We start from the raw sequence: 133,497 nt of genomic DNA on the forward strand, positions 1-133,497 counted from the left end.
CAAAGAATCAGTCGAAGTAACCCCACAGCACCTGATACGAGCTGGAGTCTATTCCTCATCAAGAAATTTGAATTTATTTAGCTTCAGCACTCCTGCCAAATGTGATGAGTGGCAACACTGGCCAAAGACCAACAGCAAAACCTTTTGTTCCAAATGTGTCTGGAGAGGGGAATCAGACAATTAAGAACAAACAAACAAAAAAAGCCAGGCTCTGAACGGTCTGGTATCAGAGGGGAGGAATGGTCACGGTTCAGTTGCAAACAGTAAATGAAAGCAATAAGAGGGCGATTTAGAGCTACAGCAGTGGGCGGGTCAGGGATGACACCCGCTGTGTAGCTACGATGTGCCTGTTTATCCCCACGGGTGATGAGAGAGGAAGAAGGGTGAGTGACGGGTCGATTTTTCTCTCACTATTGTTTTTAAAGTGAAAAACAAGAGTGAGGGACGTGAGCCGAGGTAAGCAAGGAGGGAGAAGCAGAACCAAGAAAGGCAGAGACTGTGTCGGGGGTCAGATGTGTCTGTGCAGCTGCGGTAGTGGGGAGGAGGACAGGGCTGGTCGCGGTTCGATTCCTCGGCTCTTCATGAAAGACAGCAGCTGGTCGGGGATCTCGGCAAGGACGTCCTTCGCTAGTCGAGCCATGCTGAGGACCTGGTTGCCAGATCTGTCAATGTAGTCTCTGAATGGAACGAACTAAAAGCAGAAATCATTATATACATCCTGTTTATTTAGTACAGATAAAAAAGTAGCATACCAGTATAGACAACATAAAAATCTTTTTTTTCTGAAGATCTCCCAAAAGATTAAAAAGCCTGGAATAGTGCAATGTTTTGCGAGAGTGATGAAAACTGCCAATATCTCACATAAACTGAAGAAATCATCAAACCGTGAAAAGATTAGCGAGTGACTCAGAGTACGGATGAATTCAGTTAGATAAAGGCTCATTAAGGAAAGTTTCCCTTAGACAAATAACACCGAAAGGCAGCTATAAAAAGCCACTGATATTCAAAACTGACGGTGTCTCCGGAGTACCAAAATCCTCAAGTGGATGCTGGATGCTCCCAAGCCTGGCAGTTGTGCAAAAGGTTCCATCTGACCAACTCTCACAAGGAGAAACAGTGGGCTCAAGACCTTGGATGCCATGTTTGCATCACCGCCACACTAGCAATGATGCAGGGAGGCCAGTGATGATGGGTACAGGGTCTCTGGGGGTACAAAGTAATATGTGGATCTTCTAACTGGCCATTTCATGCCATGTAAAAGGTAGAATCAAACCTTCTCGGATAGAATTATTCCCACGCAGGACAATACGTGGTATTACAGCATTACAATCATGCTGGGCAAAACATCACTACCTGGGAATAAAAAGACATGGACCATCAGCCCTGGACCTCGGTGTCATTAGGATAATATATAGCAGCATATGTGGAAACAGCAGCTCTGAGATACAGTACTTATTAACTCCTAAAGTCTATTGCATGAGACAGCAGCTAAGGTATCAAAGAATACCTCTTAGCATATCTAGGAAGCTGCATTTGTAGGCTTTTCATGGCTGGCTGCAGAGTTTTCAAGATTCATTGTCCATTCTGATTTCAAACAATGTGGATCATGTCCTTTTTTAACAAAAAAACTGATAAACCAGCTTCTAATTTCACATTTGACAAACAGGTGACGCCACATTTGTTAAATAATGAGAAAGAGTGCTTGATTTGGGTATTATGTTTTTTGCCCAATTCCACATCAGGAGGTTAATGTAGCCATTCACTGGAGGTCTTGTCCAAAAGACAAAACTTTCAGAAGTTCTCTGTCATCTTAATGTTTGCAGAGATCTTTTCAGACATGAAAAATGGAAACACAGCTGGCTTCATCTGTCTCCTGAAGACATACCACTTGCATTTTGTGCATTTGTCATGTGATATTTGGCACCAGGTGCTGCGTGACAAGGGAGGGGAAAATAATGATACCAAGTAAGACAGCGCTTTGGTTGCATCAGTGATGGATTTTAAAGCTGTTCATGCCTCCGAAGCCTTACTTAAGGACCACTGTGAGCATGAGGGAAACCTTTGCCCCCTTCACAGTGAATCCTCTCAGACGTTGTCTCATCGGTTACAGCTTTTATTAGATAATGATTTCAGCAGCATACTTTAAAGTACTTTAAAAGTAGAAAATACATGCAGAGGATGTTGCAATGATTAATATGGTCATAGAAATCTCTCTTGCTCTCTTTCTGTGTTTTTCCCCAACTGCCATATGGCTCACTTGCTGTTTTTCTACATTCATTATCTTAAATTTGTGCCCTTTTTTGTGCTTTCATGGCTTCAACCACAATTTATTTGACTTTTTTCACACATTAAATGTTCTGAAAAAGAAACAGGACTCCCCAAGATACTTCGTATTAGCTCAACCTACTGACTTCTTTCAAATCAGGGTGTGGTTGTGGTGCTGACATGGAGAACTGTTATAGACTGTATGTGAAAGCTGGACATAACCAACATGCTAACATTACACTCTGCCTCAGCCACTTTAACTCAGCTGGAAAAGTGGCTGAGGGCAGCAGCAGCTCAGGTCAGCTGATTACAGTCCGAACAGAAGGAAAATCTGCTGGAGCTCTCAATAGAAATTTTAGTTAGTTTTCTACAATAGCTGGTAACAAAAAAAAAAAAGAAAAAGAAAAGAAGAAAAAAGAAGAAGAAAAAAAGATATCTTTCAAAGAGCTACTTTTTTACTTTCTTTCTTTTAACTTTTAGCATTATTAACACAAATAGCTGTATTTAGCATCATGTACATCATGTACATGATGTACATCATGTACGCGAGCATCTCAGGTGCACAGCCATAGCTGTGAGCACCAAAGTGTGTTGAAACATTTTGTTTACGAGGACCACCCAATCAGAATAAAGCTAAATGGAGGGAAGGTAAAATGATTGTTTCAAACAGAGTATGGAATTGAAAGAAACATATTCGAGTTGCAGAATGAAACTATAACGCTGGAGATTCGACAAAAGGTAGCCTAATATTCTTTTTTTTTTTTAATTTTTTGTCTGAGATTTTCCCTGGTTATGTTGCCAATGTGACTTTTAAGTGGACATAAAACACTACATGTATGAAGGCTAGTTTGCGCCATGGAGCCCTACTCTACTCAGGGGCTTAATTTCCAGGGGGGTTATGACCCCCACCCAATAATCATACCCAACCAATATAACCCCCCCCCCAATAAAATTATGAATTATCTTGCATTAATAGGCTGTTCATTTTCTTTACTCATTTCAGTTATTACCAGCAAAATAGTAGCATGTTTAATCATCTAGGAATTTACCCAGATTTATTTATTTATTTAGACAGAGATCTTGACCCCCCCAAAGTTCAGCACAAAGTTGCGCCGATGACTCTACTACCCTATTCAGTATGTGAAGCTAGAGAAATAACTGTCTCCTCCATACCTGCTTCATGCCCAGGAGGACGGGGCTTTGGCTGTCCACACCCACTAGTAGATCATTACATGAAAGAACCTTTTAAATACAAGCGCGCTCATGCTCACAGGTATACACACGGGTGCTCAGTGATGGCAGTACACATATTGAATCAATAACAACAAAAAAGCGTGAAATGTAGAGTGAGTGAATATTTTTCCTGCTAAGTGTAACAATCCTGATTGAATTATTGTGGTAATAAGGTTAAAGGCAATCAAAGGATTACTGTGTGCATGCAAATGTGATTACTGCTGCAAGTAAAACAGACTCAAAGACAATATAAGCTATACAAAAACAGCTTTAGAACAAGCGCATAAATTATATGGCTATTAACCTTGTGAGGGGTCAATTTTGTTTTTCATTAGTGCAATGCTTTACGGTGAGAAGTTAAAAATAGCTGCAGTAAAGTGTGTGAAGATTTGTGGATGTGCTCAACAGAAAGACATAAAATGAAGCTCTTGGCTTGACTGCAGCACTTTCACCTATGTTCTACGAAGAGCAAAAAAGCAGATTTAAGACGGATTATGAAAAAAAAATTGAAAGTATCCTGTGGCGGTCCATTGCAATCAAGTGGGACACAGAGCCCTGCTTCCATAAAAGCAGCTGCCCTTGAAGCGGTGCCTAACGAGAAACATCTTTTACTGTCACGATTCAGACCGCTAAAAATCCAGAATTGAAAAATGAGATGGACTCCCTGCTATTTCTATAATAGCCTGTGATTAATTTGTTTACTTGGTTTCCGAGCAGTTGGAAGCTACTGTGACATTTTACATTTGTAAAATATAACTTTGAAGAGGCAGAATCAGACACGCTGGGCCACTTCTTGAACATCTTAATTAAGACTCACGATAAACTTAAGTGCTGTTTCTATAGGTTCATAGTGTTTCCTTTCCTCAAGTATTACGATCTTCCTGATTTGTTAGTTTATATGGGTTTTACAATCCACCACAGGTGTTGGCTACCTATGGCTGGTATTAATTTCAGGGTGATGCTGTGTTTGTCAGACCCTAATGGAGATTTTCAGGAGAGTCAACTTACATTTCTTTTTGTTTTCTCACAATATACTTGAAGGAGAAACTTCAATTATCACTTGCCTTTATGACACAGTTCATTGATTTTAACTTGTGATACATATGCACATATCTATGCACTGCACTGCTGAGGAGCATCAACTGAATGAGCCATTAGAGTCATACAGCTCTTCCTTCCTTCTTTATAAACTTACAAAATAGCTATTGTCTCTGTGCTGGCTCAAACAAGATTAGGATGTGTGTTTTATTGCCATAAAATGTGACAATGTTGAAATTAATGCTAAATCACATGGAACAATAAAAAGCAAGACCAACTTTGAAGTAATATTTAGTATTTCTAAACATGATTGCATTTTTTTCCTCTCGGCTTTTAGACGCCATACATATATCTCTTTAAGTGCTCATTTATCATCTTACCCTTTGCTGACTCTTCTTCACTGTTATCCGGAACTTCAACAGTACATTGTTATCAGAGGCCCTTGTATTTACCCATTTATGTTCTCATATCTCTAAAAGGCTGTCTAAAATAACTGTTTAGTGTTGCCAGACCATTCTTCAGTGGGATCACCGCTTATTCTTCACCATACTCTCAGCTAAATAAGTTTCAGAAAGCGCCGCTCTCTCTTGTTGAGTTTGGAATTGGGAATGTTATAAGTGTGTCTTTTGAAAGATGAGGATCTTTTCAGCAACCTTTTGCATAAATAAATATAAACGTTCATGCATTTATAAAGTAAAAAATCTTGGTGTCCGAAAAATCTTATTAATATTAGTATTCGGTATGACCACCTTTATTCTACAATACAGTCTCTCTTAGGTAAGCCGTGTTTTACAGATGGCTGTAGAAACTAATTGGATTACCTGTCTCTTAACCTCATATTGAAGATGATTTAAGCCAAACCTGTTGCTTCTGATTTTCAGTCCAGCTCTTGTGTAATCTGGCCTACCTCAGCCTTTTCTCACTGTTTCCATTCCTTAAGAATGGCTTCTTGACAGCCACCCTTCCCCTGTGCCCATTTCTGATGAGGCTTCAGTGAACAACAGATGGATCAGCTGAAAGGCCAGATGCATCTCTCACGTCCTGTGTCAGGTCTCTGCTGTTTCTCAAGCACATGACTTTAAGATACCATTCATCTACTGTTGACAATTTTTAGACCTATCACATCTTTTTTGTCCTCCACGTGTCTAGTTTTCAAAAAGATTTTTACAGGACACATTGCACACCATGCTGAGATATGCCAATTTTCTGGCTAATAGCTCTTCAGGAAATGACCTTGTCTCTCAAACTGTTATCTTTGGCATCTCTCAGAGATTCAACTACAGAAATGGGAACTAATAATATTTTTCTTTGCATAGACAGTAAAAATATAGATGCAGCTTCCTGTTCAGAAAACTAAGCCATTGTGCCCTACACCTGCATTCTAGCAAAAGGCCACCAGGTGGCGAGAGCTGTGGTTGCAAAAAGACTTCTGGTCCTATAAAAAAAGGAAAAAAAGTATTTCTCTCCCGACCCCTATAAACATTTTGCTTTTGAATTCATTTCTTAGTAATTCATTTTGTCATTTGTTTTGTAACGTCTTAGCGGTGTTAACCCTACCTTAACACCGCTAAGACTTATCAAATAAGAAAAAAAAACAGCTGTTGTTCAGTGAGCAAGCGGTTCCAAAGTCAGACGTGTATCTTGTTAGTTCTTGGAACTAAGACCAGAAAAATTCTTTACAGGGTTTCAAAGGAGTTCAGAAAATAACGGGAGGCATCACTGTAGCTACGTCCATCTGTTATACTGTCTATGCTATTCTTCCAACAGCCTGCCAGTAACAAAGTGTCTAAAGATATAGTTTAACACGGGTTCTATGATATTTTTCTGTTATGTGCAGACATAACAGAAAAAACTAAAACAGTTAAAAAGTTAAAAATCACTGAGACAAGGCGAACTACAGAGGGAGAGGTCAAAGAGACCAGACAGCAGACACGAGAACACGACCAGGATCACAAAATGGAGCTATAGTCAACAAAATCTGGGCAAAGGACTAAAGCACAGAATAACAAAATCACAAGTAGAAAGAAACAATTGATCAGATCGCTAACAGCAGACTATAAAGCAAGAATATAAAACCTTTCTTAAAATGAACACAAACTATGAACTCACAAACAACTGAAAAACCCTGAGTCACACACCCGGAACGCTTGATCCTTTTGCTTTACATAAGTAAATATCCAAACAGATTTAATACTGAGGCACATGCCTTTTATAAGTTACGACTATTTAACACATCAACACATATATTAATATCACCACTTCATGAACGTCATTTTAACATCATTTTCATACATGACATTGATTGAAATGTTCATGTATTTCTTTATTTCTTCCTTCTTTTTGCTGCACCCTTTAGGTTTACCCCATGTGTCAGTCTTACTGCACACCTCACCACTGGCTCACTGTAACACACTTCTCTGCCACTCCTGACTTCCACCGTTCTTTTGTCAGCACCCTATCATACGTCTTCTTTAGATCCACAAAGACTTACTCGATGTCCTCCATCCATCCTCCTCGCTCTCATTTTCTTCAGTCATGCTCCTTAAAACACTCCTTCCATCTTTTCAACACACTTTCTTCACTTGTTAGCAAATTTCCTTCCGTATCCTTAATCACTCTAGCTTCCTGCACATCCTTTCAATGTCTCTGCCGAGCCAATCAATAGAACCCAGTTTAAGCCTTTTCCTTTGCCACTTCTCTCTTTGCTGTACATCTACCTTCTACCCTTTCTTCATCTCACTAACTATCCCAATTTTTATTTGCTATTTTCCTGTGCTTCTTCATTTGAACACTGAGCCTCCCTGTCCTCTATTTTTTGTCTCATTGTAGCATCTTTAACTTACAATATAAAGTGTCCTGAGGTATTAGTTGTTGTTATGAAAATTTGATTGACAGAAAAGAAAGGACCTTTTATGGCTTTAAGTCACTTTTTAATGTTTAAATTGAGAGTTTAGAATAACCACTGTTAATAAATGGTGAATTACAAGATAATTTAAATGTTGCAAATTTTTTTACAGTGAAAAAGAATGATTGATATATATATTAATATAAACCAGTCATTAGCAAAATTACATTTATAATTGATCCTTATGACATTAGTCTGTGTGATGAAATGTACCATAGCTGATGAGAAACAGTAAAAATTACAGTAATGCCTTTAAGCTTTGTAATCTATCTGTTAAAGGTTACCAAATGTTGTTTTTAGTCAAGGTTTTGCACTGACTGATCAGTGATAAGCAAAAGGCATGGATGAGAAACGTCGGCATTGTTATACAGTAAACTTGTGTAATACATATGGATACTGCATACTGTATGAGGCAGTCCCCAGTGAGGGTCTGAGTGTGTGCTATAAATGCAAGCCGTCCTCCACCGGGGGACATAAACCCCACGCTGATGTTGTTGACAGAAACATGCTCAAGACTAACCCGAGGACTTAACCGAATTTCGAGGCGTACCTGAACAATGTCTCTCTCAGCAAGACGCCCTCTTGAGGATACTCTCACCTCATCTCCATCCAGCTCCTCCATAGCTAAAAGGAGAGAAAGAGGCAGAGCGTACATGACTCAACCAAAGGGGGAGAATATAAAGAAGGCACAACACGTTCTTTTGTATTTCACTGTATAATTGCTGAAGCAGAACAAAGCACAGAGGCTAAGAAGCGCAGAACTGTTAGAATATTTTATATAGCAAAAACCTCGAGCCAAATATGGAAATGAAAATAATAACTGAAACTAATTCCAGCCACTCAAGAGCGGGACTGAGTAGCTTAAGAATACAGAGCAGTGTTTAGAAGGCAAGTTCAATTACAACCAAACACAGAAGGAAATTTGGAAAAACTTTACAGTACAGCCCATGACTAAGGGCATAATTCCCCAGTAATTAAATGGAATTGTAATGTGTTTTATATGAAATTACAACATTATCATATGTATGCATGTAATTTACAAGCATGCCTAAAGTCACTAGAATAAGGGGTGACAAGTCATGTTTTACACAAAAGATGAGTACTTACAAATACAGTAAACACATTTAAGTAGTACGTAAGTCATATTAAATATTGCATAGGTTCTTTTTGTTGGCACCCTATCATACGTTTTCTTTAGATCCACAAAGGCTCGCTGTCCTCCATCCATCCTCCTCGCTCTCATTTTCTTCAGTCAGTGCTCCTTAAAACACTCCTTCCATCTTTTCAACACACTTTCTTCACTTGTTAGCAAATTTCCTTCTGCATCCTTAATCACTCTAGCTTCCTGCACATGCTTTCAATGTCTCTGCTGAGCCAATCAATAGAACCCAGTTTAAGCCTTTTCCTTTGCCACCTCTCTCTTTGCTGTACATCTACTAAACTATGCTGTAACTGTAAGTACAGCATCATTTCCTGGTCATTTAATGGGAAACAAAATGTGTCAGGATACAGGTTGTATTATGGAGTGACTTAACTTAGCCCAACGTCTGGATATTTTTACAGGAAATGAGACTGTAAGTATTTTTAAGTATAGCATAAATAAAAAAAGGCCCAACTGAATAATAGAAAATCAATCATGAATATCAACATAAAGAATATGGGGGCTTATACCCTTAGTCATGAGCCTTATTATAAAGTGCTACCTACTTTGCGCCAGGCTGGAGGTGCGACTTTTAAAGGCAATGAAAAATAGCACCTGCATAAAACTCCATATCTTCTATCTGACCAAGACAAAAAGGTAAGGTCGCTACGCACAACTTGAGGATGCAAATACATTTATACAGAATCTTAGGTAATAGGGGGCAAAACCTCCTGGCAAACAATGAAAGATCCTTGGCTGACCATTTTTTAAAAATACATAATTCTGATTTTAAAATTGTTTCCAAATGGACGCTGTGCCAGTATCGGAGACATAACCTCACCGCCTGCTGGATGCCCTTTTTAAACATCCCCTCGATGTCACTGTTAGACTTTGAAGCAAAACTAAGCCTGTGCTTGAGAATTGCTTTATGATATCCTTTCATTCAATTCAATTTCAGTTGAGTTTTATTTCTATACTGACAGTTCAACAATTGTGTAAAGGTGCCAATAACAGAGAATGCCAGTGATTAGACAGTCCCTTTTGAACGGCTCTTGTTGGGAGCATAGAAATCCCTCTAAACAGGAAAAGACTTCCACCACAATCAAACCATCTGCTGCAACCACTTAGCAGGCAAAAAATATTGACATGCAATGAAAACACATGTAAGTGAAAGGAGGGCATTGGAGGAGAAAAGTTCAATGTATTACGTGTCTACCAGGAGCCTGAAGAAACTCTTGGAGCCACATTGTGGATTGGAGAATAATTATTAACCTATTGGGATAACTGCAGAAGGGACTTGACAGCCAAAATAACAAAGTTCAGGCCAATCCATTAATGACGTAACTAAAAATAATGGAAACATCAAAACTGGTTGTGCTACAATGATATAAAACGCACATTAGACAGAGAGTCGCTGTTGTTGTTGCATTTCCAGATAGGTTTGGGTGTAATATTACTAGAAAGATTTCAGGGACAGTCAAAGCAACACAGCAAACACTAACTTAAAATAAAACCTTGATTAATTGATTGACTTAGGCATCAGAAACCTCCCTATAAACCAATGAAAAACAGGAGAATATCAACAGAAAATGGCAGCTCTCCTTTAAAAGCGTTTTCTGTTCACTGTAACCGAAGGCACAGAAACAAAAGATGAATCAGGTTCAATCAGGATGAACAAAACAGAAAGAGAAACATAAGAAACTTGACAAAAACTGGCAAGCAAAGCAAAGGCTAAAGGCACACACTCATTAACACATCGTGCTCTGACAACCAAAATGGCCAAAGGCCTTGAAGTGCAACTTCAGTCAACCTATACAGGCTACCATCCACTGCAGGACTAAGATCTCAGCCAATGACATGAAAATCAGGACCTGGAAGTAGCATGATAAATGGTAAAAGTGCTGGGTCTTATATAGTGCATTTCTACTTTACCTGAGCAATCAAAGAACTTTACACAACGTGTCTCATTCACACATTCACTTTTTTCTATGTTTAAGTTTCTTCTATCTAACATTCACACACATTCACTGCAATGGATGGATCAGAGAACAACCTGGGGTTAGTGTCTCACTCAAGGATATTTAGCATGCAGACTGGAGCAGCCAGGAGTCAAATTAGCAGCCTTACAATTAGTAGATAACCTGCTCTACCTCTGGAGCTACAGCTACCAAAGCATGGTAAACATTAACCATCTATGTCCTCCTTACTTTCTTTTAAGGGAATATAACAGAAACTATAGTGATGTTGTCTCTATATAAATAAGAACAAACCAAGAAAATATTCACTGTATTACAATTAAGAACTTGATATCAACATTTCTAGTTGCTAAGTGGTTGTCATTGTGCAGCCAAATAACACCGTCTTCATAGCGTGTGCAGCAGCTAGCACATCCACACTCTGAGGTTCTATTAAATCAGTTTGACCTCGCGACCTCCCAGCACGCCTGAGTACTTTCACCACCAATCCCAGCATTTGATTCCTTAAACAAGTAGAAAATAATGGGCCGTCCAACATAATGAGGAGACTTTATGTTGTCACACCCTGTCGAGCAGTAACACACTCACACACGCAAACAGTTCCCACTGAAAAGTCATTCATTGATTTGTGGGCTGTAAGCTGCTTGCACACTTGAGTCCATTGACTTTCCTCAGCTATTTTCTCAGGAGGGGGCAGAAAGAGCTGGTGTACATAAAGAACCAATTATGACACAGCTGCTTTTCCTGTTCGAGTTCCATCAAGACAAGCAAAATTCAAGTGCTGTTTGTCAGATAAAACACCACATCTTTGTGCCTTTCCAAAGTCAGGCTCGTTGAATTTTATTAAATGTGTTTGGAGTTCAGATTTATTCTGTGCACGGTGCTTGTGGGAAGATCTTGCTCAGCTATATATACATATGCATACACATTTACACACTGCATACACATGCGCACATATGTACACATACAAACACGTGCTCAAACAAAATAAACAAAATCTCAGTGACTCAATCAACTTTTCCTACTCTGTTTTTTATGTGCATTTTGGTGATAAATATTAACGTTTAACTCAACAAATGCCTTCTTTGGAGTAAAGCCAAAGGTAAATATTATTTTCTCACTATTGGATACTTTGTTTTTGACATTACATATAAACAGAAAAACTGAAAAAATGGAGGCTGACATTACAAAGTCTGACTTTTTTGTTGTTTTGTTTCAAGAAAACCTAATCTAGTGTTATTAGTGGGGGTTTTTTTATTTTTATTTTGCTTGTTTTGTGGAGTCGCTCATAGGGCACGCACACAAAACACTGTTAAATATAATTAAATATAATTAGAGATTTGATCCTTACCTAGTGTTCTGGTCAAATTTGACCTGTTTTGACATTTGACACCAGCAAAAATACAGAGCATTTTATTTCCCAACGCCTAACATACCTACGATTTGTCACGGCCCAAGGTGTCTCATAGTAATGCTAAAGGTACCCTTCCGCGTCCTTTTGAGGCGCTCCAGATTGTCCAATAGAATGCTGCTTGCAGTGGTAACACGCTTAAAAGAAATCTGTATCTGAGTGACTTCTAACCCCTAAGTGTTTGATTCAGATGTATTTCAATGTCTATTTATACACCCACATACAATTTACAAGCATACATCATTCAAGCTGCAGCTCTACTGAACACAAGCTGCTATGGGTGCATCATAAAAAAGAGAGAGGAAGAAAAACACTGTGCATTGTCTTTTGTAGCTGAGGGTAAAAAAGTATTTTTCCAAGAGAGAGAAGGTAGAGAAAGAGTTATTTCCTGTTGCTGTAGCAGCAAATGTGCCAGAAAATGAGGGCTGCCAGTACCTTATCTTCAAGCTCAGGTCTGTGAAGGTAAGGTCTCTTTAGCTCATTATAAATGAGACCAAAGCTTGATTTGTAGTTCTCTTTTGAATCCTGCATTGAAATGCAGAATTGCTCTAGTATCACTAGTAAAACTGAGCTTATCATGTTGGACTTGGAGCTAACTAATATTGGACAATCATTACTTTCACTAATGCAAGAGTTAGAGAGAGACGACTTGAGAACTGCCTAAATCTATACACAGACTGAGAATAATAGGTTAAATCTTTGTATAACTGTACATATGCTTTTTCTTTTTCAAAGTTACACTACAGCAGAGAGGAGACCAGAAATAGAGACACAGACACATGACACACAGTAATAGCTACTGGAGAGATGTAGAAGAGGAACTGTTGAGGTCTAACTCCCCAGTGTTTCAACAGCCATGATCCCATACATTATGTATGTGTTAGTGAGTGTGCTGGTGCTTTCGGGATGTGTGCATATGAGGCTGAGAAGAAACAGCACCACCACTAGAATTAGCAGGACAACAAAAAAGACTGGGTGAAAGACTTTTAAAAGACGATGTGATTTCATAGGTGCAGGTCTTGCATCACGAACAGCTCTTCTAATCTCTTCAGATACCTACAGAATGGAGTCTTGTGTGTACTACCAGGCATCGTATCATTCAGCAGACCAAAACAATGACTGTTATGCCATTATCTGTAAGAAATGCTCAAAACAATAGCAGCACATAGAGTGCATGGAGTAAAGACAGCTCTATCAAACATGTTAAATAAAGCTGCTGTGGCTATCGCGAGTGCTATTTCTTTCACATGAGGCTTATGTTATGTAACGTTCCACACAGTGGCGAGGCCACTGATGATGTAGCTGATTACCAGTTGATGCAGATGATGGCATTATTAACAGTAGGTCTTAAAAACATGACAATGCAAAATTTGCAAATTAGTGTATGAGCGTAACGAGGTTAGCACTGAGATTTGGGACGCACAGGAGGCTAAACAGCTTTCTCAAGAAAATGCTGTCCAAAAGAAACGATAGAGTAACTGAAGTCCTTTGTCACATTATCTAACAAGTAACCCTCCAAAAAAACAACAAAAAAACCTATGAAATATTGGTCGGTAGGTAGAGCTTGCTGGCTGCCTCTCATTTTTTCACAATCTCTCAAATGTCATGGGGCTTTTATGGTGAGTCTGAAGCAATCGCACAAAAAGATAGGTGAGGAGCAAAGAGACAGGTTGATACAGATTTCAGTCAAAGGCTTATAACTGGTTGGGTTTTGCTTCTTTTTTCAGGCATCTTATAGTAAAGACAGACAGGAACTGTTGAGGAAGAGGAGAGGGGGAACGACATGCAGCAAATTACCAGGGCTCAGCTGCTGAGGGGCTGGTCATCTGTCACATAATGAGTGAGCATTCATCCACCTCTATGAGGCAAAAAAACTTCTTTGCAATTTTTATGGGCAAATTGAAAATGTGCATAAAAACATGGATGGAAAATCATCTACTGTGACATGGAAACAGGCAGGATAGGCCTTTTTTTCCACCTTCACATTTAGCCATAAAATAAATAATAGACCCTGTTAGTATACCCAAACACTTACCATCAAACTCAGCCGGCCCAACACCTACGATGATAATGGAAAGAGGGAGTGATGCCGCCTGTTCAGACAAAAGGAAAGATGATCCACATTAACTCATTAGATTTTTAAAGCCACGGGTGAGAAGCAGGAAATTAAATGTTGATTCACACTTGTTAAACGTTTTATCTTGTTTTGGGTGAGGCTATTAACCTGATGCAGCAGCCTACATTTTGTGATTTAAAGTAATGACCTGAGAAATTTACTTTGCACTGCGTGATGGGTAATTAGGATGAAGACAATAACAGAGAGCTTGCTTTTAATGCTCTACACTGTGTGCTTTGAGAAACCTCAGAACCCAACCAAACACTGCTTAAAAATAAATTTGATGGGTTACTGAAATTACTGACCTCTTCAAACACTACGTCAATAAAGATGAAAAAAACTCCCCTCTGTTCAAGAAAAGCTTCACTTAGAGGCTCTTACCAAAGAATGCTAATCGTTTTTATCCAAACAGTGTAAAAACATTATCTTCACCCCACATGCAGGAGAGTCAGTGGGGTCACAGAGGGCTGTTATTCATCAGTACGCCTGCAGCTTTAATTTTTAACACATGCATGCAAGGGAGTTGTATACATGTGGTGTTTGTTTACTCACATTGACCACAGCCTCTTTGGTCTGGACCATGTCAGATATCACTCCATCTGTGATCATCAACAGGACAAAGTACTGAGAGCCATCTGTAATCTCTGCTGCACAGCTGGGGAATGTGCATAGACAGACACACGGACACCCACGCACACACATAGACACACACATAGAAATACACAGGTTAAAGCTAATAATCTGTGCAAAGAAAACATAAGAAGGCCTGTCTGTTTTCGGGGCAATGAGCTGCAGACGAGACTGATTCAAGCTTTGTCAAAAAAGACAAAACAAAATTTATTGAGAGCTTATATAGAATTATTAATGCTCCTGTAGAACATTAATAAATAATAATCAAATAGTCAAATACAAAAACAGACAATTATAAAGTACCAGAGTGAAAGTGATCGTTCTGTCATAAAACGTGTCATCCATTCTTTAAATTACTGCCATGTTGACTATTGCTGTTGGATACATGCTTGCCTTAGTCCCATAGGAAACTGCAGTTTCAAAATATAAATGCAAAATATAAATTCTTTTGAATTGAAATCATGAATTACACTAAACTTGAAAATGTCAGCTTCAGAAATTTCTTTTTACACATTTTGAACTGATAATAGATTTGAAAGTTTCAAACAGCTTGCCTGGACACAAAGACCACTTAAATGGCCCGTTTTCTACTTTCTGTTGTAGATGGTAAATGAACTGGTTTGGACTGATTTAGCACTTTTCTATCTGAGCACTCAAAGCGCTTTACACAACTTGTATATTCACCCATTCTACGCTGTTTCTAAGTGCTTCCTATCTAACATCCTCTTTCCTCACACATTCATACTCCGATGGATGCAATGGAGAGAAACATGGGGGTCCTTTCCCAGGGATACTTTCCATAAAGACTGGAGCACACTGTGATCGAACCATCAACCTTCCAGTTAGTAGCTGACCTGCTCTACCAGCTGAGAAACAGAAAAAAGATTAATTTATATTATCCTGAGCCTCAATTCATCCTCTGTGTGAAATAAGGCATTTTAGCTTCTATTTTAATCTCTACTTTATTTATGTTAAAGTAGATGCTAATGTGGGACTAGGCTCTGTAGCGCTTACAAAGGGATACACTAATAAATAACTTTTTTTAATAACAAAAAAAAAAAAAAATGCTAAAGTTTTGCCGATACCTAATATGACCGATGTTTATGGTGGATAATGTTAGCAAAATATGCTTGACAATGACTACTATTTCTCTTACACAATCCTGCCTTGCTATAACACAATACAGACTTAAACTATATATAGTTACTGCAATAAAAAGTGGACTTCATATCTTTCACCCAGCATAGCGACCCATCCACTCACACCCTGAGCCAGAAACCTTTTAATAATAACAAGCACCCCAAAGTTAAAATCCTGCAACCGCACTTCTCATTTTTCCACTGCTCTTCATTCCCTGTCCATCATGGGGAATGATAAGAAAACAAGAGTATGTACTCACATCGCTAAAGATCAACTTTAACTCGATATGAAGTCAAATGAGTTTCAAGCTGGATGTGTCTGCGTGTGTTTTTTACCTGCTGCTTGTGAATTTACTGTTAGAGGGAAGAATCTATCACCACTGACTTCCCTGTTTTGTGTTGATGAAAACAGTATAAATCTGTGTCAGTCAGTGTTTCTGTGCCTTTGTGTGTAATTGTGTGTGGGTGTGGTGTTAATAAATGGGATTGTAGCATACTGCTAGGATGATTTTGTGAGTATGTGAGTTTTTTATTTATACTCTCTTAGCACCACTTTAATGCCTTCTGCTGCTTGGCAGGTGGCATTCCAACACAGGGTGGGATATATAAATGACAACTGATCATTCAGTGCACGTAAGTTTTAACGTCCAACATTCTGTTCTGCTCGAACAACCAGAGCAAAAACATGCAATTTACTATGGCAGCAAAATCTTTTTCTTTCCCGTTTTTTTGTAACACATCTAGGAACCACTTCAGAAATAACGATGCAGGATATATATAACGGCTATTTGCACAAAGAATCTTAACCTTGAAATTCTGAAATACTAAAAAAAAAAAGATTTACACATTTCCTGTGTCTCCAGTGCTTTTACTTTTTGAATGTGTTTAAGTGTCAAAGTCATAAAAAATATTGATACAAAGTGACAATATGTTTTTTTGTCATTTGTTTAGTCTTTGACTCCACTGTTATTGCCTTCATCAGATTTCAGATAACACCAGGATGATGTACAAACATCAGATTGATCAGTACTGGTACTTACTGAGGACATCAGAATACCAGATTTTCTTAATTCCCCTGCTCATTTCAACTTTAAAAAATGCCATGCTGCGCAAATTATACATGCGATGAACCAAATAGGTGTCCATAGAGCTACAAAGCCCAGGAGCCTAGACTTACTGTTTTTTGCAGCTTAATATAAGAGATTATAAAGATTTTTTTAATTATTATATATCCCTGTATAAAAAAATGATATTTAACTCCTCATCACAGCTGTCTCCTGTCTAAACTTCTGACCTCCAAACTTTCACAAACAGCATTGCACATATATATATAATCTTAATGCTACTCAAATTCATAGCTTTCTCCAGGATTTACAGTTATTAAAAACTAATTTGATGTAACTACGCACACCTACTACTTAAAAATATAATATTTTACCGCATACATCCATCTTGTTTTTTTTTTCCACTGTTTTCACTGAGATTTGAATTTGAATGCTAATCAATAAAATCAAAATCAAATCAAAAAATCAAAATCAAATCTTCAAACTTACTTTGCTACTTTGTTGATAACAGGTGCAAAGTTAGTAGGTCCATACAGCTGCACCGCCCTCAGGCTCTGAAAATAAGTCTCCAGGACTCCCTCGATGCCCACACAGTTTGGATTATCATTGTCACCATTCTGCAACAAACAGCAGACATTGCCCTTATGAAGTATGCAGTGCACATATAGTGTATATTAAATATTGTACACAGGCTGGATATGCTGCTGTCAGCTTTGATAAAATCAAATCTATCTACATTTAACTGATTATAATCTGATTAGATTCATCACTGGGTGATGAAGCTCATTTAAAAAGAGAGTACACACATTTACAACCTGAGTCAGTTTCACTCTTTAAACTAAAAAACTGGCTACTTTCTCACATAGCTGCCCAGCTCCGGCACAAGCAGCAAGTATCCAGTTTTAAAGGTTTCAAAAACACATACAAATGTTAGGAAATGCACTCTGTCCTTGAAGCATTCATCAACATGAAACATGAGCACAGATAGATATTTTCTATTCAAAGTTTCCACATCATGTCACATTTTTAAAGAAACCAGAAGGACAAAAGAAATTTCTTTTTTTTTTTTTTTTACTACCTGCAAGTCATTTTTGACCAGATTTGATGCCTGAGACTTGTGAAACTGGAGTCATGGCACTGCGTGTTATATTCTGCACATTCACCCTTTTTATCAGTGATGGAATATTTTAACTAACACTGGAGATGAGTTACATGTTATGTGGACATCAAAATACTACTCCTTTGTCACTACTACTTCACAACACTAACTATAATCACCCTGAAACCAACAGCAGATGGACCAGTGTTAAAGAGCTAGCAAATGTTAGCTAATCCGCTCTCATCATTTTTTGTAAATGTTTAAATGCTAACTACTTTCTTGTCCTTTTCCTTCCAAACAGTAATATTACACAGGAACATTCCAACCAGTAACATAGTAAATAATACATACAACAATCTGCACTTTTCTCCCATCCTGGCATATATGTAAACATCACCAGCACGCTGCTGTTTCAGTGGTTACAAGGTCCAAGAACTTCAGTTGTTCTTTTAGTTTTTTGACATATGATCCAAAAATGCATGGTTGGAAACAGATGGGAAACTGTCAGGTCTCTGTTCCCGTTATTAACCAGTTTTAACCAGCGTGACGAAAGGCATATGGATAAAAATGCCAAATGTTAAATCACTTTGATCAGCCAGATTCCCCTTGCCAACTTTTTATATGCGGTGATTGCATTCACTGCAGTGTCTTTGGGGGAAAAAAAACATTTTTTAATGGAAAGGACTGTTGCCCTTGTGGTCTTCAAACTGAAAGAGCTAAAACACTCTGGATCATAAGAAGTGAGATCAGTTAAATGCAAAAAACATTGTTACAGAAAGAAAACAATAGAATCAAAGAAAAATGAATGCATTTTTTTTAAGTAGTAGTTATTTCTAAGAAGTTTTCCTATTTTTAAAAAAAAAATCCTGCAGTTGTCCTGTCTGTAGAAGCACTTCTGTAAGACCGCAGCAATCAATACTTTCACAGCACAGGTAGGTACTTCAGCTTCATAGCCACTGATTTTTTATTGGTTTGTCCCCTCGGGAGGGAGCCGGGAGGAAGTGGAGCGGATCCTGAGAGATTCCTGCTGGCAGGCAGATGAGCCAACTTCTCAACTTGTACAAACAGCTGGTGTCACGGCCGCATCTTCTAGTCCAGCACACCCTGCCACAGATGAACTGTGCATATTTGCCTTCTACATTTAAACTGTGCGTGTGTTTCTTACCAGCGGGAACGCGTGGGAGATTTTGCCATCGGGGGGCAGCTTAGCACCGAAGCCATAGGCAGGAAAGAGCTTATCGCTGTCGTAGTCCTGGATAATTTCTCCCACTGCTTTCAGTGCCATGGCATATGCATTCATTTGGTACGGACTCATATAATGGAGGGAGGTGGGCTGGGATGGGTTACCTTAGAAGAGGAAACACACATGCACACAGAGCACAATGTGAAGTGAACAGTGCCTCCTTCTCTCTGGTTTGTTTTCATCTGCAAAATACAAGCAACACTAAATCACCAGTGGAAAACTATGAGATGATCAATGCCAAGAAAATACCATATGTTTCATCTCCTTCTTTCAGGTTTTCCCGATGCAGCAAACAGAGACAGGCTATGGCTGTGATGAATTATGTAAAGACTTGTGGGTGTACCAGTAAAATCTGATAGTTGCAGGGAAAGAAGACACTTTTTATCTCTGGAAAATCAAAGACTCACGGAAACAGGATTTTGTATGGGGAATTAAAGAGTTTATGCAATCATGCTAAATGTCTTAAGAAAATGCATTGGTATTGCTAGCGCTGTAATTATTGCACACATATAAAGATCACAGAATGTGACTAAAAGACAGCTCTCTCTTTGCCCCCTTGGGATAAGGTGGTTTGGACTCTCTCTTCCATTCTAAAAAGAGTGCCCTGCTTTTAAAGGGGATGAAGGGGAGGGGTATGGGGGGGTGATTTGATTATCCACGACAGATGCCTGCTCCCCACACACCCACTGATAATGTATTCCCCCTAATCCCATCAAGCTCCCAACTGCGCTGCAGGTGCACCTCTGGCCATGAAAATACCAGACACATTCACCATTCCCTGTGCACGTTGCACGGTTGACTGCACGTTCCATCATGTGAAAATAAGAGCCTTAATGTAACAATCTATCCAGCACCCACCATCAAGAAGTTGAGTATACCTGCCAATGAAAGGTGAAGGGTCAAATTATATTAGGGAAAGAAATACCTTTGCTGTGTCTAACAGCAGAAAGCACAGTTTCAGACAGAGGAGACTGCAGTTAGGAGAAAACACGAGGTGATATAACTGAATAGCATGCTAATTAAGTAGCATAAAGGCACATTTCTCATATATCATTTCCCCAGCAAGAGCCAATCAAGCTTCGTGCTGAATCCAGACTTCTGTTAAATACAGCTGATTTGCACATTTACCACCACTTCCAGCTTAATGCTTTTAAACTAAACTGTTTTAAGCTTGTACAGTTTTGTCAAGAGCACCTGGAGTAGAATATATTTTTGATTGAAGCATGGGAATCTCCACAATGCTCACACCAAAAGAACAGACAGTGTAAAAATGCTTTTTTACATCGTCACAAATAAATCCACGTATGTCTGTTTGTCTGTTCTTCTCATCTTTTTACCTGTCCATCTGATCTACCTCAAACTTGGCAGATCAATTGCGAGGGACTACATAGTTTGATTAAAAGTAATAGTGAGTGTTCGGAAGGTTACTTTTATAATGTATTCCACTACAGATTACAGAATACATGCCCCAAAATGTATTTTGTAACGTATTCAGTTACGTTACTCAATGACAGTAACATATTCTGAATACTTTGGATTACTTAATATGTTATCAAGCTTTTTATAACTACATGAATGTACTATTGCTGTGTGATTTATTACTATTACTGAAGGTTACTCGCCATACCAATACCAACTAGATTTTTAAATCTTAATATAATATTAATATTAATATAATATTAATATAATCTTAACATAAATGAGTAACAGTAGGTATATAAAACAGGTCCGCGGCTGCGAACCGTAGTAAAGGGACCTCTGGCGGGTTCCGTGTGGGGCTCATAGCCGAAAACTAGCTTTACTTTGTTGTCTGGGTCAACTTTGCTAGCGAGAGACAGAGAGAGGCGTTGAAAGGCTGCTCCAACTGAACTTATTGTTTTGGAGGAAAACACGAACACAGTGTACAGTCGAGTCTTAATAGCTTACTTACAACTGGACTATACTGCCCACGAGGCTAAATTCTTTAGGGCTATGCCTGTAACACTCTGCCTATTGCCTTCATATTAAATCATTTTTTGAACAATAATTTAAAAAAATATTTCGTCACCTCATTGTGCAAGTAGAGGTGACATGGGCCGCAAGGTTGAGCATTAGAGCCTCTTAATGTATGTTTTGTTTGGGTTTCCACCGGCGTGGAATTACCAAAAATAGAGAGGGGACAGCCTAACATATGAAACAGGAAAAGACCGCCGTGTAATCCCTGTATTTCAAGAAAGTAACTGTATTCTGAGTACCACCTTTTTAAACGGCAACTGTAACGGAATACAGTTACTCATATTTTGTATTTTAAACACGTAACAGCGGTACACGTATTCTGTTACTCCCCAACACCGGTAATAGTTTTATATTTTGATAACATGAGCCCCTATAGGACAGCACTTAATGACAGTGGGAAGGAAGACCTCTGTCAGAAGACTTATGGAGGGTTAGCCATCTGCCACAAGTGATGGGGAGGAAGGGAAAGAGAAGCATAAAGAGCACAAACAGGACAAAAACAAGTTTAAGACATGCAAAGGTAATATATATAAGTGTATGGGGAGTGAATGGAGGGGGAATGGATGCTTACTGGATTGTGGGAAGCCTCCATTCAGCTTTAGCCTGTAGCAGCAGGACCATTAAGGGATGGTTAACGGTCACCTGATCCAGCCCTCACTATAAACTTGATTAACAAGTACAGTTTAAAGCCTTATTGCTGTCTCCTAAACCCAAACTGGAAGCTGTTTCCACTCGACTTCTGGAAACTCCAGGAATCGCAAGTCTGTACTCAGAGAGTGCGCGTTGTCCCACCTAGAGTACCAAATGCTTTCTTAGCATCTGTTTAAGACAGGATGCTTCTCATTTTGACGATATTGTGCAGATAAAAGAAGGCAGTCATAGTTCTTTGTTAAATATGGAAGTTAAAGGACATGTCCTAGCCAAAACGGACTCCAAGGTTCCTGGGAGTAGTGCTGGAGGTGAAGGTAATACCATACAATATAAGTAAGTTCATATTATTATTAAAAAACAATAATAATGCTATTATGCAGTAATATTTGCAGTTAGGAAGCTAAATTGAGTGGGTGATTAGATTTGGTTAACGTAAGGAATCGAATCCAGTAGAAACAGCTGACCTGCGCCAAACTACAGATTAGCAGCACATCATAACCAAAGCAAAACAGACTGTAGTCACAACATACTGTGAAGTATTGCTTTGCAAATGCTCACATGAGCTTTTGAGCATACCAACAAGGGCAAAACCAAAATATTAAGAATAAGTTCATACCATGTACCCTACATTAGTTTTGCTTGCTAGCATGCTAATAGGTGCTACTTAATAGGTGTAAGTGCAGAGGAGTATTTTCCTGGGAAAACCAAAGAATGGCACAAACATTGTATTAAAATTTTTTGGTAGGTCAAAAAAAAGTAATATGTGCACACATCACAATAAAGCAAAATGGTTGTGAGGCAGTGACTTACCATTAGACGCGGTGAAGTCTATCGCCACAGTGAAATTGAGTTGTGTTCTGTGGTAAATAAAATAAAAAGAAACATGAAAGAGTAACACGCACTTTAGCCCACTTGACAAACACTCTACAAACCCTTCGAACACACAACTCTACCAACACGACAAGCTGTAACTCGGTCTCGGTAACTAGCTAATTAGAATGGAAGGACAATATTCCCTTCACCATCTTGAAGCGCTAATTAGATAAAACAAATAGAGCTGCTAATTAAAAGTGAATGAACTGAATAAATTAGTTATTTACAAATAAGATTTGCAAACACCGACTTCCTCAAAGCTTCACCCTTTCAAAGCCAATATGAGCTCAGTGTGGTGCTCAGCATGATGCTTTTGGGAAACATAATCTTGAGAGATACTGGCACAAAGACACAAACCCTCAAAATGGTGGCTGTTGACACTCACTGTGAGCGCGGGCTAATTATTATTCTACTCACCCTCCTCGGATGAAATCCACAAAGGTATACTCAGACTCCACTTTGAAGGACAGCAGTGTTACCTGGCAAACACACACATACCAAAACGCATACAGAGCGATAAACAGAACAGGACGGTGGGAGAGGGACCAGGGCCAGGCAAAAAAACTAAACAGGTGGCCAGCCAGTGAAAAGAAGCAGATGTAAGAGGTGATGATACCTATACTACTATATGATTCTATAAGACATCAGTAAATAGCAATACAGAGGAAATGACAGGCAGTTATGGGTGACGTGGGTGCACTCACAGTTCCAGAATTGATGTATTTCTTTTTTTTGCCTTTCTTCTTGGGATTTAAAACCTGCCCGTGACAGAAAGAGCACATTAGTGATGATGAGTGCCTCCATAAAACCACCTTATAGCTTAAAATGAAGTGCAAAAATGAACATGAATAATTCAGCAGATTGCTGATAATGGTGGCAGCCTACAAATCGATCTGATGTGTGTATAGAGAATTGAGAGAACATCCGTGTGCACGTCCATCACTATAAAGCTCATCAAAGAGCTTTCTGTTTTTTTCTCTCCTTCAGACCACGTGGTTTTCCAGTAATTATGTTGCAACATTACTATTAATTTGCTTGGCTGGAACAAAGTACATCTTTACTGAGGAGATTTGAATAAGCTGGGGGCAATAATAGATTTGTCAGTTCAGTGTGCGCTTGTTGATTTTTCCAGCAAAATAATGCAACACATTTATTGGTTTCTATTTTATTTGTGAGTGTGTGTGTGTGTGTGTGTGTGTGTGTGTGTGTGTGTGTGTGTGTGTGTGTGTGTGTGTGTGTGTAATGACTGATATTATTTATTTCATGGCGTATACTGGTGTAATGTTAACAGTGCATCCCATGGCTGATTAAAATCTGCTTGTCTGGACTTCATCACCTTTGACAGGAGCCACAGAGTCTCCACTGTGTTTTACAGTCAGCTACAGACACTCAGTGCTGCATCTCTCTACTGACCTCTTTCATGAATATTCACAACAACTTGAAGTGAAACTTTTAAATTTGGATGGTGTTACCACTGATTTTCAGCCCAGTTCTTGTGTAACTTGGCATACCTCAGCCCTTTCTCCCTTTTTCCCTTTCTTAGTTTCCTGGCATCCACCCTTCCACTGAGACCATTTCTGATGAGGATTTGGTGAAGAGAAGACGGATCTATGACGTGCCAGATGTATCTCTTAAGTCTTTGCTGGATTTTTTTCCTGTTTCTTAAGGACATGACTTTGTGATGCAGATATATTTTTTTAGGTACGTCACTTCTTCTTTTGTCCAGCTTCCTCAACATTTTTAAGGACACACTGCACACCATGTCGAGGTATACCACAAATAGCATATCAGCCAATTTTTCACTAACAGCTCATTGTGAATCACCTTGTTGGCGCAAAAATACTATGTGTCAGGCTGTGCAATAGGGGAGTTTGTAGTGTAGTGCACTTGCTTCTATCATGAAGACTCAAATGGCACTAAATACTAGGAATGACCCAGGTGCATTTTTTGTGCTTGAATGATTCATAGGTCAGTGTTAAGTAGCTTAACAAACAAACAAAAAACTTTCTTTGAAAATAGTCAGGCAGGATTAAAGGATTAAAGGACTGGACTAAAAATGAGTGAAAAAGCTTCCAATGGACCACCAAGATGGTTCAATTTGTTGAGAAAGGGACTCATATGTTAAAGGGCTAATATAAGGGCCCTGGTTTGATTCTACCTCAGGCAACTACCTGTATCATTGTGTGACGATCATATTATATTATAAATACCAATTCTTTTGTGTTTCAAATGCATTGTGGCCCTTGCAAATGTGATGATACATTCTCTGTGCGTTTATTCCCCACAGAACCTTTGCTCAATAGCATAAAACTATAAGGAAGTCTAGCTCCTACAGTAATCTAGAAGTCTAGAAACAAAACACAGTTGTGCAGTAGTACGTGTCCTTGTTACATACTCTGGAAATCAGTGCTGTTTATGCTAGCTGAACCCCCTCCTCTCTGTGATACTCTAAAATCAATGTACAAATGTGATGGAACTTGTTATACTGTATATATGAAAAGTGTCCTTTAGTGGGAATCAGTGCTAACCCCCTAGCTAGGAAGCTCTCTCTTTCAGGTAGGAATACAAAGTTAGCACAATGCAACCTTATAAATGTGAAAACTTTTTTTTAAATTATGGACAATAAATCATTACTGCAAATGCTAAATCCATATATCATTGTGACAATGCCAAAGTCATAACAAGGTATGTAAAAATACACGACTTTGTATTTTCAATTACCTGTCTGTTTATATGTTCCGGAAATTATCCTTTCAGCTGAAGGTTTCATAACCTTCAGCTTCATTCTTTTACATTTTTTATTTCATTTTATTTGTTTTTACATTCATCACTTGAAATCCAATCTTTCAGTTTAGAAAAAAATTGTGCCATTGTGAGGGTTCGAGGTTGTTAGAGATTAAAATCACCTAAATTGGATTTGCGAGGTCTTTATATGATGACGGTGGTATGAAATAACAAGCCATCTCCATGTTGTGTCTCACCTCATAGACATTGAACTGGTTCTGCCCCCGAGACAGCTCTCTGTAACTGGTGGTGAACTCGCCGATGAAGTCATGGCTACAGCAGACAGCACCCACACAGACAAGCAAGCAGGAACAAAATGTTTTTTAGATAAATCGTTTTTTTCATCTGAGCTACAGAGCTATATATTTTTTTTTTCTTAATAACTGTCAAATATGGAATTGTTCCTATTAATCTCCAAATCAGGCCTATCTGTCCTTGCAGCATAAGTTTTGTAGCACATTGTGTCAAAACCCCTCAAGCTCTTCACCACCAAGTTTGTCTCACAGACTGTAAACAAGACGTTTCACTCCCTTCTAACACGAGGGATCAGTGTCTGAAGGTGTAGTGAGTGCTTATCTGCGAATGCTCTTACCTTCCATCTCGATCCCAGTCATAGACGTCTACCTTCACAGTTCTGAAACAGACAAGCACATATTATTTTTGAAGGCCGTGGGTTTTTTGTGAGAAACTTGAACCTCAAATTATGTTTGATTGAATAAAAAAATACTTTTTACGCCATCATATCAGGAGCAGATAGAGCTGATTTCAATTTCAATTTCAGATTTCAGAGAAAAAATGAATAGAAATTTCCACATATAACCTTGGAAGCATCATCTCAGCTTCATGAACAGCCAAATGTGCTGCATGTTGTTTGGCACCACAGCTAGCAGAGAGCTGCTTATTTATGATCTGCATGGAGCCAATGACATTTTCCATTCAGTTGGTTGTTATGGCACCCTCCTTTTCACAACTAGGACAAATAGTCAGTTCCCAGTAAATTGCAGTGATTTTTTTTTCACATTCAGTGAATGATTAAAACTAGTTGTGGTGACCAACTGGTCGTCCAGAGGTTGTTGGTTTCCATTATGAAGTAACTGCACAGGTCTCCCTGTCTCCAAACAACAGCAGTGTCATTTATAACCTCAGATTATTCACACATTTCAAACTGTCTCAGTAAGTCTGCACCAATGAATGAAACTCAACTGGTTGCCGACCTTTTGTATCCTTGTTATAGTCCTATAGAAAAGCAAGTGCCTGTGTCATTCTTCGTAAGTGCCTTGCTGAATGGTGTTGGTGGCCATGGTCCTCCAAGGTGCTCTTTCAGTCAAACAGTGCAGGAACATATTCGAGGTTTTCTTTTTCCAGTCTGGGTTTCTCTTCTTCTGCCTTTGCTTCTCTTGCCTTAGATTTTTCCACATGTACAAAGTCATAGTCAAAGTCGCTTCTCATTATGTGTCCAAAGAATCTTGCTTTCTGACATTTTTACATAGACATTTTCTGGTCTTTGCTCTTTTTGAAAAGCTCTTCAATAGTCAGTCTTTCCATGTATGACATTCTCATCATCTGCTGACGAACCACTTCTCTGCTGCCTTAACCTCCTATGACCTGGCATCCACATATGTGGACATCACATTTTGGGTTGTCTAGACCAAAATACTTAATTTTGCTCTACAAGGGCCTGATATCCACTTACGAGGACATTCCACTGTCCTATCGAAATTTAAAACAAATGTCCTCATATGTGGATCTGATTTTTCTCAGAAACAAAAATCAGGTAAAACAAATCAGGTAATTCTTTGTTTTTACATTCATCAGGTCCCAATCAGTCCAAATAGCAAAGAGAAGTTAAAAATGCATGCCATGAAAGAGTTCGGGTCTTAGGAAGTTAATGGTGTCTACAGTTTTCTTATTTATTGTCCCAGCTCCATTTCCATACATGAAGATATGTATATAGTCATCAAGGAATCACTTTGACTTGAAGGAAATTTATCAATCATCTAAAATCTTTGCTAAGTCAAAGAAAGCTTTTTTTGACTTTGCAATCCAAATAATTTGAACTTATCAACTTGTTGTAATATGGAATTCTTCACTCTGATTTTAAATGTGGAAATGTTGATTCTTGAGTTTTCCTTGTAGTCACGAACAGTCCCACTTTTACGACCATTCATTTACGTCTATGACTGTTTTCTGCAGGTTTTCTTCAGATGTTGAAATGTTTATAGAATCAGTTACTAATATGTTGCACTTAAATTGCAGTCTTGCAATAAATATATAACTATTTTGAATTTCTGTTTTAAATGCATGAGGTCCTGGCTGGACTGTTTAATGTGAATTTCCGTGTTTTTGACATACTGTCACAAACAGGCATGTAACTGCCAATTTCACCCCATTAAGTCACAAATTGTTAAAAGACTGATAGCCAATGACTCCATCTAATTCCAGTTTTATCTCCGTCCTAACAAAGCAAAGTCCCTTTGAAGACTGCAAATGACTGCAAATGGTCTCAGATCTGTTCTCTGTCTTTGAAGAAAAAATATTTTAAAGGCAACAAGATTGAAAGTTTGTTGCACATGATCACAACAATTTTGTTTGTGCTGTGGTCTCCAACCAGCCTTTCCTCAATAGCATTAGCTGTAGCATTAGCATTACAGCAATAGCTGTAGCATTACATAAAGCTAGAAAGTCTCAAATATTGATAAACATCACAAAACGTTATATATAAATCAACCGGCTTAAAGTGGTTCAAATATAAAATGTGATGAATTCACAAAAATCTGTCAGATTTATGACAGGAGTCCTTGTTATAGCAACGGTGGCACTGTGCATTTCTGTAGTCAGTGGCTTAACAAATGCTCAGCATGGTCCAGCATGACTGAATATGTAACACAGGGCTGTCTTCAAACTAGGTCAGTCTCAATAACACCAGTGCTGGTCCCTGGGACACCACGACCGACTGCTGGCATTATTCTGACCGCCCCAGCAACAGGCGATGTCATCCACTTAAAAGTCTATCTGTGCCCGATTGTTCTTACTTTACCCAGAGAAAACAAATAGCTTACAACATGGAAGATCTCTGAAGGTTTCTAAATAGTCATAAAATACCTCGATATTAAATTTGATCATGTTTTCTGACCTGTCATAGTCACCATTGCAGAGAGCTCTAACAGGAATGGTGAAGGACTGCCACACTGGGTTCAGTGTGTTCTTGATCACCTCTGTCTTGTGGCAGATGGTGAACCTGCAAGCAAAAAAAAATCAGCCATGAGGAACAAAAAGGGAAAGAACATTTATACTGCTCCTTTTGTACCAGTGAAGATCCCCCCACTAATCTCCCATTCCTTCCTCTGCAATTGAGCAAAAGGCATTGTAAGCTTTTATATTTTTTCTGTCTGCTTAAGAATATCCAGAGGATATAACAGAAGAGTTTTATTTTCTTCTCCTTCCTGTTTTTTATTTTATTACTACAAAAATCTCTCCAAGGCACAGCAGTCGAAGCGATCTAAAAACTTAAACAAATGTGACTTCTGGTGGAACTCGAGTCAGAAGTGTACGTGCAGCAAAGTTGATTTGTATGGAAAATAAGTGTGTGAACCAGATGTGACAATGGGTATTATTAAATGTGGTCTTCATATGAAACACCTTCACAGAACACCTTCCATAACCTTTCTTTTACTAATAATGTGTTTGTGTGCTGTTTCACAGTTGAAAGTAGCACTTATTGAGTGCTTTCTGCTACACAGCACCACTTGGGAATAAGTACTGGAAGCGGTTTGGAGCAACAGTCATTATTTCGCAGCCCCACAGGCTGAAGAGTGTTAAATTTTGTAAATGAAATGATGTCAGATCATTGCTGATGTCTTTCCTCCTTACCAGTGCATTAACACACACTTGAAAACTCCAGAGCTCCAAAATGACAAAACTTCTGCTTTTATATGGTTGCTCATGCTCACATAACCACGTTGCCACCACCTGGCTTAGACTCTTAATTCTTATGGAAACACTAAGGGTGTAGTTAGTTTTTTTACACACTACTTCCATATTTTGAATTCAGTTCAATTCAATTTTATTTATATAGCCCCAAATCACAACAACAGTTGCCTCATGGCACTTTATATTTTAAGGCAGACACTACAATAGTACATACAGAAAAAAACCCATGACCCCCTATGAGCAAGCACTATGGCGACAGTGGGAAGGAAAAACTCCCTTTTAACAGGAAGAAAGGGAGGGGCAGCCATCTGTAATGACCTGTTGGGGTGAGAGAAGGAAGACGGTAAAAGTCATGCTGTGGAATAGAGCCAGAGATTTTGGCGTAGAATTGTTAAGAATAACATCACGGTATAAGATGCCATGTATTACTGTTCATTACTGAGGTTGTATATACGTAATAATAATATGTCCTGGAATTTAAAACTTTACAATCTCAAATAGGATGTGATTTTTTTGCTAATCAGAGATTTGTACCCCTATACATACATACATATTAGGGGTGCAACGATACTCGTATCGATATTGAACCGTTCGATACAGTGCTTTTGGTTCGGTACGCTTATGTATCGAACAATACAAAATTTTTTATTTATTTTATCAACTTTCCTTCTGACGATGCTGTCTGTGTTGAGCGCTCAGTAGTCGAACGCAGATTCACTGAGAGCAGGGCAAGCTAGACAGAAGTTAAGCTCTCCTTGCAACACGGCAAATTGAACCTCCCCCACCCTCATTCAGATGTGGTATTTTGGTTTTCATGTGAAGTATGACCCTGAAGGTAAGCGCGTCATGGACAAAAGTAAAACAGTATGTTGGATGTGCCATGCAATGCTCAATTACATTGGTGGGAACTAGTGTGTTAGCGCAGTTAGCTCGTTAACGTGTTGGCCGTCCAGCCCCACGCACGGGGCGATCCGCGGTAGCTCGTTAACGGAGATTTGCTGTGTTGTGGCGTTAACGTCATTTCAACGAGATTAACGCTGACAACACTAGTGGGAACACAATGAATATGACTGCACATTTATGCTGACATCATCCTAGTACAAAGACAAGTGGAAGCAGACAAAAACAACAAGCACGCATGCTACAAACTTTACCCGAGTCATTTAGACAGCCGTTAGCACAGGATTCTCCTTATGATATGTTTAATATGCTGCTGAGAATAGAGCCCAGAAGAAGCGTATAGTATAGCTTTTATTTTGGAAAGAGCCATTTCTCTGTAATAAACTCTCTTTTCCAAAGATGAGTGATTTCTCGATCAGATAGATTATTTTTTTTATTACTTTGTTATTTCAGCAACATTAAATTTAAAAACTGTACTTTTGAGTTAAAATATATATTTATAATTTTAATAAATGACAAATTAAAAAGGCATGAACATTTTTTTGTATCGAAAAAATATCAAACCGTGACACCAAAGTATCGAACTGAACCGAACCGTGAATTTTGTGTATCGTTGCACGCCTAATACATATATATATATATATATATATATATATATATATATATATATATATATATATATATATATATATACATATATATATATATATATATATATATATATATATACATATACATATATATATATATACATATATATATATATATATATATATATATATATATATATATATGTGTGTGTGTGTGTGTGTATATATATATGTAGAGAGAGACAGAGAGAGAGAGAGAGAGAGAGAGAGATGTGTGTGTGTGTGTGTGTGTGTGTGTGTGTGTGTGTGTGTGTGTGTGTGTGTGTGTGCCTGAGGTCTGAGCCCACCCCAAATGTCAACACTCACGTTCCATCCTCATTACTGCGGTAGAAAACCAGGAAGGGGTCAGACTTGCCAAAAAAGTCTTTTTTATCCAGCTTGTTGGCACACAGCTGCATGGTAGCAATATCCTGACAGAGAGGAAGCGCAGGTGTCAATATAATTCAGAAGCAATTACAGTTTTTAAGTCAGCAACTTTGTTTCCTTCAACAACTCCTTTCTTGGTCACAAAGGTGAAGGTTTTTGTGGGACTTTGTGTGTGTGTGCTCACAATAGTTTTCAAAACAGAGCTTCGCACAGAATACAAAATACCTGGTGAGGTAAAAATCCGTGCATAATGTTGAAGCAAATAGGAACAGAATCTGAACCAGCAGCACACCAACAGTTTTTATGCTTTAATAACTGAATGCATGCACAGATTACAGTGGTTATAATCCATTTTTTTTAATTAAAATTGCAAATTTTATTAGGAAAAGATACTTATTTTATTATGGGATGGCTGCAATATTACGAGCAGGAGCAGAGGGAATGCTTCATAAATATGTATACACCGTTATAGCAGTTAGTAAGGAGCAGTATTATTTCTGCTTCTGGTTAGACAGACAGACAGACAGACAGATAGACAGACAGATAGACAGACAGATAGACAGACAGAGAGATAGATAGATAGATAGATAGATAGATAGATAGAATGGCCTTTTAGCTATTTTCTCCTAAAGTAAGGCATTAGGGGAAACTGAAGCTTGTCATTGGCAGCTAGGGGTTGTCAGCTTGCACACACACACACACACACACACTTCTCAAAATTTCTGAAAAACATTTGGGGCTTGTCAGGGGCGATATGTCCCAGAGTAGCAATAGTAAATATTTCCGAGATAAGCCTGTTCACATAATGTTATCTGGAGCACACAAACACGCACATCGAAATTCTGTTAGCGTCTGACTGCCTGTTAATATATTGCTGTGGCAAGGAGTTGGCAAAAATAAAGGAGAAAATCCCATAGTTCATAGCAGGAAACTACCTTGACAGTTAATCTTAAATATATTTAGAGAACTGTGGAGAAGAGTGGCCAGCAAAATATCAAATGGCTATTGGCACTCTATTTACAAAACTCAGTGTAAAGGTGGGTGGATTTAAAGTGATTTAGTGGACAAACTCAAACATTCATTACCAGGGATGATGATGTGATTAGCTGATTATACATTTGCTTTACACGGTAGTTAAACAGGTGTACTTAATGAGGTGGTCAAGATTGCAGAATGAAAACAGTGGCCTGAAAATCGAATCCTGAGGGACTCCACATGTCCCAGTTGTCATAATACACTGTGCGACAGGCAGGTTAGGACAGAAATATACAGAAATAATAGGTAAATAAAATAAAAGGTAAAAAAAAAAACTGTTTTATTGAGAACTTAGGAGCAAAAACAGAATACAAAACTCTGACTAGATGTGAACTGAGAACTTCCTGAGAACTTCCTGAGAATTTCCTGAGAACTGTGGAACCAATACAGACACCTGGGCTGTGTCCCAATTCAGGGTCTGCATGCTTGAAGTACGCGCACTATAAGTACGAGAAGTGCGGAAGTGAGAGGCTTGTGAAATGGGACGGTATACGCTTCGTCGCACTGTTCAGGTTGCCTAGCAACCATGATACTAACCGCGAGACACGTTACATACAGCTTTGTGTGACAGAAATGAAGGAGAAAAATGTTTTGTTGGTCATTCATTTTTGTCATGACATCTCTGTCATGATGTCTCTCATGACATATCTGAGGCTGAAACCACCGGACCGTAAAACATTATTGTTGGGCTTCATTTCTGTACTGAAAAGTCATTTAAGATTAGTTAGTAAATAACAATTAGTTAATGTTGTTCATGAGACTAAAGTCATCTCACTGTGGTAATGTGTGGTAACATTATAGTATTGTCAGATTATTAAGATATATATATATATACATATATATATACAGTGGGGCAAAAAAGTATTTAGTCAGCCACCGATTGTGCAAGTTCCCCCACTTAAAATGATGACAGAGGTCAGTAATTTGCACCAGAGGTACACTTCAACTGTGAGAGACAGAATGTGAAAAAAAAAATGGTAGGATTTGTAAAGAATTTATTCGTAAATTAGGGTGGAAAATAAGTATTTGGTCACCTCAAACAAGGAAAATCTCTGGCTCTCACAGACCTGTAACGTCTTCTGTAAGAAGCTTTTCTGTCCCCCACTCGTTACCTGTATGAATGGCACCTGTTTGAACTCATCATCTGTATAAAAGACACCTGTCCACAGCCTCAAACAGTCAGACTCCAAACTCCGCCATGGCCAAGACCAAAGAGCTTTCGAAGGACACCAAGAAAAGTATTGTAGACCTGCACCAGACTGGGAAGAGTGAATCTACAATAGGCAAGCAGCTTGGTGTGAAAAAATCAACTGTGGGAGCAATCATCAGAAAATGGAAGACATACAAGACCACTGATAATCTCCCCCGATCTGGGGCTCCACTCAAGATTTCATCCCGTGGGGTCAAAATGATCATGAGAACGGTGAGCAAAGATCCCAGAACCACATGGGGGGACCTGGTGAATGACCTGCAGAGAGCTGGGACCAAAGTAACAAAGGTCACCATCAGTAACACACTACAACGGCAGGGAATCAAATCCCGCAGTGCCAGACGTGTTCCGCTGCTGAAGCCAGTGCATGTCCAGGCCCGTCTGAAGTTTGCCAGAGAGCACATGGATGATACAGCAGAGGATTGGGAGAATGTCATGTGGTCAGATGAAACCAAAGTAGAACTTTTTGGTATAAACTCAACTCGTCGTGTTTGGAGGAAGAAGAATACTGAGTTGCATCCCAAGAACACCATACCTACTGTGAAGCATGGGGGTGGAAACATCATGCTATGGGGCTGTTTTTCTGCCAAGGGGACAGGACGACTGATCCGTGTTAAGGACAGAATGAATGGGGCCATGTATCGTGAGATTTTGAGCCAAAATCTCCTTCCATCAGTGAGAACTTTGAAGATAAAACGAGGCTGGGTCTTCCAACATGACAATGATCCAAAACACACCGCCCGGGCAACAAAGGGGTGGCTCTGTAAGAAGCATTTGAAAGTCCTGGAGTGGCCTAGCCAGTCTCCAGACCTCAACCCCATAGAAAATCTGTGGCGGGAGTTGAAAGTCCGTGTTGCTCGGCGACAGCCCCAAAACATCACTGCTCTCGAGAAGATCTGCATGGAGGAATGGGCCAAAATACCAGCTACTGTGTGTGCAAACCTGGTAAAGACCTATAGTAAACGTTTGACCTCTGTTATTGCCAACAAAGGTTATGTTACAAAGTATTGAGTTGTATTTTTGTTATTGACCAAATACTTATTTTCCACCCTGATTTACGAATAAATTCTTTACAAATCCTACCATGTGGATTCATGGATTTGTTTTTCACATTCTGTCTCTCACAGTTGAAGTGTACCTCTGGTGCAAATTACTGACCTCTGTCATCATTTTAGGTGGGGGAACTTGCACAATCGGTGGCTGACTAAATACTATGGTGTTCTTGGGATGCAACTCAGTATTCTTCTTCCTCCAAACACAACGAGTTGAGTTTATACCAAAAAGTTCTACTTTGGTTTCATCTGACCACATGACATTCTCCCAATCCTCTGCTGTATCATCCATGTGCTCTCTGGCAAACTTCAGACGGGCCTGGACATGCACTGGCTTCAGCAGCGGAACACGTCTGGCACTGCGGGATTTGATTCCCTGCCGTTGTAGTGTGTTACTGATGGTGACCTTTGTTACTTTGGTCCCAGCTCTCTGCAGGTCATTCACCAGGTCCCCCCCTGTGGTTCTGGGATCTTTGCTCACCGTTCTCATGAACAGTTTGACAACCCTCGGAGTATGTGGCAGGGACTAAACACGATCACAGACTTTAGAGGGAAAACCAGCACACCGCAGACCACGGCCTCTTTGTGTGAGGATCTAAACGTATTCTACGCTAGATTCGACACAGCAAACACCATGAGACCGGACAGTGTGCGCACCGCGGATGACGTCAGTGCGCACACTGTGTCTGAGGAGGATGTGCGGAGGTGCTTCAGGAAGGTGAACGCACGCAAAGCTACTGGTCCGGACGGGATTCCCGGCCGCGTCCTCAAGTCATGCGCCGCTCAGCTGGCTGGAATGTTCACGCACATCTTCAACCTTTCCCTCTCTCTGTCTGTAGTCCCAGCCTGCTTCAAAATGGCCACCATCGTCCCTGTACCCAAATCCTCCACCATCTCCTCATTGAACGACTGGCGACCTGTAGCCCTGACCCCCATCGTAAGCAAATGCTTCGAGAAGCTGGTCAGGGACTTCATCTGCTCTGCACTAGCCGACTCACTGGACCCTCTACAGTTCGCATACCACCACAACAGGTCCACTGATGATGCCATAGCCCTGACACTACATACTGCCCTGTCACACCTGGAGAAGAGAGACACGTATGTGAGAATGCTGTTTGTAGATTACAGCTCAGCATTCAATACCATCGTTCCCTCGAAGCTGGACAGGAAACTGCAGGATCTAGGACTGAGCAGCTCCCTCTGCAACTGGATCCTTAGCTTCCTGTCTGACAGACGCCAAGTGGTCAGACTGGGCAGCATCACCTCATCCCCCGTCACACTGAACACTGGTGCTCCACAGGGGTGTGTACTGAGCCCTCTCCTGTACTCACTCTACACCTACGACTGCACGGCCACTAACAACTCCAACATCATTGTGAAGTTTGCGGACGACACTACAGTGGTGGGTCTTATCACCAACAGTGATGAGACGGCCTACAGGGAGGAGGTCAGCGCCCTGACCCACTGGTGTCAAGACAACCATCTCACCCTCAACGTCGCAAAGACAAAGGAGTTGATAGTGGACTTCCGGAGGTGCAGAGAAGTACACACCCCCATCACCATCAACGGCGCTGCTGTGGAGAGAGTGAGCAGCTTCCGGTTCCTTGGTGTACATCTGGCTGAGGATCTTACGTGGTCAGTACACACAAACAAAACAGTGAAGAAGGCGCAGCAGCGCGTCTTCTTTCTCAGGAGACTGAAAAGATTCGGCATGAGCCCCCGCATCCTCAGGACCTTCTATCACTGTGCCATTGAGAGCATCCTCACTGGATGCATCACCACCTGGTATGGCAACAGCACCGCCTACAACTGCAAAGCTCTCCAGCGAGTAGTGCGGTGCTCTGAACGGATAATTGGAGGTGAGCTTCCCTCCCTCCAAGACATCTACAGGAAGCGGTGCCTGAGGAAAGCGGGGAGGATCATCAAGGACTCCAGTCACCCCAGCCATAAACTGTTCAGACTGCTTCCATCAGGAAGGAGGTTCTGCAGCATCCGGTCCCGTACCAGCAGACTGAGAGACAGCTTTTTCCATCAGGCCATCAGACAGCTGAACACTTCATAGACACCTCACCTTCACTACTGGAACTTCAACATTATGCACTCCATACTGTACAGTAATGCCACTGTTTTGCACATGTCTTACTCTGTATATTTTACTTTATATATTTTATTTATTGTTTACTCTATTTAATTTGTAAAATATGTGTACACACACACACACACGTAGAAAAATATTTAGTATACACATTCAGGAATGCATATACTATTATATATTGTACATATATTTATTAGTTTCAGATGTAGCCATTCTTGTATTTTGCTTGTTTACATTATTGTATTTTGCACAACTCTGTTGCTTGTGAAGCTCGCACACAAGAATTTCACTCACATGTGCTGTACCAATGTAGCCTACCTGCACATGTGATGTGACAATAAAAGTGATTTGATTTGATTTGATTTGATTTTGACCCCACGGGATGAGATCTTGTGTGGAGCCCCAGATCGAGGGAGATTATCAGTGGTCTTGTATGTCTTCCATTTTCTGATGATTGCTCCCACAGTTGATTTTTTCACACCAAGCTGCTTGCCTATTGTAGATTCACTCTTCCCAGTCTGGTGCAGGTCTACAATACTTTTCCTGTTGTCCTTCGAAAGCTCTTTGGTCTTGGCCATGGCGGAGTTTGGAGTCTGACTGTTTGAGGCTGTGGACAGGTGTCTTTTATACAGATGATGAGTTCAAACAGGTGCCATTCATACAGGTAACGAGTGGGGGACAGAAAAGCTTCTTACAGAAGACGTTACAGGTCTGTGAGAGCCAGAGATTTTGCTTGTTTGAGGTGACCAAATACTTATTTTCCACCCTAATTTACGAATAAATTCTTTACAAATCCTACCATGTGAATTCATGGATTTGTTTTTCACATTCTGTCTCTCACAGTTGAAGTGTACCTCTGGTGCAAATTACTGACCTCTGTCATCATTTTGAGTGGGGGAACTTGCACAATCGGTGGCTGACTAAATACTTTTTTGCCCCACTGTATGTATACACACATATATGTATACACACATGTATATATATACACATATATCCATATATGTATACACACATATACATATATCACTGACTTTCAGCTTGTTGTGTTTGTGGATATATAACTGACTTTAATTATTAAACATTTGAACATAAATAAGTGACGTCATATTCAGTACTTTTCGTACTCTTCGGCCGCTCCATCTTATTAGGGAAATTCCATATACATAAATGTAAATTTCAAAACTCAACCCCATCATTTAATTTGTTTTTGATTGAAATTGAACATTACTTAAACTCTCTTAAATTAACTTCCAATAAAAAAGGTTTATCATTGATTGAAATTCATTCAGAAATGTTTAACGATTGAGCTATCACAACTTTCAAGTACAAAGTTGTTATGAAGTCTATCACATTCCCCCCGCCCTTTTTTCTTCTTTTTATCCTTTATTTATTTATCCTTCTTATTTCATTGTACTGTATATTATTACTCTTATTTGCCTTGTATGTCTACTGTACAAACTGAACTGGAATGACTGACTGTTCGTTTTATAAGTTCAATAAAGTTTGGAGAAAAAAAAACCCTCTTCGGCCGCTCCCTTCTGCCGTATTTTGCGGCAAAATTATCCACACCCACCGCCGCGCTATGAATTGTGGGATATATGGGACCACGAAGCGTGCACCGGACCACGCTTGATATTTGGGGAAATCGACGGCGCATTTGGAGTATGCATTTGAAGTACACTTCGAATTGGGACAGCCGTCGTCGCGTGGCGGTGACGTAACCGCACTTGAAATGCGTACTTCAAGCGTGCAGACCCTGAATTGGGACACAGCCATGGAGTCCACAACATGAGAACAAATGAAGACAAAACAATAAATACATGCACAGGACAACGAGAAGCTATGAAGCTATGAAGGTGGGGAAAAAGATAGATGGCTACACTCAAGGAAGATGAGACAAGGTAAGCAAAACTAAAGCATAATACACACAAGACAAAGACTAAAAAATAAAACAGGAAGTGGCAAAACTCCAGACACAGTGATGGAGGCTTGACAAGACACAGGCGAGGCAGGATTTCTGTCTATTATTGTTTACCTTATGATATAAAACATGTTGAGGTGATTGTTATTGTGAGTTGGTGCTATACAGGGAGTGCAGAATTATTAGGCAAATGAGTATTTTGTCCACATCATCCTCTTCATGCATGTTGTCTTACTCCAAGCTGTATAGGCTCGAAAGCCTACTACCAATTAAGCATATTAGGTGATGTGCATCTCTGTAATGAGAAGGGGTGTGGTCTAATGACATCAACACCCTATATCAGGTGTGCATAATTATTAGGCAACATCCTTTCCTTTGGCAAAATGGGTCAAAAGAAGGACTTGACAGGCTCAGGAAAGTCAAAAATAGTGAGATATCTTGCAGAGGGATGCAGCAGTCTCAAAATTGCAAAGCTTCTGAAGCGTGATCATCGAACAATCAAGCGTTTCATTCAAAATAGTCAACAGGGTCGCAAGAAGCGTGTGGAAAAACCAAGGCGCAAAATAACTGCCCATGAACTGAGAAAAGTCAAGTGTGCAGCTGCCAAGATGCCACTTGCCACCAGTTTGGCCATATTTCAGAGCTGCAACATCACTGGAGTGCCCAAAAGCACAAGGTGTGCAATACTCAGAGACATGGCCAAGGTAAGAAAGGCTGAAAGACGACCACCACTGAACAAGACACACAAGCTGAAACGTCAAGACTGGGCCAAGAAATATCTCAAGACTGATTTTTCTAAGATTTTATGGACTGATGAAATGAGAGTGAGTCTTGATGGGCCAGATGGATGGGCCCGTGGCTGGATTGGTAAAGGGCAGAGAGCTCCAGTCCGACTCAGACGCCAGCAAGGTGGAGGTGGAGTACTGGTTTGGGCTGGTATCATCAAAGATGAGCTTGTGGGGCCTTTTCGGGTTGAGGATGGAGTCAAGCTCAACTCCCAGTCCTACTGCCAGTTTCTGGAAGACACCTTCTTCAAGCAGTGGTACAGGAAGAAGTCTGCATCCTTCAAGAAAAACATGATTTTCATGCAGGACAATGCTCCATCACACGCGTTGTGATATTATTCTGTTATTATATGTTACCTTATAGATGTAATCAAAATAGTTGAATTATGATATTGTTGTAGATCATATTATACCCTTTAAAACAGAGTGTGTGATCTGTATGTAGTTTAGTTCTCATTATACTTTTGAGTTAACAGAACATATTCACATATTAGTTCATTAGATAAAGGTGCATCCTTGATCTGCTGGGAATGTGTTACACTGTTTTCTTGACATGCTTAATTGTTGAATCATGAAGAGAAGGTTGTAAGCAGGAGACTCTGTGTCTAAAGACAGGGGAGATAGATAGACCACATTCCACACCCCCACCTTACAGAAAGCAGAGAAACAACTGCCGAGGTCATAACTTAGGCGCTGTAACAGAGAAAAAATGTGATGTTTTGGCTTTTACGACTAGCTGGGGGCCACTAGAGACTATAAAAAGCTGAGCAACCCGTCACCATTTTGAGACATGTGCCTGACCCTCTGGTAGCATCTCTCCCGTCCGGACGTTGTAATGCTCTGACTGTTGAATTGTATGGAAATAAATGATTGTTGATTGAGCATTTATACACCGAGTATTGTCCTTCCTTCAGCCCAAAGATTCAAAGAATTGGGAGAATTCAACAGCGTCCAAGTACTCCACAGCGTGGCTGGCAAGAAAGGGTATAAAAGAAGAAAAACTAATGACATGGCCTCCTTGTTCACCTGATCTGAACCCCATTGAGAACCTGTGGTCCATCATCAAATGTGAGATTTACAAGGAGGGAAAACAGTACACCTCTCTGAACAGTGTCTGGGAGGCTGTGGTTGCTGCTGCACGCAATGTTGATGGTGAACAGATCAAAACACTGACAGAATCCATGGATGGCAGGCTTTTGAGTGTCCTTGCAAAGAAAGGTGGCTATATTGGTCACTGATTTGTTTTTGTTTTGTTTTTGAATGTCAGAAATGTATATTTGTGAATGTGGAGATGTTATATTGGTTTCACTGGTAAAAATAAATAATTGAAATGGGTATATATTTGTTTTTTGTTAAGTTGCCTAATAATTATGCACAGTAATAGTCACCTGCACACACAGATATCCCCCTAAAATAGCTAAAACTAAAAATAAACTAAAAACTACTTCCAAAAACATTCAGCTTTGATATTAATGAGTTTTTTGGGTTCATTGAGAACATGGTTGTTGTTCAATAATAAAATTATTCCTCAAAAATACAACTTGCCTAATAATTCTGCACTCCCTGTATAAAAAAACTTAAATAGACTAATGTGACTGCAAACTCCTACAACACAAAAATTAACAGTGCAATATTGTTCAGTGACATGTGGGTTGTATGTGTGCATGTGTTTGTGCACGTGTGTATACTGACCCTGCAGTTACTGAGCTCCTCTGCAGTTAAGATAATGACTCCACACTTCTTCCCAGGAATCCCGCTGAGAGCGTAAATAGATGGAGCGAGAAACAGAAGGAAAAATTGCAAAAGAGGGTAATTGTAGCCTGCCATAAATAATACAAGTGCCAAGCAGATGTCATTCATAGCTTTAAACTGCTGTTAAAGAAACGCTCACACAGTGACTTACTTTCCGATGGGCAAGCCATTTCTAAAAATAAGAGGCAATTACAACGAAAAAAAACTTTTTAACAACTGTAGCGTATTGGAAACAAAATTTTTTGCAATATACGTGTGAACAAATCCATCCACTTGATCTGTCCCTTTTCTTTTCTACAACGTGTTCAAGGTTAAAGATGGCAATGATTCTTTTATCCCGTTCCTTTGTCTCCTTCCTCCTTTTAATCTTAAATTAAATGCGAAGCCTTGAGAATGACCTGTTTGCAGTATTTCTTATCCGACAAATGAACCGTTCCAAAAGAGGATATAACAGGAAAAAAGTGGATGTCTTTAGAAGAAGAAAAAGAGAACGGAGGAACAGACTGGGAAAACGAGCAGAAAAATGAGGGGTAACTTTGTGATCACAAAGGGGGCCAAGCCTGACTGCTGTTTCATTATAATTTTTAAAAGAGTTGAAAATGAGGAGAGAGAAAATTGGCTGGGGTCCGCATGAAGTTGGGAAGTCTAAGTTGAAAGAAAAATGAGAGACCCATTTTTGTGTCAATTTGTGCAGGGTAAATTCAACTCTAATATGCTCATCCTATAACCACCATGTAGCCTGCAGTGACACACACACATTTTAATACATTTGATATTCCTGATATGCCACATATTGGATGGGTTATCATTTGTACCCGGTCTCAGAAACTGACTGTCATCATTACCAGGGTGAAGCGGCACACAGCGGAAGCCTGCTCTGCGCTTGTTTCTGACATGCAGTCCTTTCATGTGCTGGCAGAAAGCTCTGACATCCGAGATCTGAGCAACATGCATCTAAGAGCGGGGCTGTTGATTGTGACTCATAATTAAATTCACAGCATACAACTCAAAGCTACCTTTGGTAACTCTGTATCAGTTTAGCTTAACATTTCTTTGTGACCAGACAAAAGACATTGTGAAAGAATCGGCTGGTTTAATTTACCGATCTCACCCTGTTCTCATTCATACATCATGTTAACACAGCTTTGTCAAAGGTGCTGTCTTATTTATACGCACTGGATTATGACAACGGTGAGATGGTCTGTCATTCCCAGGCTTTTGATAAGAGGAAGCTTTTTCAAAACACAAACATCCCAACTGATCCTTAACTAAAGTCCCCTGGCTCACAAATCTTTAAATAAGTGCCACCTGTTCAGGTACCCGGTGTGGATTTTGTCAGTCTATAAAATAGGACTGTTAAATCTGAGCTGATGATATAGACATAGCAGGTGTATAAAGGGACACGTTTGTAAAACAGGGAGATGCAAAAATGACATTATATTACACCCTGAGATGAAATGCCAGTAACTATCAAAACAACCAAATTCATTTAATTTGTATTTGGAGCAAGGTAAAATTGAACTGTCAAGAATGACGCAGTAAGCCTGGAAACAGCTGTCCCGCTACAATGTTCTGTTTTAATGACGTATTATTGGTATGCACTGGTAGGTCTAATTCCTCCTCGGTGACCTTTAACTCTAACAATAATGCTAGGCAATCAGAATTTGTTATTTTATCTTTATTAAATTATTTTCTCTATTAGGTCTTGGAAATCAGGCAACAAAGAAAATAATCATTCTAATTAGCAAATATAAAAAATACACTGCTCAAAAATATCAACAGAACACTATGAAAAAAGGTCAGATCTCAATGGGGGAAAAAATCATGCTGGAAATCTATACTGATATAGACCCGGTAATGTGTGAGCCACAAATGATGCAACCAGCTAGTCCATTTTGCCAAAATGTCATTGCAACTCAAAATAGCACTTAGCCCCCACATGCTTCTATGCGTGCCTGGCAATATTGGGGCATGCTGCTAATGAGGCGATAGATGGTGTCCTTGGGATAGATCTGGACCAGGGCATCACTGAGCTCGTGTAGTGTAGTAAAAACTGTCATGAACGATAAGGAGGGAAAAATGTGTGAGACCTCCAGCTGTAACAGCGTTCCTGTTTTGGGGCCCCAAAAGTTTGATTCTGTTCATCTGGATGTAACGTTTTCAGTCGGAGAAATGTTTCCCTCCCAGCCCATTGTTCCTACAGTGGTGCTGGTTTCATTCATTATGCAATTACACTGTTTATAAGATTGGGGAAACCTGCAGTCAGCTGAGACTGATGAAGTCACTTGGATGTGTGACGAAACGTTTCTCCCACTGAAAACGTTACATCCAGATGAACAGAATCAACCTTTTGGGATTTACTTAACTGGATGCTTGAGCATGCATCAAGAAATACTGTTTTGGGGGTTTGTCTCATTGTTGTCCCTCCAGTGCAGCAGTTGTTAATTTCATTAACACTAAAGCAGCTGAAACTGATTAACAACCCCCTCTGCTACTTAACTGAGCAGATCAATATCAAGTTTAACTGACTCGATGCTATACTCTGATTAAGTGTTCCCTCATTGTTTGTCTCTTTGACTTTTCACCAAAATGTATGCTTAGGGTTAGAATCTAAAGGGACATCATTACAATCACTTTTAAAATGTTGTTCTGGGTAGACTTTGGTGCACAGTCAGTACCGACAGTAGCAGTCAAACTATGGCGGTCTGATTATAGAGACCCAGAGAGCACCAAAATGACATTTCTCCACACCACCACAGGGAGACTGGCCTGGACAAAGAAGGTTTTATGGATTCATTCTGTTTAGCCCAAAGTCTGACCATCTGCACGCTCAGCAGAAACAAAGACTCATCAGACCAGGGCCCTGTGCTTCGTACGTCGCTTACTACATCCAAGATCAAATGAAACATCCAAGACCAAATCATCGCGCTAACTCTGAGCTCGCTATTCCGGTTCCCCGAACACACCTGTTGTTGACGATTAGTATAGCTGGATGAAGTAATGTGAGATCACTGGGTGTCGTAAAAGGGGCTACGCATCGATAGTAGAAACATTGATCGGCAACCCTTTGATTGGTCGGCGAAAATGTCGAAGGAGCGCGCTCGGTATTTTTCGGCAGCAGAGCAAGAACTCTTGAGTGAGGGATTTCAGGAGTTTCAGAGTTTAATTAAAACGCAAGGGAACACTGCAAAGGCTGCAAAAGCAAGGAGAGAGGGCTGGCAGAAAGTTGCTGACAAATCAAACTCGTAAGTAATTCAATAATAACAATAATAATGGAGTGGATTTATATAGCGCTTTTCAAGGCACCCAAAGCGCTTTACAATGCCACTATTCAGTCACTCTCACATTCACACACTGGTGGAGGCAGCTACGGTTGTAGCCACAGCTGCCCTGGGGCAGACTGACAGAAGCCAGGCTGCCATATTGCGCCATCGGCCCCTCTGGCCAACACCAGTAGGCGGTAGGGTAGATCTATCATATCACACCATATTATCCAATATTATATTACATTATATTATATTATAATATGTTATATTATATCCCCTTTCACATTAGAGCCACAACAGGACCCACTAGAACATGGGAACAAGTAAAAGTGAAATATAAGAATATTCTACAGAATGGTAATATTTATCACTTATATTGCTTGTCGTCTCTTGGAAAGAGACCCTGGAATACTCTGTTTGTTTGTTCATAACAGCAACCAAGAAAAGGGCAGAGCAAAAAAAAAGACAGGTGGTGGTCCTGCACCCCCTCGTCAACAAGTTGGTTAAGTGAATAATACCCTCACGGGAAAATCGATATCTCTCTATGAGCACACTGTCGCGCTGAGCTAAAGGATCCTGTCTGTCCCGCAATATACGCTGAATTCTGAGGACTCTCCTTATCAATCTTGCACCTTCCGCAATGGGTTGCTCGCGTAAACGGACAGGATATGACTGCGACAGACTTCCCAAATCCACCTTCGCTTTTATAGCCGTGGTCTCTCATCTTGATTACACGAAGTAATTTACAATTACTACTCTGAAATATGAATTACATCTGTAATAATCACATACATGTAATAGAATGTTAATAGTACATTTCCCTTTTTTAGGGAATGACCTGTATCTATCTGTGTGAAATCAATAAAAGGATCAAGTGCTGCATTATCTTTAGTTACATTGATGTTATTTATTTATGGTGAAACAGTGGTGGAATATCGCTGTTGCTTTCGTATGAATGACGCGGACATACCTGCGTGGCCGCGATCTAATCCTGTTTACATAAAGTAAACCTGCTCCCCAGCAGGTTTACGCTTACGGCTCTGTTGCTATGACAGCAAGTCCCGGATGGGCTTCGGGGAACCGAACGATCCAGGATCACGCGAAATCGTCAACAATCTCATCCAGCTAACTCACTTAGCGCGGTACGAAGAACAGGCCCCAGGCTACATTCTTTTCCAGTGTGCACCTTCATGATAATGGAAAACCTACTGCACTACTGCATCAGAGCTCTATTTATTTTGGCCCAGAGCAGGAAAACTCAGCCAACTTTGGATATGTTACAGATGACGTTTGTGCAAAGCCTTATGTAGCCTTAGTGTGAAGGTAGCTGCAACTTAGCAGAAGGTTTTCCAAAGATTCAGAAAAACTCTGTGCAGCACCGTAAATGCTGCTGTCAGAATCACTGATATTTGATCTGAGCATTAAGTGAAAGCTCTAGATTTCACTTTGATTGGTTGATTGAATAACTGAACACATTAACAGGTGCACAGATGCTCTGTGAGTGTATATATGTAGTTGTAGGTAATAGGTACATTTGAGCAAATTACATATTTTTCGAGAAAGAATATCTGTGCAACAAAGCACAGAAGAACGGCCTGGTTTTGTTTATACTTTGTACCAAAGAGACAAAAAACACTGTAATTTGAGGACTGGGATGTAACGTCTACATATCTGTAGCCATGCAAGTTCCAGTTCTACAAACCATCTTTTCCCACAAGTCTACAATGATTTTTCTGGTTGCATATATTTCATATATTTCATTTACTTTTCAGCCTTTCAAGTGCTTTCAGTACTTTATGTTGTAAGTTTGTAGTTTCTGTGACTGAACTTTCTCACTTTCCATCAGCCATGGTTTCATTCAGTGGTCGAGTGTAGCTTGAAGCAGAAAAGAAAAAACAATGAACTAGAAAAATTTGAGAAAAAGTATATTGAGAGACATCCATTGTTTCCACAGCTGTTGGCTTCGCTGACAGCGAATTTAAATTGGGTGGCACAGTCACAAGGTGTTTGCATTGATATCGAGACACCCTTTTCAAATCCTTTTCCTTTCCACACACACACACAATTCACACTTTTGTGAGACATACAAATGTTATTCATGTGTGTAGAAAACATTACATAATAATATAAATGGTGCTAAATACGCAGCTATAACCTTGATTTGTGATTCATTTCAGCTCAATTTGAATCATGGTTTTGTTGTGAAAGTAAGAATGAATGTGCTCAGTCTCTGCAATATTCATCAAAAGTCATTATCCCATTTTTAGATGCCTTTCATTTATTTATGTATCAATTTATTTATTTATTTTTGGTGGGACTGTGATTTTAATGCATTTTCATCTGCTGCCATGTGCCAAACTGGAGCCCAAATCCAACTTGTTGGAAACCGAGGGCCTGAATCCAAAGCCATGAGCTGCTGTCCACTGACCCTGTGTCAGGCTCAGGAGGGACTCGGAGGCAGACCGTCACTAAGGTTCACAATTTAATTACACGTAGACACCAGGTGCGGGTATATACAAGTGAGGGGGCACAGGAAGAGGGTCTCCGGGGAACACAGGCACGGGAAGGGAACGGCTATATACACAATCCACTGAAGCTCAGGTAGCTCGGGCTCCGGTCTTTAGGTCACCGAACGGCGGTCCTCAGGCTGGCGAGAAATGAGTGTTACACAATAATCCAGCGAGGAAGCACTCCCAGCAGCTGCCTTAAGAAGTGAGTGAGATGATTGTTTGCAGGTGTCCGAGCCAGGGGCTGGAGCCGTCAAGACTCCGCCCCGGTAGAGCGCAGTGCGCGGAAGGGGAGAGAGGGAGATGCAGCACAACAAAAACACTTGTAGCCATACAGAGTCAGCCGAGAAGGCACAGGGTCATGACACCCTGAATATTTCAGTTGTGTCCCAGTTCAGTGTGACGATAAAGCAGAATGTGGAATAACAGCCACATCGAGACACAGATGACACAGACTTATTGAAAGAAAACGCTCTGAGATGATAAGTGAGAAGAGAAAAATACGTGATCATATGACACAAGTTCATTTAAAGATTTATAGATGAAAGCTCTCGCCTTGGCTTGTAAACCCAGAGCCTGTTCTGACATAGTTTTCAAGTCGGTGGATTCTCTAGCTTGTTCTGCCTGCCAGCTGTAGTGAGCAGCTATACAATGAGAGAATTATTTATGAATTTATCTACGCAGTGTGTCGAACTGTACGCCCGCCAGCTAGCCCGCCAGATGCAAGAGCTGCCTGGACTCTAGAGTATCTGTCCAAGCCTTAATAGCTCTCTAACTCCAGAATAACAGTGCTGCTCTCCGTATCTGTCTGAGATTATACACGTATTCACCTGATTTGTTTCTCTTCATGAGATGCATTCAATACCACAGAGACTTGCAAGACGTCAGCATGGTGTGGAGTGCTGCGAGCTTGAGGTGCATGATTGCAAAATAACAACAACCCCCAGTTTATGTGTATTGATTTAGAATTTCTACAGTTTTCCACGGCACCCACTCAGAGTAAGTCAGCTGTGAGCTATTTCATAAGAAGTGCACAGCTCAAAGGCAACAAAACAGGCTAGGTTCCCATCTGCTGTTAATATAGAGATGTCAAGTATAGATCTTGACGAAGCGCCTTTAACCTCTGGATCATGTTTGCCCATTTAAGAGTACACAGAGTGGCATGCAAAGAGGAGTGGGTTTGGTTTTTGTTTTTTCATTATTCTTTGAAACAGAATTTCCTACAATAATTCAGGCCAGATAGAATTTTCAAACATGGACGCCTTAGTGTAGAAAACCTCCGTTCTACTTAAATATTACCAGATTGTGTTGATTTTACTGATTTGCTTGTTGCAGCATGTCTCCAACTTTTGAATCATACTATATACTGTATGTTCATTGATACAACATGTGATTTCAAAATCGTCTCGTAACACCTGCGACACAGGCAGCCATAATGGGCCTACAGCGGCTTGCAGAAGTATTCAGCCCCCTTGAACTTTTCCACATTTTGTCACATTACAGCCACAAACATGAATCAATTTTATTGGAATTCCACGTGAAAGGCCAACACAAAGTGGTGTACACGTGAGAAGTGGAACGAAAATCATACATGATTCCGAACATTTTTTACATATAAATAACTGAAAAGTGGGGTGTGTGAGCAAAGGGTCTTGGTCTGAGTGCAGTCAGTTGCCCATAGACATTGCCTGATGAGTGCTAATGACTAAATAGAGTGCACCTGTGTGTAATCTAATATCAGTACAAATACAGATGCTCTGTGATGGCCTCAGAGGTTGTCTAAGAGAATATTGGGAGCAACAACAACATGAAGTCGAAAGAACACACCAGACAGGTCAGGGATAAAGTTATTGAGAAATTTAAAGCAGGCTTAGGCTACAAAAAGATTTCCCAAGCCTTGAACATCCCACGGAGCACTGTTCAAGCCATCATTCAGAAATGGAAGGAGTATGGCACAACTGTAAACCTACCAAGACAAGGCCGTCCAAGAATTTCAGTCTCTAGATGTGCAAAGCTGGTAGAGACAGACCCTAAAAGACTGGCAGCTGGAATTGCAGCAAAAGGTGGTTCTACAAAGTATTGACTCAGGGGGCTGAATAATTACGCACACCCTACTTTGCAGTTATTTATTTGTAAAAAATGTTTGGAATCATGTATGATTTTCATTCCACTTCTCACGTGTACACCACTTTGTATTGGCCTTTCACGTGGAATTCCAATAAAATTGATTCATGTTTGTGGCTGTAATGTGGAAAAGTTCAAGGGGGCCGAATACTTTTGCAAGCCACTGTACATCTCTGAAGTGTGCTTAAAGTGCATTGACTGAGTGTACGGATAGTTGGTGCCTTGCAATTTAACTTATCAGCTGAAGACTCACAAAAAATGTCCAGGACACATGGATGCTTGAATTTACTGATGGAATTTACATCACAGAGACTCTAGTACAGTCATGGTAATGGAAAGCATAAAACCCATTTAACACATACTTCAGTGTTTGCTTTGCCATAATATACTCTATAGCTGCATACAGAATCATACAGTCTGTGTACTTTTGCACCTTATTTCCATATCATTAATAATAAACAGCACCATACAAATTGGCATGGATTAAAGTCAGTCTATATCATGTGTAGTGGGCGTAACAGGACATTCTCTGTTACATAACAGAGAATCCAAATTTTAATTTGATTGGTCAGCTGTGTGTATTAGAGAGTAAGGTGATTTTGAAGAAGTCAGCCTGTTGTAGAGAGCTTAATCTAAAAAACAAATAATAATAATAACTTAATGAGGCTGAAAAACATCTTAAAATCTTATCAAAGTATATTGTTCTTATTGCTAGCGAGAGTGTGAAGGGGGGGCTGATAAGCTTCACAGAGATGAAGTTACATTGTGCTTACAACAGTTGCGTTTTCAAAAATAGACATTGGAAAGCAGAGGGTTTACATATAAGGACCGGCAAGACATTTCCAATGTACCCACATGTTGTGAGTTGTTAATAATGTGCTGTTTAAACTTATTCTATGAGTTTCATTTGTTACTGTTCGTTTTGCTCTGCTGCTCGGCAAAGTTACAGCAATAATGATACAGAGCAGGAGGGTTCCTGAGGACAGGTACAAACATCATTAACGGATTTACATTCAAAAAATAAAAGCAAATAGGTTTTATTCCTTTTTTTTTTTGCTCTAGTATGACTTTCAAACCTCAGCAAAGAATTACAAACATAAAAAACAAACGTTTAAATACAAGAGCCAAACGTTAAGTTTGTGTACCTCTGCCTCTTCCATGTAGGAAGCTGCATATTCCTACATGGAATTGTTTGTTGTTTCAACAAGTGGTGCTGCTAACAGATTAGACATGTTGTCCGTATCGCACACTGTCACATTATTTGCCAAGATGCTCAAAGCTGGCAAGCATAAAACTATCTCAGAACGAATTTATGCCTGCTCAAACACAGCCATGTACAAACATGTCTCTGGTTTACAAGATAAAATAGCAACTAATTCTTGCCAGTTGGAAGATAACACGGTTGTAAATCTGTGTTGATTCATCTGTCGGTGATGGTGCGGCAGATTTCTTTTTTTTCAATGAGAAGTCAGAGCTTATAAAAACAATTCTGCCACATGTCTAATCGCACAGCATGTGTCACAGGTGATAGGTGATATTTGGTTTGCTGAGCTTCAACTTCGACACCAAAAACGGATGTCGGCACTGTTTTTTTTTCCCGTCACATCTGGAGCGTAGGGAGAATTCATTTAATTTCAAGCCTAATAAAGTTAATATTGTCTAGAGAAGAAGAGCAGCAGCTGAAGTGTTTTGTCTTGTCACAGGAGAGGAGGCCAGATGAGGCCTGAACCGCCATGCCAGATGGCAGGTGACGGCGCTGTAGAATGAGAAGAACCACGGGGTGGTGGTGATGTGTGTGTTTGTTTATGTGTATGAGGAAGACAGAGAGAAATACAAAACAGAGATTAAAATGGGAAGTGTTGCTCAGATTGATATTTTAAGTAGACTCTTTTGCTGGGTACATGGCAAATGTTTAGCAAATAAAAACTGGACTAAAACTATAGCATCTTAACACTTATATTAACAGGTTAAAATATGTATATTCGACCTGTGACACACTTGAATTAAGACTAAATTTGGATTGGTCTGTTGATACCATTACACATTACATAATTGTGTCACAGGTATTTCCTACACGATATAACTGGTAACAAGGCTTATGAGTTTCGATAGAATTCCCATCATTTCTACATGTTTTAGGAGGCACTTAACACATTTTGTATGACTTTAGGGTCTGTTAAACTACAGTTACATATGTTAGCATCCTGACATTGATAATGCTAACATGCTAAGGTTAACCTGGCCTTTTGGCCTTCTAAGATTTTTTTTCAAATGATCATTTATTATACAGGGTGGGCCATTTATATGGATACACCGTAATAACATGGGAATGGTTGGTGATATTAAAGTCCTGTTTGTGGCACATTAGTATATGTGAGGGGGCAAACTCCTCAAGATGGGTGGTGACCATGGTGGCCAATCAGAAGTCGGACATTTTGGATCCAACTTTTGTTTTTTCAATAGGAAGAGGGCCATGTGACACATCAAACTTATTAGTAATGTCACAAGAAAAACAATGGTGGGCTTGGTTTCAACGTAACTTTATTCTTTCATGAGTTATTTACAAGTTTCTCTTTGCTCACAGCCATTGACATGTCGAAGAGGTTAACACGTGAGGAGCGGATAGAAATTGTGTTGATATCTGGTGAACGCAGTAACCGGGTCATTGCAGCAGATTTCAATGCAAGACACCCTACGAGACCACCCATCTCCCATGCTACAGTTAGCAAACTGCTTGCTAAGTTTCGTGAAACTGGTTCAGTGTTGGATTTGCCAAAATGTGGACGCAAGAAAATTGTCACTAATGAAGAAACAAGAGCCCAGAGCGTAGCACTCTCCGCATGTCACTGGAGAGTGGCATTAGTCGAACATCCCTTCGATATTAGCTACTCACAAATGGCACCCTTACAAACTCCAGCTACTGCAGCATCTCAATGTCATGGTCTGCGGCCCGGCGTCCGAGGTGCTGATGGGATGCCCACGCCCACGGGCGTGGCTGTTAACTCCACACCTGCACCCCATCCCAGGCGATCATCAGGTGGACTATTTGATCCAGCCCAGCCTGCTGCTCCACACCAGTCCGTAGTCGTCTCACAGCGGTAACGTACACCTGCGGGAAAGCGATTGTGAAAACTCATCTGTCTGAACTAGCGCTAATTCTGTCCTGTGCACTCAGATAACAACTCGGCGTGTTTTTTGAGCCACCTGCCTGTCCACCTGCCCGTCTGGAATCGCCTTCAGTACTCGCCACCTCGACTTTCCTGGAGCTCCCCTGCGGACCCTCACCCCTCCCTCCAGCTCCCACAGCCCCGCTGTCATCGTAAGACTCATACTCTTCCCCCACGTATGCTGCTATTTCCCCGCGCCCCAATAATTCTTTTCCTTTTTCTGTTGCAGCCTCCCACAGTCTCGTTTTCGGCGTTCCTGCGCGACTCATCTCCCGGTCCCTTGGTATCTCTAGTTTCACGCGTGTTTTCCTTCTACCCTCCCGGGACACCTTCAGTTAAAATAAAGTTTATTTTCTCGTACTCCTGTGTGTGTTGACTCTGCTTCTGGGTCCAGCTTGTGCGCTGAACTTCGGTTCATGACACTCAATGAGGATGACCCAGATCGGCGCACAGAATTTGCAGAATGGGCAAAACAAAAATTGGAACAGGACCCTCAGTTCACGCAGAAGATTTTGTTCAGTGATGAGGCAAACTTTTATGTGAATGGTGAAGTTAACAAACAATATCACTGCTATTGGTCTGACACTAACCCCCATTGGATGGATCCCTCCAAGACTGTTGGAACAACAAAAGTGATGGTTTGGTGTGGTATATGGGGTACAACGATAGTGGGTCCATTCTTCATCAATGGAAACCTCAAGGCCACTGGATATTTGAAATTGCTACATGATGTTGCTACATGATGATGTGTTTCCCTCTTTATGCTCTGAAGCTGGCACGTTCCCTGAGTTTTTCAAGCAAGATGGTGCACCACCACATTATGGGTGCCAGGTCCGAGCATTCCTAGATGAACCAACACGTTCTCACTCCCAAAGCGTAACATTTTACGCTAGGTGACAAATCGTCAACATATTACGTTTTCGGCTACCAACCACGTTCCTAAATGACGACCTCGGAAAAAGAGGAAATATGAGAACCGTCTGGACTCCATCTACACATGTTCGCTCTTTTTCTTCAAATCGCTTAGAAACACACTATTTAACATCATTATAGTCCTGGTTAACATCAGGAATAAGGTTATGGTTAGGGCTAGGGATAAGGTTAGGTTTAGGGCTGGAATACAGGGCTGGCACGTCTATTACCGTGGGAGCGTCATTGCACTGGATTCCAGCCATAACCCGCCGCGTACCATAAGAACGCCAAAGGTCTCCTTTCGCGTTCCTCAGGAACGCCGTGGGACGTGACAAAACGTCGACATGTTACGCCTCGGGAGTGAGAACGGGCTGGATGAACAGTTTCCTGGAAAGTGGATTGGTCATCGTGGGCCAGTTGAATGGCCCCCAAGGTCTCCCGATCTGACCCCCTTAGACTTTTGTCTTTGGGGTCATCTGAAGGCAATTGTCTATGGTGTGCAGATACGAGATGTGCAGCACCTGAAACTACTGATACTGGATGCCTGTGCTGACATTTCTCCTGTGGTGTTGCTATCAGTGTGTGAAGAGTGGGAGAAGAGGGTTGCATTGACAATCCAACACAATGGGCAGCGCATTGAACACATGTTATAAGTGGTCAGAAACTTGTAAATAACTCATGAAAGAATAAAGTTACGTTGAAACCAAGCACACCATTGTTTTGTGTAATTACCAATAACTTTGATGTGTCACATGGCCCTCTTCCTATTGAAAAAACAAAAGTTGTATCCAAGATGGCCGACTTCTAAATGGCCACCATGGTCACCACCCATCTTGAGGAGTTTGCCCCCTCACATATACTAATGTGCCACAAACAGGACTTTAATATCACCAACCATTCCCATGTTATTACGGTGTATCCATATAAATGGCCCACCTTGTATATTTATACATTTATCAGTTTATCAGTTTGAAGTATTACATAAAAAGAATAGTAGCATAGTAAAACTGCTTTGAATTTACATTATTTAGAGCCCAGCCTACCAGGCCAGGTCAAGCTGTTTGGTATAGGTGGGAAGTCACATGGAGAAAAGTCAGTTTTATTAATCACCCAGTATCATGTATGCTGGTTTTAAAGGATATATGCATCTCAATGTTGCAAATTCTGTGAGTCACATTTCCTTCAACTGCATATTGTTAAAAAACTTTAAAAAGTCTATTTTACTTTGTAGCATTACAGAGTTCCTCCTATAAGGAGGGTCAAATCTGAGGTCAGATTAGACAATTGTATTTCAGACTTCCTATTCATATGTGCAGAACTCCAGGAGAATTAGATGACCTGATGAAAATGATCTGCTACCCCCATTTGGGTCAGTCTAGTTCAAAATCAGGGTACAAAATTTATTTTAGTGATTTCTGGTTTCAGTTAAGAGTTTCTGGTGTTAGAACTGACCAAGTAACCAACCAATAATTTTCACTTTCAATTACCCGAGGTAGTAAAGTTTAAGAAGCATTTTGCCTATAGACTGGTGACATCAGCATGCAACCAAATCTCTGATTAGTACATATTAATAATAATGGAATAGACACCTAGTCTGTGTTAATCAGCAAATCTGGGCCCTGTCCTTACTCTCAGTAATTTCCAACAATGTATCCCCACCTGTCTGTATTCCACTGTGGTGCAGCAGTATTAGGAAATCTGCAGATGTCTTCTCCACCAGCAGCATTTCAGTAACAATCACATAATACTGCCTGCAATCTGTCACTGTTTGCTACCACACACAGAGCAGAAAATGTGTTATTTTGTCTGCCTGACAATGTATTTTTTGCCAAAACTTTGTGGCACTGCGTGTATATGTGTGTATGTGTTGGCTTTTGCCTGCGTGACATCAGCCACAGAGCAGAAGGCGTCCCACCAACTGCCCCCAATTACCCACCATGAACTCTGACACACTGCAGCGACAGACTGACCACTGTCTCGCAGAAAGAAAAAAAAAGGTGAAATTTCATGACACTGGCTGTTTTGCTGTCCTAAACACATCTGCTAAACCGTCCCTCTGGACAGCTTATTTAGTCCACTATCCACCTCATCAATCTACATCTGGGCAGGTGACAGCGTGTGGGATTGTTAATAGATCCACCTCATTTTTTCTGATTTTGTTCACAAATGGGTAATTTGTCTGCTTGCTTTCTTGCTCGTCAGCCAGGAAGGGTGATGATATGGTAAAAAAAAAATAACTTTTCTGCTTCGTATACGGATGAATTCATATGTTAGTTATTGCATGTGGGTGTGTGGGGTTATGCTGGTCTTGACTAACATCAGTTCCAGTTTTAAAATACCTCTAGTATGTGGTCATGCTGTATGGGTGTCCATATAACACATGCTGCTGAGCTCCCCATTTATTTGTTCAAAAGGGTGTATTTTGGATCATTGTTATACTTTTACCGCCTCGGCTAATAGCCCCCTCGGTTACCATGGCAACAAACAGGTAAGTGGAAAGGAGTGCTTAGTTCGCCACGCAGCGTGAAGCCCGTTTCTAAAACTGTTGACCTATAAAAATGTACACCCACCAACACAAGGAGGCTCCCACAATCATATATATGTCCTGGAGTTGTTCTGGATTTGCGTGAGCGTTTGATGACAGCGATTGGAGAAAAAGCAAAAATAAAAATCAATAACCTATGTACAATTTGATGCTTTTCATATACAGCAACTGTGCATTTGTCTTTGTCCAAGCTTAGTGTGTGTGTAGTTTCCCAGCCTGCTCCACAAGTGCAGCGAATCTCCTAAATGACAGCACATATAGAGAGGACTCTGCAGTTTGGAAAGTAAACACAACTCTGTCTCTTTCTGCCTCTCGAAGGAAATTTACACTGCCCTACATCTATCTTGCTCTTTCTACCAGCCCAACTCCTCCATCCCAGCTTTATTATTTCTTCCCTCTCTTCATTTCTTCTTTTCTGTCTCTTGCACCTTTTCAGTCACCTCTACCCATTTTATTTGTTTTTTACCTTTCGCTGTATTCCCTTCTCTCCCTCCCTTCCACCTGTCTCCCCGCTCTACTGAGTTGTCTGTCACCCTTCACATACCTCTTTTCTATCACCTCTTCAACTCCCTCTCCCCCTTCATCTTTCCCGTTTCACCCCCTGGGCTTTAGTGGTGTCTGATCTATCAGAAGCTCCAGACACCTGTCTATTCCCTGCAGGCAGCCATCAGAGACACTGACCATATGGGAGGAATTGTGATTGCGCTCCTCTGGTCTCTTTCTGTTTTATATCCCCTTTTCCAGGTGTAACCTGGACGTGTGTCCCTCTATCTATAAAGAGATGATCTATACTGCTCGCCCAAGTGCAATGTCTACAATATCCGAATCTAGGTTTGGGAAGGAGATTGGCGGTAGCAACTCTGTAAGAGCAATGAGACTTCCAACCCACATAACACGCACGACCACAGGTTTATGAAACAAAGTTTGCTTTATATATTTCCTTTTGGATCAGTTCCCTTTGCTCATCCTCAATGTAGGGATACCTCCAAATGCAGTAACCATCTCAAATGCATCACAAAATAATTGAAACAATCAAAATAGATGTAAGACAAGAAACACAATATTTCAACACCCCAAAGAAAAGGAAAAAGAAAAGAAAATAGCATGTGAGTGTCCAGTTCCTTATGGTGTCAGTTTATTCAGTTACCCACTGTCCTGGGTTAAGAACTGAAAACGACCTGAATCTCAGGCGGAGAAAAAGTAGCAAAGAAAATGATAAGGTATCTCTCAGGTGGGCTTCCTTTTGTTTTTTCCCTACCGCCCTCCTGGTACGGCAGGCATCAACGTGTCGGCGTCCTGACACAGAGAAGGCCTCCACAGCAGCAACAGTGTCTTAGACCCACGATACCAGCTCCTCACTTGGCACCCATGGAACTGTACCTCAAAAAAAAAACCAGTCTGCACACAAATACGCAGAATGTTAGATGTCCACATTCCTTAAATGTCCTTGTTCCTAATGTCCTTGGTTCTTTTGAAATATTAAAATAAATCTGCATCTTGTGACACATTAAAAGTAAACACACCGGTATTACTGTGCATCACCCGCAGTTACAGTAACAGCACAGCTATTGCACGTGAACTGCGCATAACCACTTAGCTGGCCGCGGCTGAACTAGCAGGCCCAAGAAAGTAAAACACTAGACACTCATAATAAACAAAACTGTCACAACATTGCAATACTATGAAAACACATCTTAAACATCATTAAACACATTTACTACTATTCTGACTGGTTAGTTATTTTTTCCAGTGCATTGAACTGCAATAGCGGTGCTAAGTGAGCTAGGCTAACTCACCAGAATAGTTCAAAAAAGTTCGAAGAAATACTCCGACTCCTTTCAGGTAGGTACCCATCTGTGGTTCACCGCTAACGACAGCTCTCTCACAAATGTTAATTAAACCTCTTTCCTCTCTTTCAACTGGAAAAAACCGTGCTCCGCGGCAGCATGGAGTTTTTCCTTGCCGTCCTTTTTCCTCTACACCACACCTTCACGTGCACGGAGCCGCAGATGGTGCCTTCAGGGCAAGCCCGGAAATTAAACTATCAGACAAGGACTACGATGCATTCAAAGAACCCTGTACTTCTGATTGCTGTAAATCTTACCAGGGTTACACAGGGTAGTCTTTTCTTCCCAAAATGCTTCTCGTATTGCCATTTCCCTTTGGTTCCTTTCAGATTTTTTTCTCACTAAATCTTTCACGCTGTCAAGACTGGCTTGTGGTGTAGTGTGGGAGTGGTGTTGAGGTAGAGCGGGCATTGGACAAGAGGTGTTTCAAGGGATCATTAGGGAATAATTTGACAGGTGTGGATGTTTGCTGTGTTGCTTTAGTTGTTTTAAGCAGTTTTTAAAATTCAAAACATTCGTCTTTGAAGGGAATTGAGGCCACCGGGTATTTTTGTCTCAGGTATTTTAGGATTTTGTATTCATGGCATAAAACAACCGAGATAAAAAAGACTAAAAGTATTTGTTGGGATTATGGGAAATAAAATGCCAACCTTGGTTAGATATTTGTCACTGTCCAGTTAAGCATAGTTCAACACTGATACGATGCATGTCACAATATATTATGATTGCTGTTACTGAAAACTTTGCACAATGCAAAATGGGTCACGCATAGTGATGAACCCACATTATCCACCTGCTTTGTAGTTGCCCTCAGCACAGAAAAGTTTTGATTAACTCTGCAGTATGCAACTAATTTTAGTTAACTTAGCAGCCAAAAGTAATAATTTTTATTAGAGAGGGTGGTAGAGACCACAGAAGCTCTAAAATGCAAGCTCTCAACTGCATTACAAAACCTAATTACTAAGAATCAACTAAAACATGACAAGGGCAGAAGTCAGCCACTGTATGTGGTATTCATTTCCCATTATAAACTATTATTAATGAATAATTAGCTAGTACTGATATATTTCAACTCAAAATATTAAGGTTTTAATACAAAAGTTAGCAAAACATCCTAAATGGTGCCACCTGAAGCCCATTATTTCCTGTGGCTTGTGGTTTTCAGCTGCACCAAGCAAAGCGTAGCACAAGTACAAACAGTTAAAGTTAAACATAGATGAACTATGTAGGACCTTTGGCATAGCTGTATAAATGCATTGCCACCATTTACAACCATTTAAACTCTTTTGATAGTGAACAAAACAATCACAGTCTTTGTGGACAATGTTGATGCAAAGTGTTGTTACATTCATAGGAAGATGCTACCATATACTATGGTGTAGGACAGGCCTGGCCAACTCCAGGCCTTGAGGGCCGGTGTCCTGCAGGTTTTAGATATCACGCTGGGTCAACACACCGGAATCAGATGATTAGTTCATTACCAGGCCTCTGGAGAACTTCAAGACATGTTGAGGAGGGAATTTAGCCATTTAAATCTGCTGTGATGATCAAGGACACATCTAAAACCTGCAGGACACCAGCCCTCGAGGCCTGGGTTTGGACACCACTGGTGTAGGATTTCAGGGTTTCGGGTTTAAGGTTATAGGATACCTCACAGAGCATAAACCCAATCAATCTCATGGTGTGGATAATAATGTTGAATAAGAAAGCTGAAGTTAGACACAAAGAGCAAAGAAAATATGAAGTATGGAGCGTGACAAAATATTTCCCCCAGCAATATATCATAACGCTTCCTCCTGTGATAGAATTAGCAATGTTAGCATGAAATATCCACACTTTTAGTAAAATATGCTGACACTAAAGATGAATTTTACTCAAACTTCTGAAAGTTTAAGGCTCATAATACTGGCATTTATCAAATGACTAAGGGTAAAGTATACAATAAATTGTAGTAAAAAACAAACTGGCAAACGCTGGGGGGAATGCAAATCCGAAACACAGAAAAACTAATTGAAGATGAATTGCTGTAATGTGCACATAGTAACACTGACATGAAGCAATTATGTGCATTATTCTTGTTTGTAACCATTATAGTGGTATTATCATGCTGTTGTATCAGATATTGCAGGAGTGCTATACTGTAACACCACTGTTATTGTGGGAATTTTGCTAATCCACTACTTATTTAATTTTAATAATCATTTAACTGCTAAATATGAATGTTGAAAGTCAGTCACTGGAGCAGGTTGAGAATGTCATGTACTTAGCCTTTTCTGAATAAGAAAGAAATCCTGTCTTTAATTAGTGTTTAATAGGAAAAACAATCAAAGCAAACTGAAGATGAGTTGGCGCGTGGCGCACATAAAATTGTGCCATCTGCAAAGAAATGGGCACCGAAGAACTGAGCAAGATGAATAAAGTTGTTTAATGAAATCAGTAATGGACCAGAAATAAAGACCTGTGGAAATCCATTACTGATGCTAAGAGGGCTTGAGTGATCAACGGTATGACATGCCTATGAGAGGTCATTGAAAAAAGGAGCACTGAACTGTTTTTATCCACAGTGGAGGAAAAATGTTACCAATTAGTGAAAATGCAGTTGTTATTGTGCTGTGACCCAGGGGAAAACCAGACTGTTGTGGCTCCACATTTAGTGAGTTGTTCAAAGTGGACCTATTATGCTTTTCCTTATTTGCTGTCATACACATATACATATACTGTATATTACAGTGGTGGATGCTCATATTAAACATAGCCTAATATTTAAAACTGTGGCTAAGTGTATGTACAAATAATCCCTGATTAGAAGCTTAGGCTTCAGACTGTATTTCTACTATTGGCAACATAATCCAGCTGGGATTATGTTTACAAAAAGCAACCAATCTGAAGGAAGATGGTTTAAAAAGGAGGTAGTCTTAAAGACAGAAGATGAACCGAGGAGCTCAGAGTCCAAGGATGAAAAGGTTTATGCTGGAAATTAAATTACTATTAAAGGTCTCATCTAAATGTTACACTTAGGGTTCTTTTACACTAGTATCTACTCGGGTCGGCTCAGCATGGCTCAAGGTGGATTTTAGAGTTTTCCATTAGGTAGTAGTATCTGATACCAGGTACCTTTTTAGTACCTACTCGGCCAGGGTTCCAAGCAATGTGATGCAACCTGAAAATGTGACGTCAGCAGACTGCATGCCATCGATTGGCTGTCATTTTCAATCATTTCAGAACAGTTGTTCATCCAAACTGAAACGACTGAAAACGCTTACGTTCCTGTACGTGAAATGTTAGATGATTCGACCTGCGTCATTTCTGTCTGCCATTTATTTACTGTCCGGCTCTTTGAAACGTCGCAACAAAATGTTGAGGAAAAGCACCAGGTTTTTTAAATGGACTAACAATGAGGTGAAGTTGTTGCTGCGAGTAACACAAAAGTACAAAGTTGCAAAAGTGAGTGAGAATTAAAGAATTTAAAGAGAAGCTATCTAAAGCATGTACAAACCGATATTAATCTTTAATAGGGCTGTCAAAATTGATAGCAAACAAAACAACTGCAGTATAATGCCCTCCGCTATCTTAGTTCAATCGGTCACTGAACTGCATCATATAATTTTCGTCATCATTTATTTTATTTATTTGTATAGCACAATTTACGAAAGCCTGCAGTTACGCTGTCCACACTGCGACGTGAAAACGGTGTTTTCAAATGTATCCGCTTTTCCTTGATCGAAAACACAGTCTCAGTGTAGACTTAAGGCCAAAACACAGAGAAAAAGATGTGTTTTCATATGAAAACATATTAGTGTGGACATGGCAAAAAAGCCATACAGCAAGGAGCCAGTATATCATCGCCTTGACATCCTCCGTTTTTGTGGCATTTGTGTCACATGCAAATGACATTGCTGGACCTCCACATCACTATAACCAGTACTAGGCACATTAGGCGGTACTCGATTGTAATGTAAAATGACAGAACCCAAGGTTAGTCGAGTCAAACCAAGTAAATACTAGCGGAAAATTATTCTAAGGTTCCATGGAAATTTACACCAGTCACCAAACTCAAAGAAAATAGAAGAAGATCAAGGCTTTAGTGACTCTCTCTACTAAATAAAAAACAATGGTTAAGAACTGACAGTTGAAACACTGAGCGCTGGTCAGGCTGTTAGAATTGTAACCACATTCTACTATAAGTTGCAGCAGGAGACGTGACCTTTCATATTCTCACAAGATGATATTTCCATAATCACATGAGGACCGTAATGACTGGTAGTAATTTGATTTAGCCTTCTTAATCAAGTGGGTGCAGATGTTTCTTTATTGCAGAAAGGACATGCAGTCCCCTGGAGTGGCACCAGATGTACCATTGGACCAAGCTTTTTCTCTATTGTTGATGGCATACAACAATTCCTGAGGCACTCGGGAGTTTTGTATGTTTTTAATTGTGTTATGTTTGGAATGTCAGCAGTTCTAGTGTTAAGGGGCATCCACACAGGAAGCAACTAGGAAGCTTATTTCTGCCACTTGTTTTAGCAATCTTGTTCTTTCAGTCACTACCCATAGCTCGGAATAAGTGAGGGCAGGAACTTAGAGTGACCTGTCAATTGCCACCTTCACTTTCACACCCAGGTCTCTATTCAGTGCAATATACAGGTATAACATCTGTACAGAAGACATGGCACCAATCTACCTGCCATTGGCCTCTGCTCTCACCTTACTTATGAACAAAACCAGAGTGAGCACTCCAACCTTTTCTGGCTGAGAAGCAGGGTGACAGACTTGGAGGTGCCCATACTCATTCCTGATGCTTCATGCTCAGCTGCAAACCACCTCCGGGCATGCTGGAGGTTACTGCCTGATGAAGGGTTAAGCAGAATTATGGTACAGCAGAGGCACCACATTCATTGTCCGCTGGGAGTCCAAGTATGGTCTGTCTGCTTACAGAGTTATGCTTGCAAAGTTTATGCAGTAAAATCAATCTGTAGGTCACTCTTGCTTGTATTGTTGTTGGTCAGTTAGCCAGCCACAGAGAAGACTGAGTAATAACATACAAAGGGCTGAAGTGAAACTGTGTGCTAAAAACAATAAAAGTGTTAAAAACAGTTATGTTGCATATGTCATCTGCTTCCAGGAGACAGGATGTTGGAGAACTGCATGGGAGCGTGTGTGGGGTGGGTGAAAACCCCTTTCATGCCCTCTTTGAGCGGAAAAATCCAAATATTGTATGCAATCATTTGCAGAACCATAAATCACACTTTAACAAGAGAGAGTGAGAACGAGAGACAACCACATCATCTGCAAAAAGCAGAGATGAGATCCTGAGATCACCCCTCAGCTGCGTCTGTAAATTCTGTCCATAGATGTTAACAGAATTTTTGACAAAGGTGGTAGAGACCCCACGCCCACAGGAACGCTTCTGATTTATTGCCGGCAATATGAACCAAGCTCTTCAGGGACAAGAAATAATTAAAAATGGCTAATGCTAAACACACACTACATAACACTGTAGCACACAATTTGAGGGAGATCGTGGCTCAAGAACTGGCAGTTCATCTTGTAATCGGAAAGTTGCCGGTTCGAGCCTCGGCTCAGATAGTCTCGGTCGTTGTGTCCTTGGGCAAGACACTTCACCTACTGCCTCCACCAGTGTGTGAATGTGAGAGTGAATGAATAGTGGAATTGTAAAGCACTTTGAGGGTCTCGAAAAGCGCTATATAAATGCAATCCATTATTATTATATTATTATTATTATATTGCCTCATGCTGTGCTCAGGGCATGCTGCCAAAAGGTTTCAATATTCCTGTCGGTGATTTAGGAGCAAAGGTAACACCTTTTTCAAGCAGATTTCCAGCTGTGCATTAGACAGTCAGCAGGTGGAGTTTTCCCTCACTCCCAGGAGGGTTACTGCTGCTTGGATTAGAGCTTGAAGTGTAGCACCACTCCTTTTCATGTGTGGCATGGCCAGGGTATGGCCCAGCTGTCACAAGTAGATTCAGTGACATCTGATAAGTTCCCCACGTAGAATGAATGAATGTAGAATGAAGTATTTCTAATTTAAAGTGACTGCCAGAGTGCCCCTAATCCCATTGATGCTGTATGACACTTTAATTTAGAGCCTATAGTTAACATTAACTGAATAAACAGTTCCAGTTCTTAAACATGCAATAGGCAGAATTGGGTGCATTTAATTGGGGTCCGCTGGGAGCCCAAAACATTTGTAATTTTAAAAAGCATTAATTAAAGAAAATTAAAAAAATTATGTCAAGTTATGAGAAATATATATACATAACTGGGGAGTCCATGCAAACCCTAGAGATATGTTTTCCCCACAACCTTTGTAAAAATTGCTCACACACTTGTCTTTCCAGTGGCAGAGAGTGCATTCTGCTCTGTATCTTAGCCAGTCTGAAACCTTTGCTCCATGAAAATGGAAGAACCTGCAATTTCAAATCCCTCCCTCGCCTATATCTGATGGAAATAACTAGAAGGTAAAAGAAGAAAAAACGTCCCAAAGATGCAAAAAGAACACTAAGTGAATACAGTATACTATACAGTACTGTAGTGAATACAGATGCAATAACCATGGCAAAGGCATACCACTGTATTCCACTTTAAGCCACAAGTTCTTAAAAACAACAGCAGTCTCTTATAGAGACTAAATAGAAAAGAAACATAATTTCAGAAGCACGCTCAAGTGATTCTTGGGCCTCTGCCCTTGACTGCCCAGTTCACATGGTTAACGCAGTTTCAGGCGGTCCTAATGGGACCAGGCCCTGGGGTATGATCTCTCGCCTGGCTTGAGAAGATCTAGGCTTCCTCTCTGGAACAGTTGGAGGAGGTGGCCCAGGAAAATGAGGTTTGGACTTTTCCTGCTTGTTGCCATAGTGGATAGATGGGTGGAGGGATGATCTTATATCGTTTAAAATGTTTATCCAGTCTTAAGATTTTCCTTTGCTGACATTTACAAGTTTTACTGAACATTTAATACAATTCAATTAAAATCTAAGCTATAAAATATATACCCCATTGAAGGCATGAGAACAAAAAGGAATTCTTCCACAATCATACCTTCGGTTGTCGGATAGTGTTGGAAAATCCCCCAGTGATTGTCTCCAAGTGCTGTTATCCCCCATCAATCACAGAATCAGTCATTAATAAAAATTCCTCTGTCAGGGGTCTTATTGCATGTAACCTTTCACTTATGTCACTTTTGTAATTTCTCTCCTCAAGGTGAATTGCAATAATGGATACAGTGAAAAGATGATTAATGGCATGGCACTTCCGACAGGTTTGTGATGAGTTTGAGTAATTGTCCCCATCGTTAAAAGCCAATTTCATTTAAAAGAAAAGTAGGGGGTGGTGAATGCGTGTTCCATAGTTAAGAGAAGACAAATCAAAAGCAGTAAAATTAAATGTATTTTATTATAATCTCGCATCTAATGGCTCCTTTTTGTATTCGTGCCTGCTATTCAAGCACTGGCAGCACATCGACTTTACATTCCAAAGAAGCAAAAATGAAAATATAGATATCTTTCACCACTTTCTTTGTTTTTCCTCTTCATCCCTCACTCACACAGTACCATGGCATTTGGGCAGAAAGTGGACAATAGCAGGCGCATTGTTTGGTCTGTCTGAGCATGATAAGCTTTCTAAAACATGTCAATAAGGCTTCTGGCAAGGGACAGCTGAGGGGGACATAAGCTAGCCTCTATCCGACTTGACTCACCACATCAAGCCAAAGTCAGAAGCAGTGATTCACACACTGTACTACCATTCCAGTCAGGACAAACCCACACAGACTTGCTATCAATAGACTGGAAATTGTATTTGTTTAGAAGCTGAACTGTTGCTGTTTGTTGAGCTAAACCACCATGAGCAACATGGAAAGAGGCATTTGGGAGTGCAAAAGAACTAACTGGCAAGCGTAGACAACAACAAGAAATTCTACAGAGAAGATGAAAAATGTTTGAATTTGACTTGTAGGTATTGTTTACTTTCCTTTCCTTAATTAAAGGTCCACTTTCTTCCAGTGGTCTCTGTATCTGTCATGCTAAAAAACAGAGACCACTAATTAGTCAAAATGTTAGGTTAGTCTGGCCACCGTTAGTCTGGTCATCTTTGATCTACGTTTCATTAATAATTAATTAGATAGCATAACATCATTTTTTTGAAAGTTTCATGGTCCCAAAATGTGGATTCTGTTTATTATGACAAGCCCCTGATTTTTGTACCACCACTAGGCAGTTTTTTTTTATTGGTCCTATGAATTATCTCAGTGTTTCTTTGGTGTAATATTTATCCTTTAAACATTTTGTGTTCTGGAACGGTTCACAGCCGAGTGTGAAGCAGCGGAATGAGGATCAGCACCTCCAAATTTGAGGCCATGGTTCTCAGCCGGAAAAGGGTGGAGTGCCCACTCCGGGTCAGGGATGAGTTCCTGCCCCAAGTGGAGGAGTTCAAGTATCTCGGGGTCTTGTTTGTGAGTGATGGGAGAAGGGAGCCGGAGATCGACAGACGGATTGGTGATGCGGACGCTGCACCGGTCCATCGTGGTGAAGAGTTTCGCTGAGTGTAAAAGCGAAACTCTCAATTTACCAGTCGATCTACATCTCTACCCTCACCTATGGCCGCAAACTGTGGGTAGTGACCGAAAGAACAAAATCGCGGATACAAGTGGCAGAAATGAGCTTCCTCCAAAGGGTGGCTGGCCTCTCCCTTAGAGATAGGGTGAGAAGTTCAGCCATCTGGGAGGGGCTCAGAGTAGAGCCACTGCTCCTCCACATCGAAAGGAGCCAGCTGACGTAGTTCGGGCATCTGACAAGGATGCCTCCTGGGCGCCTCCTGAGTGAGGTGTTCCGGGCATGCCCCACCGGGAGGAGGCCCCGGGGCAGACCGGGGACACGCTGGAGAGATTATATCTCTCGGCTGATTCATGAGTTATTGTGAACTTTTAAGCGCTCTACATCATCATGTGATTGTTTTCACACACAAAAATTGTAAAACAAAATGTATTATTAATATTTAATAATTTTTTAAGTAAAACTTTGTTATATAATGCATAACAATAGTGGATATAGCAAAAATAATACAAATTAAAACTCATAGATACAAAACAGTTTTAGATTTGTTGTTTTAAAATTTGTCAGCAGGTTCAATAAACACTTTTTCTAGAAAGTATTTCATGGTTTAGGGAAACCAACCCTAACCAACACTAGCATTAGATGACAACTCCCCACCTCTGCACTCTTGCCCAAATATTGTAATGTTTGGTAAAAAAAAAAATCTCATAAATTGTTGGTTAAAATGACAAACTTGAGTTTTTGATTGATATCACAATGTCTGCATCCATCTGTTATATACAGTCTGTGGTACCAACCTCCAATGTTTTTTTCTGTTTGATGTTATCATAAACTAAATCCAGCTTTGGACTATTGGTTGAATAAAACAAGGCTTAAGTACATCCCTTTGGATTCTGGAGACTGGGCAACTGTCCCATTTTTTAACACACTTTAAACACATTAGAATCAGGAAAAGACATCCGCGCAGTGCTACAAGGTGAGGTGTAGTCAGAATCGCACAGTTCTGAGTCAGATACTTTTTGAACTCAGATTAGTTTCATTGCATGGGTTTAAATTGCGGTTATTACCTGGTGGCGTACATGTCAGTACCTTACAATGTTTTGAAGAAAAGCAAAGTTTTTGAGTTTTGAATGTATCTATTTTAAAGGGACAGATCAATATAAACATGCCAGAGATAGCCAAAAGGCTACTTTTTTATCTATAGTCTGTAGTAGATCAGAGAAAAATGAGCGAGAAATGTGGAGTCTAAAAATGTTATTTTCTTTTGTCAAACTTCGACAAGTGTGACTACCTTCATCACAGGATTTAACCTCCAGTCACGTGTATATCATTCCCAGTCAGTGACAGTTTATCATAAAGTGAGTCCACTGATCATTTACATCAAGGAAATTTAAGTCAAAATTTAAGACAATAAAGCAGCAGTGACACTCACAGAGCTCATATAATCCAGCTTCTAATTTATGTGCTGCTCCACAAAGGGCTATTGTGAGGGCCACTGAGAAGAAGAATTGTTTCCTTGCACCCTTTAAGATGAACTCTGAACTGTATAGGCAGAGAAAAAGCGAGATGCCTCGTCCTTGCAATAAAATGGGTTCAAATCTGGCCGGTTACTGCTCTGACCTCACATTTCTCTCTGTCTCCCAGCAGTTTGTTCACTCCTCAGAACACTGGGTGTTATCTAACACTGCAGGGATGCAGTGTGAAAAAAATAGGGGGGGTTGAGCTCACAAAGAGTGCACACTAATCCACCTTTTATTATCTGAAAAAAAAAGCATTGGTTTCTACTATCAACATGCTGCCTGGCAGAAAATATGAGCGCATTCTGAATATCTGTATCCAACGTTATATTGACTTCTACTGCACATCCCACTTTCGTTCAACACAGTAAAACTCAATACTACTTCAGGAGCAACAGCTCAGAGTGCAGTGATACAGCAGGCTTGCCTGGTCTCGCTTACTCTGATCTAACGCTGTAATAGATGAGGCTATTTAGCCAGGCGAGTCTGTGCACACTGCATCAGTGAGATGTTGTTTTCCCCAGCAGCCATCGATAAAAATGAAACAAAAGATGGAGGGGGGACTCGTTTCATTCTGCCCAGCTGAAGAAATTATTTATGTGCATAATTTCTATTTATGATTCACCGCTTAAAGAAAATAAATAAATAAACAGAAAAGGAGGGAAGTCATTTCACAATGAGACAATAGAAAGGGTGTGAGGGACTTACGAGAGGGTCCTCTCCAGCCTTCCTCCTGTGGAGCCGATAATTTCTCCGAGTGTGCAGAAGGTCTGGCCCAGAAAGTCCTTCGAGGGGGAAAGGGTAGAAAGAAGACAATTAATTGCAAGACAGTACTAATCAATAACCCAGGCCTCAAAACAGGCTCAAATACACTACAGTAGAAATATAAATATATGCCTGCAGATAATTATAATGGAGCCATTTTTAACTTTAGACCCTACAGGATAGTTATTATTATGTTATTTTAAATAACATAGTTACATATACAGGGATGCACTGTGTGCAACAATGGCTTTTTCCCACCAAAAGGGTATTGTGATTCTTTTCCCCCTGAAATCGTTCACACATAGTTTTTTGATAAACTAATACTACTGCTATTACTCATATGACATTTAAACGCCTTTAAAAACAGAGTACGGGGTGTTTTGACATGCAAGTATGAGTAAAATACAAAAACCAGGACAGAAACAAAAACCAGATAACCAGAAACCAGAAACAAAAACCAGATAACATCCCTGGTAGTGTGCTGAAAGACTGCGCAGAGGAGCTGAAGAATGTCTTCACAGACATCTTTAACACCTCCCTGAGGCAAGCCACTGTCCCATCATGCTTCAAGACTGCCACCATCATACCTGTGCCAAAGAAACCATCCCCAGCCTGTTTCAATGACTACCGCCCCGTGGCACTGACACCCATTATTATGAAATGCTTTGAACGACTAGTCATGTCACACATCAAATCCACCCTACCTCCCACCCTGGACCCACACCAGTTCGCATACAGAGCGAAACGATCCACAGAGGATGCAATCTGCTCTGCCCTCCACCCAGCCCTAACTCATCTGGACAAGAAAGACTCATATGTGAGAATGCTGTTCATAGACTTTAGCTCAGCATTCAACACCATAATACCACAACAACTCATCTGTAAACTGGACAGACTGGGCCTCAGCACCTCCCTCTGCAACTGGCTGCTGGATTTCCTCAGCCAGAGGCCTCAAGCGGTGCGTGTGGGCAACAAGGTCTCAAACAGCATCACCCTGAGCACGGGGGCTCCACAAGGCTGTGTGCTCAGTCCTCTGCTCTTCACCCTGTTGACACATGACTGCACACCAACCTACAGCTCCAACCACCTTGTGAAGTTTGCGGACGACACAACGCTGGTGGGGCTCATCACCAAGGGCGATGAGACCCACTACAGGAAAGAGGTTGAGCTCCTGACCACGTGGTGCAGAGACAACAACCTCCTGCTAAATGTCAGTAAGACCAAGGAGATTATTGTCAACTTCCAGAGAGGCCACACCTGTCACCCCCCATTGACCATCGACGGCGCTGCGGTGGAGAGGGTGAGCAGCACTAAGTTCCTGGGGGTGCACATCAGTGAGGACCTCTCTTGGACCACCAACACAGCATCACTGGCCAAGAAAGCACAACAGCGCCTCTACTTCCTGCGCAAACTCAAGCGGGCAAGTGCTCCACCACCCATCCTGACTACATTCTACAGAGGCACTATTGAAAGTATCCTCTCCAGCTGCATCACTGTGTGGGGCGGTAGCTGCACTGACTATAACAGAAAAGCTCTACAACGCATTGTGAGAACAGCTGAGAGGATAGTTGGTGCACCACTCCCCTCCCTGCAAGACATTTACACCACTCGCCTCACCCGCAAAGCCATCACAATTGTCAACGATGCAACCCACCCCGCGCACTGTCTGTTCAGCCTCCTGCCCTCTGGAAAGAGATACAGAAGTCTCCGCTCCCGCACTACCAGGCTCACCAACAGCTTCATCCACCAGGCTGTGAGACTGCTGAACTCTCTTCCCTCCCGGCTCCCAGCCAGCAGAATCACCAGATTGGCAGAAGTATAGGAAGACAGATTGGACTCTACCCCCCCCCACCCACGCACACTCTCCAACAAAGAAACACTCTCTGAACCAAGAACTGAAAACATTCCTGACTTGCATTGCAATTGCACACACCTGCTGCTATATATTTTTTTTTAGTATTTCTTTTAGCACTATTTATATTATTATATTACTATTTATTACCTTACTGTTAGGGCTGTTTTTGTTGTGCATCTGCACCTTATTGTTGTCAATGTCTACGCATGGGACAGTGTGAAACGTAATTTCAATTCCTTTGTATGGCAAGTACATTTGAAGAAATTGACAAATAAAAAGTATTCTATTCTATTCTATTCTATTCTAGAAATAAAATGGAGCCAAGTTAAAGAGACATTGGGATATAGGATATATTGATATTAAATTCAAACATACACAAAACAGTTAAAACATATACACACAATAGCATTTAAGGTCTAAAATGAGAGTGACAAACGAGATAGACATTAGATAAAAGCAAATTTATAAAAATGGGTTTGTCCAAGTGATTTCAAAGAAGTCACAGATTTCCTGAGACTCGTCTATTTGTAATCCAAAGCTGAGGGGCCCTGATGGACAAGCTGTTGTCACCTTTGGAATAATTTTTGTTAAATGGAGGGCAGTACTCATTGCAATATGTGACAACACAATGTTGGGGGATCAGCGCCACCCCATGCCTCCCTTCACCTTTGCTCTGGTATCACTTATTTTGGCGTTTGCTTGGACTCATGATGTGGATCACTGCGAGTCTTGCCCTGTCCTGTAGGCCTGGGTTGTGACAGCACATGCTCGTTTCATTTTGCAGCTCCTCAACTTTATCCACTAGAGTTATAAAAGTTGGCAACGAGGGAACCAGCCCATTAAACTCTATGAAACATCTGACTAGACACCTCTGGCTCTTCAGTGTTTTAACGTTAAAGGGTTAACACTAAAGATAATGGGCTCTATAACAGTTGAGAAAGACTATAAAATCAATAGGGATATTATCAAAGATATTAAAGTTATTAAAGTTCCATTAAAGTTTAATCTCATCTTACTGAAGTGCCATTTTAAATTAAACATTAACTTCCGAGTTTGAGTCCATGATTTACATAAGCATTCATTATTCCAACTAGGTCAAGCCCAGGAAGTCCTGGAGGACTGCATTATTCAGCTGCTTGTTGACCGATTGATTATTCTTAAAAGGGCCGACACTGTGTGTGGGGCAAATGTCCTATTAGTAGAAATAAAGGTTTCCCCTTCGTTCAGCATTTTTATTGACAACAACAGATTTGGAAGTTTACAACCTTCCCAACCACTACAGAGAAAACCATATGGCAACATTAAAAAAAGAGGCGATGACACAACATAATGAAACTCCTGCACAGCAACGAGGGCAGAGCGTTGATGTTTGCGGTGTGTGGGCGCGAGCAGGTGTAGGTGCAAGTCCTGCAAAGCGGGTATGCGTGTAGCTCCTGTAAATGCCCTGACATGCACAATCTGCTGTAGTATAGTGCCTGGAACAACAACGACAGCTGCTTTCACTTTGAAGTGGAGTTGTGAAAGTTGCTTTTACCTGAGTTAATGATAAAATGCAGACAGACAAAATGAGGAACAACACTACGGGGAGGGGGGCTTTCCAGGTAGGAGCTGCTGCTGTTTGTCCTTGATGAAATGAGATGAAAGAATGGGAGAAAAAATATGATGAAATTAAAGGGAGTGAATCACACACACACACACACACACACACACACACACACACACACACACACACACAGAAAAATCACAAGATTCTTCTGGGGATGCTGAAATATACTGGAACATAAAAAAAATAAAATGAATAAAGGACATAATAATACAAGGACTCATGAGACCAACACTCTTCAGCTGAAACCACTCACCTTCTGTTCTCCAGTGTGATTTATTTTAGTGGGGAAGAAGAAGAATAAAAGACATTGTCATGAGATGGAATTCCACTTATTAAACAGGAATTTTCTTCATGCTGATTCATTGTCAGCTGCTGCACTCATTGACTGTAAATTAGCATTTACAGCGTGAGTAATGCTGAATAACATGATACATTTGAATGCTGCCAGGAGCCTTCAGCTCTGAGTCAAAACTGTCGTTTGAGGTTGACATACTGTACTTACGTGTTTGGATATGTTACAGCTTCTGGAGTCCACATTGTACCTGTGAGAAACAAATAGATGGCACAAGAGGAAGAACTTGTGAGTTTATATTGGAGGAGATTTTGGACAAGTGCATAAATGGGCTTCCTTGTTATTAGTCTGGGAACAATGAGGGTGTTTATTCAGAAAGCAGCAGTTCTAACTTAGAGAAATTATGTTAACCCTGGAGTTGAAACACACAGGTTTGAACAGTCAGAGTAATAAGCTCTTAAACTGATTTTTCTTTTCACATGGGAACCAACAGGTGTGATAACAAAAAAAGAGTCTGCTTACTTAATGTTAGAGTATAGTCCAAAAGTTGGATAAAAAGCCACACATAGGTCTTGAATATTTGTTTCAAATTAGTCCAAAACCTTCCACAACTGCCCTGCTTATTACAGTTTTGAAAAGTGTAGTAGAGTAACTCTGGTCAGAGGAGAGAAGCATGATTTTTCTGTTACTTGTTTTCTTCACAGTAGTGATGAGCCACATTACTGTGATGCCATGACTTTGCAACTCAGCAGAAAAGTCTGATTATAGGACCAATTGCAGAGTTTTATCTTCTGGGTTATCTAGCAGGAAGACATTTTTAAGCATGTGAATAATGCTTCCAGGTCTGAATGTACCCTAAACGAACATTATTTATCGCTACCAGCAGGGGGCGACGCTTTGGTAAAATAGGCTTTTGTTTGCATAGTGTGAAAGTGTGAAATGTGCTCTTAAACACTGGCAACACTAAAATATCCTCAGCTTCACAGCAGGACTTCACTAACCAGTTGATGTCATCTACATCCATCTTTTATACACAGTCTATGATTTTATAATCTCCAATAACCTAAATTATATTTAATAAACCAAAATAAATAAATAATAATAATAATAATAATAATAATATTTCTTAAGAATTCTCACATTTTTTTATTTTTTCAAAATTAATGAATAACAACATTAATGATATTTTAGGATCTTTCCTCTGAAATGCATCACATCAACGTGATTGTATTTATCAGCAAACAATTTGTTTTTAAGTAAATAATAAGCAGTATAAATTAATAAACTATGGAAATGCAGTAATATACACTGCTTAAACGCATTAGAGTAGTTTAACATATTTACATCCCCCTGGCAGATCAAACATTGAGTATCCTTTGCTGCCACTCAGTTGCCTGCCTAAAAGTAAAAAAAAAAAACTTTACAGTGGGACCACATGTGCACCCACTTTGTTTCTGCTAGCATCTCATAGTCTCTGGTTTCTATGTTAATGCTAGTCTCTTTCCATGTGGATGCCCCTTAAGTATGGGTATATGTACATGTATATGATACTGAAAAGTGCTGGGGGAAGAGGAAGTAGCCTATTCCAGCTGTCACTGGGCCGCCAGTTCATCAGAGGCCTGACAATCATTCACACCTACAGCTAATTTTGAACCACCAGTTAAACTGAAACCCACACGTACAGGGAGACCATGTGACCTCACCACAGAAAGACTGGCCAGCAGATTCAAACCAATAACGTTCTTGCTGTGAGGTGACAGTGCTAACCACTTCACTATTCTGTGAACAGTCGAGTGTTTGACTTTGGTCTGTTACTTAGTAAAGTCAATAAACTGAGGATCTACAGAGAAAATAAATTATTGAAGTGTAATCAAAGGCATTACTAGGTTAATTATCTCTGCCTCCACATTTCAGTTTTTCCACAGTGTGCTCATGTTTAAATTACTTTAGATTTATTAAGAGCAAGCAAAGTCAGGCTACTTACACATCAAACCTTAGATTCTGTTTCTCTTCAAAGAAGAAATCCAGGACAAACTTCCTGACGAAATCAGGATTCCGAGTGTTATCGATAACCTCTGTCCTGCCAAACTACAGAAAAAAAGAAGTGATAATTGGCGGTAACAGTAGCATCGATTTTTTTTTTATATATGCTATAAAACTTGTTTTAAGAAAAAATACACCAGAGATACAACCAAGTAAAATTCATGAGGTTTAGCAACAAGTCATTAATAAATTTATACACAGAACTGGAATCCATAGACACAAATTCACCTTTGCAAAACTCAGTATGACACTGAGCTGCATTGTGTTTTGCTGAACCTCGTTTCCCTAGAGAAATCAGAGTGTTACTCTGGAGGAGGCTCTCCACATTGCGAGCCCACAGAGACTCAGTCCCAGCCTCTCTCCTGGGCCAGACTGTCTCTCCATCATACTGACAATCACGCCAGTAATCCCCCGGTGGACTGCCGGCCGCGGGGCTGTGGCATGGCCTGACAGCACCGTGTAATGAGCTATTGATCTTAGCACTGCCTCACCACAGCCACAATACCTCGACTCATGTCCTTAGTGCCCAGCGCACATAATCCGCGCTATCAACCGTGTCCCCAGCCTATCCATTACCAAGGGCTCGCAGGTTACTATATTAGACCTCAGAACTGACCCGCCGTATCGACCCGCAGGGAAAAGCCCGTGATATTTTCTTGCGGTGTTACTATTTCCAGGGATGGAGGCCTTTGGTTTATAATCTGACTCTGACATGATTGGTTAATAGATGTTAGAGCATTGTGGGCAAAGGTTAGGAATGGCTTTGTCAGTGATTTTTTTTTCTTATTCTTGGGTAAGTAAGGAGTTTTAAAGGCAGCGTCGGCATAGGAGCTAAGACTGTAAAATGAGTTGGTTACAGATGTAATCCTATTACACATACATGCTTTTTATCAACATTCCACTCCTTTCATCTATTGTTTTTCACTAAAGTACTGCCAGGGAACATTTATTCACTGTCAGAAATACACTGGGTCACAGAAAAACTGACTCAAGGCTAAAAAACTGTTAAATAACAACAACATTGGTGCACAGAAGAAAGACCTGCTCTTCAATTTGTTTTCCGTGTATGTTGTTATGGGAGCGTTTTTTACGTTTATTAGGTAAGCTAAATGGAGTTCATAGAGACTGTAATACAAAAGCTGCATAAGGGATCTTTGAACCATTTGTTGCAGAGGGTTTAAAGAGATTTGTTTCCTTGGAAATCTGCAGTTCTCAGCCTGGTAAGTAGACATGTCTGAAAGCATATTTGACAGGTATTAGAATAAGAATTCAGCACTACCACATATATTGTAATTGGTGTAATTCAATAGTATCTTCCTTAGCACAACATGGATGCATATTTGCCCGAGAGTAAACTGATCTTGGATTTAGCACTCAGAACCCAAATTAACATGTATACAAGCAACAATTCAAACAGCTTATAGGAAGAGGCGATAATTGCCATCTTAAATGTGATCTTAAAGCCTTTCAAATCCAAAAGTTCTTTCAACTTAAAGTGTTCTTTTTCTGTAGCATTGAATAGTCATGATTAAATAACCCGAAATCAGATTTAAAGGTAGGAGTTCAACTAGCTATCAAGCTAATCTGCTTCACCAGGACTGTGTGGGTGTGTTTTGAACAAATTTAATGAGCAGAGGCTTGACATCTTAAGAAAACAACCCCATAATTGTCATCATATCTTGATTCAAAGGTTGCAAAATCCTGATTGCTGCAGGGAATGAACTCCCACCCACTTCAAGCAAGTGAGAGAAACTCTCATTAAAGACGAACACAGAAATGTTTCAAGTGAATCAACAGAAGTAACGCCCCGAAATCCGTAGTAGGATAGCAATCTTGCTGTGTCTGTGTCCTATAATGCAAACAACCAAGTGAATTTAGTCAAAGTGTACAGTAGCATTGCTGACAGCAGGCTACAGAGTGTGTCCATGTTTGTTTTTGTTTGTTTGGTTTAATTTCAATCAGAAATGCCAAATAAAAAAAGTGAAACTTGAAAAGTGGGTAAAATTCATGGAGTTTAGTAATTTTAATGGGGGCAGACTGCAGACAAACTAGATGATTACTTCATGGGAACCCATGTTTTCATTTTCAAGATGCCGACTCATCTGCAAACACTTTTCAACTGATCACCACTGAAACAATTATATTTCAAACGATGAAACGTGGAAAATGAATTAGGGTTTAGCACTCATTTTCACAGTGGCTGCCAAGTTTAGCTAATATACAATAAACAGTGAAGACCTCTCCTGGCCCAGCACAGTCCATAAGTTTTTGGACAGTGGCAGTTTTTTGTTTTTTTTGTTTTTGCCTCTGCACGCCACCACCGTGGATTTTAAATCAAACAGTCAAGATGGGATTAAAATGCAAATGTTCACCATTAATTAACCATTAATTAGTTAACCCCTGTTAACTGTAGTCACTTTTAGAAGTTCACTTCTTAAATTTTTGTTGTATTACAAAAAAAAAAAAAAAAGAAGATAAAAAGGCCTGAAGAAAGATCTGAAAAAGATGAGCGTAGATGGAAGATAAAAATGTTTGTATTTGGTATCTGTACACTGGAATTCATAATATGAGGCTCAAAGACATTGGTAGAAGTGAAGGAGGCCATCATTAGGCTGAGAAAAGTGCCCTGATGCATGCTCAATCATCCAGGTAAGTAAATCCCAAAAGGTTGATTCTGTTCATCTGGACGTTGCGTTTTCAGTCGGAGAAATGTTTCCTCACTCATCCGAGTGATTTCTTCAGTCTCAGCTGACTCCAGGCTTCCCCAACCTTATAAACAGTACATTTGCGCAATAGCTGAAACTAGCACCACTGAAGGAACAATGGCCTGGGAGGTCACCCTCATCATAATTATGCAAATTATCTTGACCACTGATCAAAGCCCACTGATCAATGTCCATGAGTACCATTCACAGAGAGCTGGGGAATGGCTGCAATCACAGGATTGCAAGATGGCGAAAGATGTACCCTTAGGCCCCCTCCTCGATTCATCCATCCATCCATTCGCTTCCGCTTATCCTTTTCAGGGTCGCGGGGGGCGCTGGAGCCTATCCCAGCTGTCATAGGGCGAGAGGCAGGGTACACCCTGGACAGGTCGCCAGTCTGTCGCAGGGCTAACACATAGGGACAGACAACCATTCACACTCACATTCACACCTAGTGGCAATTTGGATTATCCAATTAACCTATCCCCACAAGTTGCATGTCTTTGGACGGTGGGAGGAAGCCGGAGTACCCGGAGAGAACCCACGCAAACACGGGGAGAACATGCAAACTCCACACAGAAAGACCCCGGCCTGATGGTGGAATTGAACTCAGGACCTTCTTGCTGTGCGGCAACAATGCTAACCACCGTGCTGCCACCTCCTCGATTCAGAGATGGTCTTTCCCTTTTCACGTAAATGGCCTCCTTGACTCCGCGCTCAAACCAGCGTTCCTCCCTGTCCAGGATGTGTACATCCTCATCATTGAAAGAGTGTCCACTGCCCTGTAGGTGTAAATAGACTGCAGAGTCCTGGCCTGACGTGGTAGCTCTTCTGTGTTGTGTCATCCGCTTCGCCAGAGGTTGTTTGGTTTCCCCGATGTATAAATCCTGGCAATCCTCCTGGCACTTAACAGCGTATACTATGTTACTCTGTTTGTGGTGTGATCCTTGGGGTGGACCAATTTTTGGAGCAGCATGTTTTATGGTTTAAAAGCCACAGATATGCGGTGTTTAGAGAGAATGCGATTCAACCGTTCCGATATTCCTGACACATAAAGGATCACTACAGGTTTTCATTTAGGCAGCAGCTGTCCTTCTCTCCTGGATCGGCTGGAGCTGTCTTTAGGTGCCTTCCCAGCTTTGACAAATGTCCAGCTGGGGTAACCACATTTACTGCAAATGTACTGTTTATAAGGTTGGGGAAGCCTGCAGTCAGCTGAGACTGAAGAAATCACTTGGATCAGTAACGAAACATTTCTCCCACTGAAAACGCAACATCCAGATGAACAGAATCAACCTTTTGGGATAGGCTGAGAAAACAAAATCAATCTATGATAGTAAAAAACACAGAATATTGAAGTGCATGATGCCAGAATTATTTCCATGGTGAGAAAAAATTAATTCACAAAATCTAGACATACCCATGAATGTCCATGACATATCCATAAAACTTTTGAGGAGGCAGGTGTATCACTGTCAAAGTCTACCATCAGGTGGCAACATCATCAGTGGACATATAGGTTTACAAGAAGGTGCAAACCACTGGTTACACTCAAGAACAAGAAGACAAAATTAAACCTCGGCAGGAAACGTCTAAAAGAATCTGCACAGTTCTAATAAAAGTTCTTTGGACACATGAAACACAGATTAACTTGTACAAGGTTTATGGGAAGAGAACATATAGATGATTACAGTTGCAGAAACACAATCTGGGACTTGTTTAACTCTTAGGATTGTTTTCTGGTGATTTTCCTTGGTTTAATTCTATAAAGACTTTCATTAGAGACAGAAAAAAAATCCACATGCTTTCTGTCCGTTAACAAGACAATAAGATTCCTTTGTTGTGGGGAGGATGATAAATAAAAGTACCAGCTTAATAACCTACTATAGCTTCCTAGAGTTTAGTCTGCTCAGTGAATGCAATTATAACACTGATTTGATGAAATACAGTTTGTATCACCACAAAATTCCATTGCCAGTGTAGCTCTACCTTCATTTCTGGCTTAAGGGCATGTAATCACACAGAAAGAGCTGAGACGGAGTAGTCTGCAGTCATCTATGGGGTACTACTGCTGATTTGTTGACCTTTAAGTGGAGGATCATAGCTGTTCACAGAGGAAAACTGAACTGCTTGTGATCATAAAACAAATGAGTAAACTGTCATGGCCTGGGTCTAGGGACCCAGGGCTCATGTATTTTAGTGTATGTTTATATTTATATTTTCCTATCACGGGACAAGAGGTAGGCCACTTGAACTCTTTTGTTGTAGTGATGGGCCGCCTGAGACTGTTTTGTGGGGTTTTTTCTTTTTTTTTGCACCGCTGCGGGATGCACGGTTTGACTTTGGGACTGTGACCTGTGAGGGTTTGTTACTTCGTTGTTTTTGCTTGTTTTGGTTCTGGCCCTCCGTCCTCCGTCGATGCTATAAACATGGCTCTACACTTCATCCTGCAGCATCTGGACTCCCCAGGAACCTATGCCAGGATCCTGTTTGTGGACTTCAGCTCTGCCTTCAACACCATCCTTCCAGACCATCTCCAAGGCAAGCTTTCCCAGATAAATGTGCCTGATCCCATCTGCCGGTGGATCACTGACTTCCTGACGGACAGGAAGCAACATGTGAGGCTAGGAAAGAATGTCTCAGACTCGGTCTCGGACTCCCGGACCATCAGCACCTCAGGGCTGTGTTCTTTCTCCTCTGCTCTTCTCCCTGTACACCAACTGCTGCACCTCCACCTACCAGTCTGTCAAGCTAATCAAGTTTGCAGATGACACCACCGTTATTGGACTCATCTCGGACGGGGATGAGTCTGCCTACAGGAGGGAGGTTGAACGTCTGGTGTCCTGGTGCAGCCACAACAACCTGGTGCTGAATGCCCAGAAGACAGTGGAGATTACTGTGGACTTCAGGAAGCGCACAGCCCCACTGCCCCCCATCATCCTGACTGACACCCTCATCATCTTTGTGGACTCATTCCGCTTCCTGGGTACCACCATCACCCAGGACCTGAAGTGGGAGCCCACCATCATCTCTGTCATAAAGAAAGCCCAGCAGAGGATGTTTCTTCCTGAGGCAGCTGAAGAAATTCAACCTGCCAACACGGACGATGATGCAATTCTACACTGCAATCATCGAGTCCATCCTCACCTCCTCCATCACCGTGTGGTACGCTGGAGCCACTATCAGGGACAAACAGAGACTGCAGCGTGTTGTGCGCTCTGCTGAGAAGGTGATTGGCTGCAGACTCCCATCTCTGCAGGACCTGTACACCTCCAGGACACTGGGGCGTGCAGCTCGGATCACAGCTGACCCTTCTCACCCTGGACACAGTCTGTTTGACCTGCTCCCCTCAGGCAGGAGGCTCCGGTCCATTCGCACCAGAACCTCTCGCCATAAGAACAGTTTCTTCCCCTCTGCTGTTGGACACATGAACAATAACCATATGACTGTTCCCACCACTAACACATGACCCTACGCTGTGTTCACTGCATCATTCCATGTTTGGCACTGATCACCACCTGCACTCATGTATATACCTATCTACTTAGCACTTTTAATTTTTATTTTTATGTTTATTTACAGAATGTTTTGCACTAAGTACCGCAGCAATTTTCTAATGTTGTAAACCTGCTCAACATTTGGCAATAAAACCCTTTCTGATTCTGATTCTGATTGCTTTGTTTTGCATAACAAATATGGCCTATAAGTAAGATGATACAGTGTCAAGATGATTCTTCATTTGCTGAGTCCTTCCCATCACATGGTTACTGCGTGCATTTGAAATATTATACAAATTTATTGCACCTTATTTTGATGGACAAGGTTTCTATACTGCGCACACATAATAAACAAAACAGTCACACAATACAAAAAAACCCATCATGCTCACAGGACGTTTGCATGTAAGTGTAACTGAACGTTAATGAATAATTTCTGCATGAATTGCACTTACAAATGACATATAGATTATTTACATAATGCATAATGATGTCAAAAGCACACAAAGGATTTCCAGGTTTCCATCCATGTGCAATTATCTCCTCGAGGTGTCAATATGTAAGGCTGGCAGAGAGATATTTACTCTGCTGATTGTGCTGCAATTCATGCAGTGCTTTTTGATTAAGCCCCACCACATGGAAAGCAAAGGTGTGAGGTGCGTTAAAATGAGGGGATCAACGGTAGCCAAATAGTGTGACTAAAGTACACAAAGTGACTAGAGGCAACGTGTAGGCAAACTAGATGAGGGAATGTAGCGCCAAGATGTGAGACATGAACTGTGTGAGGGACCTAACAGATCAAAATGTATTCAAAATGTTAATGAGCAATGGAATGTCACGTGACCTTGCCTTTAAAACAGTGACAGTGGATGAGACAGCAAGATGTCAAGGGGAGCAGATGGTGCATTTTTGATGAGGTGGAAAAAGAACTGACCTTCTTTCTCTCACTGCCCTGAGTCATGACAAGAATCCATTTCATTCAACATCATAAAATTATGAGTCTTTTAATTTATTTATTCCATCACCTCCAACATAAATTCACCAGTTTGGGTCTGATATGTGGGGCTTCCCCCCCCCCCCCCCCCCCCCCCGGGTGTTCAAGATGTGGTTTCACTTTCTGGGCAAGTGAAGAGGCTCACACTTCCAATTTTCTACAAAATGTTCTCAGGGGTTTTTGTGAGTTGCCTCTGGACTTCAGCTTAATAACCCCCATTTTAAGTTCTGATTGAAAATCATTAACACTGAAGACAACTCATTTATTTCATTCCCTATAAAAAAAATAAAAATAAAAAAAATCTGGCAGATATGTAGACAAAAATATTGGATATTGTCATTGGCAATAGAAAGGTTGCTTAACTTACCTCCCTCCATTCTTTGGTTCCCACAGCCTGCAGATACAACACAACAACTGGAAGGGAAAGTGGAGGAGTAGAGGCCAAAAAGGAAGCATGAAGAAAAGAAAAAACACACTTTTTAATCTCAGTCACTAGTGTAATGGTTTCTGCATGTTGCCACCTACATATCAACACACTCACATCCACATATATTTCAGTTAGATCTGATGTAGCCGCAAGCAGAGTAAACAATTTCTTCTTAAACGCAATGAAAGACCATTTAAAAAATGTGGAATTTTCAATATCCAGTGGTGATATTTACACTCTATTAATAAAACAGCTGTCCATTAGAACAATAACAACTCATTGTACATTTCTCTCATTTTCACACTTTTCATCCTGATCTCGCTGCGTAACTGTGAGGGAGTAATCATTCTCTACATTTTCTGCCTCACAGATATGCTGTCACCACCTTCAGCCAGGCCTCTCTCTGGCTATTAATATGCATGAATATTACAAAAAAAAATGCAGAAGTGCTACAAGGCATGGATCTAAAGACCAAATAGGTAGAGTGCCATTGCAAACTCCCCTCTCAGAGAAAATAACAGAATCAGTTGTGAGCAAACACATACAAATTTAATGATATCTCATCAGCCTCAACTGTACTTAGTGTTCAGTGTTGCATGTTAGCATATCCTTGTTCAAACAGGCTTGGCTAAAATACTGTAATGTATTACATGAAAAATACTATTCTTCCATGTAAACAAAAAAGGTTTCCACGGAAACCTTTCATCCATGTTTTTAAAATCTTTCTGATCTTTATGTCTTTACTGACATAACTGAAAATGTTACCTCTTGCTATAACCCTGCAAGATACTTATATGCATGTAACTGGAGTGGTTATGTAGTGAGCAGTGAGCGCTTCCAAAGCTCACATCTAATAATGAACAGAAACTATAAATATCAGATGAACAACTGCAATCCTGAAGTTCTTTTAGTTGAAAAAAAGAAGTAAACAGAAGTGTATGGGGAAATGACCCCTCATTTATAATCACTTATTGTGAGTCGTATATTTCACATAGTGTTCATAGTAGCCTGTCCCCTGTTTTCCTTCAAGCCAAATCTTTGCTTCATGAAAAATGTAAAGCACCAGCAAACACAGATTTAGGCTTTAAAATGTTTAAAATGTTTTATATATACAGTCTGTGACAGTGCACCTGAAGCACCACAGCTGCCCTGGCTCTGTTAATGCATTGCTCCTGCCATGCAGTGCTCTGAGCTAAATTATGAAAGCCTCGCAATTACAGTACTAACATGCTGACATTTAGCAGGTATGAAGGTCTAACTGTTACCACAGTCTACTCAGTCTAGCTTCCTAGTATTTCTTTGGATAATAATAATAATAATAACCATGATGTCATTAGATTTGTCATTGTGTTTGTTCATAAAACACATTACAGAAAGACAGTCATTCTGAGCAGAGGACAGTGCAATGACCAAACTGATTAGCAGCGTATTTGTCTTTACATGTCTACAAACGCAAATGACCAAACCAACAAAGGTTTAACTTCAGTTTAATACTTGACTTAGTTCTTCCACAATATTTCTGATAAAGATTTGAACAAAAATGCATCAGATTTATTACATTTTGATTATAATTCACCAACAGGTTGTTGAGTTATATTTCACTCAAAACAGTTTGCTGATCTCATAGAGGAAGTGTTAAGGCAACCAAGTCACCAAGCATATTCCAATTTATAAGTGGATTGTGTATCTGCTATTTTCATTGGACAAAGTACAAAAATATCAGCCGCCCAGTGATGCTATGACCAACGTTTTTTTGATCCATTCTATGGGGACCCAGAATTTCACAGCATTCAGTAATTGCTGGGATAGTTCATTTACCAAAAGCCTTAGAGACCGCCTTTTTAAACTTAGCATGGCTAAAGCGTTTTAGCCTAGAAAGGCTAAGGCAGAAAGGGTTTATTTTAAAAGACTTAATATGACACTTTTTGTTGTAAGCAAAGAATTTACCTTTACTTAATAATCAATAGCAATGCCACTGTAATCTGGCTTATTTTTACAGTAACTCATTAAGTCTCAAAAAAAATTCTTGATTAGTCAAATTGTTTTCCTTCACAGACGAGCATTACAGCCTTTACAAATTAGCTTTTTCGTGACTACAGTATAAATTCTTGAATTGTTAAAATAAAATGGGCCTAAGTAAGTTCTCCAACTGGTTACAATTTTTACTGTAATGTTTACCGTGTCCTGCGGTGCTTTGTTTAACATTATGTCTGTCTTTTGAGGGCAAAAGTTACTTTAAAACAGCATAAATATGCAAAAACACAGAGCCAGACCAATTATAACCCACAGATTTATTATGTTTATCATGTTAAGCTCAAACACAAACATGTTCATGCCTAAGCTAACAAGTAACACTCACGAAAGGCCCTTATGAGGTGTATTAATAATTGGCCAAGTGTTGCTGTTTGTGTCTAGACAGGAACCATCAGCCACTTTGTGCCTCTGTGAAGTTTGGACATTAGCTCTAATGAACTTCAGACTGTCTGGACCGACAGACGATTAAAACCACATTTTCCCTCCTAATGAGCAATTAAGAGAGGCGAGATAAGACAGAAAGAAGAGCAGACAGCAAGCGTTTTGGGCAGAGGGTTTGAAATAAAACAATCTTTTCTTTGTCTGACTATTAGCAGGAATATTGCTGCTTAAATGAGGTTTATAAATCTGATTAATCCAAGTTAATCAGTTAGTGAATTAGCCCTCAATTGAATAACAGAAAATAAAAAATTGAAGGCAAATGAACATCAGGGGTTCAATCTGTTTGTCTCAAAGTCATACCTCTTAACTGCAATAATGATGTTTGAGAGAGAGCACGGTGCTTTGACCGAGATCAGAGTCTTGGGACCTTAATGTTCCCCGAAGGTTGCAGAGTTAGAGCAGCACAGACTCTAACTAATCCCCGGTAAAGCCATTTGAGTGTCGTCCGTCTCGGAAGAACCTGACTGATTGCCTGCTTTATGGAAAGTGACTGACAAAGGAAGGAGCCCATCTGGTCAACTGCACAGCGGCCAAATCACAAGGCAATTCCATATCCCTCCTCCCATGACTCCTGACAACAGTCTGGCTGCAGGCTGGCCACACAGGGGACACTAAACATGAATGATTCAGAATTGAGCACAAATCATATCAAGTTCTAATCTGAATGGACATTTTAGCAGTGTACAGGTCATCCTACAGAAATAGAATATCTCCAGCAAACAGGAATCTGCATATTAGGATGTTAACACATTCATACCAGAATCTTTTGTCCAAACACACAAATGATTATTATACCATTACTATTCTTCTAAAGCAAATGAATCCAGGATTTCAGATCATTTGGCCACTTGATGTTTTGAAGTCTGGTTTCCAAAGAACAATGTTGCTTTGCTTTTATCTTGGCTCCCTGTGTCTGTCACGGAGAGACAAAGAGCCAATCAGATAAAAGAGAAAAGAGCATTTTACTTCACTACCAGTTTTTTTTTTCAGGTAAATATCAAATAGCTCAGCCACACGAGCCAGATCATACAGATCCACATCCACATAAACACAGTTTACTAGCTAGCACTGACAAAAACATTTTCAGATATTGCTGCACTGCAGGCCTTCTCGGCCAGCAGGGTTGTAAAAATTTCCAGATACAGTTACAGTATCTAGTTACATAGAAATATATAGGAAAAAAGCTGCAGACTGCCTTTCCTCACGGACTCAGTCAGTTTTGAATCATACTGAATATAAAAAAGTTTATGTCAAAAAGGAGGATAAAGAAGAATGCTATTTATCATGTGATTGTTTTTTTTTTTTAGCGTGTAGGGAAATTCATCCTGAAGATTTCACTCCATATTCTAGACCCGGGTTTGAGAGTTTTTTACTGCTGTATGTACCATAGAAATCATATGGTTCCAGCTATACAAGATAATACAACAACATCTTAAACACTGATGGCCAGTGCAGGTGCACCAGCATGTATTTATGGATATATTTGCCATGTGAGTCGGACGATCAGAGAAAACTTAGACCACTAAAACAGAGAATGTCACAGAGAACTTTGAAAGAAACGCCTCATATTTACCTAAACAAACACGCATCTATTTCACACAAAACAAGGTGACTGAATTTTAGCCATTGAAGTCATATTAACAGTATATTGCCAGAATTTTCATCATGATTCAATTGCTATTGTGAGCCTTAACATGTTTAATATCCCAAAAACTTTGTGCACCTGCAAAGGATGCAGTGCACACTAATATGACTGATTTAATATTTAGAGCTTGGCACTCACACTGCACACCCTACATGTCATTTTCTTAGGTTCTTCCTCCATGAATATTTTCTGCAGCACATCAAAGGTGCATTTGAGCTCACTTGGAGAGCTCAGGTTTCAAGCTAGATGAGAGCAAATTTGTGAGGTGGCTCCTTGTTCCCCTCTGATAACAATTCCCAGTCTGCATTTCAATTTCAGTGTCTTCTTATCTAAACTGTCACTAAATATGGAAACACAGGATACTTGTGCAACAGTCCTACAGCACTACACATTGTTATATGATGAGTAGCTTTGCTACTTTCTTTGAGGGAAATCATGTTTCGGCCTTTGTTTTGATGTAATGAACAGTTCTAAATAAAACAGCAGAAATCAGCAGAAGCAGGAACAGTAGATGTATTATTAACAACTGCTACAAATATTATGTTTAGCAAAGGGAATGAGGGGAAGTGGCTTGAACTATTTACACTATGTGTCCTGCACCCTCCAGCACTGATTTTCATCACATCTAAACTGCTGTGCATTTTATTTTGTCTACAGATTTCTTAAAGAGATACCCATCAGATAACTTCCAGGACACCCTGCCCTTCAATATCAACATGTCTGTCCCACAAGTATGTTGAGAGTAGCTGAAAATGCCAGAGCATACTCTCGGTTGAGCAACAGTTACATCAACAGTCACCTGTGTGAAGGTTTTATTTGTCTGCTGGGGATTTCTTGCTGCCTGCCTCCAAGATTTGCACTGAAGGAGAATTTCATAAGAGTGAAGGCAGACACAAATAAGATTCCACAGACTTAGTTACGGGCTGAGGATACAAGCTGCTTACTGTGAGGTGAAAGAGAAAAGTGGTCAGGTAGATGGAATGTAGGGCTGTGGGGGGATGGCGCTAGAAAGGGGTGACTGATAGAAATCTAGCTAAAAGGTGAGGACAGGGAGGGAATGTGGAGTAAGAATATTAGACAGGCTGGGTGGGAGTAGGAAAACAGAGGAGATAAAGACAGAGAGATGAGATGGATAGATGATTGTTTGGCAAAGAGAAGTGGAGTGCAAATTTGATTCCAGCACAGTGAGGCAGTGTAAGATTTTAGCTAGGAAAAGAAGGAGTAGGTTTAAGACCTCAGCTGTCAAAAATCCTTCACTGATACACAAACTGTCCTATAAGACTGTCATATGAGTTAGCTAGGTTAGCAGCACTTCCTCACAAATCTGCTGATCTGCTAATGTTTGGAGACTAAATTCTCGAACCTCATTGATTCTTTCATTCATCAATATCAACCACTGAGGACAACATGCAAAGTCATTATTAGAAAGATGGGCAGATGCCGGTGGCACAAGCTGCCAGTTTATCAAGTCTATCATCATGATTCCAGTCCAGTTGGAAGTGTTGTTTTTTTTTTTAAATTTTATAAGACTAAGCCTTACAAACTTTATGTTCAGCTAAGGTGACCACATTCTAGCTACATTTCCGGACTTATTGTGCTGATGTTAAGTTCCTTGCCATTGTTCTTGGACTCTAATAGAGTAGCTTTGTATGATTTGCAAATTAATAATCCCTATGAACAACTTTTACTGAGCCTTAAAATCAGTCATTTTACTTCCCTCTTATGTAGCTTTACACCAGCTTTCTTCTGACTGGCTGTAGCTTGTAAACATTTCTTACATTTCCCAAAAGAACACTGACCAAAATATCACACTGCCTTCCCTGCCTTGCATTCTTCCCATACTGCATCCCAGTGCCAGGTGTTCTCCAGCTAAGCCACACACAAGAACCCGGTCATCTACATGTTGTAAAAGAAAATGTGATTCATCAGAACTGGCCGATAAACTACGTGATAGGTTTGTAGCTTGAACCCATCCACTACAATCCACTAAATCACAGGTGTCAAACTCCAGGCCTCGAGGGCCAGTGTCCTGCAGGTTTTAGACGTGTCCTTGATCCAACACAGCTGATTTAAATGGCTAAATTACCTCCTCAACATGTCTTGCAGTTCTCCAGAGGCCTGGTAATGAACTAATCATTTGATTAAGGTGTGTTGACCCAGGGTGATATCAAAAACCTGCAGGACACCGGCCCTCGAGGCCTGGAGTTCGACACCACTGCACTAAATCCACCTACAGTAGTTGCCCATTTGATTGGACCACACATGCCAGCCTTCGCTCTCCATATGCATCAGTGAGCCTTAGCTTCTTTGACTGATGTATTTTACAACGGAAAAAAATACAGTTAAAATTATTATTTAGTCTAATCCCTGAGGTTTTCATTTACACAAGAAATTACACTGACCTAATTATTTCGAACTTTGGCCATGTAACAGGGAGAAGCATAACAGGTCCCCTTGGTGTACGCGTGAGGTTTAGATGCTCAGTGAATGGCTACATACAGCATCTGATTATTGGAATCAGGCATCAAGGTCATTTATTTAGCATTCAGTTATCACTCAGTGTATAATAAATATGAAGGACATATTCATAGTGTAGTGCTGAACAAATTCAAATAACATGCAAAAGGTCTCCAGTTCAAAACACAAAACCCTGAGAGTGTTGCACGTGAAATAGTATCAAATCAAATATATGGATCCATGTGCTATAGTGACCTGGAAGATGAAGAATGTCCAGACTCACTAGGAAAGCTAAAGCTAAACCCTGTAATAATAGCATGCCTAATGCTCTGTTTATACTTCCTGATTTTTTTTTTTAAAGTGCTCTTTTCAGGTAGGTCGTGGTTAATGGATGTTGTGGGTGTGGAATGGACGACCCTCGATGTCTGAATCAACAGGGGCTGCTCACTCTTTCCTCAGAACTCATTAGGAGACCTTGGGGGTAATTAGAGACCAGTGACCTTTAGTTTCAAGGTATGACTCAGGCCTTGCATTTACTCACCCCACTGAGCCTTTATTGAAATATAATTGACCAAGTGAAGGAAAGAAAACTTCCCATGTTAATGTGTAAACAATGGATGACAAAAAATAGTAAAATTCTGCCATCCTTTATTTTGCAAGAGGCATTCGGCCTCACGTGTCCCGGCTGTTTTCACACAAGTATATATATATATATATCATTCCCTCTCTCTCTCTCTCTGTCTCTCTACACACATATATATATATATATATATATATATATATATATATGTGTGTGTGTGTGTGTGTGTGTGTGTGTGTGTGTGTGTGTGTGTGTGTGTGTGTGTACTTGTGTGAACGAGAAGCTGGAGAAATACCAAGGGCTCAGAGAAGAGCTCGAGAGGATGTGGAGGGTGAAGGTAACGGTGGTCCCTGTGGTAATCGGAGCACTAGGTGCGGTGACTCCCAAGCTAGGCGAGTGGCTCCAGCAGATCCCGGGAATAACATCGGAGATCTCTGTCCAGAAGAGCACAGTCCTGGGAACAGCTAAGATACTGCGCAGGACCCTCAAGCTCTCAGGCCTCTGGTAGAGGACCCGAGCTTGAAGGATAAACCGCCCGCAGGGGCGTGCTGGGTGTTTTATTTTACATATATATCATTCTCTCTCTCTCTCTCTCTCTCTATATATATATATATATATATATATATATATATATATATATATATATATTAAAATATATATATATATATATATATATTTTTTTTATATATTTATATATATATATATATATATATATATATATATAGAGAGAGAGAGAGAGAGAGAGAGAATGACATGAGCGAGACAGATAAATATGAAGGCATGCCGGCTCGGACGTCGCCCGGATCAACAAGGTCCGCGTCAGGTGTTGAGGAACCAGGGCACCCTGACGAAAAGTGGGCTACTGGAACAAGAAGGCATCGGTGGGCAAGAGACGAAAACAGGGCGTTGTTGGAATGCTACTATGCAAGTAACCCCGGCGGAAGGGGCTACATGAATAGGATGAGGGACCTATGGATTCTTCGATACCCAACATCCACAATGACGGCGAAACAACTAGTAGCTCAGTGTTCCAACATTCGAAAGAAGGGACTGCTCTCACAGCTAGAGATTGACGAGGTACAACACAAATGCTACGGCAAGGAGGAGTCAGGACGCCAGGTCAGGGGGGAGATATCATCACCCCCACCCGAGATTGGGTACATAGCCCCAAGTGCGATAGGAGAGTTGAGTGCGAGAGGAACTGACCTGAAAAATAGGATCATGGCCAAGCTTGAAACCTGGATCCCGCGTAGCCGGTTACCAAGATTACGTGAAGTTCCCTCAGAAGGTCTGCTAGATGATGTTAACGCAGCACTACGGGCAATACCTACAACCACGATTACCGACACTAACAAGCTGATCTACAATACGGCAACAGTGATCAGTGAGATGCTTGGCTACAAGTTGAACAGCGACAAGGGGCAGTACCCTCCATGGAGAAGGAGGCTAGAGGGCAAGATCAAAGTAGCACGGAGGGAGGTTAGCCAACTAACGGAGTTGCAGAAAGGTGCGACAAATAAGGTGCCTAAGAAATACAGCAAGCTGTCCATACCTGAGGCCTTGGAAACTGCCAAGCAAAGACTCACAGCCTTGGCCAGCCGCTTGAGGAGGTACACCAGAGAGATAGAAGGCAGGAGAATAAACCAGCTGTTCTCCACAGAACCAGCAAAGGTGTACTCTCAGTGGCAAGGGAACAATAAGAGAACAGCACCACCAAGGCTGGAGACGGAGCAATACTGGAAGAGCATATGGGAGAAGGATGCAACCCATAACGGCAATGCTCAGTGGCTAGAGGATCTGAGGGCTGACCACAGCGACCTCCCTGAACAGGGTCCAGTAACCATCACAGTGGCAGATATCCAAGAAAGGGTCTCCAGTATGAAGAGTTGGACAGCACCAGGGCCCGACATGGTTCACCCCTACTGGCTGAAGAAGCTGACTGCACTCCACGAGCGTCTGGCAGCACAAATGAACCAGCTGCTAGTTAACGAGAGACACCCGGAATGGCTAACTGAAGGCCGGACGGTCCTGATCCCCAAGGACCCCAAGAAGGGACCGGTCCCCTCCAACTACCGACCAATAACCTGCCTCAGTACTACATGGAAGCTCCTGTCAGGCATCATATCGGCTAAGATGAACAGGCACATGGGTCAATACATGAGCGGGACACAGAAAGGAATTGGCAAGAATACCAGAGGCGCAAAACACCAGCTACTGGTAGACAGAACAATCAGCCGAGACTGCAAGACCAGACTGACCAACCTGTGCACTGCCTGGATTGATTACAAGAAGGCCTATGACTCAATGCCCCACAGCTGGATACTGGAATGCCTAGAATTGTACAAGATCAATGGGACCCTAAGAGCCTTCATCAGGAACTCAATGGGGATGTGGCGTACAACACTAGAGGCCAACTCCAAGCCCATAGCACAAGTCACCATCAAGTGCGGGATCTACCAAGGAGATGCTCTGTCCCCACTGCTGTTCTGCATAGGCCTGAACCCCCTCAGTGAGATCATTAACAAGACTGGCTACGGATACCGACTACAGAACGGAGCAGTTGTCAGCCACCTCCTGTACATGGATGACATCAAGCTGTATGCCAAGAGTGAACGAGACATCGATTCACTGATCCACACTACCAGGCTATACAGCAATGACATTGGAATGTCGTTCGGACTGGAGAAGTGTAGTCGGATGGTAACAAAGAGAGGGAAGGTAGTCAGAACTGAGGGGATTGAACTACCAGAAGGCAACATTGCAGACATAGAGGACAGTTACAAGTACTTGGGGATCCCACAGGCGAATGGGAACCATGAAGAGGCCGCTAGAAAAGCTGCAACCACCAAGTACCTGCAGAGGGTCAGGCAAGTCCTGAGGAGTCAGCTGAATGGTAAGAACAAGATCCGGGCCATCAACACGTACGCCCTGCCCGTGATCAGGTACCCTGCTGGGGTAATAGGCTGGCCAAAGGAGGAGATAGAAGCCACTGACATAAAGACAAGAAAGCTCCTTACCATGCATGGAGGGTTTCACCCCAAATCCAGCACCCTGAGGCTGTACGCTAAGCGGAAGGAAGGGGGCCGGGGACTGGTGAGTGTCAGCACCACAGTCCAGGATGAGACAACGAACATCCAAGAATACATTAGGAAGATGGCCCCAACTGACCGAGTGCTCAGTGAATACCTCAGGCAGCAGAAACCCAAGAAAGAGGAGGGAGACGAGGAACCATCATGGAAGGACAGGCCCCTGCACGGTATGTACCACCGGCAGATAGAGGAGGTGGCTGATATCCAGAAATCCTACCAGTGGCTGGACAAAGCTGGACTGAAAGACAGCACAGAGGCACTAATCATGGCAGCACAAGAACAAGCTCTGAGCACAAGATCCATAGAGGCTGGGGTCTATCACACCAGGCAAGACCCCAGGTGCAGGCTGTGTAAAGATGCCCCAGAGACAATCCAGCACATAACAGCAGGGTGCAAGATGCTAGCAGGCAAGGCATACATGGAACGCCATAACCAAGTGGCCGGCATAGTGTACAGGAACATCTGTGCCGAGTATAACCTGGAAGTCCCGAGGTCAAAATGGGAGATGCCCCCAAGGGTGGTGAAGAATGACCGAGCTAAGATCCTGTGGGACTTCCAGATACAGACGGACAAAATGGTGGTGGCTAACCAACCGGACATAGTGGTGGTAGACAAACAGAAGAAGATGGCCGTAGTGATCGATGTAGCAGTTCCGAATGACAGCAATATCAGGAAGAAGGAACACGAGAAGCTGGAGAAATACCAAGGGCTCAGAGAAGAGCTCGAGAGGATGTGGAGGGTGAAGGTAACGGTGGTCCCCGTGGTAATCGGAGCACTAGGTGCGGTGACTCCCAAGCTAGGCGAGTGGCTCCAGCAGATCCCGGGAACAACATCGGAGATCTCTGTCCAGAAGAGCGCAGTCCTGGGAACAGCTAAGATACTGCGCAGGACCCTCAAGCTCCCAGGCCTCTGGTAGAGGACCCGAGCTTGAAGGATAAACCGCCCGCAGGGGCGTGCTGGGTGTTTTTTTTTTTTTATATATATATATATATATATATATAAAACTCATCCATATACAATGAATATAATGGTGAGATCTTTAGGAGACGTGGACAAGCTCTCCAAACTATAACCACACCTTCTGTGTTACAACAAAACATTAACTCCTACCTGCTGATGAGTCACAATCCTCGAGCAGCTACAGCTAAATGAATGCAAAAGAAATACCATATAATGTGATGAATTTGATAAACATGACTCACCAACTTGCAATGAGAGACTACAAAGAGTAATCATAATTGATACAATAATTGATTTTACTTTTATATACTCCTGGACCGACGGTCAGCTGGGGGGTTGCCTCTCCTACAGATTTTAATGGAGCGAAACACCCATGCATGTGGATGGAAACTGTCAGTACTCCACCAGCAAATGATGTTACATAAGAGAAGTGGGATGTTTTCATATGGGAGCCTGAGAGCAGTTTAGATGGTGGTGGATAGAAATAAAAGAGTCAGATAATTCCTGAGCTAGTAGCTTTGGGAGCTGCTGGATGACAGCATGAAGCAGCTGAATGAGATTGCTTCTACTTTTAAAGTGTCTTCTCTTAAACTTTCAAAGTTGTAGCAATCCGATGTCATCAGTAATTTTCTGTGTAATAGAGCTCCACCACCAGTGAAATATCCCATCTGGATAGGAATTAAAGTTGTAAATTATGCTCTTTGAAGTTTAAAAGGTCACTTCAGTGCTGTGCCCAAAAGAGCAAAGCGGTACAGTCAAAGTTATTGGGAATGAGAAGAAAAATATCTCATGAATTTCATTATTTTGTATCCGGGACCACAGCAATCTATCAGACAGATATATTTGTCTATTTCACTAAAAGACTGAAATTTCTTCTATTTCTCCCAGCCCCTAATCTCTTCAGGGAGCCGTACTTGGAGAGAAATTTTTCTCTGAAACGCACAAGACCTGTTTGCATCTGTCCAAGGGCAAAGTCTGTGTGGTCGGGGTCACGCATGCCTGGAATTCATTAAAATCTGGTTGAGACAAGGCTGAAAAAATGCATATCCAGCTGCCTAACAGCATTGCAGAGCATGTAATATTAATAATGAAAGGAGTTATGTTTCAAAATTAAACATCTATCATCATTTTAAAAAAGTGACACCTCCTTTAAAACGCTGGCTGACAGGTTGGTACACAGCACGCCAGAGTTCTTTTCAAAGGAACTTACATAACTTCATTCCTTGGTGGAGAAAATAGTAGTGTAGTATACTGCTGAGTGACGGATTTGATTTTTGCATATGGCCCAAACTCAAACAGTTTCCATGACTGTGCAACCTGCTTTCACACCAAGTAATATGAGTGAGGGATTTAAACAAAAAAAGGGTTACATTTTTTATACTGGTCTGTCTGTTTTCATGTAAAAAAAAAAATCTGTAATTTTGTTACTGTGACTTAGCATAATATGGTACAATCTAGCAAGCAAACTAACATCTATTAACAGACAGACTTGTACATAAACCCGCATGTGTGGATGCTTTCTATAATAAGAATTACTGGGAGTAGCCAGTTGGAGATTAAAAGGAGGCTAGAGCCAGTGGGGAGCTGGCTAGATCAGAAGACCCTCAAAGAGTCTTCTGGTCTAGCCAGCTCGACACTTCCTGACCCATCCAATGGCCATTGATATGATTTATTGTCAAAAGTATTGTAGGTGCCAGAGGTCTGCTTTAAATTTTAATTTACAATTAAGTTCATGTTTGTTTTATAATTCATAGATTCGTTGCATAATTCATCTTTTCAGGATTTCCAGTGGAAATTGGCCGACATATCCTCAGCATAACCATGTATAATATCCACAACACTTAAAAAAGAGGTTATACACACACAATACGGTAATATTATGTTGAAGCACAGTACGTATCACTCCGCCAGGCTCCTGACTACGGTAGCCGTAATGCTCCGACAATCCATCAAGCAGTCCAGGTTCGTAGCTTAGCAAAGTAGTACTAAAACATTTGACAGATTTTCGAGCGCCGTGTACGACATAAAATCGTTTCGAGGTCAGTAAACACAAGCAGAATTCATACATAAGGCACACGGGGTTATAAGGGGCACTGTCGATTTTCAGAAAAATCAAAGGGTTGATTTTAAGTGTGCCGTATTTTCCAAAAAAACACGGTAATAATGACGGCCCGCTAGCATGCTCTACCAAAAATAGTGCTTTGTTGTGTGTCTGACGGACAAAAGCTAAACCAGTTCCACACCACTGAAGTTGCAGCATTTTTACAAACCAATTCTGGTTTATCCGATTCATTCAACGATTTGCTTTCGCCGCCATGCTTTTTCCGACGTGTGCATATGAAACCAAAGGCACTGCGCATGCGCGTTTTACTCATATTCTATCGCGATATTTCATTTTTCTATCGTTGCCCAAAATTACACTGGTATTACCGTGAACGGTATAATATGGCCCAGCCCTAGTGTATACAAACAAGTACCTAGGGATGCAGACTGCTTTACAAACATTTTAGAAAGAATGGGAGCTCAGTGAATTCCAGTGATAGGATGCCACCTGTGCAACCCATCCAGTTGTGAATTTTCCTGACTACTAAATATCCCACAGTGAACTGTTAGAAGTATTATAACATTGTGGAAGTGATTGGGATCAACAGCATCTCAGCCAAGAAAGTCATAAGCCAAATAAAATCACAGCAGAGTTAATGGGTCAACTTTCTGCAGTGTCAATCACTACAGATCTCCAAACATCATGTGGCCTTCAGATTAGTTCATTAACAGTGCACAGAGAATGTAATGTAAAATTCCAACCTCCCCTTTAGTATGCTTGTTAGGAAAACTGGATGAGGTCACTACAGAAACTAATACAGTCCACATGGTTTTTACTGCCCTATGCATCGCCAAGAAAACGGTCCTCATGAACTGGAAAAATAAAAATAATCTTAATTCTAGCCAATATAGAAACCTTCTAATAGATCACATTAGTCTCGATATAGCCTCTGCCACCACATTAGATCAATCCCTCTGGGCTCCTTTGATCGGCTCCATCACTTAGCGGGGGTAGGGGGTCGTGGTTTGGTCCCGCCTTAGCTACTGTGGTTCATATGGAGTTGGGATGGGCTTAGGGCGCCTGGAGGACCCCTAGAGACGTTATCCCTGGAGGGCTTAACCCGGGGGTTGTGTTCATAACCTGGTTAGTGGCTCTGGTCGCTCTTAGAGGTTGTTCTCCTCGTGGCTGCATGCAGCGGGGCTGGAGGATGGTCTGTACTGGTGGACGTAGGTTACTGGCCTGGTGGCCTGGCTGCCCCTGAGTGGATCCGGGGCAGGCGTGGGGGTTTGGGGTTCGGGGGTGCTTTGCCTCCGTGCTGGGGCTCTGGCTGGGCCTTGGGGGCTTCGGTCCTCGTCGGTGTGTCACCGAGGTTGTGAGCGGGTGGGTGCATGGGGGCTCAGCCCTGGCGCAGGGGGCCTCTTGTGCATCGGCCTAACTGGGGGGCTCTTCAACTGGCAGGGAGGTTGTTCCATCGTTGCAGGAGTCCACTCTGCAGGTGGGGGAGAGACATAGGAGAGGTGGAGAATAAACTTAACCTGGGTGTCTGTTGTCTTGTGTAGTCTGGGAGACGATTGAATGTTGGGGTGGGTACAGTTTCCTCTGCGGTGGGGTAGGGTGGGCTGCCCCGGGTCCTGTGGGGCTTGGCAGTGCTACCGTAGGCCCCGGTCTGGATGGACCTGGGCTCCCTTGCCTTGGTGGGTACCAGAGGACGGGGGGTGCCTACTGGGGTCAGCAGGGGAGCTGGCCCTAGGGAGGGGCATCCTCCCCTCCCTCCTTTTCCTCCCCATCCCCGGCTACCTCCCTCTTCCCGCTCCACCACATTCACCCACACAGGTAGGGCCTTGTCACAAGGGTGCAGGGGAGACATCCCCCCCCCCCCTCTTTCCCCTTCCGGCCACCTGTGCCTCAATTTTATCTCACAACTTAGACATCCACATTACTTACAATCTCATAACACACACATATATATATAGGGCCTTGAGGGTGGGCACGTTAACGGCGTCCATGCTCTCCCTTGTTTTAAATGCACTTTAGAACAACACGCAGCAACACTACACATGAGCGGGAGGAGGGAGGTATGGGGTCTTCACACACCCCCGTTCTCTGCTAGCCATTGGGGCGGGGGGGCTGGGAGGAGATGTTAGCTGTCCGATTGGCCTCCCTGCTGCTGCGGAGCCTGGGATGGTCTGCTTGCCTCCACCCCGGGGGGAAATGTAACATCTCTTGGGTATGGGTTCTGTTTCCCCCTCTGGGGGCGAGGGTACCTGGACCCGGGGTATAGAGTATGTTTGGGGAGTGTGATTGTGTATACATGTCCATTTATGTCAATCCTTACGTTGGGTGAGTTCTGAGTGTTTGTATATGTGTGCATGAGGGTGGGAATGCATGTTTGTGTCTGTGTGTGCCTGTTTCTCTGTGTCTATATGTCAGGTCGGGTCTTAGACTCCACCTCTCTGGGAACTCCCAGGCCCTCCAAGGCCTATCTCCCCTCACCACACTCCCTGCCGGTGACTGATGCCCTCAGGGGTCGGTGGTGGTTCTTGGTGTCCGGGGCTGGGCGCCCAGGTATGTACCGGTTCACTCCCGGTGGCTACCTGGCGGCTACCTACTGGTTAGCCTACCTGGCGGGGCCTGGCGGGGCCTGGCGGGGCCTGGCGCCTGTTGCTCGGTCAGGCCTCCTCTGGGGTGTGGTGGGCCCTCGGGCCTCTGGCCTCTGGGCCTACGGCTCGGTTCACTCTGGCTCAGCTGGCTGCCGGCAGAGCCAGCGGGCACGCCGGTGCAGCCCCCTCTAGCTTCTGCTCAGTGGCTCCTGGGTGACGCCTCGTCTGGGGAATCTCAGCCCTTCCCATGAGGGTGGCACGGATGCCCCTCCAGTGGTCCTCCTTGGGCTCTCGCACTCTGAGGCCTCTGGATGTCTGGGGCCTGGATCTCCTCCATGCCTGCTTCATGCCCTGGGGGACGGGGCTATGGCTTGCTACATCATCTTGCAGACCATTACATATGGAAACCATTTAAATACAAGCGCGCTGATCCACACAGGTATGCACACGGGTGTTCACTGCTCGTAGACTTACACCTTTCTTGGCTGCTACTTCAAAGCACATTGTGCGCTGTCTGTCCTGCGTGCTGCACAACAACATTGAATATTTAGTATTTACTGCTGTTTACACTTAGCTAGATTAATGCGATGGTGTTGTGTTTAGTATGTTGCTTTGTTTTGTTTTTTTGCTTGTTTTCTATTCTTCTTCTCTCAACAGGTGATCCAGGAGATTTTTTTTTCTCCCCCCCTTTCTCACTGTCCCTCTCCCCTTCTGTTTTTCTTTTCCTTCCTTTTTCTCTCTCCCTTTCCTATCCCTCACTCATGTCTGTCCCGTCTGTAACATCTGAAAATAAAATATAATAAATAATAAAAACAAAGGTCGATCAAATGGACCAATACAGTAATGCCACGATGATCCATTTGGCAAAGTAAATCCATTGGGTATCCTTGTTGGTCTTCAGACAACAATTCTGATGGCTAAAGAACCAAATGGGACAGGCAAAAAAAAAAAAAAAAAAAACAGTGCACAGAGCTTCTTGGAATGGGTTTGGATGTCTGAACAGCTGTGTCCAAGCCTCACATCACCAAGCACAATGCAAAGCATCTGATGCAGTGATGGAAAGCATACCACCACTGGACTCTAGAACAGTGGTGGACGCTAGAGAACATGTTCTCATGCTTCTCGATCCGGCAATCCGATGGACGAGTCTGGGTTTGGCAGTTACCAGAAAAACGGTAGTTGTGTTACTGCATTGTGCCAGGTGTAAAGATTGGCGGAGGGGGAATCGTGGTGTGGGTTTGAGGTCAGGACTCTGAGCAGGCCAGTCAAGTTCTTCTACACCACATCACCAATTCATTCCAAACATATTTGGAATGAATTAGAGTGGAGACTGCAAGCTCCAAAATTAGTGTCTGACCTCATACATGACATCTGACAGAATGGTAGAAAAGAAAAAAAAAGAAAGTGAAATACACTCCTAAATCTTATGAAAGGTCTTCCCAGAAGAGGCTGCTATAGCTGCAAAAGGTGGGCAGACACCATATTAAACCCTAAAAATGGGATGTCACTCAGGTTTATATGAGTGTATAGACAGATGTGAAAATACTTTCAGCAACATCGTGTATATAGATATAGATTTAATAAGAAATGGAGTGGTTACCTCTAGGAAATGAAAACCTTTCAAAGATGATTGATCAATAGAACTAGAATAGGTGAAAAATAGAGAAACTTTAAAGATACCTTAAAGATAACCTTCAAATCAAAATGTATACCTGCAATTTTTTTTTCTGACCTAAATTAGTTTTTAATGGTTTAATGGTTGCTACAGACTCAGCTCAAGACCTGCAACAAATATGAAAGTAAACACATTAATGAAATGCAAAAACGAAGGTCAGGCATCAGTGGTGTAAAGCATGTCAGGATGAGCAAAGTGTAGAAGCCAGGTGCCGCTAGTCAAATGCACTTCATTAATTGATCACCAGCATGTGTGAGCACCTCCATAAAAACTGAATCTTTGCCAATTTGTAGTCTGGAGCATTCAGGTGTGTTAACACAGTGCCACAGTCTTCACAGCACTCTATGCCCAGCAAAGTCACCTCAAGGTCAGACCATGCAATCAGGGAAACTGCAACAAAACCAAAGAGCTACACACAAGCTCACACCAGTACAATTAGAGAAAGACTGTACAAGTATGGCCTTTTTGGAAGGGTTGAAGATGCATAATCATAGTGCACAGTGTCACATTTGGCCGAAAGCAAACATTCAAACACCTGGTCTTCCTAAATCGCTTTACATTTAAGCACAAAAGTAAAAGAACAACAAAATCTTCAATATATTCTTTGTAAAAACCTACTGGTTAGCCTACTGGTTTCAAAGCATCATGTTTATTCATGTCCATCTAAATGGGAAAAAAAGCTATTTGCAAGCCAACTTAACAGTCCTGTACTTTACACAGATGAGCACATGAACAGTGCAGGTATACAGTACATCCTCCATCCCTGTGTGGGCGGTGAGAGAGAGGCATCAGCTAATTTGATGGTGGAGTAAGAGAAACTCAAATTAAATTTACACAACGACCAGGCAACGTGACACAACATCTCCAAGGACAAACGCTGAGTCATCAATAAATTAGATAAGAAGAAGTGCCTGAAGAGATGAGTGTTTGGCATCTAACACATTCTTGTAGAAAGCTGTGACAGACAAGTTCATGAGCAGGAGACAGATACGCAGACAGACAGACGCAAACAAGCACAACCTCTTAGCTCAAAGCTGTTGACAAGAACAGCTGAAATTCTCAGAATGTGAATGCAGGAGAAAAGAGATCACATATTTATTGTTGTGTTCTTGAGAAAAAAATCCAATCATTACCAAAGTCCAAAGCTGTAGCTACCTAGGTATGAAAAAAGAGACTCACTACAGCACTGAAATAGCGAATATCAACAACCGGATCACTGGGTTTCGTCGAGTACCACTTGATATGAAGTGCCATCAAAGTTCAGAAGCACTGGGGTCTATCTGTAATTTGGTCTGCCTATTTTTAAACCAAAGATGCAGCCATGTGCTTTCGTATTGATCACTGATCCCCGAATTTGAAAAATATGTTTTTTGAAAAACTGTTTTGCAGACTGTAACTGTAGTCAATTCATTCAAAAACGGTTTCACAGACCAGTCTGGCTATTATCTTTAACCTCCTAAGACCCAAACTCTTCAATGGCATGCATTTTTAATTTCTCTTTGCTATTTGGGCTGACTGGGACCTGATGAATGTAAAAACAAAGAATTACGTGATTTATTTATTTTTTTACCGGATTTTTGTTACTGAGAAGAATGAGATCCACATATGAGGACAGTTGTTTTAAATGTCGATAGAACAGTGTCAGTATAATGTCCTTGTAAGTGGATATCAGGCCCTTGTAGAGCAAAATTAAGTATTTTGGTCTAGACAACCCAAAATATGACATCCACATATGTGGACATCAGGCCCTAGGAGGTTAACTAAATTTGTAAAATCTGGAGGTCATTATGACAAAATAATAAATCTATTACCAAAATACTGTAGCGTACAAAAGTCTCAAACGACACCAATTTCTTTATATTTTGTTTTTGTGTAATTTGTCATACCTCAGCCTTCTTTCCTTTCTTAATCTTTTGTTTTAAGAATGCTGTCTTGAGAGACATCTTTCCACTGACACCATTTCTGATGAGGCTTCGTCAAATAGTAGATGAATCAATTCAAGCAGATCAACTCAACTCAACTTTATGATACTGTCACACTATTCAACATTAGTAAGCTATTAGCAAGTGCTTAATTCAGCATTTATACATCATTATTCTTCCTTAGTATGTCATTTATAAATACAGATATGTTTATCCATCTGTTACTGTTACACCAATAGAATAGAATAGCCTTTATTGTCATTGTACAGAGTACAACGAAATTGGAGTGCCACTCCCTTGGTGCAAGTTTCAATAATAAATATAAATGTAAAATATAAAAAGTACAAAAAAAACAATCGTAAGTACTCAAACAATAGTATGTACAATATATACAGGATAGCAGCATTAATATAATGAGCATGTGCATGTGCATCACTGCTGTACATGGTTTATCTATGTACAGCTATCACTGCTAGTAATAATCAGAATCATAGTCATAACAGTATATTTGCATTTATAAATGGCATACCAAGGAGCAGTAATGATGTAAAGATACATAAATGATGAATTAAGCACCTTCTAATACCTTATTAATAGCTTAATAGTGTGACATCATTTCTTTTTTTTGAGGACATGACTTTCAGAATTTGCTCATCCGGTGTAGATTTTTTAGACATGCCACTTCTTCCTGTTGTCTTTCACTTGTCCAGTTTCCTTCAATTTCTTCGAGCACACACCACACACCATGCTAAGATTTCCTGAGTTTTCAGCTAATAGCTCTTTGGGAATCACCTTGTTGATGCAAAAATACCATCATATGCCAGTCAAATTGTGTTATCTTTGTCTTTTTCTAATGAGTTAATTAAAGAAATGGGATCCAGTCATGGCTCATGACCTTTGCATAGTAATGTAGGGGGAATATTGGCAGAGACCACATCACTAGCTTGGTTTATTGCGGTGAGCTCGGCAACATCAAAAGGCCTGTATTTACACAGAAGACAACAGTGGCTGGTGGTCTGTACAATGCCAGTATCCCTGGCATTGAACAGAAACCCCTTGTCACTACATTCAGCCAAGACCAGCACAGACCAGGATGCAGGGATATCATTATCCAAGTCAATCACTGAGAGAAGAGAAGTGAGCAAATACAGAGCTTTTAACACAAGGTAACACCAGAGGTTGCATTTCATTGTCCATCATTTTGACAGACAAAGCTGTAAAAAGTGAACTGGTCTGTCACAACGTAATTTTACCTGCCATTTTAATCTCTTTCTACTTTTCAGTGAAACTGAGTCATATCTAATAGTGCTGCATTTTCAAAAACAACTCAATCACAATATCTAATGTAAAGGACAGAGCATGCATTTAGGAGAGCATGAAGAGAAAACAGAAACACTAAAAAAGCAGATAAATGAGCCTAAACAGGCACATATGAATTAAATGTATTTGAAATGAATTTGAATGTAATCAAATTGAATCATTACATCTCCCTCAACAGACAAGTTTTTGTATCATATTTTATTTTATCCTAAAGACCCTTCCTATGCTGCAACATTAATTCAATACTGAAATCATGAGGGATGTCATCAGTTCCCAAACATTTCTGTGAATAACCATGAACCTGAAAATCCAGACTATAGAACTCCTTTAGTTCTTTTTAAGCCACTCTGTAAGTTAAACAAAACTATTGTGGTATTGTGGAATGTAAATAAATGACTAAGTTGTGACTGATATTATTAGAAACATTTTTTATTACATTTGTTTCCAAGTTTGTACATAAATGAGGAGGAGGAGGCTTGTCTTTCTGTCATAGTGCAAAAAAACCAGTGGTATGGAATATATGGTATTTACAGTATACATAATATATAGATCTCTATATAAATATTAATTAGCAAAATACTCAGTTTACAATTGTATAAAAAACAGAGTGCTCCAAAACACAGAGGCAGTCATTGCCTAACACATAGCTAGGATTTGATTTTGAACACAGATGGTACGTACGATTTCTAACAGTCGCACAATCCTTTGGCATTATTATTGTTTATCTAGCTAACAGTATTTAACTTGTCTATACTGTGGAAGTGTCGCTAAATCTATATCCTTTTTAATGGCCAGTAGAGGGCGACTCGTCTGATTGCAAAGCTTACAGTTATATTGTGTCTGTGGGGAAACAGCCCTCAGCTGTTTTGTTCTATGACCTGAGAAAACACTTTCCTAGTGATGTTATGGTCTCACTATGAAAGTATTTACTAATTTGAGGTCACACTGAGTAAAACACAAAGTTTATGACTGCCCATCTTTTAAATACAGATGACTTGTTTGTAAAAATATGAGACGTGGCGCGTATACAGATACATGGATACATGATCGATCTCTGTCTGGAAGCATAGTGAACTAACACTGGATTACTTTGATACTAAAAACAGGTTTTCGTGAGTCTGGGGTAATTCTAAGTGGATTTATGTCAGTTTCACAACCTTCAAATAAGTCCTGTAATTGTGCAAGGTTTAAAATCTGATCTGAAACACAGAGCTGAATCACCGGGGAACAGAAAGCATCTCTCCCTCATCCATCCATTATGTTAATGAAACCCAAGAGGGCTATAGTGATCAAACAATTTAAATTTTCACTGATCATTGCCTTACTTGAATTGAGTAATTTAGGCACTTTAATGCATTTTTGATGAAGACAGCAGTTTATGATGTCTGTGTAAATGTATGCCCTGCTTTAGTCAGTCTCATCTTCTGTGAAATGACTGTAATAAGTTAAGCTATGCGGTGAAAAATGGACAACAGTATTAAAAAACATCTTCCTGACTCCTCACACACCTCCGTGAAAGTGGAAGTGACCCATTTAATGAGTACCACCTACTAAATTATCTCTGAACGATATTAAAAGTAATTAAATCGCCTGCAGTTTTATGAGGCCAAGATGCTCTTTTTGACCCAATTGCATATTGTGTTATTTTTGCTATCTCATCTAAAGTTCCTATATTTAGCAATCACAGAAGCTTCAATGATGCAGTGCACGCAGCCCTGATTGGGTGAATATACTTTGATTAAAACATTCACATGTGAAGTGGAAAAAGAACGTCTGATTGATTGAACGGGCCGGTATCCTCTTGTTACACAGCCACGTTCTTTAGTCCTTTTTTTAAGCTTCCTTCCTGTCATACGCTGCAGCCTTATTACTGCCATAGCATTTATTCCTGTAACTGCCCAACATCCAACAGCTAACTCTCTACAGTCTTAAAGCCCGGATGCATGCATCAGGGAGCATCTGTCAACAGAAACTAAATCAGTGAACTGGTCTGACTTACGAAAATACCTGTAGACAAGTGTATACAGATGCATGCCTGTATAACAGCTCTCTGCATATTAAAATGGATTGAGAATGACAGGGTGGAGGTATTGTTAGATTGTGATCAGTTCAGTAGCTGCAATTTCCTGGAGATCACAGAACATGTTTTCAAATAAGAGGTTATTAAGCCTGTCAGTCATTTTTGCTTCCTTTGACAATGATCTCCTCCAAGTAGGATTGATTGGCAAGCAGTGAGGAGTTGTTTTTCTACCTTGTTAGATGAGGGGGAGTTACAGAGCATTCAGACCACAGCACTCTAGCGTTGCAAAGGTTGGCGCTGGTGTTCTGTGTTTTTCCAGGTACCAGTGAAATATTACCTAGGAAAACTGTGCATTTGCAGGCTTATCTGATGCCAGAACTCACAGGCAGCTTTTTAGTCAAGCAATTTCACAACTTAGTTAACACAGCAGGAATCGTTTTATCGTTTCTTCTGACAATTGTGAATTGAACTGTAAAAGTGCACCATTCACACAAAATTCTTGGGCGTGCAAGATTATCCAGCAGAATTTCCTGGATGGCAGACATATCCAGATGATTGGTTCCTATTACAGATCAAAGTATGTAGTTCCTGTGAGCCATGCTAAACCTTCCTGCCACTATAAACACAGAAAGACCACTAAGACAGTACATATACTATATCACAGAAATTCATAAGGAACACAGGCACTCTTGATAATTACAGAATAAGAAAGGTATTTCAGCTGCTGAGGACTGATAAAATCTTGCTGCAGTAAAAATACATTTGACTTTAGCCAGATGTGGAGGTGCTAATTGGCAGCTGTGGATGTCTATGTTGCCAGAGGGAAATGCTTCCTTAAAAATACTTTAAAAATGGTATTCTTATTAATCATTTGAACATGCATGTGTGTTTTAAAGATATAATGCACTTCTTAGAGACTATGGATATGGGCACCCACACATTTCATCTAGTTTCAGAGCTAAATGTGGAAATGTTCAAATGAAACCTAAAATGTCAAGAGCCAAGAATATTTTATGGTTACATAAAGAAAAAAAGGGACTAGTAAAAATGCCTGGTGATTGCATTGATTATATTTTTTGTATTACGTAAATGCAAGCAGTTGTACTAACGAACTTCTCACTCAGAGGTCGACTGTGCACATCAGCAACTACTGGGCGACCATATTAAGGCAACCTATATTAAGGTCACGTGATTGGAGGCAACCTGTCTCCAAACAATTGCAGTGTGACTTACACTGCTTGCAGTCACACTCAGACAGACTTGATTAAGGTTTGCAAATAACTGCTGTCTAATTTATATATGGTTTCTAATACATTACAATTAATCTGAGTCAATGTGTACAAGTACAACTTTTCTGAAACGCATCTCTTTGCACTACAAGACTCAACTTAAATGGTTGCCAACTGTTTGTGTTCTGGTTATCTTCCTATACAAAAAAGAGGCTTTGAAGCACCTCATTCATTGTGCAGTCAAATCTCGGTCCAGCAAAAACTACATCACTACTTGCGGAATCTATGAGGTTCTGGCTCGACTCTGAATGTAATTAGGCAATTTTAGCAAATTTATCACATTCAATGACCTATTATCACAAACAGAATGCATGTAATTGCTACCTTGACACCATTCAATTGCAACCCGATAGCAGACTAATTCGTCTTATGGCCGTTTTATCAACGTCTTGACACCAGTCACTTTAAAGATAGAAACTGCTACAAGCTGCAGACAAAGTTCCTGTCTGTGAAGCAGCCATTTCAAAGGCAATGAAATCCCAAATTTATTCCACACGTTTGAAATTATTTTGTTCATGTCATGGTCTCTGACCACTGCTTTCCCTAATGTGACTGTGGCATTATTGAGGTGAATATGTTGCTGCTGATGCATCACACTAAGTAATTCTTCTTTCAAGCTAAAACTAACTGATGACTGAGAGTCCTGATAAAGCTGATATATTAAGTTAGGCCAACTTTCAGTGAAGAGAAAGCAAAAAAAAAAAAAAAAAAAAAGCTTTAAATTTCAATCAAACATTTAGCTGATGTGTTTTTATTCAGTTAAAGAAAACTGATTTTACAGATGTGATGTATTTTTCTCTGTGTGTGAATATTAAGTAAAATCCACTTGAGCACAGAAAAAAAGTAAATGGGTGAATGAGTCATGTTGTGTAAAGCTCTTCAGGTAGTGCATTTACCATCTCTTACATCAAAATAATAAATTTGTTTGTCACAAACCTTCGAGCTAGAAAATGAACTGAAAATTCATGTGGGTTTTCTATCATGCAAGTATGCGTAATTTTAGAAGAATGTCATGGTTGGAAGCTGTATGGAACCACTGTGGTATCTACATATATTACACCTAAACTTTATAATTGGAGAAAAAGAAATCAAGCAAAGACCACTAACTCTAATGCTTATAACACTAACCCACACACTGGCTTAGACAGTTAGCTGACTAGCTAAGTAGCCGTAAACATAAAAGCTAAGTTTGGTAGCACATATTGGGCTTGCTAGCTTAAAAGAAGTATAAAAGTTGACATTGTGAAATAAAATGTCCTTATCAAAATACCTAAAAGAAAATGTGTCCCTGCAAAACAAAAAGGTTATTTTTAGTACTGTCAGAGTTAATCTTGTTAAAATGACGTTAACGCCATAACCGCATTAACACGGCAAATCTCCGTTAGCGAGTTAGCGTGGATCGCCCTGTGCCTGGGGCTGCACGGCGCTAACGCATTAAGAGCTAAACGAACTAACGCGTTGACGCCATGCAGGTCATGCAAGGGGCGATCTGCACTAACTCGCTAACAGAGATTTGCTGCATTAATGCGGTTATGGCGTTAACGTCATTTTAACAAGATTAACTCTGACAGCAATAGTTATTTTATAATATTAAGGTAATCTAAAAGATGATTATTAACAGTTCATAACAACATTGAATCATCTGATTTCATAATGATAACTGACTGTATATTAAATGGCCTTTTTTCATTTTTTCATGTCAAGCTGTATCTCAGTTTTTGATTGGTATTTTGGTTAAAGGGCTGATGTACAGCAAGCTGCTGCTTTTCACATCAGCAATAAGTGCAGTAAATGCAATACTGTTTACATATACCCCTAATTAGTGTGCCACATGAGTGCACTGAATCTTCTTAGAATTACTATTGATGTACATCATAAGATTTGCATTTCTTCTGAAGTGAATCAAGAACATTTGCCTTGTTAACAAAAGTTTTAATCCTCTTTAACATGACTTTTAATCTTGCACACTCTGCACATCTAATAGCTCCTCCTAAAGACTGTACTACTGATGCACATCAGAGTTATGGAAGTCTTTAACATAAGCTTTGCACTTTTTGTTAATGCTGCACGTTAAACGTTTATTGTGCAAGTTCAATTTTCTGTGGATCCGAGAGAGAGCACAAAAAATAAGCGACTTAATGATAAAATCCAACCTCTACTCTTTGCTTGAAATATTATTTTTTAAATAGTTTTAAATCTTGAATCTTCCCTGTTGCCTCTGTTTGTTGATTAATAATAGCATCTCCGCTAATTACATCTTCCAGCTGCAGTGCATGTAGCAACAGGCGGCTCAGAGCTCTTCTCCAACATCTGCTTGTGTGTGCTGGACTGAAGACGAACCTCACGCACTACTTCACCCTGTCTGTACTGGTTGGAGCCCAGTCGCTCCTCAGGCAGCCCTCACATCTGTGATCAGTCATCATCGCCCAAGCCTGAAGACCGGTGGTTGGACAGCTGTGCTCTCAAGCTGTGATTTGAGTAACTCATTTAAAGCTCAACTGTTAGGCTTTCTTAAGGTATCATTTCTTGTCTGAGATAGTTAAGCCCTGTGGCCTCTCAAGCTTACCACACTGCTCTACTTAGACTGCAAAAAGCTTTGGTGCCAGGAGGGCAAATGAGGGGAAACACCAAAAAACTATTACAGAGCAGTCAGATTATCAGATGCAATGGCTCACACTTTTTTTGCTATGATTGTATTCTCTAGTCTATTCTAGTGGAGATAACTGATATCTAAATTCACCAATTGCATTTAATTTCACTGACTACAACACGTGAACCTGTTGAACTCAAGCTGTTATGCTCTTTTTCTGTTGACTTCCTTTCACTCTGAAGATTGCTAATTTCTCCTTTTCTGAAAATCATGTTTTCTTTTAACTGCCATTTTTTGGCCAGCATGTCTTAGTCCTTTTTTTAATCACTTGTGCTTTGAAAATAAAATGAACACGAGGTGGTGGAGAGACAGCCAGACTTGCTGCTGTGGAGGTGAGTGGCTGTGAAATGTTCTCAGTATGGCTTGGCTATTGACAGCTCAGAATCAACCCCCCACCCCCCACCCCACCCCCCAAAAAAGGGAAAAAATTGAGATATCACCTAAATTTCTACATGGGTTTGTAAAATCAAGATGTGTGAGTGCAGCAGTGGGGGTGGAAAACATCCTGCCATGGAGGCGTAATTATGGACAATTTTGGTGTTTAGAAATGTAGCAGTTTGATGGAAACCACTCAAAAATAGTGTTTGAAGGTACATCTGTATGCAACACTTGTATTCTCTGAACTTTTTAGCTCCGGCTGGTGCATTCAAATCCACTGTGGCCAACAGCTATCGTGCCAATGGCATTATGGGGAGAACAGTAGGAGAAAGTAAGTGCATGAACTCCTTTATCAAAACTTTCTGTCACAATTTTCCCCAGCTGTCTAACAACTCTGAGGCTATTTTGTACCATATAAAATGTATGATCTGTCAAAGCTGCTGGATCTGACTGATCATGTTTACATACACAGAGACATGTGCATCCACACACCGGTCTAATAAGAACCTGACACATGCACACTGCTAGCAAAACTAACAAGCCTAACACCTTAATCAGACTGTCACCCTGAATGTGACTGAGAACATGGTTGTGTCCACACGTACACGGGTCATTCTGTAAACTTGATAAACATTTTATCCTCATGTCAGCAGTGTTTTTTTCTGAATATGAGGTATTTTATATAAAATGAGATCTTTTTTTTAAATGAATTCATGGAAAAAACTGTTTTAATAAAGATCCCTGCACAGATGGATATTTGTTTTCCATGCAAATGTGTTTTAGGTCTCAAAAAAACTAAAAAGTTGAAAAACTGTGAAAGTTATGTTTTGTTGTGTAAACTAATTAACAGTGGAACGTAAAAAAGTCATTTGGTGCTCATTAAAATGTATTCACATTTAGCATTCGGAAGATGTATTCACTTCATAAATCATTACACTGCACACAATGTACCGGTAGCTGTACTTTCAGTACTTGGTATTATCAATACTGATCTTGTATTTACTTTGTTTCAGATCAATACTACATCTTGCAGTATTGTGTACTAATAAATAAGTTAAATATGAGTCATTTATCTGTGGTGTGCCTTATTTGTTTTATTATTTTTAATGTATTTAACTTCATTTTAGGTAACACAAACTAACAAAAAAATAACCCAAATCCATCCCCAGCAAACAGTTTTATTTAAACTTAATCATCAGTACCAGCACTTCAGACTCTAAATGGTTCATACATACCAGGATCTGACTTGGAGAATGTGTCCACATCCAGTAGACTCCTGTGGAAACAATAAAAAAGATGTATTCATTCATTAACATTCGCTCCATCCTATTTTTATCTCTTTTGTTCTTAACTCTCCTGCATGTTTACAAAGGTTTTCATCTAAACCCTGAAAGTTAGGTCATGGGCAAATTTAAACTGCTCCCCAAGTTATTCTGTGAAAACAAACATCACGAGAAGCCTTTCTGAGTAACGCTAAGCCAAAATGAAAGAAAAAATTAAAAAACAAAGCACTGAATGATTAGTGAAGGACTGATCAGCAAGATAAATAGGTAGCTGGTGACTCAGTTACTCTGGCACATTTTGTGAAATATCTTTCAGAACCAAAGATTAATTTCCCAAAACATGAGCAGAGAAAAACTGCATGACTCTAGCTCGCCAAAGGTTTTTACATTAATGTGTCAAAAAGTTTTAATGTCAATTAATGAGTCCTACAAAAATGAAAAACTCAAACCCTTTGGTACTGTGTGAAACAGGGTGGTGATTTCCAGTCATTTCCACAATGACTTCTAAATTTTCCTGTCTTGTCATACATACATATTTCTCTGCCAGTGATGACTTGATGTGTCAGACTGTTAGTTTTCTGAAGGTACCTGCTATTATGCATCACAGTGAATACGCTTGAGATGATGATTTCAAGAGCACAAGGTTTTGCAGTTACTTTGTGGAATAAGAGCGCTTACATTTGCATCTAATGTGAGGAAAAATAACTGTATTTTTCTTCAATCTTCACACAAGTGCTAGTACATACAGAAACGGAATATTTCTACTGTGTGCAGTTGTACTCTAAAAGAACAAACTAATACTGGGAGTCTGTCGTGGTAATCCTTCTGCTTTCTTTAGCGACAGGTTGTCATTAGCGTCACACCTGAAAGATGTATATAAAAATAACAGTTGTGCAACTTGTAGGCAGTAATGACAAGTTACCAAACAGAATGAAGAAGGTACTTCCTGTTGTCCACATATTACAAAATCAAGTGAAAGACTTCACATATTTATTTGGACAACTGTCACCTGAGAAATGAACCAAAGTAACAGACAAATCATATATTATCACATAATCTATGGGCTTTACACTTTTTATAGTCCAAAACATTATGTAACATGATTCTGCCTTTTCATTGTATGTCCACAGAATTTATGATTTGGTTGCATTTCAACATCCACAAACAGCGTGATTGTATATCATGTAAAACCACTCTGAGCCATGAAGTGTAAAGCCAAAAAAAAGGAAAGCACACACCTTTGCTCACATATCAGCAAATAATGCAAATCATGTGGTCCTTAGCAAGTCTTGAAACTAGACAAATAACCACAAAACATGACATTTTACACCATGTTATTATTTAATAACAGAAATTAAGCCAAAATGCAGAAACAGTGAGTGAAATAGTGCATTCGTATTTCTTCTATGAGGGTAAAACACTCCATAGATTAGCTGTAAAAGTCTTTATAATCATTTCTAACAAAAGTTCATGTCATGACATTCATACATTTGTAAAGTACTGATTTAATTACTCCACTGGTTAATTCACAAGTAAACTAATATTCAGAGAAGCCTTATGTGTGATGTAATCCCAAAGATTTCCCTTGGTTTGTGTACATGGATCTTTCTACTGTATCATTTCAACCCTACTTTTGTTAGGTTTAGTCAACAAAACTACTTGGTTAAGGCCATGATTTGGCTTCAGATTTCACATGCTTTAAAGCCCCAAGGGTTGTCTCGTGTCAGTCTGAAAAAAAGAAAAAGTATTTCTCACTGAAATGTATCAGTATATCAAGCTGTTGCTCAAAAAAAATCCAGAAACAGTGTGCAGGATAACTCTATCTTTGGGAGAAGAGGGATCATAAAAATGAAATGCAATAGTGCAATTTTGCCCATCTAAAGAAAATCAGTTGCCCGTCTCTACATGCTTACCAGAACCTCCAACATCATTAAAGAGAGTTATATAGAGGTCTGTTCAGTCTGGTTAATACCCTGATGTATTACTTCATGTTTTGTCCTGCACACAGTGCCCAGAAACTCACATTATGCTGGTTTTTAAACTTTTAAACAGAGCTAGACATACTGTTTCCTCCTGCTTCCAGTCTTTATATTAAGTGGTCAGCTGTTCCATTTGTCATTGTATCAAACAGAAATTCAGTAATTCAAGGCATAGATAAGGTCATGCATTCAGTGTGCAAACCCAAGGTAAAAAACAAACAAACAATCAAACAAAAAAACACAAAGAACTTTATCATTTATCTCTTCATCTGAGCTCACCTTTAGCTCACACTGCTGTCAGGTGTCTAGCCACTTCAAATCTGTCTGATCTTAGAAGGGACAGCACAGGAGCAACAGCTATTCATTATTCAGGAGTGAATTGGAAAGACCGTCAGCAGACCCAGGTAGGCAGGGTGACTGACAGTCTGGAAAAGCCCTGGGTGAGCTTCTCCGCTTGGTCTGTTAGTCACTCAGTCAACTGTTCAGCTAAGGCATCTGTAAAACTGTAAATCCAGCTGTAGAAGTTCTCTTGCAGGGTTACAAATTAAACAGGACAAATTAAACGGCTGTTATCAGTGTATTTATTTGCAGCATTTTAACACTCTGTAACTGCACGTGCTATTGCACTGTGCCTAACACACAGCTCACCATCAAGGCATGTCTATGAATATCAGTGGCACGCTAGGGCACTGGCCAGACTTGATGCCATATGAAAATATTTTCCACGATTTTTAAACCGCTTTAATACATATGGAGGCAACCATGAGAGCAAAGGGCATCTGAAAGCATAAGGTCATAGATAGATAGATAGATAGATAGATAGATAGATAGATAGATAGATAGATAGATAGATAGATAGATAGATAGATAGATAGAAAACATCAGTGTTACATGAAAGAACAAAACATTCCTCACGCACATCTGATGAACTAATTTTTCAGCATATTTTACCCACAGTGGGTGAAATAACAGACTCTAGATCAGGGTTTAAACTGAAAAGCATCTACAGTACGTGTACGGGAGTTTGCCCTTACCTGCAGGACACGGTAACTTCTATTTTAGTTGCGGGGACTCTGGTGTTGAGAGGATCGAATTCCCCTATTGATGCCATCATCTCGACTCACGAAGCTAATGAGCATCCGCAAAGAAATAAGGAAAAGAGGGTGAGAGGGGAAAAAATCTATTTAATCACTACTGGATCGTGATTGCGGTAAATCCATTGTAGAGATATTCCTCTCTAGGGGTTTCGTTCCTGGAACAGCGAGCGGCGGGGGAGGGGGGAGAAACTGTCAGGTAGAGAGAGAGAGAGAGAGGGGGAAAGTTGTGAGGCAAATTTAAAGTTCATTCATCCTTCGTGCGTTCACCGTGCGCTCCCGGTATCTGTCCGGTGCTGAGGAAGAGAGGAGGGAGGCGAGCGCAGCCAACCGGAGGCACCGGCAACAGCAAGGTGCTTTCTCCACCTCTCTATCTCCCTCTCTCTCTTTTCATCGTCCTCTTCCTTTGTGAAATATTTTCTGGAGCTTACATGCTTTTAAAATAAATTAAAGTGAGTAAAATTCCTCAGATCTTTTCCTCTCGTCCTTTGCCTGTCTGTCACCAGCGGGCAGAATATTTCCACGTGTGACAAAATGTAACGCCTTTTCTGTTCTGTGGCGCCAGAGACGCACCCAAATTATCCGTTTAAGTTGTGTAAGACGACATGTAACAATGGACGAGGACTTGGACCACTGAGGAAAGCATGTGTGTCTGTGTCTGTGTGTGTGTGTGTGTGTGTGTGTGTGTTGGTGGTGAGGGGGCAGCGTCTTTTGTAAAAAAAAAAAAAAAAAAAAAAAAAAAGATTCAAGAGATTGAAGTCTGAATTTATACCTCAAAATTCATTTATAAAAATCCAAGATGCCTCTATTTTTCTTTTTCTGTGTGTATGTTTGTTTTTGCTTTTAACCAGTGGCCCTAATCCTCTTCCACACAAGTTTATGATTTGTATTAAATGTTATGCAACAAGAGGGTGATGCAAGCTCCGTTTTTGTCTTTCTTGGGTCAGCTGTACACTAAAAATAGAATGCATAAATGCTTTTTTTTAGGGCTATTTATGTAGGTAAGAATAACAACTGCATGGTGATTAAATATGTGAATTAATGTATCATGAATTCCTGTTATATAAATGATCAACTCATGATTTATGAGATTGGTTAAAAGGTCATGTATTAGTCATCTTGAATATTACTGAGTGACCCTGTGTTCCTCTCCTCGCCTTTCCAATCTGGGGGATGTAACAGGAGAATATTAGGTTGTTGTAGTGTAGTGAGAGAATGGACAGGCATGTTTTGGTTGGCAGAAGCAGTGTATCTACTGAGTGCAGGTACAGTAGGCCTAAGTGTCTATCTTTTTTTTACCATCATTATCAGATATTATTTAAAGTCTATGTTGTTCACATAAATACGATATGTGATAACATTCAAAGTCACAAAAAAGTGACTCCACACAGTGAATAGTGACTCCCACACCTTATCGGGCTGTTCTTTGGTACTTTTTTGACCATTTCCTTTTGGCTGCAGTGACACATACAGACACAAACACAGTTTTCCATTTGCTGAGGACATCACTGTGCAGTAGTGGAAAAAGTGTAGCTTGTGTTTTTATAGCATTATAGTCTTCCCGATGACTCAAAACATCCAGTAGTAGTTTCCATTTACAGGTATTTCTTTGTCTTTGAACGGTGGAAGGAAGTGACAGCACCCGAAGCAATGTACAGGGCATTGTGGTCCTGGGTTTTCGACTCAGAGTTCAAGTTCAAGTTCGCCATATTATGCAATGTAGTCTATTCAGTTTCATCTATATAGTGCCAAATCCACAATAAGGTGCTTTATAATGGAATGGTAAGGACCCTATTATAATACAGAGAAAACCCCATTAATCAGACAACACCCTATGAGCAAGCACTTGGGACAGTGGGAAGAAAAAACTCAGCTTTAACAGGAAGAAAGCTCCAGCACAACCAGGTTCAGGGACGGGCAGCCATTTGTCATGATCAGTTGGGAATAAAGCGTGGGAGACAGGACAAAACAGGACACTGTGGACAAGAGCTAGAGATTAATAATCACTAACGATTAAATGCAAAGTGGTGTGCAAACACACAGTGAGTGGAAAAAAGGCGAGTGAAGAAGCATTAATGGGAAGTCCCCAGCAGCCTGGGCCTACTGAAGCAGAACTAAGGGAGAATTCAGGGTCACCTGATCCAACCCTAACTATAAGCTTTATCAAAAAGAAAAGTTTTAACCTAATTTTAAGAGAGAGTGTCTGTCTCCTGAATCCAAACTGGGAGCTGGTTCAACAGAGGAGGGGCCTGGAGGCTGAAGGCTCTGCCTCCCGTTCTACTTTCAAATATCCTAGGAACCACAACAAGCCTGCAGTCTGTGAGTGAAGTGCTCTAATGGAGTTATACGAGGTATACATGAGGTCTTTAAGATAAGATGGGGCCTGATTATTCAAGAGTTTGTGCGTGAAAATGTAGAATTAATTCTGGATTTAACAGGGAGGCAATGAAGAGAAGCCAAGCGAGAGAAATATGGTCGCTCTTTCTAGCCCCTGTCAATACTCTTACTGCAGCATTTTGGATCAACTACAGGCTGTTAATAATTTAGACACAATGTATCTAATTTTAGAAATATAGCACAAATCCAAGAACGTAGCCTGACATATTAGTTTAATAAGCACAAATCCTGTTTAGAAATGACCCCAAGATTCCTCACAGTGTTACCTGAGGCCAAGGAAATGCCATCCAGAGTAATTATCTGGTTAAACACCAATTATCTTATCACAAATTATCTAATTCTATATGAATCGTAGTTTGCTCATAGCCATGGTGTTTGAGCTGTGTTTTCCAGTTTAATTTTTTTTTTCTGTTTGTCTTTGCCTTGTTTATATTCTGAGGTTCAGTTAGTTTTATTTACTTTTCAGTTTAGTCATTGTCAGTTTTTGTCAGTCACTGTTCTTCATTTCCTGTTTTATTTTGGTAGTTAGGTGTTTCCTGTGTTCCTCCACTCTTCTGCCGATTGTGTGAAGCTGTGTCATTCCTTCCACCTGTGTCTGATTCCCATTATCCGTCAGTGAGTGTGCATATTAGCCCACTCAGTCCTTTGTCAGTGCATTTGTTTGTCCTCCTGAACTGCTTCCAGTCTGCTTTTACTGTTTACTGTCTGTTTGTAGTGTTTCTTGTCATTTTTGGTTTTAGTTTTTCCTTACAGAGTCTTTTGTGACAGTTCTGTTATGTCTTCCTTGAATTTTATTCCCCTTTTCAACTTGTTTTCAGTTGGACTGTTACAGCTGCTATTCATTTAAGGTATGCTGTAAGTGTCATTTCACCTGCCTATATTATAGTCTGCATTTGGGGTTCTCATCCAGAATTCATGACACAGGGAGAACATACAAACTCTTATAGCTAATATAGTCTTACCATCAGGAACTGATACCCCTTACCCTTTAGCAGAAAATCCTTCTTGGAAGCATTTTGTATAACTGTGCCAGAGTCTGCCATTGGGTTTGCCTAAATGTTTGACCTAAATTTGTTCCATATAAAATTTCCTCTGCTGAAAAATATTAATTCAGAAGGTTTAAAATCTAGGCTTTTTTTTTCACCAGAGCACGCCATAATCCTCCATTTCTTCTTTCTAGGCCATTCCTTAGTGGATTTGCAAGCTAACTTATTTTGTTACCCTACTGAAAAGTCCTATCCTAGTTCAAAATGAAATTTTAGAAAGATGGCCTTACATTACCTTCTAAGCGCATGATGTGGAATCCATAGTTAAATCAGTGACTTTAGGCTTCTCAGTTCCCGAAGGAGCAAAGTAACCCCAAACTGAAATATTTCCACCAACAAGAGCTGCAGTGAATGTGAGATTTTTTTTTCTTCTACTTTTGGATACGGATCCCATGCTATTCAGATTCATGAAATCACTCTCCTTTGACACCAGCTGTTGCAAGAGTTGCCTGCAGATGATGTAATGAAATTTGGGGTTTATTGGAGACTTCTTTCACTGTTCTGTATGACTGTTATGTATGATGTATTTCAAATAATTTAGAGATCTCTTTTTTAAATTCCTTGCCAGACTCTTTGGAATCATATACATAAGAAATTTCTAAAGCCTGTAAATGGTTCTTAACATCTTGGCTTAATTACTCCACACACTTTAATAGCAAAAAGAACATGAGAGTTTCGATCAGGGGTCCCCAATCCCAGTCCATGAGGGCCAGTGTCCCTGCAGGTTTTAGATCTCACTCTGGGTCAACACACCTGAATCACATGATTAGTTCATTACCAGGCCTCTGGAGAACTTCAAGACATGTTGAGGAGGTCATTTAGCCATTTAAATCAGCTGTGATGGATCAAGGAAACATCTAAAACCTGCAGGGACACTGGTCCTCGTGGACTGGGATTGGGGACCCCTGGTTTAAATGGTAAAGGTTTAAATTAGACCCTGCTGCTCTCAAAGAAAGTTACCAGGAAAGTTGGTTGAAAGATTGATGTTATTTTCCAAGTGTGATGCCAAAAAGTCTACTGTAGATGGGCCAATCTTAATGATGATTTCTGTTATAGACAGTGTTGTTGTTAATGTATGTTTGGGGGCGTTGCACCCCGGAACCTTCAGAGGTTTTTCAGGGTTCTCCCTGCCGGAATGTTATGTGTGGGACAGTTTCCTGTATGTGTGCGACTAGCTGTGGTTGTTTCTAAAAGTGGTCAGTAAACGTCCTAAAACTGGCACTTGAGTTTCCGAGCATTTTTATCCTGAGGTTATAACAATTTCCATTGGTGACCCAGCTGGAACCTCTGTTATGAAGCACAACATTTTTGCAAAAAAAGAGAACAAACGCTCATGTGCTACTCGTTAGCAGCTTTCTTAGTTCTGAATTGGTTGTGATGGTGCCAACATTCACTCTACATACACAGATTTCTATGACTATATGCCCTGTAAAATGTAAAAAAAAAGAAAACAAAAAAGAAACACTTTATTAAAAAAATAATTCCCAAACTTTAATTATTTTTCAAACACTAGACCCTGAGAAAGATGAAATATTTGCTGGATTTTCATGACTTGTAATTAATCTGTAACTTTTAAAACTGCATTTATGGAATAGTAGGTCAAGTTGATGGAATTAAATTTTTTTGTGATTAGTTTGAGTAAATAATCTTTATAAGCAGGCTCTGTTAGAGGAAACTTCTGTCCCAACAGATATAATATAAAAGCATCCACTCTTCCACTGAGACCATTTCTGATGAAGCAGGCAAAGAGCAGACGGATCAACTGAAGGGCTAAAAGCATCTCTCAGGTCTTGTGTCAGACATTGGCTGACATCACTTTCAGATATTGTTTATCTATTACAGTCTTTTAGGTCTGACACGTCTTCATTTGTCCTCTACTTGTTCAGTTAACCCAAATTTCTAAGGACACACTGCACACTGTGGTAAAATATAGTTTTAAGCTAATAGAGCTTTCAGAATCTCACTAAAGAATCTTCAACTAAAGAAATGGGAACAAATGTCTTCTTGAAACACGCTGCTAGTAATAGAATGCCTACGGAAGCAACTTGAAATTCTTTGCAAAGTTGTCTATTATGTGTAGACACAACTGGTCCCTCAAGTTAGGCATCTTTCTTTGCTTGAATAATTAATTGTAGCTAAGACAAAACATTACTGTGACTTAAATGGCTGAACAAACATTCCTCTGAAAATGGTCAGGTACAAAGACTGGACCGGCCATCAGTTCATGTCCTGATGCTCCAGTGTACCTGGGTTATGCAGCAAAACAATGACCCAAGACACACCAGCAAGGCCACCATTGAATGAATAAATTAAAAGCTACACTTCAGTAAGACTGAGATGCATAAAGGGCACTAATCTAATGTAATGTATGGGTCCCTCTCTCACAACTGCACTCACGGGTACAGTTGCATCATATAAAGCATGCATTCACTGGAGCCGGTAAAAGTTGAGCACGTACACCCGTGCCCAATTAGGGTAACAGAAGAAACAAGCTACCGTCTTCTAATGAGATCTCTGCACTTCTAAATCTAGAGGGGCTTCTTAATCATTTATCCATTTCAGTTCTCCTGAAAGCAATATGACACACTCTTTGAAGCTTCCTACTGTGACCTCATCATCCCCTCTTTTGCAAAACAAAGAGCCATATTTCTGAAAGACAGTATTTTTGGAAAACAAAGCAACAAAGGTCTTAGAGAATCGCTCTGAGGACAAAAGGAACAAAGGTGTATTTGAATTTGTAGTATATACAAAAAGAAACAGACTACAAATAAAAGGAAATGTAAACATTTATATAAGATTAAAGGTGGTGGAAGGGCTCGCATTATAAAGGGTGTCATCAAATTCACTGAAGCAAGTCAGTGGAAGTTCAACCTCATGTAGAACATACAGTCTGAGTCATTATCTGTCCGACATCGACTCATCCATGGATTGGTTCAGTTAATGGACAGTGAGTGTGACAGTATCAGTGTATCATTCTCCACTGGCATTGTCACAGACAGGTAATGACAAATAGAGGTTATTTTCAGCTATGTCTCCATGCGTGTGCATGTGCGTCTGCAGATCCACTCAATTTTGCAGCTGATCAGGCAGAAATTGAAATTTTTCATGGGCTGAAGAAAATGGCGTTGAGGAAAAAATGGAGAGAAATGAAAAAAGGATGGGAGGGGGTAGAATGGCAGTAGGATGATGAGTAGAGAGAGAAAAAGTCTAGTTATTTACCCAATTTCCACTCTCATGTCTCTGGATGATCTCTACCGGGAGGTGTATTCAGACGTCAAAGGGGTTATTGGCCCGAGGGGTGTGTGTTTGTGTGTGTGGAATTGAAGCTAATTATCCGAGGAGGAGAAATCCTGCTTAGTTTCCATTTCATTGTGCAGAGCAAAGCAGGTGTCTGACAAACAGTGAAAGCATGATGCAATAATATAAACAGAGAAAGAGAGCCATTTTCTTCATTTGTTGGTGCTTGAATATGTCGGCGTGCTTTCATTTCTGAGTAAATCTGCTGGACAGCCTTAGGTCGCTCTTTAGCTTTCAGGGTAGTTCTTTTCTGAGAAAGCAGGTGATAAATAGCTCCAACAGCTAGAGTTTGCAGTATGTGGTTACTTGGGGATTGACTATGGTTTTATGCTTGGATTTGTTGTTGTCATGCTCCAGAAGGAATTGGGGACCCAATCAGATGCGTCCCAAGTCTATTGACTTTTCAGACTCCCGCTGTAGAGTAACCAGCAGGTTGACATTTTGGATTAAAATGTCTCCACAGCTATTAGATGGGCCATGATATCCTTAAATCTAATTTCAACAACTGCTTGATAAATTATGAGCTTGAACATTGTGATTTCTATATGATTCTCAATATTTGGATTTTCTGTGATCTACTGAAATAAATAATTCTTTTTGTTTGCTCTGCTGTTTGAATATGAATCAAGAATTTACATTAGTTTAAGTTTTGTTTGTAACATCAGTCAGTTATTGAATGAATTATTTGACACAATAAATAACACTTCCTATTGTTCTGTCTTTGTACAGTGCAGCTTTGTGGTAACTTTGGGCAGTTTTGCATGTTCTGTATTTGTCATCTGTTAGTACTGATTTGTGACATCATCTGTCAAATGTCTTTTTGTTTGAAATACTGTTGCAACTTTAACATTAGGGAAACTACAAGGCAGTTGCAGTTGCCTGAAGAAAGGCAACCGTCAAATACTGTTTAACTGACTGCAATCACTTTCAGACAGACTGGAGCAGATTTGCAAATTATTGCTAATATTTTGTAATCAATCTTAGATTCAGAAAGAACCCTTCAGAGTGATAGCAGACTGATCCATTTTAAATGTAGTCTGATTGCTTATGTGTGGAACAAAGTTGCTTTGAAGCTGGTTACTGATTGGTTCCAGACCTGGTCCCCATCTTGGAAATGACCATTTCATAGGCAGTAAAATTGCAAGTTTGGCTATGGGAACTTTGGCCATGATCTTCAACCATTGTTTTTCCATAGCTGATTACAGCACTACAAAAAGCTTCAGCTGACCAATTTGTTTGTTTCATGTTTGACATTTTTATACATTTGCCCATTTTTACTTCATATTTCACGTCCTAACTATTAAACACATTGGGACACCCAGTCTCATAATCTTGAGTAGAAATGATCATTATCAGCTCTCTTCTGGATTATGGGAGCATATGCATTTTTCCTACATCTCTAAGTACAGTGCAATAGCTGCACATTACACTACAACGCATTTGGTCTTAAAAAGTCATTTGGCTTTGTACAGTAACAGAGGTGATTTTAGATATTTTAGTCTATGTTTAGGGACATTTCTCTAACTTTGTCAGGGTCCTGGGACTGGGCGACCCAGGACCCCTGGGCAGTCATGGACCTGTGTTATTGTTGTGTATTTTGGTGTTGCTTCCCCTTCTCTGTGCTTGTGTATATGTGTGTGTGGGTGGCTGAGCACTTGTTTATAGGCGGCGTCAGGCCTGGAGGGTGTGGCCCTGCAAGGGGACTGGCCACACCCGAAGCCACACACCTGCTGCTGATCAGGCCTCGTCGGGGGAGCTACTTAAGAGAGTCTTGGAGCTCCCACCGACGTGGGATCATTCTATGAGACTCCATGTTAGTCTTCTGCTTAGTTAAAGTCTGAGTGTATGCCTACTGGAATTAAGTGTCTTGACGGCTGCCTCTGTCATTTTCCCCTCAGGAGGAGCGTGGAACATCGGAGGGCAGCAGGCACGGGGTGTGTGTGGACACACGGCAGTGGAGAACACGGAGCATGGACTTTTTGGGAAGACACGACACGGGAGTCACGGGAGAGCACGGGGATTTACTGTTATTGTTTCCATCACTGTAAATAAACGCACTGTTTATACACAGAGCACCGCGCCTGGGTCCTCATTCCCCATATCCCCACGGTCTGCCATGCCGCACCGTGACAAACTTGTAGCAATTGAAATCAAGCTAGTCCAATATATTGCGGTACTTCATCAACCAGCATTAAGAAATCTTGTGAATCACAGCCCGCCTCATTCCATCTACAGTCACAATTCTCTCTGATTAGGACATGATAAGCCTGTCGAAGGATGCTAAATAAGATGCTACTTGCTTCCACCGTATATCTACTCATGAATACACACAAGGCCTGCTGATTATAGCGAGGCGAGCAGTTCCATGTACTGCATGACTGTGTGACTCAGTTATCGCTAAAATATATAAAAAGCTGTAACATTAAAAGAAGTGCATAGCCATCGTGACAGGGGAAAAAAGAGTAGACAAGTGAAAGAACCTCTGATTTGGCTTTTAAAAAAACTTTTATTTATTCAGTTTTGCTTGTATCTTGCATTGTAAAATACAATCATTTCCCATTTCTGGTTCAAATCACAGTTTGAAACGTCTTTTGATGATGTGACAGCATATTTGATTTGCAAAGCCTTTTTTCCCCAGTGTCCCAAACTCAGCACAGGCACTGCCAGCAAGCACACTGTGATCATCTGGACCAGCCTTGTGTAGAGGAGACAAGAGAAACAACAGCCTGTGCTGGATGTTCAATAAACCATCTGAAACGAACACACAAACAGAATCATCTAGCTTAGGAGATGGCATATTCATGACCCGTTCTTAGATGTGTTTCGGTGTCAAGGCTCAGTGAACTGTGAACCTTAATGATCTTGTTTCAAAGTTTTCCACACACAGATGAATATTGTGAAGCGCAGATGCTTTATTTGTGGAATATCTCTTGATATCAAAAAGAAGGGGTAAACACACAAGTTATAACAGGCATGGTCATCCAATTCTGAAGTTCTAAGAATTAAAAAAAAAAAAGGTATAAAAGTATAAGAAGTACCTAAGGTCATCATACTCCTAAATGCTCCCCTATGACCTTTGTTTAGGCCTCCACAAATAGTTAAACCTCATTAAATAAAATGGTTAAACCCCAAAACTCCACTACTAACCAAAATGATTTCCTGGGAATAAAAAAAGTATTTGGTAAAAATGTTTATTATTACACCCAGTTACCATTATTTGAAGAACAGTTGGCAGAAGTTACACACTGAGAAAACACTGGGGTTAGATACTCGCCACTGATGATCACTTAGACCTCTCGGGGTAATTGTTGGAAAATCAGAGTTCAACTTTCAGTGTGTCTTTCCATTTTCAGGTGTAAATACCTGGAATAGTAAAGTGCATGGTGTAGGAGTGGTGAAGAGTTCATTTACTCAATTTCCTGCATTTGAGAGAGTTTATATGCATTGATTTGCACCAGGTGGCAGCATAAACTGGAATGTAATGCAGGGAGGCTGTCTCTGTAAGGCAGGGGTGTCAAACTCAAATACACAGTGGGCCAAAATTCAAAACTGGAACAAAGTCGCGGGCTAACGTTAATATTTATTGAAATATATTTATTCCTCCAGATATAAGAATGAATCTTTTCTTATGGACTCAAACACGTTTTGCTGAAAAACTGAATATGGAACAAGCAAAGCTTAATACTAAACAATATATATATATATTAGCTGTATAATACCAGTAGGCCAGCTCTAATAGTAATTTGGTATGGCTTCGCGGGCCAAATGTAATTAGGCTGCGGGCCAAATTTGGCCCGCGGGCCAGAGTTTGACACCTATGCTGTAAGGCATCCTCAAGTGCTTATATAAAAATAATTATTTTCTCATTTAATATAATTACTGCTAAATCAACACACATAAAATCACACTTTATTTGTCTACACTCTTTTGTGTCTGCGTCGGTCCAGAAAGACAGTTGACAATGCTTTCTCACACCAGGCTGATTTGAGTGTCCTTTCTTTGGAGAGCTTAGCTGTTTAAATATGCATGTGCCACCTGTTCATGTCAAGAATCAATTCATTTGTTTTTATTTAAAAGCGTCTGAATTTAAATTACTGTCAAAATCTCATATTCATGTCTGATTTTAAGAAATAATGTTTTGCTACTGAGTCTGACCAAAAAACACAAAGAAACAAAAAACAGATCACAAGACTGTCTCTGCTTTTGTGCGGTGTTCATTTCAATTTAAGGTTATCACAAACGATTCAGTAGAGGTATGAATACATAATATTCATATTTAGAAACACTTGTTGAATGACAAGAAGATGCTTCCATCTCAGAAGCATTTACTAAGTATAGAGGATTTTCTAAGTGTTACTTTATTTGTATCTGTAGGTAGGCTCAGGTTACAGTAGGTTACAGTACTGTTAGGGTCATTTTTCAAAATGACCCTAACAGTAGATAGGCATAATATAACACAGTGTCAAAAAAGTGCCTGCATTTCATCCAAGTAATAAAAGATTTCTTTTATCTAAGTGATGCTGCTGGAGCAAAGCTATTTTTAAACAATACTATTCAGTTTCTTCCTTCTGGGTGAAACTGAAAGTTCAAACTGTCTGACGTACAGGGATGCTGGTTTCAGCCGTGGCCAGACTATTTAACAATTCGAGTGAGTTTCTAATTTTCACAAATATGTATCCAAACCATGACACCAAGGGCCAAAACAGACCCATTAAACACACAATAATAAGAGGTCATCATGGTTTCTCAGTCAATAATTGTTCTGTGATATTTATAGGATTGCACACAGTCTGACTCTTAATCATTTTGTGTGGATGAGGGTGTCTTCTAAAATCAATAATCATTTCTTTCGTCTTGATTAAATGAAGATGGGACTCATCACATCACTTCACAAAAAGACTGTGCCATGTTTGGTTTAATTGTCGTGGAGCTGACTAACAATAACAGTCATCTTTAAAATGGTCCTGCTTTCCAGAGTTTAATCTTATTGGTTACAAATTTCACCCACAAGGCCAAAAAAACAATGATTAAAATATGACTTGTGTTAAAAGCAGGGGGATAAAAACATCAGTCGGGTATTACGTATTTCCCTCCTGTTTAATGAGTTAAAGTCGCTGCTGGCGTCTCCACTTCCACCCATGCAGTCAGGCACATGCTCAATTTCATCATAACTGATGTTACATTAACTGGTGTGAAATCTTCAGCATTTTGGGATAAACAGAATCTAAAGTTGTTGGCTGTTCATATATGAAAGAGGAAAGAAAAGTGATACACAAAGAAAAGCATTCTGTAACAGTAGCATTACTTTTATGTAATGTTTGATAGAATGCTCCCATCTTGTGTTCAGTATGTGACATTGCAGTTCAAAGATATTAATTATATTATCATGGATTTTTAAAATAGTGTGGAAAAAACTAAAACTAACTTGAGTTAGCATATTGGAAGTAAATTAAAGTGTTTCATATTGTCAATGGAAAATTGTATTTAGTAGTCAGTATAATCTTTTAGTGATATAAGTTTGCATATGGTAGAATACTGCATGTAGTTATTTGTATTAGAAAATATTCAACCATGTATACTTAGAGGCATATAATTAATTGTGTGTGATCTCTAACAGGCTGCAGGCTTGGGGTGCATCCCAGGAATGCACCCCCACGCCTGGGAGCGTGGGAGAGGTCGCACCTTGTTTTATTGTTTTAACGTAGCTATGTCTGTTTCAGTCTAAGTGCTTTAACTGCTGGACTTCCTCACCGTGCCATCTAGGGTGGGGGAGACTACCCTCTTTATGACCAAGGATGTACCTTTTGTGTTTGTATGTTATATGACCCTTTTGATCAGCAGTGACACACACACACACACACACACATACGCTCAAGAGTATAAATAAAGACCAGGGCAGTTCTCTCACTGGAGTCTCTTAGTGTGGAGACTGCCCTTGCTAGCAAGAACTTCTGTGTGTTTCTCTTCTCTGAGTCTTTACTGAAGAAGTGTTTTAGAACATTTTCCCTAACACATATAAAAACCAATAAATCCGTGGAGTTAGTTATGAATCAGGACAACATAAGAGAATAAATGTATTGCATCTATTGTGTGTTGTCTACAGTTTAGGGGAATAACTGGGAGGAACTTCCTATTGAATTGCACATACAGTACTGTAAAGTTTTAGGCAGGTGTGAAAAAATACTGCAGACAAAGAATGCCCATTCCCGCCAAATGCCTGGAGAGACTGGTCATTAAACACATCAGAGCTGCTTTTCCACCATCCCTGGACTCGCACCAGTTTGCATACAGGGAGAACCGGTCAACCGAGGATGCGATCGCCACAGTGCTGCACACATTACTGAAGCACTTGGAACACAGGAACACCTATGCACGGCTCCTCTTTGTAGACTACAGCTCGGCTTTTAATACCATCCGGCCATACAAACTCCGTCCCAAACTCCACCAACTGGGACTTAACTCCTCTCTGTGCAACTGGATTGTGGACTTCCTCACTAACCGTAGACAGAGTGTCAGAGTGGGTAAGAACACCTCTTCCACCCTTGTGGTCAACACCGGTGCCCCTCAGGGGTGTGTTCTGAGCCCTCTGCTATACACTCTCTTCACCCATGACTGTATTTCCTCCTGCGCGTCCAATCTCATTGTTAAGTTTGCAGATGACACTACAGTGCTCGGACTTATATCCAACGATGATGAGACAAACTATAGGACAGAGGTGCAACAACTAGAGTCATGGTGCCACAACAATAACTTGGTCTTAAACACCAAAAAGACCAAGGAGATCATTGTAGATTTCCGGAAGAGGGGTCATAACAACCATCTGCCTCTCTTCATTGGCAGTGAGGCGGTGGAGAGGGTGAGCAGTTTTAAATTCTTGGGGGTAACTGTGACCGAGGACCTGTCCTGGGGCAACCATATCACCTCAGTTGCACGGAAGGCCCAACAGCGCCTCTACTACCTGAGGAGACTGCGGAGTGCACACATTCCCAGATCTCTGATGTTGAACTTCTACAACTGTGCCATCAGCAGCGTTCTGACGTATGGATTTCTAGTGTGGTTCCCCAGCTGCACCAAGGCCGATCAGCAAGCACTCCAGCGGGTGGTGAAAGAAGCTGGCAGAATTATTGGAACAAGTCTGCCAGAGATCAGTAATATCTTCCCCACTCGCTGTCTGAGGAGGGTGCACAGTATCCTGCGGGACCAACATCACCCTGCGCGCCACCTTTTCCATCTGCTGCCCTCAGGGAGAAGGTACAGGTCTATACAGGCCAGAACATCCAGACTGGCCAACAGCCTGTATCCACAGGCTGTGAGGCTCCTGAACTCTCTGCCCCCCTCTCACGGACAATAACCATATCCAACTTCTTAATAGCAATGAACTGGTCTGCATTGGTGCATCATATCTTTATTCTCTTCCCCCTCCTGCCCCCCCCTCTTTCTTAAATAGATAACTATCATATCTGATATCATATCTCACAGTACAATAATATTGAATGGGTTGCATTGTTGTATTTTGTCATGTTTCTCAGGTCTGTCTGAATTTCTACGAACATTATTGCTAAGGATTGTCTTATTGCATTGGAGTCACACTGGGTTAAATATGTACACTTGGGTTTTAAGGGGTATTTATTATTTTCTTCTTTTTTGGGTTGTATGGAAGCCCCAAACGCAATTTCATTGTTCTTGACAATGACAATAAATAAATAAATACTAAATACTAAAAATACTTTCAGAAATATAAATGATTGTTTATTGGCCCCAAATGTGTTCTGCAGCAGGACAACGACCCCAAACATACAGGGAGTGCAGAATTATTAGGCAAATGAGTATTTTGTCCACATCATCCTCTTCATGCATGTTGTCTTACTCCAAGCTGTATAGGCTCGAACGCCTACTACCAATTAAGCATTTTAGCATATTAAGCATCTCTGTAATGAGAAGGGGTGTGGTCTAATGACATCAACACCCTATATCAGGTGTGCATAATTATTAGGCAACGTCCTTTCCTTTGGGTCTGTGAAGGTTCTCAGTCATCCAGGTCATCGTAGTCAAAGGAGCTTGCAAAGAAAAGCGTCTGGACTTCTTTAAGTTGCTTGAAGACGTTTCACCTCTCATCCTAGAAGCTTCTTCAGTTCTAAGGTCAAATGGTGGGGAGTCCCAGATATAACCTAGTGGGAGTAACCCCCCACAGACGGACAAAAGGACCCCCTGATGATCCTCTAATCGCCTGAGCCAAGGTGTGAAACTGGGTGTGGGTCCCAATCAGCCAGAGTTTCGGGTGAGTTCATTGTGAAACCTGGCCCCACCTTATCATGCGAATTCCTGAGGTCAGATGGCCCAGGATGTGAGTGGGCGTTAAGGCGTCTGGGAAGGGATCTCAAAACTGGATTATAGATGGCAGAGAGTTGGTGTCGTAAACCACTGCCTCTGTTCAAAGATGGTTGCTCACAGTGGACATAGATGGCTTCTTTCACTCCTCTTTCAAACCATCTGTCCTCTCTGTCCAAAATGTGAACATTGGCATCCTCGAAAGAGTGTCCTTTATCCTTAAGATGCAGATGGACTGCTGAGTCTTGTCCTGTGGAGGTGGCTCTTCTGTGTTGTGCCATGCGCTTGTGAAGTGGCTGTTTGGTCTCTCCAATGTAGAGGTCTGAGCATTCCTCGCTGCACTGTACAGCATACACCACATTGTTAAGTTTGTATTTTGGCGTTTTGTCTTTTGGGTGAACCAGTTTTTGTCTGAGCGTGTTGCTGGGTCTGAAATGCACCGGGATGTCATGCTTGGAGAAAACTCTCCTGAGTTTTTCTGATACACCAGCTACATAGGGGATGACAATGTTGTTGCGTCTGTCCTTCTTATCCTCCCTCGCTGGTGTCTGGTCTTCTTTTCTGTGCCTCTTTGCTGACTTTAAGGACGCCCATTTAGGTCCTTTCCTTTGGCAAAATGGGTCAAAAGAAGGATTGACAGGCACAGAAAAGTAAAAAATAGTGAGATATCTTGCAGAGGGATGCAGCAGTCTCAAAATTGCAAAGCTTCTGAAGCGTGAACATCGAACAATCAAGCGTTTCATTCAAAATAGTCAACAGGGTCGCAAGAAGCGTGTGGAAAAACCAAGGTGCCAAATAACTGCCCATGAACTGAGAAAAGTCAAGCGTGCAGCTGCCAAGATGCCACTTGCCACCAGTTTGGCCATATTTCAGAGCTGCAACATCACTGGAGTGTCCAAGAGCACAAGGTGTGCAATACTCAGAGACATGGCCAAGGTAAGAAAGGCTGAAAGACGACCACCACTGAACAAGACACACAAGCTGAAACGTCAAGACTGGGCCAAGAAATATCTCAAGACTGATTTTTCTAAGGTTTTATGGACTGATGAAATGAGAGTGAGTCTTGATGGGCCAGATGGATGGGCCCGTGGCTGGATTGGTAAAGGGCAGAGAGCGCCAGTCCGACTCAGACGCCAGCAAGGTGGAGGTGGAGTACTGGTTTGGGCTGGTATCATCAAAGATGAGCTTGTGGGGCCTTTTCGGGTTGAGGATGGAGTCAAGCTCTACTCCCAGTCCTACTGCCAGTTTCTGGAAGACACCTTCTTCAAGCAGTGGTACAGGAAGAAGTCTGCATCCTTCAAGAAAAACATGATTTTCATGCAGGACAATGCTCCATCACACGCGTCCAAGTACTCCACAGTGTCGCTGTCAAGAAAGGGTATAAAAGAAGAAAAAATAATGACATGGCCACCTTGTTCACCTGATCTGAACCCCTTTGAGAACCTGTGGTCCATCATCAAATGTGAGATTTACAAGGGGGGAAAACAGTACACCTCTCTCAACAGTGTCTGGGAGGCTGTGGTTGCTGCTGCACGCAATGTTGATGGTGAACAGATCAAAACACTGACAGAATCCATGGATGGCAGGCTTTTGAGTGTCCTTGCAAAGAAAGGTGGCTATATTGGTCGCTGATTTGTTTTTGTTTTGTTTTTGAATGTCAGAAATGTATATTTGTGAATGTGGAGATGTTATATTGGTTTCACTGGTTAAAAATAAATAATTGAAATGGACGACTGTAATTCATTATTATCAGGATGTCCAAAAAACTCACTGAAAAGCCTTCAGCTAATCCAAAATGCTGCAGCAAGAGTACTGACAGGGACTAGAAAGAGAGAGCATATTTCTCCTGTTTTGGCTTCCCTTCATTGGCTTCCTGTTAAATCCAGAATTGAATTCAAACTCCTGCTCCTCACATACAAGGTCTTAAATAATCAGGCCCCATCTTATCTTAATGACCTTGTAGTACCATATCACCCTATTAGAGCACTTCGCTCTCGCTCTGCAGGCCTACTTGTTGTTCCTAGAGTATTTAAAAGTAGAATGGGAGGGAGAGCCTTCAGTTTTCAGGCCCCTCTTCTGTGGAACCAGCTTCCAGTTTGGATTCAGGAGACAGACACTATCTCTACTTTTAAGATTAACTTTCCTTTTTGCTAAAGCATATAGTTAGGGCTGGAGCAGGTGACCCTGAATCCTCCCTTAGTTATGCTGCAATAGACGTAGGCTGCCGGGGGATTCCCATGATGCATTGAGTTTTTCCTTTCCAGCCATCTTTCTCACTCACTATGTATTAACAGACCTCTCTGCATTGAATCATATCTGTTATTAACCTCTGTCTCTCTTCCACAGCATGTCTTTTATCCTGTCTTCCTTCTCTCACCCCAACCGGTCACAGCAGATGGCCGCCCCAGCGTGGTTCTGCCAGAGGTTTCTTCCTGTTAAAAGGGAGTTTTTCCTTCCCACTGTTGCCAAAGTGCTTGCTCATAGGGGGTCATATGATTGTTGGGTTTTTCTCTGTATCTATGAAGCGCCTTGATGCGACTTATGTTGTGATTTGGCGCTATATAAATAAAATTGAATTGAAAAATGGGTATATATTTGTTTTTTGTTAAGTTGCCTAATAATTATGCACAGTAATAGTCACCTGCACACACAGATATCCCCCTAAAATAGCTAAAACTAAAAACAAACTAAAAACTACTTCCAAAAACATTCAGCTTTGATATTAATGAGTTTTTTGGGTTCATTGAGAACATGGTTGTTGTTCAATAATAAAATTATTCCTCAAAAATACAACTTGCCTAATAATTCTGCACTCCCTGTACAGCCAAAGTCATTAAGAACTCTCTTCAGCATAAAGAAGAACAAGAAGTACTGGAAGTGATCGTATGGCCCCCACAGAGCCCTGATATCAACATCATTGTAATGGAGGAGGTCACTGTAAGAGGGATGGACTTGACCTCCTGACTATGACTGATGTAGATGATAAGGTGCTGACTCTATGAATCCACAATCTCAACAGGGTTGTCCGATAAGAACAGATGGCGTATCCACAAAATCCACTGCCACTCAGGTATCGGTCGTTCACTCATTTATTTAGCAAGAATCCGAAGCACACATCCATAATGTGAGTGAAGGGATTTAACAGGCTGAAAAAGTGCTATATGCCGTGTGGTGAGTGATGGTGTGGTTTCTGTTGGAAAGAACATAAAAGTCTTCCATAATTATGTGAACAGAGTGAATTAAATGTGTAATACAACAATACAAACAATACTGGCTAGTGGAACATTCAACCAAAATAAGGGAGTGTCAACAAATGCTAATTTTACTATTTACATAAATCCTAACTAGGCACTTTACATTAGAGCTAACATGAGAAATTAGTGACGGTCCCTTAATGACCGCACGGCAGAGGCTGCTTCGCAGTAAACGGCAGTAACAATCGGTAAACAAAGTGTGCGCCAAGGATTAAACAAGGGAGGATAATGGCCGCAGCAAAGAACAAACACGATAAAACACAGAAACTTACAGTCTCATGGATGCACACCGCTAACAGCATTAGGAATCCACACGGTGAGTAAAACTCTGCTGACTCTTCTCACCTGCAGCTCCGACCGAACTCTCTGCGTCGACGTGTGCGTAATGATGAGGTAGAATTGTGTCTTCTGATTGGGGAAGAGAATGGGTTGCCTCACCGCTCATTGGCTAAACGGCAGCAGTATGCTGATATCTTACTCCGCAGATGTGGCTCCGTTCGTGAGTTCTGCGAACTGGCTGGCCTTTTGTACAATCATCAAGTGTGTCTGGGATTACATGAAGAGACAGAAGCATGTGAGGAAGCCTACATCCACAAAAGATCTGTGGTTAGTTCTCCAAGATGTTTGGAACAACCTACCAGCCGAGTTCCTTCAAAAACTGTGTGTAAGTGTACCTAGAAGAAGGCAAAGGGTGGTCATACCAAATATTGATTTGATTTCGGTTTCTCTTTCGTTCATTCACTGGATTTTGTTGATTGATGAAAATAAATGTTTAACCATTTTTAAAAGCATTCTTTGTTTACAGCATTTTTCCTATCTGTCTAAAACTTTTGCACAGCACTGTATATAATGATAAGAGAACAGATGTGTCTTTCAAAGGTTCACAGCCTGAGCACAGATATATGGATGGAAAATTTGGGTTCATCAAATTTGTAGTGGTATGTTGTTCACTAGTCTTCTTCTCTCCTCAGACGTGTGTGGAAAGTTGCTCTGCTTGGTCATGACTGAAGATGAGTTCAGTCCTTAGATTGGATACTAGTACTGAAATTCATGTGAATGTAATCATAATTATGAGTATTTTTCCACATCACTACAGGCTGTATGTACACAATTTAAAGCTTTAGTAAACCAATAAACCAAGTACAGAATTAGTTTAATTTGTCATAACTTTGCTGTCTTCTGAATGACTTAATAATTTAATTTGATAAAGATTTCGATGAAGTATTCTGTATTTTATATAGGTTAAAAAAAAAAAAAAAAAAATATCCCTCTTGTCCTGTGGGCGCACTTTGTTCTTTAAGCTCCGGTCCTCTACCAGAGGCCTGCGAGCTTGAGGGTTCTACGCAGTATCTTTGATTTTCCTAAGACTGCTGTCCTCTCTCATACTCAACACAGATGTTCCTGTACACTATAGTGTTCCATGTATGCCCTGCCTGCCAGCATCTTGCACCCTACCCATATGTGCTGGATTGTCTGAGAGCAATCTTTGCACAGCCTGCAAATGTGCAGACTGTGCACAGCCGGTGCAGCCAGTGCTACATCCCATGCAGGTGTCTGTCCTTCCATGATGGTTCCTTTCCTTGCTCCTCTTCCTTCTAGGGTTTCCTTGCCTGAGGTATTCACTTGGCACATGATTAGTAGTGGCCATCTTCCTAACTCATGGATGCTTGTTGTTTCATCCTGGATAGTGGTTCTGACCCTTACTAGTTCTCAGTCTCCAGTCTCAGCCAGTCTCTTGTGGTTGCGGCTCTTCTAGTGGCCTCTTCATGGTTCGCATTTGCCTGTGGGATACTGAGGTACTTGTAGCTATCTTCCT

General features: G+C 40.7%; 1 protein-coding gene across 2 annotated transcripts; it reads right to left on the reverse strand.

The window, feature by feature from the left end:
• Positions 1-508: 508 nt before the first annotated feature.
• On the reverse strand, positions 509-116,599 carry LOC146610715 (copine-9-like). 2 transcript variants are annotated; one of them, XM_085345426.1, is made up of 21 exons: positions 116,587-116,599; positions 113,300-113,384; positions 110,239-110,279; positions 81,840-81,886; positions 74,218-74,321; positions 72,444-72,483; positions 68,424-68,500; positions 41,200-41,263; positions 31,350-31,453; positions 28,697-28,801; positions 26,156-26,197; positions 25,761-25,836; positions 23,484-23,537; positions 23,197-23,258; positions 22,717-22,763; positions 19,183-19,364; positions 17,408-17,535; positions 14,638-14,740; positions 14,005-14,062; positions 7,992-8,065; positions 509-691 (listed from the first exon to the last, which is right to left on the reverse strand). In XM_085345426.1, the coding sequence occupies exons 1-21, from the start codon at positions 116,597-116,599 to the stop codon at positions 509-511; spliced, it is 1,689 nt and encodes a 562-aa protein (XP_085201552.1). The 2 variants fall into 2 exon arrangements, with proteins under 2 accessions (XP_085201552.1, XP_085201553.1); XM_085345427.1 differs by lacking the exon at positions 116,587-116,599 and adding an exon at positions 72,195-72,197 and having other exon boundaries at positions 113,300-113,379.
• Positions 116,600-133,497: the final 16,898 nt, after the last annotated feature.

This window comes from Diplotaxodon limnothrissa, linkage group LG20 (genome assembly GCF_057381915.1).
Source record: "Diplotaxodon limnothrissa isolate DT_005_m linkage group LG20, D_limnothrissa_male_GT1.1, whole genome shotgun sequence".
Taxonomy (NCBI): Eukaryota; Metazoa; Chordata; class Actinopteri; order Cichliformes; family Cichlidae; genus Diplotaxodon; species Diplotaxodon limnothrissa.

Coding starts and splice junctions, on each gene's coding strand:
- LOC146610715 (XM_085345426.1), bottom strand. Junction 23,538..25,760: donor ACCAGTTCAATGTCTATGAG/GTGAGACACAAC, acceptor TGTCACGGGCAG/GTTTTAAATCCCAAGAAGAA. Junction 22,764..23,196: donor GTGGATTTCATCCGAGGAGG/GTGAGTAGAATA, acceptor TATTTACCACAG/AACACAACTCAATTTCACTG.